Raw genomic sequence first — 118,726 nt, forward strand, 5'->3', positions numbered from 1 at the left:
ACTGTACCGGCCTGAGGGGGGTGGGGGGGGCAGGTTTATTAACAGGCACACTTGTTTCTGCTGCAGTTTACGGTCTCTTAAAGTAATATATTTCTACTCTCTACTGCTGGTTGATAGAACACAATAGTGATTCCACACTCACGGCAAGTCGAGGGACTCCTAACAGTCAAGGCAGTATGACCTGGCCTTCAACAGAGTATTATTTTCCATTTATCCTCACACACACACACTACCCGACACACACTCCCCCTCCTGTCACTCACCACTAGAGGGACCTGCAGCAGCGACGACAGCTCGTCCTGGTCCTCTATGGAGGTCTTGGGGTGGACCAGGCCTCCCTGGTTACTGAAGGTGCAGTAGGAGCCGACCAGCACCTGCTCCGCCACCGTCTGACGGAAAACCTCCACCTTCAGCGTGTCGGCCAGGATCTCCTCTGTCTCCTGAGAGAGAGAGAGAAAGAGAGAGAAAGAAAGAAAGAGAGAGAGAGAGAGAGAGAGAGAGAGAGAGAGAGAGAGAGAGAGAGAGAGAGAGAGAGAGAGAGAGAGAGAGAGAGAGAGAGAGAGAGAGAGAGAGAGCATGTGTAAAGTGATGTTGAACTTTGGCAGTACCTTGGGAGGATGATAAAACCCCAAAATCGGCGATTCTCTGTTATCTGTTGCTCCAGTAGAGGAGATTGGAGAATTGCGTTTTTTCTCTCTCTCTCTCCATTCACTGCCATTATATGGAGGAACAGTCTGAAAATCACACTTCTAGCACATAAACGAGAACAAAGCAGATTCTGATAATATATAAAAAAAAACTAGTCATGCTGCTGAATTGTTTTTAAGTGAATCACTTCCTTTATGTTTATTAAACCTTTCAGTTTGAACAAGTGTAACCAATAAAATGAAGAAAATACTACGTTTACCAATAATTGTAAAATAGACGAAAAAAGTGAGAGACTCTTTTTTTTTAATATATTTGCAGAATCTGCTTTGTCAGAGTCCCGTCTCCCACCTCCCGCCTATGTGTCATCAGCACTGTCCAGACAACAGACAGCTCTCACTGAAAATGAATTGAAATGAACGTACACGGACAGACACGACGGATCAGTGTGGCCGTCGGCTAAAATGTAAAAGCATCCGTGCGTTCGGCCCTCTCACCCTGTCCAGGTCGGGGTGCACCAGCGCTACGTAGTCGTTGCAGGCGATGACGTTGCCGAGGGCGGAGAGCCGCTCCTCCACTCTCTGGATCCTCACTTTCTCTGGCAGGCAGTTTTTGATGTGCTGCAGCTCCTGGTCTGTGGTGTTGTTCGGCACCAGCAGGCCGTGCCGGTTACCTGGTCACAGGACAGACAGGTGCAATCGATCAGGGATGAGATCAGGAGCACAAAAGAGTGTGTGAGTGTCAGTGTTGGGGTCAATTCATGAATGAAGACATCAGTTCCAATTCAACTGAGGAATTTGAAGTTGAAAAAACCTCATGTTTCTTTTAAGGTCACAAAATCTGAAAAATCACGATGAATATAACGTATGAACTAACTATGTAAGCAACTGAGGAAACTCTGAACCGTCTTTCAAAGACAGAGCTTGGGTTTCATGTGCGGCAGACAGTTCCTCCCGCTCTGTTGCGTTGTTGAGGAAAAGAGAGAAGAGTGAGAGTACTGGAGGAAAGTTAAGAGACCTGAGAATTGAAAGAAAGGAAAAGGAAAGGAAAAGTGAGAAAAGGAAGAGAGAAAGAAAGCATGGGATGAAAGAAGGGTGCTGCAACAGAACAACAAGCTATGATGATTTCCTTGGAGAAATGATGATGAAGGTGGAAAGAGACCTGGGAATCGTGTGTGTGTGTGCGTGTGTTCCAGTGTTATACTCACCCACACACATCCTCCCTATGATACGACAGCCTGCTATGGAGGCGTGAACCACTGGGATGTTTTCTGACAGTTCCCCTTCAAACACACTGCCGTCACACACACACACACACACACGCAAACAGCCTGTTAGTTAACATGGAAAACAAGTTACTGTTTAACTGTCTACATCGGCTGAACTGGACCAAAAAGGATCATACTGGTGTTATATTGACTTTGTCGCCTCTCTCCAGACACCAGCAATAACTTCACCTTCAATATTATCGTTTATCGTCTTTCAGTGGAATCATAATGTGATGATATGATGATTTGGGGAAATTGTGACACACAATTCTGCTGTTTAAATTGGCTGATAACAAGCAAATTTTTAAACTTTAGAGTTTAAAACTCAGAGTCCTGAAACATTTTAAGGAATATTATCAGAACATTTCTGTTTTGTTTGGCATCACACCTAACACTACCATTCGGTTCAATTGGATGAACACTGAAGGTCCCATATTGTGGAAAATGGGATTTCCCTTGCCTCTTTGATTATAAAGGAGTTGGTTTGACTCTTATCTTAACACAGATCAGGTGGAGGTGAGCAGTGCAAATCAATTCTAAAAGTTGAGATTTAATTGAAATAAAGTACTGCTGGGTGGATCATTTATGTGCCTAATTTATTAGAAGATCCTAATAATTCCTAAAATGTCTCTCAAGTCATGTACTATCAGGTATGTATGTTTGGTGTGACCTTGTCTCCATACAGTAGAACACAGCATGTATTGTCTCTAATTCTGCCTGAGTGTGATGGTGATGCAGCTAGGTGAGTTATTTGTGTGAAAGATCGTCACTCAGAGTTTCCACTAGCCTGATATTCAGACTGAATGGCCATTTCGTTATCACTCCATTATTCTCTGAATCGCTCGACAAAATCTGAAAAGTAGGCGGGACGTGATTCAGGAGTCTGGAGGGTCAGGATAGGTTCCCACACCGTTTCACTGATGAATTTTCAAATCTGTTCCATGACCCCTTTTCAAATTTCCATGACCAAATTTTTAATAAGACCGAAAAACCAACCATCAGCTACAGTAACTTTAAGCATTAACTTTGTTTTTTACTTTAAAATCAAAGATTATAATAATATTTTAACCGTCAACAAAAAAACTGTCACCAACCAACAAGTTTTTCCTCAAACAAGGACACAGCTTTTTGTGACATTTGACAAATAAAATTTAAAGACTTTTCCAAAACTTTTCTCCCTTGTATCATTTTCATCATTTCTCCAGGCGTGGAAAATACTATTTTACAATTCCATGACTTTTCCAGGTTTTCCAGAAGTGTGGGAACCAGGATCCTTTTACTGTGGCATCACCACAGTACCCATGACCACAGTAACGACACAGTAACACTTCCTCATAATAAATAATAATTCTGCAATCTGCACACTGTCTAGACTTGCATGGAACTTTATTGCAACGTTTTGATCATAGGACAGTGTGTAGGATTATATTTCTGTCTCAGTATCTACCTTTTTGGTTTTTGTCCTACTCACCTGTCACTTAAAGACTTTTAGCAGTGCAAAAAATACTTTTTCTTTATCCACAATAATAATTTCAATGTGTAAGCCATTGCTGACATGTTGCCAGGACAATTTCAGACACACCCACGGCATGCTGCTTCAACTGAAGAGCCTAGGTGTGTGATTTGAATAATTGAGGTGTAATGTTATAAGACTGGCCTGACAGATACATGTTGAACAGTCTGGGCTAGTGATGAGTGTCATTATAGCTGGCATACCTTGGCACACATCAAGTCATCTCAGCACAGATTGCACTTGGATGACATCAGCCAGGCCAGTAACTCAGGTTGAGTTACTGTTAGCTTAGCCTACATGCTACACTGGTTGAACCAAATACAGCTGCCTATATTAAAATTAATCTGTCACACAACATGCCGATACGTATAAAAAGTCCAATATCTCACCTGTAGAAGTTCTCTGAGCCGCCGATAGCCACCAGGCAGTATGTGTTGGTCAGCTTGGCGAAGCAGCCGATCTCGTTGTTTTTCTCAAACGATGCTCTCACAGCCATGGCGACTGATATGTGAAGTTACTGTAGATCCTGAAACGGGAGAAAATATTTCATTCAGCTGAGCGGAGTTTACAGTCAGAGCTTCTGGTAATCAGGCAGGCAGTTAGCTTGTTAGTTAGCTAACTATCTAAGTTTAACGGCTCTGACAGTTGAGTCCAGCAGCCTGGCTAGCTGGCTGCTAGCTAGCTTAAAGAGTTTCCAGAAGTTTATTTGCGGCTCTTTAGCGACCAGAGAGCAAAACAAGACAGATACAGAGACTGTCTGGCTTCTGTTTCGTCGACAGACAACTGCGGTTTAACTAACAACTAAATCAGATCAATAATGGTTTCTCAAATGTTTTAAATAAGAGATAAATGTACCTGAGCAAGGTTCGTGGCCTCTCAACATGCGTGATTCCCGTAAGATTGACCCCACGTGTTCACTTCCGCTTCGGGGTTAACGTGATGACGTAGCACGTACTGTAATTGACACAGTTCTGGATCCATTGAAAGTAAAGCGTCTAAAAAAAGGATCCATTGTAAGAGGTGTCAGATAAGCTCATTCATAAATGTTGAACCTCCGAACACTGCTTTAGAAAACACTTAAGGAAATATCAAAATAATAGAAGAAATAGTAACATAAATAATACATAATGTATACTATAATATATAATATTAAAAAATAATAATTATGTATATTCTGTAATATCCTCATGGAAACAGTTACCCATTTACTTTGGTGTTGTGAATATACTCTGGAAGATGTATGTGGTTTTGTCATTAGCCATCTATTTGCTGATTTTGTGCTTGAAATCTCATTATCTTACAATCAAAATACTATTTTCATAAATCTAAAAGCACAAATGAGAAGGCACGTTTTATTTGTTTGCTTTGTGAGCTCTATAAGAAAATAGATCTGGTATTTCCTCTCCCCTATAGAAAATCCATTAAGATTCACCCTCTGTTCAAAACAACAGGATTTTATGAAACTCTCTACAGTATTGTGAAATCAGTTGCACTCTTGTACTCTTTGATACTCTTGTATATTTTCAATAAACACAGGTTGGTTTGCTGTCTGTGTTCCTGTGTTGTTCCATGACATTTAGCTGGAGGAGGCACGTGTGTTTTTCTTCTCCTCAACCAATGAGATGTTTGCTGCTGAATTGCAGATGGAACAAAAAAGATAATATGTGTTGGGATTACTGTGGCTGAACCTTATTTGATTTACTGTTTATAACTCCATTATTCTATTCTATTCTATACACCTCTATTCTATTCTATACACTTCTATTCTGTTCTGTTCTATGCATCATTACATTTAATTTCAGCAACTCTTCTGTCCTGTTCTACCTTATTCTGTTCTATATGCATGCATGTTTTTGCATGCTCAACTCCTATTCTATACAGTTCTATTCTGTTCTATTCTATCCTATCCATTACATTTAATTTCAGCAACTCTTCTGTCCTGTTCCACCCTTTTCTGTTCTATATGCATGCATGTTTTCGTATGCCCTATTCTATTCTATTCTAATAAATGACACATTCTGTTCAATTCTCATTATCTATATGTTATATTTCTAAATCTGCCTGTTTCCATGCTGCTTCCTGACTTCAGTTGCTGCACACAGCCACTGATGTTTTCAGCCCAGATGTTTTGTGTGTGTGTGTGTGTGTGTGTGTGTGTGTGTGTGTGTGTGTGAAACGTGGAAAAGGAAACAACTTGAAAAAAAAAAAAAAAAAAGCCCTCTAAACTGCCTTCCTTCCTCAATAACCTGCATAGCAACTGCACACGCCGGGTTCCTCCTCCTCTCTCCTCGTGCAGCACCGGGTTCGGAGCTGTGAGCCAATCACGTCGGCTTCTCCGTGTGACGTCTTGTTTGTTGACACTTCCATTAGCTCGCCACCTGCGTGACGTCACTGGAGCAGGGGGGTACGAACGGGAGAGGAGGAAGAAACAAAGAGTGTCCACGCGGAGAGAGGTCTCACTCCTGCCTGCTTCCGTCTGTCTCACATTCAGCCAAACATCATTTGAGATGAGAAGCTCATTGGATTTATGTGGAAGAGGATTAGAGCAATATGTGAAAAATGCATTTGAGTTCTGAGATCAATCTCACAACTGAGATAAATGTCAGAATTATGAGTTCTTACTTTATTCTCAGAATTCTGACTCTATTCTCAGAATTCTGAGATTGATCTCAGAACTCAAATAGGCCTACATTTTTCACATATGGCCCTAATCCTCTTCCGTAGTTGTGAAACCTATAGTCTACATGTATTTAGATTTATATATTAAATCTAAAAAACTTCTTTAGCAGGTACTCCTGTTTTTTACACATGCATAGTTGATATCTGATGACAGTAGTGAATATTCATGATGGTTCTCGCATGTAGCCTACTAGCTGCTGTATGCATTCACTAGCTATCGTGCTATCTGACTAGTTATTAACATTCTCATTTCAGTCAGTTCTATGTATGTGTGATATGATTTCTTGACCTGAGCTCTTCTGGTCTAGCAGACAAGGGTTTCCATAAGCAGGAAAAGGATGTCAACTATCAGGACAGTTATGCAAGACGGGAAAAATGCATGACAAGTATCAGCTCTCATTCTCAGTAACTGGCAAAATTTGTGAGATATGGCCTGCAGATATCTTCCATTAAAAACACTAAATTATTTGGATCAAATAAGATAACATTGCACTTTATTGATCCCAACGGGGAAATTCGGGATTACACACAAACTGAAAGTATTGCTAACATAGAGCTAAAAGTTTTGTGATGAATAGCCTACTTTGTTAAGGAAAACAACTTTGTTTTAGGTCTGTACCAGACTGGTCAGTTGCTATGGTGACAGCATTATGTAGCTACCTGCTCTTCATAAGCTCCTCCTTCTCAGTTCTGAAATTGTAAATACAACATTAAAGTGCTTCTGGTTGCCAATAACAACAGAATGGACCCCATACAAAAGTTTATTGTTTATACGTTTTTTTTTCCATGGATTTTCATGGATGTTTTATTTTAGAAATCAAGTGACAGATACTTTGTGTTGCAGCAGAACAAAATGAGGAGGCACCATGGAAAGTGCATGTGTCTCAGGCATGTGGTTGATGTTTTAATAAACTTATTTGTCAAAGTTGTTGTATGTTTGCATGACATATGCTAATAAAATACATAATTTCTATCATCAGTCGTTGACACGACTTGGATATCACAGAAAATATGGACTGTCCAGTAGCACCACTTTGTTGGGTCTTTCCACTTGTAATCAACCTACATTATTTCCAACAGCACTTGAAGGCAGCATATGCTTACTTAACTATAATTAATTTACAGTATCATACTTGTGCTGTCTCTGTCTGAGGATACAGTGAGGATTACAGCCCACTTTTGCAGACCGGCAGATCACTTTTTTATTTTATTTAAGTGACTATTGGGTGATTCATCTCGTTGCACATAAACGATCTTTGGTCGCGGCCGCTCCGCCGACACGTCTGACGGGATTTTCTGCCTGGAAACACCGCAAACTAATCGGAACCGGCGGCCGAGAGAGACAGACGGGTCTCGCAGGCTACGTGGGGGTCGATTGCGTGGGGTAAAAATAATTTTTGTTTCGGGCAGCAGCAACCAGCTTCCACCTCTCCCTCTTTCTACCTCTCTCTCTGTCTGTTTCTCTCTCTCTCTTTTAGTAGGAGGAGCTTTGCAGTGTTGTAAACATTCAGTAGCCTACTGTTGCAGTGATAACACCCAGTGATGTTGTGGCAAATCAGAAGATGGGTAAACTATGACCATCACCATGAGGCCAACAACCACCAAGATAAACAACAAAAAAAGAAGTGTATTTACAGACTATTATGAATGTGTTTTCCCCTTAAAAGACCCACATCCTCATATAACCAGACATCAGTTTGATACTATTTACCATAGGGGGCTGGGCGATATGGTTGAAATCATATCACGATAATCATAAGGATCTTTTCCGATATCGATATATATCACGATTTATACCATGGTCTGCGTGAATACTCAATTCTGATTGGCTGCAGGGTGTACATTAATTCCTGATAATCGACACCTAAGTAGTTCCAGTGAAACTGTCTGTTCACCGTTCTAAATTAATGCGCTGGCTACATAGTATCAGCCTGTATCTAAAATGAGTAACCATAGCAACAGGGCCTCCGTTTGAGCCTGATTTGTTCATGAAAATCTTGATATTGATTTGGGGACAATGACATGGCTGGATAGCTAGTCTTGTTGTTAAACATACTGTCAAATTATATTTACTGTTTGTCAACTGTACACAATGTTATTGACTTTGAATCTTGCTAGCATAACGTTAGCTTTCTGCTCATAGCTGAGCCAAAGGGTTCTATGAGCTGAGCGCACTAGAAATATCTCCCGTTGCCAAGTCGTATCTAAGGTTCATCCTATTTACTGGAGTAGTGAACAACGTTTCCATTGCATAAGAACCTTATGGGATGGTAATGATTGTTCCAGGTATTAGTCAAACCCTCAGGTGTTACCAGGGAAACTGAGTTATGGCTTGTGAAAAACTTTAGATTTTGATTACAAAACGCATGAAAATATAAATTAATGGTCTTAATTTTTTTTTCTTTGGCAAGTGACCATGGTATAAGCGGGATAATGCCCTTCGAGGTGTCCATAATCAGGAATTAATGGACTCCTGGCCTCCCTGTCGTCCATTAATTCCTGATAATGGACACCTCGTCAGGCATTATCCCTTACATGGTTCACATATGTAAACTCACATGTTAAATAATCCAATTAATGTTCATCCCACTGAACCGTATGGAAATGTTAGGTGTGATGTCAATGAGTTGGGTTGAGTTTTTAAATAAAATGTACTTGTTATCACCAGTTTAGCCAGCAGAATTGTGTGTCATGATATCCCAAAATCACCATATCATCACCATATGATATGCCACTGAAAGACGATAAACAATAATACTGAATTATCGCAAGACTTATATCAGGTAAACAGTTTGGTGGCTTATAACTTCACATTTGATAGGTGCAGTAACATTCAGTGCAGGTTTTCTGCTTCCTAAAATAAAGTGTGTCCTTGCTGTTCTAATGTGAAGTCCAGTCTGACATCCATCAGCTGACAACATGTCAGCCGAGAAGATTCATTTAGTTATTATAGTGTAATTCATTAATATGGAGGGAAAACAAGGCTGAGGTAAACTCTCACTTTAATCGAAATCAATAATGCAAATAGAGTGCAATTCATCTGCTAGTGAGCGACTATTTATCTTAATTATTTGCTAGCAGGCTGGACATGATAGGCTCATTCATGCCTAAAGTCTTTAATTTAGGAAAGAGATAAACATTTCCGGAATTTAAATAAAATATGCCATTTGGTGGACGCTTTATCCATTTAATCTATTTTTAGCATGGTCGGTCCCAGTGGGAATCAAGCGGCACAATAGAAAGAAAGAAAGAAAGAAAGAAAGAAATAACACAGCAGCAAAACTGAACCCAGACTTGGGGTAACTGCATGCTGTGGTTTACATGTAGGTTTTGCGTTGAGTTGTGAGACAATTTTCAGTCTATTTCAATGTTATTTCTCTCAGAAGAGGGCAGCAGCGGAGATAAGGAGGTGCACCCGTCAAAACAAAACAATATCTCAGAGAAAGAGAGGGAGAGTGCTATATTTAGCTGAGCCTCCTCTCAGGCTGTGACTGCTGTTGTACAGACAGCTGGGAGGGGAAATGAGGTGGCTGCTGAATACTTACTGAGATGCTGTGAAGTGCATGAATGAGGCATGTGTGGTTCCGATTAGGTGCTGCAATATTACTGGTCTAGTGCATATGAACTGATTTGTCCCCAAAATAAGTAGCGATGGGACGATATATCGAAATTCAAAATATCGCAATACGAAAATGGAACAATACGTATCATGGGGCAGAAAAACGAATCGTGATATTAGTTCCGTTTTATTCTGCTGTAGTAATCACAAATGAGATGCTTGACCATCACAGTTTCACAAGCTCTGCATCCAAATTATATTATTTGCGCTTTGTGACGACATTTTTAAATTGTTGTTTACATTCTAGCGAGACAATGGCATCGCTAGAAAGATTTGTGGCTCAGAAATAAACATAATTCTGCACAGTCAGACTTTGTTATCATTGAACTTTTATTTACTACACTGTATTGTGGTTGTATCGAATCGCGAACTCAGTATCACGTATCGAATCGTATCGTGAGATAAACACATCGTCCCGTCCCTAAAAATTAGGTGTCAGTTGTTTGAAAAAAGGTAAAACCTTGTCTTTCAAAACAATTGATGACACAAATATCAAATGAATTATGGTACTCTATGTTTTTTTAAAAGATAGTCCTTGGTTGACAAAATTATGACAATTTTATATAGCAAGATTATAGACTTTATTATAGACTTAACATTATAGCAATATTGAATTATCAACATAAAGGAATAGTTCACCCCAAAAATGAAAACTCATTTTCTACTCACCCCCATATGGGTCGAAACTTCATTGAAGTTCGTAGGAAAACCAAACGCTCAGCTTGTCAGCCTGCCCCTGTAGTTCCATCTGAGCCTTTTTCCAAACTATTAAAGTGAACATTCCCATCTTTTTACAGCTCCAAAACACGCATAAAATAACCATCAGATTCCTCCAAACAGCTCGTGCAGCATAATCCAAGTGTTTTGCAGCCAAACGGTTGCACTGTGGGTCCAAATGTCCAATATTTACCTCATTACCTCCTATATTTTACTCACTGACGATGCTCCAGTCGCACACATTTTCACTTCTATTTAAGTCAGGGTTAAGCAGAAGGCCCCCAGTGATGTTAGAATTAGGGTTAAGGTAAAGGTTAGGTTTATAATTAACTTTTTATGTGAAAATGATGACCAGTTATGGCTTTGCAGTCCGGCCAGAAAGCCATAGCTGTTAGACATTTAACAGACGCGAGACAGTTAATTTCACTCTGAAGACAAACTCCTCATTTTACTGCCCCCATTACTTTCTACTAGCTTATTGACGGACTGGTTACAATCTCCATTTGTCACTGTGCTGTGAATAAAATCAGTTTGGGGAGTATAAAAATATCCAGCAGCATTCGCCCCTGTTTGTTCTAGCATCAGTGACAGACATTTAGTGTGTCTTTCAGGGTTGGAGCCATTGAATGCTTGGTAAATTCCAATTCTCTTCCCGGAGTTGGAGTTGGAGTGTGAATGTCACCCAGCTGTAAGGAAACAGAATGGGAACTGAATTGGAATGACACAAAACAGAATTAAATTCCATTAAAATTCCACTTCCAAGATAGTTTGTCTCGACTTGCTGAACATTATAAATCAGTTCAACAAATCAAACACATTCAATCATAATGTGTGTATGACGATTACATGTTCTGCATCAAATACCAGCTGAAAGGTTCCTTTAACATTTTATGATATTCAGTATTGATGATATATAAACACTGTGTAATCTTAGATAATAGTAAGAAAAAACAAAAAGCATGGAATTTCACAGAAAATTCCTCCAATCAATTCCAACTGATGAGTTCATTCATGAATTGACAGGACCAGTGTACGACTTGAATGGAGGCCAATGACATGGAAAGTGCTGCTGGGAAGTTTCATCGGTTTTGTCCGACTCCTGTGAAGAAACCTAGGAGGCGATGCTCTTTATGTGTAATTCCCAGCATGCATTACAAACCACCTGAAAGCTCGCATGGCTCCCACAGCTATTATATTATGTAAAGTGTTAAGCAGAGTAAGATGATCCCATCAGATGTGTCCGCTAAACTGATTGTGTTGTGTTTGATTGGATTGGTGTCCTGGACGGATCATTCTGGAAGGGATTAGAGATGTCCGTGCTGATAACCAGGGGTGGCTGTGATCTCTCTCTCTCTCTGTTTGCTATCTCCATCTCTCTTTTCTCTCTGTCTACAGTGTTTCCCCTAGGATGGAGTTGTAGCAGTGGAGGTGAAGTGCGCGTGTGCAAATTTTTTTTTTGCGCAAAAACTGTTTTGTGCGCTTGCAAAGCGCGCCCTGCCGGGAGGTTTCCATGTGTCTGCCGGCATCAGAAGGGCTCTTGAGGCCTAAGTACATACAGTACATTTGTGCACAGTAATGAGCAGGGGACATGTCTGTCTAGCTTACATATGAGGTGTCTCAAGATTTAGGAAAATACACTTTTATTGAACATAAAAGTATACATCGTTTACATCCACTGGGTGTTAGCTAGCGGCTAGCTAGCTGTCATTCATTCTTCCAATTATTCATTCTTAACTGTCCTTTCTTCCAGAATTAACTTGCATCACCACACTGTTGTATTATCAAACTGTTAATTTACTTAAATGTAATGACATCTTCAATGATAAAATAACTTATATTTATGACGTTTCTTTAAGAGAATCCTATCCAAATTATATGTAACGTTAATATCTCTGTGAGGGAATCTGTTGTCTTTGAGATTGACAGCTTTCGCGCGTCACGGTGGCCCTCGCGCACAGTAAGGCCCTCCTCCAGGAAGAAGAAAACAATCGGTGCATGTGGAATACCTACTATCTTTGTATCAAGATGGATCTTCCAAATGTTGTTTATTTCACAGATATGTGTTTCCTTGCGTATTCCTATCAAATGATTGCGTTTGCTGTAACGTTACTGTGCGATACTCACGTGAAGTTGCAGGACTGTTTTCCCTTCGGCGAATGATAATCCTGAATCCGTGATCAGCATTGCTTGCTTCATTGTTGACATCTACCCGGTGCTTGTTGTTATAATCGTTGTGATGATATTATCAGGGGGGTATTCCAGAAAGCAGGATTGGCAAGTTATCCAGATCTGTTAACTCAGAATTCACAGAAATCCAGGATTTTCTGTTCCAAAAACTGAGATCAAAGTAAATCTAGATCAGTTACTATGGCAATTTATGTTCTCAAGCTAACCTGCTCGGTGGCAGGTTTACTTGAGGCTTACTTGAGTTAAACCCAACTGAGCCTGCAGCATTTAAGCATCACACAAGTCAGTTTGTTCAACTTTTCTGGAAAATGGCTTTAAACCTGTCTTGAAGATCCCGTTGACGTGGAAGCCCAAATTATTTGCAGGGCTTTACTTCGAAAGAGACTGCGATATATTTTATCACACCCACCTGTAGCATATCATTGCGAGTGTTACCGTTTTTCAGAAGAATCAATTTATCTAGCCTTCTTCTGACCTCTGTACACATGTTATGCATTGCCCTTCGTTTATTCGCTACTGGAAGCTTTCTGTATAACATTGTAGATAGAGATAAGAGATAAATATTAATTATGAATGTGATAAACCTACCCTTTATGTTGGCAAGTGTGTCCTGGGCGTAGTAGTTGGCTCTGATGTGCTCCTTCATGCCATCAGTTATCTACCACTGTTCAAAGATAGGGCCAGCTCCTACGAGTTTGAATTATGTTCTTATACTTTTTTTAAAAATTTGTTGCCAAGTGCATTTCATGCCGCCTGGATTAGGCTACACCTAAATTAAATGTAAAAAAATAATTAAGAGTGTACAATTCAGGCAATAGCCTATGTTGCATCCTTCCTATTAATTAAACATTACTCTCTCTCTCTCTCTCTCCTCTCTGTCTCCATCTCATCCTCTTGCAGTCAAGGTCTTTCTGTCTTTGTTTGTTGCTTTCTCTCTCCCTCTCTCAGTCCATTTCTCCCTCTCTTTTTTCCTCGCACACAATCTTTCCAAATGATAAAATATCTCTCAGATCCATCTGCATTCGGTGTCCTTTTCAAGATTAAAGTCAACGAGATTGCACCGAACGTCTCCCTTTCGACTCCTCTTCAGTGTGATTTTGTCACTTTGGGGCATTGCTAAAAATTCTGTACCCCCAAAGAAGAATCATGTTGAATGTTAATGGTAATACTACATCTCTCAACACTACTACTGCTAATAGGTAGTAGTACTAACACAGGTTGTGAGAAGAGTGTTCTTTTACACAAGTAGCCTATGTCTTAGAGCAGGAACAATAGTTTACACAACGCTGCAAGTATTCTGTCGTACAATGAAAGACTTCATAGCCTTTTCTTATTTAGAGCAATAGAGGGCTTTCAGGTGAAGTAACACATCTTCTGGTGGCCATGTTGGAGGTCCTCAGTTCTTGGACAACAGTTGAAACAGAACAGTTGGTTGTGTTTCTAAATGTACAACTTGTCTGTCTTAACAGAATTAAAAGGAAATGGTTCATTTCTGTGACTGGGAACTGATCATCTCACCATTGATCCATCTGACTGATTTTGTGTTTAGATAATGTCGGCTTGTTAGCTAGCTAACCATAGTAGGCCTATCTGGTCAGCTAACTGTCACTCGCTTCTTGTAAACACATCGGATTTGCCAACCCGGTCTCACGGCAGTTCGTGAAATAGTCACGAAAATGTAATCTATTGATTCGTGTACATGGACACAATTTTTCCATTTTTTTCGTGAAAAACAACCTTTTTTTCGTGAAGTGAGCACGACCTAAAAAACGTGCCTCCACCACGACCTGAATTACGTTCCTCCACCACAAATTTGAAAACGTAAGTTTAGGCAACTAAAACAACTTGGTTAAGGTTAGAGAAATGTTTTGGTCATGGTTAAATAAAAAAAACGTTCGTTAAAAATTTAAATGTGGCTTACGGTTGAAATGTACTTTGAACACGCTGGCAATCGAACCCCGGTCGGCGGCATCAAAGGCAAACGTATCCACCACCCCGACCACAATGCCCTTACTGGCCACCATTTTATTTCAATGTCACACTATTTCCTGAGTCCCGACTGACAGAAAAAAAAAAACGTGTTGCAGGCACGAAAGATACTTCCAATTGAAATACACTAGTTTGAAAGTCGTTCTGAATGTCACGAAAAAAATGGAAAAATCGTGTCCATGTACATGAATCAATAGATTCAATTTCGTGACTATTTCACGAACTGCCGTAAGACCGGGTTGCAACTGCACACTAGCTAACGTATCTAGTAGAAGTTAGCATTAGTAGGCTATTTGCAGTTATTTGGAGTAGAGACTAGGGCTAAAGACAAGACAGTTTAATGTTAAAAATAACTGTTAAATATAAGATATATGTTATATATGTTAAGATATATATTTTTCTTTACTGCTGTTCACATATGTGAAATTTATTTAAATACAAAATGGGTTTGAAGCCTTTCAGTGTGCAGTAGAATACTTTAATCATCCTGTGGAATAATAATGACCGTTTGACAGTTTATATGGAACTGTTCTCCATAAATTTAGCAAGTTGTCAAAACAACTGTAACTTTAATCCAGACTCTTTAGGGGCTTTCCAGCTTTGCACCTTAATCATCACTACCGTCTCTTCCACTTGCTGCAGATAATAAATATGATTTGATATACTTTTGAAAATATATAAAAAATGGGGACTGCTTGTTTTATCTTATCATTCAAATAACATGTCCTTTTGTGAGGCTGTTAAAATGCCTGGCAGGAACAAAAGGAGAAAGACTAGGTACAATCCAAGCCTTTCACATATTTGAAGCCTGATTAAAATAGCCTGCAGTCAAAAGCATAAGTATTGGTACTTTTGTGAGAAAGTTAGCCTTTTTTTGATGTTGACTCATATTGTAAAAGGATTTCACATCAAGAGATGAGTCTGAGGAGAAAGAACTGCCTGTCAGCTATGGATTAAGGGTCTTTATCGACCACCATGCTAAACCAAGTTAAAACAACAGCAGAAAAGACCAACTCAAGCTTAGTTTCAATATTTAAACTTTTCCCTTCAGATTGTTTTGACACATTAGTCCCACTTTTTACTTGCTGCACTGCTACTACATGACTCACCTCAAGAGATATTTGGGAAATCTTACAGTACTAATGCAGGATAGATGCAGGACAGTTACCACTTAAGATACTATTTGAAACAATATGTAAGGTTTTGACCCAATTGAGCGACTTGCTGTGTGTTTAAACATACTTAGGGCGGTTTATTCCAACTCTGGAGCGTTGACTTGCACCGAGACGCCTGAAAATGTGAGTCTCAGTCGTCTTCCAAGCTAACTGTGGTGCGGTTCATTAGGAGTGAGAATGTAATCCGAACCAGCTACAGGAAATTAACCCAAAATGCAAGGTATTATGGGTATGAGGAGATGGATGTTGACATCTGATAGCCAGCAGTTCCTCCTGCTTGGAAAGCCTAGCAGAACAAACTGCAGTCTGGACTCATATTCAGCTATTTCTTCATGTGTTCTTACCTGGTATGAACACCAGAGAAGAAGAGACAGACAAGTCCACCATGCTTATAGCTAAAGTTACAGGACTGGAATCAGATTTGTTTTGACTCCCCTCGTCACCAAAATCTGTAACCTGCCGGATGACAGTTTACCAAAACTCTGTCCAATAAACAAGCTACTTGTGAGTCATGTAACTTTTGTTTACAAGCTCTGGTTTGCTTGTTATTGGTCAGTGTGAACCTAAACGGACCAAATACAACAATGCAACAAAGTAAACTTTTTCAGTATGGTTCGGACCAAAGAAAACCAACTGTAGGTGTGATCTAGCAAAAAAGACAAACCTATGATCAATATGCAAATACTTCTGCTTGTATCTGTGTATTTCTGCCCAGGTGTGACTTGCTGTGCCTGAGTGTTGCTATGGGAGGAGAGCAGAGTGGAGAGAGGAGGACAGACCGGTCAGCTGAGCAGCAGAGAGCAGAGGAGACTGATGGAAGACAGCAGCAGGTGGAAGCACACGGCTCAGCTGCTGCTTCCCAAGGTATACACTGTAATAATGATGATAATCTGAATAATGCAGTATTTTTTCTATACAGTTAAGAAAAAGTTCTAACAAGAAACATTATTGTTATTATTAATAAGAATAATTGTTCATCATTTATAATAATATTAATTGGTATTTTGAATAATAATAATAGAACTTTTCAACTTAAGAAAAAACTAATAAAAAATAAAATAATAATAATAATAATCATAAATTAGATATTAATTTCAGACCCTTAGAAATGTAATGTAATTCACTCTGGATAAATGCCTTAAATGTAAACGTGGTCCTTTGTGTGCTTCAAGTTTCATGACCCTAAGGCTGGGGAATCCATTCACAATCTATTGTAGGACTATAATTTAAAAACTAAATAGTTGTCACCTTGTTCTGATCAGGTGACTTTATGAAGATACCAATTATGTCGTCTGTCACCAGCGATGTGTAAGTTTTGCTTGAGGGTGTTCTTCTTCTTTAACTTCTGACCAGACTAGAAGTAAACAACGTGAAAACAAAATGTCACTGCACACACAATACACCTTCTGAAAAAGATAATGCAAATCGCTGCATTGTAATTGCAAATCTTCACGTTGTTTCTTCTGGTGATGCGTCTTTCTCCCGCACAGAGACCCCAGGAGAGCTGCCCCAGTGCCTGATGGGAAACAGGAAGGTGGACGATATGCGCTTCATGATCTCGTGCACCAACTGGTACTGAACTGGAACTGGAACTGGTACAGCTGGTTAATAATGGAAGGGAAGAGGTGAGAGAGAATGTGGAAACCATGTGGGGCAGACGCTGCATTCACAGACCACAGAAAACCCAAGACAGACAGAGCGCAAAGATGCTGCCGTCATTTAAGTCCCACTGTCTGCATGCTTGTTTGGAAAATCCTGCAGTGCTAATGAATAGATGCAGGGCAAGGCGGGGCGATAAATAAATAAATATCATTACTGCAAAAGTGAAAGAACTCTGCTGTTTACAACTGTGCATGGAGATGTATGTCTTGCTGCTGCGGTTTGGCTTGAGGTCAGAAAAGTAGACTTTTGGTTTGAGCTTGAGCCAAATCAACCATTTCAAGGGCAATGATTGAAATAAAAACCTGTTTGTTGTTTTCATTTGTGTCTCATTATGTTTCAAGATTGAAATTAATGTGCAGGGTTTCCATGCACACAGCTTGAAAGTAGCTGCGCTTTATGGCACTGCCAAATCAATTCTTGATTTCTGTTCTTTTTCCTTTGACCTGTTTATTAATTTTGGTAAATGGTGATGTATCGGTCCATTTAGACCAATGTTACCTCCAAGAATAAAGTGCATGAAACAAAACAAAGTGAAAGCTGATCTAATGATCCATTAAAGATATATACTGTACATACCTGCCAACAGTGAGATATGAAAATAAAGGATATAAATATGGTCCAGTTTGTCTCATGAGAACCCAATGAAAGATAAATTGTAATGAAATTGAAATAAAACCAGAAGGGTGTGTGTGTGTGTGTGTGTGTGTGGGGGGGGGGGGGGGGGGGGGGGTATATTAGCATCCTTACAGGCTATTTGTCCAGTCCTGTAATACTGAAAACAGCTCAGTGGAATGATGAAAATGAAAAAACAAAAAAACAACCTAGAATCGTCTCACAGCGATAATGTTGGAAATTGTATTCTTCGAGTTAGTAAATTGTCTTTTATACTTTGAACAGTGAATAGGTTTTCTAGAAATCCATAGCAAATCAAACAATTAAAAGCAAGTATGTAATGAGCTAAATGGTAAAAATGTTTCTTTGTGATTCAACTACAGTGAAGGCTGGGATAAAAATAAGAGTAATGGGTACAAGACTGTTTCATTCACTCAATGACCAACATACTTTAGACAATGAAGTTTTCACTTTTATTGATATTTCATTGTTAACAGAACATGGTGTTATTGGTAGATAATTGGCGTGGGACGGTTAAATCGAACCGAACATAGAAAAAAAAAATCATCTCTGTTCCAGTCATGTTACCATTTTAAATAATAAACTCTGTTTCTTTAGAAATAAAACTGCAATTCTAGAATATCTTCTTACTGTAAATCGTTAACATAAACATGCCTATCCAGTATAAGCACTGTCATAAAAATGGTATAACATTATGTGCAAAGGATGATGACTTTCATCTTAAATAAAGGAGAGAAATAAAAATACAAAATCTTCAAAAGCTTCTGTTGGTCTTCCTATTTACATGAGCTGATATTTGATATCTGACTGGAAAGTACATGATGATTCTATAAAAAAAATCCACAACAAAATGGTGCATCATTTTTGCATGTAAAGAAGTGAGCCAAGGTTGGAATTTTTTTTATTTTTTAATCAACCCACTTAGTCAAAAAACCCAAAACCAAACAAAAAGCATACGGTATATACAGAAAACTTTTCTTTTCATAAGAAAAACAAAATTGAATTGAATCTCTCTTAAAGCTATATCTGATAAAATCTCCCTAGTAGTAGTAGTAGTAGTTGTTGTGGCATTATCCAAAGAACTTCAATATATCTTGTTACTTCAAAAAGTCTGGACGGACTACCTTTGATATGTTTTTATTCACCTATGTATTCTTTTACGAAAAGAGAACGTTAGAAACTAAAGGCAACAACAGGCAAGTTAAAGGGAGACTTAACTATGTGAAGCCTCACACCAAAGTCACAGCAACGTTCGCCAGGGACGGTCTGTTCTGTTAGAGCAAGAATGTGATAAAGTTTCAGAATTTGTACTGTTTGTTCTCTGTTGAGATGCAGTATATTCCCCAGGAGTTGACATTCTTACTCTGCATTCACACCGCTTACAGTCACATCGCAGAGAGGATATTTAGTTACGAAAACATTTTTCAGAGGCAGAGCTGCTCTGGAGGCAGAAATGATCTCGTTGAGTTAAACCTCAGTGGGCGGAGCCAAAGAAACAGTTAGCTAACTGGTAAATTCTAAAGGCAAAGAAGGAACTCTGGTCAAAGTATAAAACTATAGACCATTTCAATGGAGTTTTTGGTTGGTGGGTAACAACGTCACTGTTCCTGGCAAACTTCTGGTCTAAACAATAAACAGTATTTTTTTATTCATTCCTGACAATGGTGTTCATGATCTTGGAAGGTCAGCCAGCTAGCTAACTAGATAGCTATAGCCTAGTATGGCTAGTTCGAACTTGGATGGTCAGCTAGGCTAACCTAGATATGTTAGTATAGCTGCACTGCATATAGCCAGAAAAGCTGTGGTTCTTTGGCTCCGCCCACTGACATTTAACTCAACCAATAGGAATATTTCTGCCTCCAGAGCAGCTCTGCCTTCGAGAAATGTTTGTACAACCAAAAGTCCAATCTGCAGTTGCATCATTGTGTTACTTTTTAGTGGCTGATTGCTAGCTGCCAATGGTGTTGCAGTGATAGACGGGACATTTAGCAATGCTAGTATTTCATTGGCTGCTGATGGGTGATGCTGCCCAAAGGTTCAGCTGCAGCCAACTTTTCCATGGTAACAAGGAAATGAGGCAACTGTATTGGCTGACATTTCTCTGGTTGTTTGCAGTGTGAATGCACAGTCAGGGTTAGGGGCTATAGCATACCAAAATTGTATTGATTAATGGCATTGATTAATGTGGGCCCTCTAAGTAGCATGAGGTCCTTTATGTAAATGTCACTGTAAATGTTGACAAACACAAGTTATAGAAAGGTATAGATAATTTTTCTGATAAAGATATCTGATATAGATACCCCATCTCTGGCAAGTGTCACCCTGTTCTCTTTGGGAGTGATGATGTCACATAACTAAGTCTACCTTTAAAGGCAACTCACTGTTGTCCAAAGCCACCAGAACATCACCAAACCTGGGACAAAATGACTCAGTACCCTTAAGCTCTTACTAAGGATCAGCTTCTCTGCTCCTTTTTAATAATTATTAGCAGGTAAAATGCAAAGCTGGTCCCTAATAAAGTGATAACTTCACCATTTTTCATATAGAATTCTTTATTTTTCTGTGATTGATTGATCTTGTCTGCCTGGCACAATGGTTGCCAAGGAATTGGTTGCCAAGGAATGCAAAATTAGCAGTGTAAAATGGCGGCAGAGGGGGATGGTGACATCAAGTGAAAGCAAAGGACTGAGTTGTGCCAAGTGAGGATCTGTCCCACCCACCTGGCAGTCCAAGGCAGACAAATCAAACAATCGTAACGTAACTGAAGTACATTTGAATGCCAGTGTATCCCAGGTCTGTATACAATATCCATAAAAGAGGCAAATTTCCAGAGGACCCTTTGCCCTCCGTGACAAGTATAGAAACTGGTTGAATAAATAAGTTTTAAACAGAAGAGTGGTGGATAGACACTGTCCACCACATAGTCTAAAAATCTCATGTACATTTTGTCTTTATGTGTGTTCTATAAGCAATATGAATAAGCAACAATGCGATTACTGTTTTCTTCAAGTACCCTTCTTCCATTTACGTTTCCACAAACAGACATCTGCTGAAATACACCGTACTTTTGTAAACTGCTATTCTTCTGCAAATCTCAGTAAATATATACACAGTTTCAGACTTCTCTACCAGAGCGCTGAAGGGGGGCGGGTGACGGCGGTTATCTCATTAGTACATGTGATTTAAATTCATACTAAGTGAAGAGTTTAGGTAAAATGTGATGGAAAAATACATTTTACCTGCTCACCACCCCCCTTGTTAAATCTCAACAAATCGCCCTCTCTTTATAAAGTACTGCAGTCCACTGTGGCTGAATCAACAAGCCAGTCCAACTCACTGCTTAACTGGAACTACCACAGTGTCCTTTTGTATTGTTTCTGCAACCTGATAGGATGACATGAGAACAGGAGTCATTCGTAGTCAAAGCGATATTGGGAGCGTGACGGTTAAAAAAAAAGCAAGCAACTGACCATAAGATTGCCAGTTTGAATCCCCAAAATCGGGCTGTGAAATTAGCGTGAGGAAATGGATGAGAAGTGCTCTTCCCTCCCTCAACATCTGCCGTTGAAGTGCCCTCGAGCAAGGCACTTAATCCCCAGTCGCACCTGTGCAGCGACTCGCAACATAGAAGGATGTGAATGGTCGATTGATCAGCCTGCTCTTCCGCTACTGTAAGACCTAAGTACCTGATAGAAACACTGACCAGAGTAGTAATAATATGCCAGTTATTTTCAGTAATAACTACACCTGACCTCTGTCATTTACATTATGAATGAGCACCAAGAAAAACAGTGATGATGACGGTGAGTGAAATGAATAAGGAGATATTATTATTATTATTATTATATGTGTGGGCGTGTTGAAGAGGGATGACAACCCCTTATTAGCTTGATTAAATGCATTCCCCTTGGGGAGAATACGTAGAGAAAGCTACACTCTCGCTTCCCATCATCTCTATTGTTAAATTACAAAATAAAAAAAGAAAACACTCATTGATGATAAACCTGCAATGCTTCACAACTAGCCTGGAGCTCTACCATTTACAATGTGACCGTCAAGCTGAACATGTACAAGGTTTTACTGAGGAGGACCACACGATATTATCTCTACCTTTTTTCCCTATCTTGTCTAAGGCATGTACAACAGCAGAAAATCTGAAAAATTCTTCATCAAAAAAACATTTCAGCAGACAAATAAATAAATAGGCTAGATATCTTGATCAGTAGAGCATAATGCTGCTTTTTCACAAAAATTGAGGAAGACAATCAGTGGATTATACCGTATCACAGCAGTATCAAGGATAAACAATCCAGAAATCGAGCATTTCAAAAATCCTTGAAGCTCAGTCAGGGAACGTACCTATTAGTAGACGCTATTATCAAACTCATAAACTCCACATGAATGTTAATTTTGCCCCAAGTAAGCATGCAGGCTAATTCCCATTCCCTGCCCATTTAGACAATCTCATTTTCTAATAATCTGGTCAAATCAACAGTTTCGTGTTCAGTGTTTTGCAACTCTGACCAACTGCTAAGCATAAATGAGTTAATCACCACTGAAGGGTTTCATTCCAAAATGATGTACCATCATGTACCATTATGTATCCATTTTGAAAGAAAAACGTTCTTCGTAGTTCATTATTAAATATTTCAAAAACAGAAATGATTACATCCTCAAGAACAAGAGTCCAAATGACATTTATGCAATCATAGCAATCATATTCTAGGAATATGTGGTTTTTTCCCCAAATGCTGAATATCTCATTTTGGAATGTAACTGTTCAATTTCAGTTTTGATCACATGTATATTTCACCGGAATCAAGCAGCCTCAGCCAGTATATTACACACAAGCTGAGAAAACACAGAGAAAAAGACAAGTTTGGTCCAATAGGCAATTTTGTTTTTTTTGATAGACATTCATGTTTCCACCAACTTACATAACCCTCGATACCAGGCAAAGGCCATATTGTAATATAGGCTTAAAGGTAAGGGACAGAATGTCTTGTTCCGTGTCGGCGTTTGTTGTATACTCTCAGGGACCAAATGTGCGTTTTCCGCTGAGTCAAAATACCGTTGTAAGATACTGAACGAGATCGATTTGTGCTGAATGCTGCGTGTGCTGAATTGCCCTCGACAGCAGCAAGTAATTGTAGGGATATGGGCTGAGAACACATTCAATTACTGCAGGACAGAGCTTGGTGAATAAGGGACAAAGCTGAGGGAATGAGAACAAAGGAGAGAGAGGGAGAGAGAGATGTAGAGAGACAGACATTATGTACCCATTTAACTGTACAGAAAATGAGTTAGTAGCCTTGAGGATGATGTGGAAAGACACAGTGTTCACTATTGCGTTAGCGTGCATTTGTGTGCATGCAGATGTGGATATCGTCGCCGTCAGGTGAAAACCTTGTATCTTCAAAATCTTTTCAGGTACTAAGAAAAACAGCCTTGTTTTTAGCTTGATGACAACACATTTTTTGACATCCAATGGGCTTTGAAAGGTTTCAGAATCTTTTCTCAACCCACAGAGGAGCGTGTAATCCATCAACTGAAGTGAAAACACGACAATCACCAAAACTGGAGTTACATGGTTTTCACGCAACAGCCAGGACGCACCCACTCGCCCTACAGCAGCGGTTCCCAACATGGGGTACGGAGTCGCCGAGGGGGGACTCAAAACCCCTGAGGGGGGCTGCATGGCCTCAGAATGAACCATTATATATTAGAAAGTGAATGAAATTAAAATGTGTAGCTGATTGCATTTTAGTTTAGTTTTACAGTTAAGACCGCAATCCTATTAAGACTGCAGAAAAATTATGAGCTCCCCAGTTTTACCAACACCTCAGTCGCAGCAATAAAAGCAGTTATTAGACCAAAATGAAAGCAGCTGCAATCTGATGTACATGACATTGACTGAACGTGGACAAGTATTGAATTGCTGCTCGCTTAGAAGCAACCTGGTGTGTTAAGCAAACTGAATACAGATGGCGTATCAATAGAAAATAATGGGATGTTGAACAGAGAGAGAGAGAGAGAGATGGAGAGAGAACAGGTAGGGAGGGAGAGCAACACAGATGCACAGAGGAGAATGAAAAGAGAAAGATTAGATGGGAGAGAGCATGAACTGATGGAGAGAGAGATGCTGATAGAGAGACACTGGCAGAGAGACAGAGACAATTGGTGGGGAGGAGAGAGGGAGAGAGAGAGAGCAGGACAGATGGACGGGGAGAAGAACAAGAGGACAGAGAGACGAGACAGCGGGAGGACAGGAGGATTAAAGCGAGGGATGTGGAGGGCGAGTAGCCCCTATTAGAGCTTTGTGAACAGAAGTACTTCATTAAGCCTGGTCGATGTCGCCGTGGCACAGCCGGCATACTAATACAAGCCCATACATATCCTCTGTGCATCCCTCCCTCTCTCTCTCTCAAACTCTGTCACATTCCCTCTCTCTGTATTCATACCCCGGTTTGTTCTGCCTCTCTATCCCTTTGCTTTCTCTCTCTCTCTCATTCCTCCCTTTTTGCAGTCGTCGTGTTTTCCAATTCTTTCACATCTCCCTCTCTCTCCCACTCGCTCTGAGCTCTCCCTATTCCGTAGAGCGTGTAGAGAGAGAGAGAGAGAGAGAGACAAAAATACAAAGACAAAAATAAAGACAGACAGAGAGAACAAAACAAATGAAGACGAGATCAAAACTAAACAAACTAGTTCAGCTCTCCAGCTGTGAGCAGCTTGTTAAATATGGGCCAACTTGCCGGGGCTGTTAAGACAGAGACGAGGCCGTTGAACTAACATTATTCTACTCTATCTTTATACGCTGATGACTGGCTAATGTACGTCTGCCGAAACCCGTCGGTCCTAGCCGTCCAAATCAAAGCATTTTTTAAGAACGTTTGCACCACAAATTAAAAGCTGTGCCTTGGTGTTTTTGACAGATAATGGCCTGGTTTTTCACCATTTTATCATTTCAAGATATGAGCTACTGTTCAAAATGTTTCTTAGTAATCCCATCAACGGTTTGATAGTTGAGGGGAGTGAAGGGGTGTAAGTTTACAAAGGTCTGGGTCAATAGTGATGAGGATGTTCTTGCTGTGTATGGTGAACTAAGAGAGAAAAAGGTCCTCTTCGACAATTCTACGTCTCCATACTTAAAATAAATTAAACAAAACAAATCAGCGATCCACAAAGAGATCCTTGGTTTTCTTTTGTTATGGCCTTTCTACCTACATTTTAGCAAGTTTGTTATTTTTTTAATCTGTTTCTTTTTCTTTTTTTTTTTTTTCATTTCATCGGACTTAATAGTTGAAGTAGTTCACGTGTACAAGCTGTTTTCAGAACAGACTTGGAAGTGGTGTCTGGCTTAGAGGAGCTTATTCTGCCCGAAACCCTCTCTCTCTTTCTTTTCTTTTCACTGAGAAGGAGGGTCTTGTAGTATAAGTCCCAGAAGAAAATAGTCAAAGTTCAGCATCACTCATATGACCTCATTTCACCCACTTACACAACCGGAGAAGATGTGGTCAGGTGTGCAAGGCTGGAAAATCTGATTGGCAGTTCGTCTGTTCCTAGCCAATCAAATCCTCCCAGAGTCTTTTTTGACTGTTCCAGCTGTTGTCGGCCATGTTTGTTTTAAGGGTCCTTGCCATGTGAGGAAAGGGGGGTAAGACAAAATCAGTATTAACCTTTCCTTCCTGTTTTACACCGAGGTGTTTGTGTCACAAGGCAGGCACGAGTCACACACGCGCGCACACACACACACACACACACACACACACAGGTCGCTCCTAGTCTGAGCCAACGTCTGCATTTACTCCCACAGAGCATTTTCAGTGTGTGTCCCTACATGTATTTATCGCAATTAGCGTCCTTCAGCTTTGCCGTCCCATTGTCCTTCGGTAGCGTTGCTAGCTTTGTGTCAGCTAGCTAACGATGTCACAACTGCTCAACCCCCTTCAACTCTTGAACCTTGACCTATGACGTCTTGAGAAAAAACAAATCGTGCCTGTCATACCCACTCCTGTACGGGATATTTGTAGTAGTGCTGCGTCATGGTGCTCTGCTGCACCCCTTTGTTTTTAAACTGAAAAATCGTGTACACCAGGACCAGGATGCAGAGCGACAGAATGCAGGGGATCACCACGGCGATGGCGTTGACCGTCGCCGGGACGTCGTTGATGGTCACCATGATGTCCACGTCGTCGAGGGGCAGCTGGCGGTCGCCACGGTTGCCGTTGCCGCCGGAGCGCTCCATGTCGGACTGGTCGCAGCCCATCCAGTCACGCAGGATGGACTTGGGGTATCCGGGTTCCACCGTCAGCTTCTGGTTGTCGAACTTCCAGTACTCCTTCCCCTTGTAGAAGTAGGTATAGTCTAAGGATGGGAGGATGGATGCAGGGGTGAGTAGGAGAGGGCAAGAGGTAGAGAGAGATTATGGAGTGATAGGGGGGAGAGGGGGGTAGAAGCCGGGGAAGAGGGGGTGGGATGTGAGAGAAAGAGGGGAGGAAGGAGGGTTGGGGTTGTGTGGAGAGACATAGTAAATAGAGTAAATATTGAAATTATTCCATACAAACATGAAAAACATTTGCTAATAATACAGATCAAATCCACCACACCATTCATTCTTTAAGATATTCATTTTCCTGAGCACAGGAGTTACACTATATTGAATGTCCATTTTCCAAATTGTAAACCCCATGGTGACCATCAAATAGAAACCAAACTACTACATTTCCATATTATCAGTATCCTGTATGGAAAACCTTGTATCTCAAATTTTGTTCTTTGTCCTGTAAGTTGGCATTGTTGCCCTTTTTGACTTTCAGGATGAGTCAAACTATTGGAGAAGCCTTGTAAAATGTCAAAAATGTATGAACATCAATAGGAAACTCACTCATCCTGCAGAAATCTTGTACCTAGAATTTGAAATTTACAGCTGAAATTCCCTCTCATGTACAGAAAAATGTTCTTGAACATTGCACCAAGCCCAAACCAGTGGAAAAAAGGCCGTAAAACATCAAAACTGCCGGGGTGTCAACAGCAAACTCCACCGATTTTTCTCAATTCCTCAAAAGTTGACATTCAGGAGTTGACATTTTATGCGCGACACTGACAAATACCACGCTTCACTCTCTAAGCGTATACGCTCTCTAAAACTCAAAAACATCCATCTTCAATATCCTCGACTGTACACCCTCTGCCTCGGCCCTGGCATATCTCTGTGCCGTAGGATCTCATTAGAGGCAATAACATTTCTAGTGTGACACAGTGGATATAGGCAGCTACAGTGTTTTGGTCCCAGCAGTGCTTGTTTTTATTGAAGGGCAATATTATGTAATGCCTAGGAGACACAGACACTGTAGCCGGGAGACAGATGGGACTGTACGAGAGAGAGAGAGAGAGAGAGCAGTAAATGGATACCCCCCCCCCCCCCCCTCAGCAATAATATGCAGGCTCAAACACTCGCACAAACACACACACTCTCGCACATACAGATAGATACACACACAAGCCAACATGTATTTATATTAAGGTTATAGGCCGATGTATTGGCCCGATATTTTTTTATTAAATATCAGATATTGGCCAGTCAGTGTCGTATACTGCTGATGTGACGGAGGTTCCTCTCTGACCACAGCTACATAAAAAAACAGCCTGTAAAACCTGCAATGAAATTTTATTTTCTTTGCACATTTTATTCATTCTCATTAATTGTTCAATTATGTTTCATCTATGATTTCTCCTTAATGTATCCCTGTACTCCCCTTCCATTGAATAGGTGTGGTGGGTCAGCCTGCCTTCAAGAGCTGCTAACTGTAAAAGAAAGTAATTATCCTGGGTTTCAGTGGAGAGTTTTAGTGTCCCATGATGGTCTCAGTGCTGTTTCAGAGGCTTTTAAACCCTGAAGAGGAATTTTATTTTTTTTGGAATTATTTGGGCATGAAAATGGTCAAATTTAAACACGGTATTGGCTTTCACACACACCCACACACACACACACACACACACACAGCACACCAGTAGAAGACCCCCAGAAGGTTTCTTCTGATTGATGAAGTCTACTTTTTCTGTCTGCTCCATCACCTCTCGACTCTCCACAGGAAACAAACACACACACACACACACACACACACATAAACACACACGCACACACACTCGTCTGCTGCCTCCAAACTCCCTGTAGGACAGCTTCTGATCTAACACCAAGAAGCCACGCCCGACTGCCCATGTCACCACCTCTGATCTTACACACACACACAGACAGAACTCTGCCTCTGGTGTTCTTGCCTCCCTCAGTGGCAGCCACAGGGTTATGGGGTCGCTACTCGACAAGCAGAAGTGATGATGGGCAGTTTCCTTCTAGGAGGCTGTGTATGTGTGGTTGTGTGTGTGTGTGTATGTGTGGTTGTGTGTGTGTCTGTGGCATTTTGCTTGTGGCATTTTATGCTGCTGTAGCATAAACACCGGGCTAAGGGAGAAATAAGTCAATGTGAATGAATTGAATTAGCAACAGAGTGACTGGCTGACTGACTGTCTGGAGGACTGGCTGGTTCGCTGAATGGCTGAAAAGCTACCTGAATGCTAACAGATTGGTTAGCAGGCTGACTGACTGACTGACTAGCTGTGTAACCTCCTGGTTAATTGGCAGACTGGCTGGCAGGCTCAGTACTGTCGCCCAGCGGAAGAGTTTCTCTACAGAAAATATTAGCCTATTTATCTCTTTTGGAAGAAAATGTTAAAATACAAACAATTACAGCTTCTAATCTTTTCCTTTACTAATTATGCAGTAATACAATATCGCAGGTTTTAATTTCATCTTGAGAGTAGGTGTCACGCTTTTCTAATGGTGTACATATATATATATAGCTCATAAATAACCTCTTCAATGCCTAGGGTTGTTGTTCTTTACAGAGATTATGGGTTTGACACCCACAGCTACAGACAGGAATGCCCTTACCAATGTTAAGGCTTTTATACCACGGTTACCAATGCCTGCATACTCTCTGAGAGGTTTTCTTCAAAGTAGTGTACATACACAAGAATAAAGCAAAAGAGCAAAAAAAAAGTTTGAATATAGCAAAAGTAAAAATTAGGCAAGAAAGCTAACTAACTGCTTTAAGGGAATTATCAGCATGGTTGGAACACATCTTTGTTGTTTTGTGGATTATATACTGTATGTCACTGAGATGATGTGATATTTTATCCTGAAGAAGGCAAAATGTGCCGAAACGTCGATTCATAATACAAAATAAAACTATTGCATCAGAGTTACGAGTGTGCGGCTTCCCCCTTCTTCTGAAACGCATCTTTGACCAGTCAGATGACTTCCATCCACTGTATAATGAATGAAAATAATCAATAACCAGATCATACAAATCAGTGGTTCTCAACGTGGGGTCCGGGGACCACCAGGGGTCCTTGAGGGGGTTCCAGGGGGTCCCCAGCAAATTGATGAATTGTTAAACTTCAGCATTATTTCATTTACAAGAAGTTAACACCATTAGAGAATGTAGAAGAATGACTGTTTTGATCATAGTTTCTCTGTTATCTCTCTACCTACAATACAGATAGTCATGGAATTCTGCACAAAATCATATCTAACAATATAAATATTCTCAGATTTGGATCCAAGAGACAGTAGCCCATCAAATGGGTCCATGGCTCTAATGTGGACTAAAGTTGGGGTCCTTGATATGAAAACGGTTCAGAATCACTGAAATAAATGCTGACTACTCACATCCCTCCCTGCTGATGAAGGCCCCCTGCGGTGCGTCCGGTATTCCCTTCCACACGGTGATGGGTTTGGGGTAACCCGGGTCGGCCGTTCGCTTCTCCTCGTTGTAGCGCCAGTACTGGTCGCCTTTGAAGAAGTAGGTTTTCCCGACCGGCTCCCAGCGCAGCGCCGTGTCGATGCCGTCTTTGGGGAGGCAGCTGCCCAGCTCCACCAGGCTGTGAGGGTAACCCGGCTCGGCCGTGACTTCCTTAAACACCCAGTACTTATCTCCTGGAAGAGGGGAGGAGACATGAGTTGGTACTTTAGTCATCATAAAACATTTTTAGTATTATTACCACAAGTTTATTGTTTAAGTTAAGTTCTACTAGGCTTTGAAAGTGGAAACCTTAAACACCCAGTATTTATCACTATGGTTCGACTGATATGGGTTTTTGAAAGCCAAAACCAAAGCAGATATTTTTAGACTGAAGGCACCGATAGCCGATTTTGTGCTGATACTCGATATCTTTAAATTTGAACACTTCCAAGCCAACAAATTACATAGATTCAATGTTTTGCCCAGAATTCTTGTCAGGGTGGAGAAGCCTCTGCATGATTGGAGTGAATTAAAGCCGACTTTAAAAACTCCAGCTGTAAACACCAAGTGCTGTGGTAGCACAGAGTTGTTGTAACTAAGAGAACTGCTGAAGAAAATATTTAATTAATGTGTTGACTTAGCCACTACAGATAGAAAATCACTCAGCTACTTCCTGGTATGTGGATGTGCAACAAAGACCCTGTCCATGCTTGTGACTTCTACCGTACTGCCTGGTGTACGAGCGCACACTGTATTTCCCTCATGCAGGGCTCTTAGGACTCTGCACCACCTAAATCATGCATACTGTAATTCCCCTAAGCACTGTGCATAACAAAAAGCGTTACGAATGAATGAACTCATAAATGAACACACGCACAGAGCCTCGCTCTTGTCGAGGTGCTCTAGCAATTATCCAACTTGCTGTTGCAGCCAAAGACATCCTTCCTATCACTTACATTTTAAGTTGAACTGATTTCATGACCCTGCAAACAGAGCTGCAGGATTTGGAATGAAGTCTCTATCTCCATTAGTTTTATAGTTATGGCTAAAAAGCGTTAATTGTCAAATGGCGGTAATCCCAGATCCGGACCACCATCTAATCAACTGTTCTTTGCCCCAAGGGCTATATGTCTGCCAATTTTTATGGAAATCCATTCATAAGTTTTTGAGATATCCTGCTGACAAACAAACGGATAAAAATATAACCTCCTTGGCAGATGTACAAAAAGCCAAAACATAATCTTAAAAAACACAAACAAATGAAAAAAAAAAATGAATTCCTATCACTTGAAACCTGGAAGATGAGGACAGGAAATCGTTAACAGGTACCAACCAGGTGGCTAAATGATTGTACAACACAATAACAGCTTTCTACTACACTGTGAAAGCTGCTACTCTGCTGTGAAGATGGCACAGCTCCTTGGTAACTTCTTTAAATATCATGTGATTATCACTCGGAAGAAACATGTGGGAAAGATGAACACAAAGAGAGATTAATACAGGTGGCTACGCCGTAGTACTGCCCTATAAAAGCTTTCTATTAGGCTATTAAATTAGCCTGACTTGGCAGCAACTCCTTTAAATACCCCGTACTTATCACCTGGAAGAAACATATGGGAACAATGAATACAAGAAAGATTAATACAAGTGGTTAAATCATAGCACTGCCCTCTTCAGACACTGCACTAATAGCTTCCCAGCAGCCTGAATCTGCAGTACCTTCTTTAAACAACCGACGCTTTTCACTGGGAAGAAATGGAGAGGAAAGTGTTCCCTTCAGCGCACGCTTTTATCTAAAGCACCTTACAGCGCCATGGGTGCATGCATTTTCAGCCTGGGTGGCTCCAGGGGAAATCAAACCCCTGGAAGTCTTAGTGCCATGCTCCGCCCATTCAGCTACATGAGGAGTCAAACCCGTTACTGCTGTTTAGCCATAGAGATAAGAAGGGAATCAAATTCGTAGCCATGGTAGCGGTAGCGCGATACTCTACCCATTGAGTGGGAGATCAGTAAAGGAAAGGGTTAATAATAATGGAAAGGAAACAGAGGAGTGAAGATGAGTTTGGGTTTAGCTCTATTAACAGGGGTTGACCCAGTCTACCAGACCCGCAAGGCTTAAAGCTGCACTGGGCAACTTTGCAGGTTGGCGGCCCCAAATGGCAGCAAGAGGTAAAAATTTCAACTACAATACTACAATATACCCAGAAATCCTGTAACATGTCATCATTCTAAAAGGGCTATACCTATAAAATTGAGTTTTAAGACGGTGCTTAAAGCAATCAACAGATTCGGCTGATCTGTCACTTCCCGCGAGTGCAGAAGCTTTCCTGTCAGTGATCACACCCGACACCAGATTTGAGGTAAATCTGGCAGATCTACGGGGTCTCAGTTTGGGTGGATGGGACGCTCTTCTCTGTTGCAGCTCCACTTTATGGTTTAGGCAGAAAAGACTGTATATTTTTCCATAAAAATCTTGCCTACTGCAGGTTTAAACTAGATGGCACTCAGTAGAGCGCACTGGGTTTTCACCAAAAGTTACGTAATCATTTCTTCCCTGCCCCATGGAAATGTTGAAATTGGCAGGGCAAAAACCCCATGTTGTTTGATTGGGCCAATTATGGAGGGTTTGCCTCTTCTTCTGTCTGCTGACAGGCACACAAAGGTTGATGGTGTTACGTGAATCTGTTCTGTTATATTTTATTATTATGACTATTACTATTATTCTTGTTATTATTATTATCATAGATTTTAGTGAGAAGCCACGCCCCCCCTTTGGCTAATTGGTGTCAGAAATTTATCACTTCTTTCTTGCCCCATGACCAACCTTTGCACAGTTCCAAGTTTTGTGCAAATCCATTCCTAACTTTTTGAGATATCATGCTAACAGACAACCAGATGGAGGAGGCGGAGGTAATCAATCAAATATGTAAATCTAAATCTAGATTCCAAGATTCAAGAATGTACAGAAACAGCAGGCTTCCCCATCCAATAGTCACAGTCACACAGATCCACACTCATAATATAAGAAGAGAAAAACTGTAATAGCACATCTCTTACTCCATTTGTACTCTCTCTCCCCAGTCCTAGTTGCCATATACTGCACTTCCCAATAGAAAAGCACTAGTGTATTCCCCTAATAAAATAAAATTAAATGAAAAAATAAAGTTAAAAGTACCCTCTCTGCCATCCTAACCATGGCTGACGTGCCTTATGGCTTCTGGATTTCTGGGTAGACGCTGTGTCAGAGCTGAGCAGTTACTTCTTTCTACCAGCTTCCCCTTTCCATGAGGTAAAAATAGAGATTTTAAAATGAAGCACTCTGAACTTGGGAAGCGACTGAAAGTGCAGTTCTGTTTCGTCAAAACGCCACGTGAGCTTACTGAGGACGCTGTTAACTGGGAACAAAACACACACACTCTGGATTTCATTGGATGGACAAATGACAAAACCTCATTCTTATTCTGTGTGTGTGTGTGTGTGTGTGTGTGTGTGAGAGAGAAAGTGTATCCTGTGCACACATGTCTCTGTGCTAGTCCAAATGTGTGTGTGTCAGAGTGTGAGTCATTGTGTGTCTGTGTATGTCAAAGTGTGTGTGTATTGTGTCACAGCCTGGTTGAGCTGTGTCATTGTGTGTCTGTGTGTGTGTGTCAGTGTGTGTGTGTGTGTGTGTGTGTGACAGCAGCTGAGAGCTCTGAGAGAGCAAAGCTATTAATATCTGCTCCTGGCTGGCCGCGATAGCAGGACACTCAGTTAGGAGATGTGTGTGTGTGTCTGTGCTTGTGTGTGTGTGTGTCAATGTGAGAGCGAGAGTCACAGAGAGAGAGAGCGAGAGAGAGAGAGAGAGAGAGAGATGAGTGACTCCGTCAGCAGACAGGGGATGAGGGAGGTTTCATACATGGGCTGAAATTCTATTACTTTAGGCTGGCTAGCCCTCCCTGCCATGCTATTCTCTATTTCACACTTTATTAAATACATTTTCAGGAGGAGGAGGGAAAGTAGAGAGCAGGACAGAGTCTAATAACACTGGAGCAGATGGTAGACGGGGATTTGAACACTGCTCCATGATTTGGCAAAGTTTTTCCATTGACTATTGTGACCGAAAACGCCTGATTTTGCAGCGGCTTTCCTCAGAGAACTGCAGTGCTGCAAAACCGATGCATTTATTTGTGAGAAATGTGCATGGATTGACAAAAAAAATCATAACTAAAGCACAAATATGGGATGATTTGCTTGTTAAAGGGGCATTAAGTAATTTATGACTTTTATCAACCCAAGCGATTACAACAACATTGACAGGTTTCTGGCACAGCTTATGGAAGATTGTAATGGACAGAAGTATAAAAGTCACATTTTCACAATAGAATGAGTAAGCTAGCTAATTAGAGCAGAGATCCAACAGAAATGTCTAGTGAAGAGGTAATACATCACCATGTAAAGTACTACTGCATTGTCATCTGTATTTTGGCTCAACAACCCCGTCAAACCCCCCGCAGATATATTATGGTTATTTTGTGCTAGGGGACAGTAAAAATCTTACTTAAATCTTACTTAATCTTACTTTAACAAGTGCTTTCATGGGTTGGATTAGCAAAGTTGTTGTGATTTGTTTGTCTTGTGTTCCCTGGGGATGAGAGCAATTTCATGCCAAAAATACAGTGAAAATTTCAACCTTTTGCTCTACTTGCAGTGAATTTTAAATTTGTGGTGACATTTTTTTTGGATTGCATTATTACAAATCCTGAATTTTAACTATGGGTTCAGGAAATGGGCTGCAAACCTAGTGCTGGTCCTACATGAATAATTAATATTTTCATGAGCCTGGGTCCCAAACTGAATAGGAAAGAAGGAGGAAATTTTGGGTCTCCACTGACTTGAGTAACAATGTTTTTCTGAGCCTGGGTCTCTGTTACACATGAGGAATTTCACGTGGAAAACGTACGGTGGCAGTCAACATTGCAGCTTTTTTCAATATTACAAGGAATAGTACATTTTTTGATCACAAAATCAGAAATTCCTGGACAGAGTCATGTAAACCACAATATAGGACCAAAAAAACGAGTTGTAAACCTACTACTGCAGGCTCCACACATGATAATTATGCTTTCATGAGCCTGGCTCTCTGGGTTAAAGACTGGATTTCTACAGCTATGAGAAGTAAAGACAGATGATATATTTTTGTAGCTTTTTTTCTAGACAGAAAACAAACATAAACACAGGCCATCTGGGTACAGCTAACAAGTTATCACTGCTATCAGTCTCTCTTAATGCTTTTTAGCATCAAGTTATATTTTTCTTAGTACTGTAAAACAGTAAGAATAGATAGCTTTGTAATGCAAACAGACATAAAGAGAGACTGGTATTATCACTGGACACCTAGCTGTACCCCGACAATATGAATGTTTATCTAGATTCAGAAGAATTGTATTCTGTCTTGCTGGAGGAATATGAGCGTTGAGATTAGCCTGAAACCGATCTTTAATTTCTATTTTGCTTTGTTGAGGAAATTTCAAAAGCAGGTTCAGGGGCTGGTTCCAGGCAAGACTGTGATACTTTGAAGAAATGTTGAATAGTGCAAACAGAGCCAAATGGTGCAGGCTTTTCATTTTCTTCCGTACCTTTGAAGAAAACAAATTTGCCGTCGGATCTCTCGTAGGCGGCGTCGATGCGCGGCGGCAGGCCCTTCCAGAACTGGTCGATCTGCATGGGGTAGCCCTCCTGCACCTTGTTGTTCCGCAGACGCCAAAACCATCGGTCCTGCGACACACAGAGAGTCACAGTTGAAATACAGAATCACAGAATCACATAAATCTGCAGAAGATTTTGAACTACAGCTAACTATGTGTGGGTAGCCTCCCTGTGCTGGCCACCCACACATTTTAGAAGTGACAAGTTCAAACAAGAGTCAAGAGAAGAGTTTTGAAGTGTCTGAATCACAGAGGTATCACATGTTCCAGTGGGCTGAAGGCTGCAGTCACACTGTGTCCCAATTCTGATTATTTCCCCACACATGTGACACAGATCTGATGTTTTCTAATTGAGTGTGAACAGCAAAAAGCTGCATGAAGTTGCTTTTTTAAAATTCCGATCTGGTTCACGTGGATATGTGGAACAATATCGGATCCCGGGGCATGCAACCCACTTGTATTTGAACGCTCAAATCAGAATTTGTCAGCGTTACCATGACAATAAGTAAATCTTACATCATTCACCTGAGACACAACAATGGAAAGAAAACCAAATAGTGACTTGATTGGTGTTTGGGGAGACGCCTCAATTCAGTCAAAACTCAAAAGGCACCCGAACAGAGTTTGACGCAAAAACAGATGTGACATGTTTTGTAACTGTTACTCTGCTCTGGTATCAGATATGGGTCACATCCCAGAATAGATATCAACAGATATTTAGAGATATGCAGAATCAGATGAAGTCAGACTGTTGAGAATCATAGTAAACTGAGTGTACAAAATATAAGGACCAGCTTCTGTTCCCATGAAACAGACAGGTGAATCCAGCTGAAAGCTTGTTGATTTCACCGATGAAATCCACTTCACTCATGGAGCGATGTAGACGAAGATGAAGGAGACGGTTTAAATAAGCCTTCACACCATTTCAACATGGATTGTGCATAAGGTGTTCATAATACCCAGTGCACTCATATGTCAATGAGAGTCGAAATAATAATCAGAATGAGTCAGCTATAAGGGCCGTAACAGTACAGAATCAGTCAAGAGTGTCAACAAGCGTCAAAACCAGAATAAAAGAAAAACATGGTGTGTTTCATTATATATCCAAACTCCAGAAAAACCTTGTCAAGTGCAAGCAGTGTAGTAACAAAGCGAACGCTTGCTCAGCTTTTCATTATTTATGTCACTGAACTTCCAAACAGTTATCTGTGTGATTATTCTTCTTCCCTTCTTGTTGCCAAAAGGGATAATTAGTCAGTTGGGCTATAGTTTGAAAGATACAAAATGTGCTTTTGTTTCTGAACGGCTGCAGTTTCAAGTGAACAAACTGTGATCTTGAACCCGTGTTATTATCTGGTCGTTTCAACTCCGCTTGGTTTGGCTGCGGGAAAGTGTGAAAGCAGCGTGTCACGACAAAGACTTAATCAAAAGCAAAGTTTCAGGTATTGATCCTGATTGGTGTGAGAAGTGACACATTGGAATTATTTTTTTAATGATATTTGGAGTAACATGCACACACAAGTCACGTTGTACAAGAGAAGACAAGAGAAGAGAAGAAGAGGAGAGGAGGAGAGAAGAGGAGAGAAGACAATGTAAGGTAAGAAGTAAGAAGTGAGGTGACGCAAGGTAAAGAGAGGACAAAAGGGGAGGGGAAGACAAGAAGAATGAGGTAGAGAAGAGAAGAGATGAAGAGGAGAGAAGAGAAGAGAGAGAGGAGAGAAGACAAAGTAAGGTAAGAAGTGAGGAGACGCAAGGTAAAGAGCGGACAAAAGGGGAGGGGGAGACAAGAGGAATGAGGTAGAGAAGAGAAGAAGAGAAGAGAAGGAGAGGAGAAGAGGAGAGAAAAGAAGAAGAAGAGAAGCAGAGGAGAGAGGAGAGAAGACAAAGTAAGAGGAGTGAGGTGAGGCGAGGTAAAGAGAGGAAGAAGGGAGGGGAAGACAAGAAGAGCGAGGTGAATTGAGGAGGCGTAAGTAGAGAATGTAAAGAAAAAATAAGTGAAGTGAGGCGACGTGAGGTAAAGAGAGGACAAAAGGGGAGGGGAAGACAAGAGGAGTGAGGTGAATAGAGGAGACGAAGGAAGACAAAGAATAGAGAAGAGGAGAGACGAGACGAAGGCAATCAATCTAATACTAAGTAAAGGAAGAGAAGAGGAGGAGAGAGGGGATGTGAGGACAGAATAACGATGGAGAAAATAAAGGGAAATGGGAGAGAAGAGAGAGGAGAGAGCAGGATAGGAGGAGGAGGAGGACTGGAGATGGAAAGAGGAGAGGAGACAAGAGGAGGAGTGAAGGGTGGAGAGGGAAGGAAAGGAGACGAGGGAGGAGGAGGAGGAGGAGAAGAGGGAGAGCATCAATCTTAGCTCATTATCATTTGGCTCTGGTGAATCTAGGACACAGCCAAGCATAGTCCCCAATGACTGATACACACACACACACGCACGCATGCACACACACACACACACACACACACACACACTCCCAAACAGGTGCAGGCGCACACACAGACACGTGAACACCTATTCTCATACTCACAGAAATGCACACACACACATGCACACAGACACACACGCACACACACTCCATCTCAAATGATGAAACATCATCCACTGGCTACTAATGCTTTTCTGTCTGAACCGAAACAGAAAAAAAAAAAAGAAAAAAGAAAATCAATGCTTCACATCTAGTGAAGAAACCATGAGTGTTTCTCACCGAGGAAACATCCCATAATGAGTGTCTCCTTTCAAACGCCCACTGGCTCTCGATGCTCTTTATGTCCTAGCATGCCCCCGCTCTCGGGTTAAAGCCTTCCACCTCCGAACTGTTCGCTTTTAAGGAATCGAGAAAAATCTGCCTTGTGTTTTTAAATTCCCTGATTGATGACGATGCGTTTTTGAAGCTGCGGAAAAGCTTTCATGGGTCTTTTAGGGTCATGAAAATTACAAGTAAGAGACTGTGTGAACATTCATTTGAGGTGACATACAGACGGAGCAGAAGTCCAACATTTTACTGCATGCTGCTGAGAATTTTCCCCCCTTTTTCAGCCATCAGTAGGTGCCAAGAATGAGTCATAGTTTGAAAGATGAGTTTTGTGGTACGATACGCCTGAATGTAACTTAGTGGCTCAGGTTGGAGCCGTGTCTCCGGTTTGCATGTTAATAACTTAACGACGACGCTACCTTGGCTTTGAAAATTGAAGATAAAAGCTTTCCTTATGATATCACTGATATATAGTGTGTCTGCACTATAGCACCAGTCCTACATTTTTCAATTTGTGAAGGAAAAATCCACCCTAAAACACTTTAACACCGTCAAAAACAGCTATTGGTGATGCACCTTGCATTTCTGGGACCATTTTGTTGTTTGCAGGTGTATTTTTCTTATTTACAAGGATAACTGCTCAAACGTAGACGATGTGACGTTACTTAACAAAATTTCAAGAACAGCTACAATGGAGTTTGATAGGAGAAAAATGTTCATCGATCTAAAACATCAGCGGTAAACGTCAGGTTTTGGTGTCAGTCCCTCAGAATCAAAGGGCGAGAGGCTTCTTTCTAGAGCCGCCATTTTGCACCAAGAGACGTTCAACAATCATACAGGGAGAAATCCATCCATCTAATAGAAGAGGAGAGAGACCAATTTCTCCACCCACAGGAGCAGGAGATAGACCAGAATGCAATGCAGCCACAAGAGAAGTTGTGTTTTAAGGGGCACTGCTCTCACTTTTTCTCGACTTGAAAAGTTTCTCGCTCTCTTGCTCTTACAACGCTATTGCTGTCTCCCCCTGCACATGCTCAATGCAACAAGTTCAAAGCAGAAAGTGACAGGAGAGATGAGAGAGAGAGGACACGTGACAAAGCTCCCAAGCCAGATTCGAACCCGGGATGTCGCGATTACACGGCACGCACCTCAGCCAGGCGAGCCTCCGGGACGCTCCTGAAATACACTGCTGTCATCACTTACTACTCATCTGTGTGCTTTGGAATGCACAGCGACATGCTAAGCTAGTAACGACCCAGTTTCAAAGAGCTGATCCGCCCAAAATGTATACATATACCTGCGCTTAAAATATCTGCAACTACACCTGACTTACTGTAGCTGTAGCAGCTGCTTGTTCCTCTCAGTTTAACTACTGTACACTCCAGTATAATGTTCCACACAGTTAGTCTTACAGCAGCAATCACTGGATGTTGACATTTGAGAAAACCTCCAAGTTAAAATGACTAACTGCTTCTGTTGTCGTGGCATTTTCTTGCATTTTATGAAGGCCTACATTATATGCAGCATTTTAAACCGTGCTATAGTGATGAGTATTTGTGCATGTAGTGTGGGACAACACACATCTGTGTTACTTTTCCACACATAAAAAAACACTATGTTAACACAAACTGACCTCTCTGACATAATTTTTCAGCCCAAATAAAGGATTCTGGATCCCACTGTCTTTCAGTTTAACGTGTAAATGAATAGTGCTGTAAAATTACTGCCTTTAGCTACATCCAATAATATTGACTACTGTTGCTTTTGAGGATTCCTCTATTATGCATTTCTTTATTTGTTGAGGTGGATTCTGATGGGTTGTGAAGCTGCAATAAAAAACGCTAGCCAGACTTAGCTTAGCACTTAAACATTTTGTGTTTTTTTTAAAATTCAGTAAATATGTAATACATTTGCCATATGTCAATTCTACTTACATTATTAAGAACATTAAGAACAGAAAGATCCAAAACGGGATCCAAAATCCCCTTCATTCTCACCTTAGGCGGAAATAGATAGTATCCGAAAAGCCCCGAAATGAAGACAACCCTTGAGAGGACCACTGACTGACGTGTTGTTATTACTGTAACCGGTGTTATGTCGAAAAGCAACACAAGTGTGTGCTGCCCCAAATTAGTAGTGCAATGGAGTAGAATACTAGAGGGGCTAGGGCTAAAGACAGAACCTACATTTGGAAACAAATGAAGGGTTTCATTCCAAAACGCTATATATCCATTTTGGAAAAATTGTGCTACCTGAAATTCATCAGGAGATATTTGAAAAACATAAATGATTCAGTACTAACACATAATGTCATTTCATGCCGGCAGTCAATATGGGAGAGTGGGTGTCATGTTTTTAAAATGGTGTAGAAGTCATTTTGGAACAAAACTCTAACAAATGCTTTATCAGGCTATTCACTTTCACCTCTAACATTACTGAGTCGACCTTCACCCGCGCCACAGCAGTCTCTTTCAGGTGTCTCTCCTTTTCTTCTCCGGTTGTTATTTATTTAGATATTATTTGCGCACAACCAATTCTCCACCGGACCTCAATGATGGTTGCTGGTTGCTAGGAGATTTGTGACGCAACTACAAAGCCGCTACACTGATAGACGGTCAGTCAGTCTGTCATGTTGAAAGACAGACAGAAACATAAACTGGCTGTCAGAGAAAGTCCAACAGAGAGAAACAGAGTGAGACGGACAGATGGGCAGACAGACAGACAGACAGACAGGCAGGCAGCTATACAGGCAAAGAGATAGATAGACAGGTAGATAGGAAGACAAAAAAACAACAGACAGGCAGACAGATAGGAAGCCATCAGAGTGGAGACAGACAGATATGGACAGGTGAGAAGTAGGGCTGAACAATTAATCAAAATTTTATCAAAATCGCAATATGGCCTATGTTTGGCCATTGGCTATGTTTGGCTATGTATGTAAGGCGCAATGTTTATTAAAGGCGAAATGTGTGTCAAAATACCATTTTAAATTAAATAATGTCGTGCTGCAGAGATGTCCTGGCCTACACATCATATTCTACAGACTTAAGAAAATATCTTTGTTTGGTACAGATCCCCGCAAAAATCACACCATAATCATTTTAATATGTTTTTCAATGAAAATAAGAATAATGATGTAAAAATGACCATTCCCTCTAATATCGCAAATCATATCACAATTGCAATATCAGTCAAAATAATCGCAATTAGATATTTTTTCTAAATCGTTCAGCCCTAGTGAGAAGACAGACAGGCAGACAGGCAGACAGGCAGACAGACAGACAGAGAGGAAGGCAGACAGACAGACAGACAGACAGACAGGCAGGCAGACAGACAGACAGACAGAGAGACAGACAGACAGACAGACAGAGAGACAGACAGACAGACAGACAGACAGGCAGGCAGACAGACAGAGAGACAGGCAGACAGGCAGACAGGCAGACAGACAGACAGAGAGGAAGGCAGACAGACAGACAGAGAGGAAGGCAGACAGACAGACAGACAGACAGACAGACAGACAGACAGACAGACAGGCAGACAGGCAGACAGACAGACAGAGAGGAAGGCAGACAGACAGACAGAGAGGAAGGCAGACAGACAGACAGACAGACAGACAGACAGACAGACAGACAGACAGGCAGACAGACAGACAGGCAGACAGAGAGGAAGGCAGACAGACAGACAGAGAGGAAGGCAGACAGACAGACAGAGAGGAAGGCAGACAGACAGACAGACAGGCAGACAGACAGACAGACAGACAGACAAACAGACAGGCAGACAGACAGACAGACAGACAGACAGAGAGGAAGGCAGACAGACAGACAGAGAGGAAGGCAGACAGACAGACAGACAGACAGACAGACATACAGACAGACAGAGAGGAAGGCAGACAGACAGACAGACAGACAGAGAGGAAGGCAGACAGACAGACAGACAGAGAGGAAGGCAGACAGACAGACAGACAGTTCTGTGACCTTTTCTACCATTCAGTTTAAAGATCAGAGACATCAAAATGGATTTTTCTCCTTTCTCTCCTCTCTGTTCCTCTGTGTGTAACGCTCTCTCTCTCCCTCTCTCTCTCTCTCTCACACACACACACACACACACACACACACGAGCACACACCCCTCTACACTTCTCACATTTCAAAGACTGAAGTGTCTCTTCTTTCTCTGTCTGACATACACACAGGCTGGCAGCAGTCCATTTTGATCTGTTAAAAGGCAACTGTAACGTTTCTTTCCAAGCATGCGCAGGGGAAAGTGCGCACGTTTATGTGAACATATGGGCATGTAATCACGTACATGTATGCTGTGTGTGTGTGTGTGTGCAATTCTATGTAGTAGTTTGTTACCTGGCACTAATAATCATACCCAACATATGTCATTAGGTAGATGCTTTTATCCAAAGTGCTTTACAGAAGCATGGGAGTATACATTTTTAGCATGAGCGGCGCCGGTGGGAATCGAACCCCCCTAACGCTGCCAGTGTTAGAGCCGCCGCCACCCGCTGAGCTCCAGAGCCACCGTACCGCACGCTCAGTCGTTTAGGTCCTTCATTTTTAATTGAGCTTTAACTGAATCCCCCGGTGTCTGGATGCTTTATATAGCAACCCATATGACTCACTGGCTGTAGGAACTCTTTTTGTGACCAGGAGGATGGTGCATCTAATTAACTGGTGTGCTGTATGTGCCTGTGTTTACATCATGATGAGGACAAATCCACCCTCAGATACTCTTACACTGTTAGATATCATCAATCTGTGATGTTCAATGCGTTGAGTTATTTTGTGATGAAGTGTTGTAATTTTATGTTTTTTGGTTTACCCACTTTCCCTCAACCTGCCTCGTCTACTTCTAGATCAGTCAGTGATTTCCTACATTTCCCAGAATGCCCTTTCGACAAAACCCAGAGAACGGGTGTGAAGTTGTTGCATTCAGTTGTGTGTTAGACATGTAGTCGGAGAGAGCGATAGCGATAGTAAAATCAAGAGTGAGAGTACGTTTTTCCAGTCGAGAAAAAGCGAGAGCCCCTTACTCAAAACACAACATGTCTTGTGGCTGCATTGCTTTCTGGTCTATTGAGGCTGCTGTCAGTGGAGAAATTGGTCTCTCTCCTCTTCTACGATGGATTTCTCCCTGTGTGATTGTTGAACGTCTCTTGGTGCAAAATGGCGGCTCTAGAAAGAAGCCCTCGCTCTTTGATTCTGAGGGACTGACACCAAAACCTGACGTTTACCGCTGATGTTTTAGATCCTGAAACATTTTCTGCTGTCAAACTCCATTGTAACTCAATATATCGACATTACGTCCAGGTACATTGCCAATTGTTGTTTTTTTAATCAGTGTTTAAGTGTTTTAGAGTGGATTGTTACTTTAAGACAAACATACTGTACGTGTGTGCATGTATCATGATTAAAATGGCTACATCTGTACTGACTACATTTCTCACATCATATGAATCTGTGTGTCGTTACAACTGTGTTTTCATGTTATCTGTCTCTCACCTTGAAGACAAACATCTCCCGTCTGAAGAAGGCCACGGTGTTGAAGTTGCCGTCGCAGATGTTGGGCTTGCCGTTGCCGGGGAGCGCGGGCCGGTCGCCCGAGGGCGGCCGCGCCGGGCGGTCGTGCTTGCGTTCGGAGGTGGAGTGCGTCCGTCGAGACGGTAAGGTGGGCAGCGGCCTCGTGGGTTCCAGCATGGCCGTGGGGATGCCTGGTACACAAACATCAACAACAACGTGAGTCATTTCTGTATATTGATTTTTAGATGTTTAAATATCAAGATTTAAGGTAAGATCTGGTTTCTGAGGCAGTACGGAGCGCCATGGGGACGCCTGATAGACAAAGATCCACAACAACACGAGTCGTCGTGTTTATTGATTGATTTTATTTGTTTAAATCTCACTTTTATGTAAGATGTGGTTTCTGAGGCAGTACAGAGCGCCATGGGGATGCATGATAGACAAAGATCAACAACTACATAAGTCATTCTGTTTATTGATTCATTTTACTTGTTTAAAGATCAATTTTAGATGAGTAATTTCTTAGACAGTCGTACTGATAGATAAAAGAAGGACAGGGAAACCATAACAGGTGTTATCTGTAATTCTACATTGATTTTTTTAATTGTTTCAAGAATATTTTCACGGTATTTATTGCTCATTAACATAACACCTGCCATTTGGTGGACGCTTTCATCCACAGCGCATTACAATGCCATGAGTGTGTACATTTTTTGCACGTGTGGCCCCATAAAATGAAGTTGGCTTCTAAGTTAAATGAGTCAGGGAAGGGAGCACAGCTGTTTCTGTTTCTGTTTCCACTGGCAGCAAACAACTGCTACTCTATACGCTATACTGCATATCAATTTTGAAATACAACTACTACCTGATATTCATAAGTTAATAGTTCATGAATAAGAATGACTTTTCCTCAAAAATGTTAGTTTTTTTCAGTAAATGTCTTAGGTCGGCTGAAAATAGTATTCCATAATGGACTGCACTTGTATGCCAGCAATCACTTTTTAATGGTATTTTTTTAATGATATCTCAATATGGAATGGAACTCTTGACAGTTCTTGACAAGGTCAGTGAATCTGTGTGTGTGTGTGTGTGTGTGTGTGTGTGTTACTCTGAGGTGACACAGATAGAGCAGTGAGGAATAGCAAACTCTCTGGATGAACTCTTGGTGGATAAAATGACAGGCTTTGTTATCCACACTGAACACAAATCCAGTGGAAAAACACTGTTGACTCTCTCTGTTTTTGCCAGTATTGTCCTGCCACATTGACTCAAAATGTCACCGCTGTATCATGACCTTTAATGTTAAGATCATCTTTGTCCAATGTAATGTCAAAGGGAAAGGATAACCTTCCTGCTATGAAGCTTCAGGGAAACCAGGTCCAGGTAAACAAAGAACAAAGCAGTTCAACAGATAAATGCTATAGACACATATGGGCTATCTGGGAATTTGTGGGGTCCAGCTAATGCCTGTTAGCATTATAAAGTTAGCATTTTACATGGCAGCAGAGATCGACAGAAATGTAAAGAATTATATCTGTTACTACGCAATACTAATGTCATGACAGGTGAATAAGAAATATGAAATACATGTTTAGGTTTGGTTCACCGACACTAACAATATGTGATCTGGATGGAATGTGCCCCACTAACATATTATTATTTTCAACCCAAATATGTCATTTTCTATTTTTTGCCCTGCTTCTTTGTGTCTTCCTACAATAAATAAATGTTACAGTACGTCTCAGCAACTGCTATCATGATTATTTCAGGCTTCAAAGCTACTGTGTCAGAAAACAGGACAAGTTTGTGCTGCTGACAGGCCTTCCGCTGTTCTTTGTTCAGCTAAAGAACACAGTTTACTGAAACTCCAAGCATCTTCTCTTCTCTGAAGTGGAACAAAGCATCCCCAGTGTAAACACAAAGGAAAAGACCAGACACACAGTCTAGCATTTTGTTTTTTAAACTTTTCTCTGTCGAGGGAAAGATTTCCGAGCGTGTATGCTGTTTTTCAGCACCAACCCGCTTCACATTCATAGACATTCACCCAGACGTTCACCCAGAGTTTAGAGCAGTTGGGGGTTGAGTGTCTTGCTCAAGGGCACCTCAGCAGATGTTACTTAAAGAAAGCTTGGTTCACATGCTTTCTTTAACATTCAGACTACTGCTGCTAGCATGCTTTTCCCACTTGGTCCTGCTTTGTGTGTGTATGTATAAGCAGACTATAAAGATAAAACAAATTAAAACAAGGCAAAAGTAAACGATGCCACTCCCCATAGATGGTGCAAACCTCCTCTGGGTCAATCAGTAACAAATGTGTCACCTTGTTTTGACCTGTAATTGTAGCGCCCCCTTGGGCCAGTCAGTGTAATTTTTGAAAATGCCAGAACAAAGTGGTGAGATGCATCATTCCCCGAAATTTCGTTGTAATCTGATCAGCGATGTCTGGCATGTGACATGGATTAACGAACAATGTTGTGTTGGTACTTAGTGTCATTTTGAAAATGCAAAACAAACAAGTTAGCGGCAGTCAATGTAATTTTGAAAATACCAGAACGACCTGGTGAGATGCATAATTTCTCCAAGTTTCATTGAAATCTGATCAGTGATGTGTAAGACATCGCACATGACGCATTGATGAACGAACAGTGTGGCGCCCCCTTGTTTTGAAAATGTCAGAATGCAGTGGTGAGATGCATCATTCCCTCAAGTTTCATCAAAATCCAATGATACATGGACGAATTAACGAACGATGTACTATCAAAACGCTGAATGGGTGAGATGTATCATTGCCCCAAGTTTTGTCAAAATCTGCGTGTGATGAATAAACAAAAAAATGAATGATGAACAAATGAAAGGATGGACGGGGATGATCTATAATCGTGAAGGACAAGAAAACCTGTAAATATGGTGTAGACGTTGATCGGCAGCCTATACTGTAGATTTTCTTTCTATAATATTTTTGATATTTTCTCAAATATTCAACAAAAAAATAATCATCCTCCCACCCTCCCTCCACTCCCACCACAACCCTCTCCCTGACCCATCCAAACAATCCATATAAAATACATATACATACACCCAGGCATATACATACATATCTACATTTACATTCACTTATACATACATACATACATACATACATACAGTACATACCGTAGATTTTCTGTATGCCCTGCAGGTCGTCCAGAGGCAGTTTGAAGTTGTGCGTCTCCATGTACTGGTAGAAAGGAGCCATGATGGCGCTGGGATCGTTGGAGTGCTCCAGACCCAACGCATGGCCGAGTTCATGGACCGCTACCAGGAACAGATCATTACCTGGAGAGAGGGAGGAGAGGGAGAGGAGAGGGCGAAGGAAAGGAGACATGAGAAACAAGAGTAGAGAGGGAAATAGAGGGGGGGAGAAAGGAGTAAAAAGAAGGAGAGATGAGAAGGGAAGGAAAGAGATAAAGAGAGGGAGGGAAAGAGCAAAGGAGAAAGAGAGGGTTAGGGGAGATGGAGGGAAGGAGAGATAGAAGGGGGGAAAGACAAAAGGAAGGAGAGAAGGAGGGAGAGGAGGAGAAAGAACAGAGAGAAGTAACAGAAAAGGAGAGAGAGGGAGAGAGGAGTGACAGAGAAAGACAGTTTGGAGAGTAGAGAGAGAGTGGGAGACAGAAGAAGGAGAAAGGAAGAAAAGGAGAGGAAGGAGAAAGAGAGGGGGAGATGAGGAGCGGAGGAGAGAGAGAGGGAAGGAGAAAGAATGAGGGAAGCAGAGGCAGAGTAGGACAGCGGAAAAAGAGTGAAAGAGAGAGGAGTGAGAGAGTGAGAAGAGAGAGAAGTGAGAGATGGAGGGAAGAGGGAGAGAGGAGGAGAATGAGGGAGGAAGAGAGAGGGGAAAGAAGAAAGGGGCAGAGAGAAAGAGTTAGGAAGAGAGAGGAAGGGGGATGGAGGGAGGAAAAAGGAGAGACCAAGAGGGAGGAAGAGAGGAAAAGAAGGGAAGGGGGAAGTGTGGAGGGAGAGATGGAGAGGAAGAACACAAAAGAGATGGAGAGAGAGGCAGAGACAGAAAGAATAAAAGAAAGAAAACAAGAAAAAGGAGGAGAAACAAAGACAGAGAGAAAGATAAATTATTGCTTCTGAGCCGATATGCTTTAAAATGCTGCAAAGATGATTTCAGAGCAGAAATGTGGCAAGTGGAACAGAAAGCAGGAACCACTTTGTGCTGCTGACAGGCTTCCGCTGGTCTTTGTTCAGCTAAAAAACAAAGTTCACTTCAAATCTCCTCTTGTCTGAGACGGAACAAAGCCTCCCCAGTGTAAACACAACGGAAAAGACCAAAGACAAACAGTCAAAAGCACTTGAAAAGTGAGCTAAAGTTAGTCTGTTATACTGTTGACTTATCGGCAGTGTAATATGAATTTCATATCAAAAGAAGATTTTGTGGCAGCAGAAAAGACTGTACCCTTGTAATTCAGAGGCTTTAGTTGGCCTCCATTTTTAAACTTATTAAAACAACATCACCAAAAGTCCAACTTTAGTGAATTCTTCCAATGACTCAAGAGTTAGGCAAACTATTTAGTGCCATATTCAGTTAAAATCATAAGTTCATACAACATTTTAAATGCAAAATCTGCAGAGGTGTGACCAAGTCATCTTTGCTCGAGTCTCAAGTCTTGAGGCATAAGTTTCTAGTCAAGTCCCAAGTCTAAATGTAGATTACCAAGTCAAGTCCATGTCATTAATGTCAAGTCTCAAGTCTAAATGTAGATTACCAAGTCAAGTCCATGTCATTAATGTCAAGTCTCAAGTCTAAATGTAGAACAGCAAGTCAAATCAGAACAAATCAAGAGTCCAGTATCAATTTAATATCTTAAAGAAAACTAAATATCTAGGACTTTTCAATGCAATATGGTTTTAATAGGATAAAAACTTGGTAAGAGCATCATGAGTTTGATTTCTATAATCAGTTTCAACTTCAATAAATTCAATAAATCAATCATTCCATACAAATTCAGAAAACAGAATTTAAATTCAGTCGTCTGGTGGAACAAATCTCATCACTTTCAATCTAAGTCATTTACACAAACACAAGATCTCAAGTCAAGACTTTAGAAACCTTTTCCAGTCATCAAAGTACAAGTCAGAGTCAAGTCCCAAGTCACCAGAACCCAAGTCAAGTCAAGTCTCAAGTCTTCTCTTCATGCATCAAGTCAAGTCTCAAGCATTTAAAACTTTGACTCGAGTCCAAGTCATGTAACTCGAGTCCCCACCTCTGATAATCTGTGATAAACTGAAAGTAAATACAGGTGTAAAAACTGTTTATAGGTCAATTCAAATATCGGATCAAATGGGCATAATGAGCAAAATATGTGAAATCTGAAATGTGAAAGTACATCCCATTGAATGTCTTTGCTCAAACATACAACTGACAGCAAATGAAACTGCACAGACTTGCAGACTGAAGTGTAAACATGTTTCATGCTCTGAATAAGCTTTGGCAAATGTTACAGATCTCAGTGTCCCAAACATTTTGTTGCAGCAGATTGGGGAGATAAATGAGGCTAAAATGGTTAAATAAATGATGTTCTTGGAAAGGACATAAGAGCTTAGGAGAGAGGCTGAAAGGATTTTTTTTTTTACCTCAAGAGCAAATAGAGGAAGAAGACGGGAAGAGGGGATGTGAATTATTTCTTGAAGAGATGAGTTTTCAGCTAAAGCGCCCCATAGAAACACAGTAACAAAAACAATACTACTACTACTACTATTACCACTACTACTACTACTCTTATTCAAAGGTGGAAGTTACTAATTGCATTACTCCAGTTATTGTAATTGAGTAGCTTTGTGTTGTGTACTTGTACTTTTTTGAGTATCTTTCAAAGTCAGTAATTTACTCTTACTTAAGTACCCTAAAGTTTTCTAAAATATTTAACTTAGCTACATTTTAAATCACATTCATTACTTACAAATTTTGTAGTTTCTCCATAAGCAACAGAAACTGGACTGATGAAAATTGGCAAATTGTGGAGACATTTGCAGTAAACGATCAGTCAGCAAAGAAGAGAAGAGTAATCTGGCTTTACTTTGTGCACTTTTACTATTTTGTCATTTCTAATTTTTCCAGTTACGTAAAATAATCGAGTTTGAACTCTGTCCTCTCATCCTTTAAGAATTGCATGGAATTGAATGGAAAACATCACTTAAATTAGCTACTTTTTACTTTTACGTCAGTAGATTTTTACACCAGCACTTTTACTTCTACTTAAGTAAAATATCAACAATGTAACAACACTTCTACTGGATTAGGACATTCCAGTACTCTTTCCACCACGTATTACTACTACCACTCCTATTCGTACTACTACTACTACAACTAATAGCCTACTAATAATAATAGCAAGAAGAAGAAGAAAAGAAGAGTTTTCCCTGATGCTGTGTATTCCTGCAGGATTTGTTCAAACCAGAGTCTCTGTCACAATCTTAGAGCTGTGATTCTGATCCGCTGTCAGATGCTTAATAACTTCTTACGGTCCGAACGCAGGGCTCAAATTAATACATTTCATCGCCGTGGTAATTGGTTTGACTCTGTTTGAACCTAATTACAGACCATAATTATCTTTTTTTTTTTTTCTTCTGTACCCAGGCTGGTCTGTTTGAAGATTATAGCCTCAGTGGCCAGCAGCTGCCTTCTAGACTAATGCTACAGTTTGGATGGTCAGGGGTGAGGAGTTGAAGCTTCTCTCTCTCTCTCTCTGTTTGATGTTCTTTGTCCTTCATGTCAGCTGCTCTTTCTTGCTTGTTCTCATTTTGTATATTTTTTGTTCTCTTCCTGTTGCTCATTCACATACACAAACAGGCGTACATGCATGCGGAAAAGCACACAGAGGCTTTTTTTCCCCCCTCTCTCTTACGTTTTCGTCACTCTCTTCACGCAGAAAAATGAAGGTGTCGAAAATGGTTCTTCCGACTGATGCCATAGAAGAACCATTTCTGGTTCCACAAAGACCATCTTTCAGATCTTTCAGACCAAGGTTCTTTAAAGAACCATTTCTGAACACCTCTGCTTAGACACCTGCATTGTGTTTTTGTTTATCTGCACAATATATACTATGGAGGGGTTTGGTTATTTTCCAGGGTTAGAATATCGGGACAAATTGTTGGCTATTGGCAGCTTTAATACAAAATGATCGGTACTGGTTTTGGCCTTCAAAACCTGTATCAGTTGAACCCTAGTATGGATGGTAAAGGAGACACAGAGCTGCAGACTCTCTCTCTTTCTTTCTCTCTCTCTCTCTCTGTCCATCTCTATCTCGCTCTCCCACTTTCTCTCTGATGTTCTGGTCCTTCACATCTTCTTCTCTTGCTCCTTTTTTTTGCTTTTTCTTTATCCCTCTCTCTTCTTTTTTTTTTTTTTACTCTTTCTGTACTTTCTGTTTTTTCTCTGATTTCCCTCCTGTCTTTCTCACACATTCTCACCCACACACCCATACACTCTCTCTGTACGCTCCTCTCTCTCTTCTTCTTCTGCTTCTCTTTTTCTCTCTTATCCTCTCACCACAACCCCCCGCCAATCCCATCCGCCAGTCTTTATCTCTCCTCTCCCCATGCCTCCGTGTCGCAAGAAAGATAAAGATGATTTTACAGCATGCTACGTACGCGTGGCGTACAGCGGCTTGAGGGAATTACCAGTGGGCTCTCTCTACGCGTCTGCCTTTCCTCTTGTGGTTGGTCTATAGTCTGCCTCGGCGTCCCGCGGGGACAATAACTGCTTTTCTATTATGTTTGCCCCCGCCGCCGTCTGCCCGCCTGTGATAAATATGATGTCTGATATCGCCCTGATGAAACCTGCCTCTCAAGTAATCCCAGGCCGCTGCCGCCGCCACCGCTGCCGCCGCCACCGCCGCCGCCACCGCCGCTTGAAAACCTGACGCATCAGTAGAGTCTGCTTTTCTCAGAGTCGAGAAAAGTCGGGCGGTTTTCCCACTGCGATGTTCACTTTTGGCGGCACAGAGTTTTACCATCAGTACATCTTTTGGTACAAGCAGTGTCGAAATTGAACTGTTTGGCTCGCTTGCCAAGGGCTTGTAAGTTAAAAACAAATTACCACATTTTTTGTGGATACACAGTTAAAAGTCCAAACTTAAAAATATTTATAATTATAAATATAATTCAAATGTAGGTGCGTAGATTCCAGGAACGTATCAATTCAACCAGCATGAAGAGAATCCGGAGGGAAAAAAGTCCTTGTCACTGAGGTATCCAAAAATTTGATTTTATTACATGATGCTCATAAGAAATTAAAGTGCAAAGTGCTCAGGTGCTGTACAAAAGCTCTCCTCTCTTCATGCTGGTTGAAGAATCATTTTCTACCAGCCAAAATAATGAATACACATTTTTCACAGAAGTGTCACCCTACCAGTTTTCAATCCTAGCCCCTGTCTAGAATCTCCTGTGTGAAACATTCATGGAAGAGACAAGAGTAGATGTAGTTTAAATCTTGCTCAATCACTTATACGATGGATCGAGTTTGTAATTCATCATGAAATGACTCGCCACATGGGTATAATAATGTCTTAATGTTCCTATACTTTCTGTTTTAACCCCACAAGCCTAGACAGGGACAGGGGCTGTAGATTAGCCGCGGCTAGAAACCCGCATGCACGGCATCTATTTTGTATTTTATATATGAAACAATGTTTAATGCAGCTGTCGTTCTTAAATAAACGAGTAAATAATTAAAGTGCAGCTAACATTAGACTAGTCAACCATCCAGACAGCGGAGAAACATAGAAGAAGTTTGGACGCTGCTGCTTTGTGTGTAGAGTCAGCATAATTTGAGTGGCTCATGGTTAGAGAGAGACTACGGTGGCCAGCAGGGACAAAGTTTGAGAACAAGCAAAGATTGAAGAGTGTATATTACTGAGGAATTCAAAAATGTACCGGTGTGGCAGATGGCCCTTACTGATTTTTAACATAAATTTGACCAGCATTTGGTGCTTGGTGGGTGGTAATTTACGGGGTAGAAGTATTCTAGGTGTCTGTTTTTTTCAAATGGACAATATTTCAGTTTTGAATAGAATTTATACATTCTCCCTATGTGTCTGCCTTTGTACTTGCAGTAGGTTATGGTCTGTTACTGCTGCTCGCCTCTGTTTATCTCCTGTCTTTGTATTTACTGCATTTTTGGACGCTGTATAAAGGGAGTTTAGAGAGGACACAGAGTCAAGCTGTCTACACAAAACAGATAACATGCCACACAGGCAATGTCAAGAAAAGAAAAGAAAGTTGTTGTTTTTTTTTTTAGCAAAATTGTCAGTTACTGCACTTTGCCTTTGCATGGGGAGATGTGACAAAGGTTATGCGCTGGATTTAAGATGAAACATTATTGATCCCTGTGGGGAAATTAGGTTGTTGCAGCAGCAAAAGTAGGATAATAAGATACAGCAGGGAAAAAAAAGAATATAAGCACAGAAAGAGAATACGAAATAAACAATAAAGACAATTAAAGCAGTGAAATTGAATATAAACAATTGTGGTGGTTATATAAACCTGAAGCTGCCAATTTCAGCACATGATAAATAGATCGTATGGGGAAGAATATGGATTACTTGCATGTAGCCTATGGATTTACTTACAGTTGTTAAAGATGTTACTATCAGTCTTTATTGCCAACTTCAACCCAAAACATTGACACTAGCAGGTATGTGTCCAGCATACACATGAACAGCTGCTTTTTTAATGTGTTTTGTTGCTGCTGCAAGAAAACTAAACACAACTTAATTGTGTACAGCAGCTAAATCCAGAGAGAGCGGCTGTGAACCCGTTTTATGGGGATTTTGCAATTACTGTGAAAGCGATAGGGCGGAAAAATACTTGTTACAGTAAAGTTGCATTCAGCAGTTTCAGAGTCTTGTGCCTTTGACGAGGACGCTTTAATACGCTACCCCCAGTGTTAATAGGTTAATAACAGAAAGTGTCCCTCAAGAGTTGCAGAAAAGTCGTGTTTTAAGCCGAGGTGAAGACGAGGCTGTTTGTCCTCGCAGCGTCCTTCTGCAGCCGATACCAGGAATTAGTTTTAGTCGCTTTGGAGAACTTTGCCGTCTCGCTATCTCCTCTCTAATCTTTCAATTACTGTGTGTGTGTGTGTGTGTGTGTGGAGGGATTTTAGAGATATATAGACACTCACAAGTGTGTGCACCTGAATGACCGCACACACACACACACACACACACCCATGCACGCATACAGACAAAGACTTGCTCAAATAGACATGCACTTGCACACACACACACACACACACACAAACACACACACACACAAAGACTTGCTCAAATAGACATGCACTTGCATGTGAACACACACACATATACACACACACACACACACAGTGGGTACAGATGGATGACTCCCTGATCAGTAATCAATACTTTAACAGTATCTACCCACCAATCAGCAGAACCACCATTACTGCTGAGTCGGCAGAAGGAGAAGCATGTGTGCAGGTGTGTGTGTGTGTGTGCGTGTGCGTGTGCGTGTGTGTGTGTCTGTATGCATGAACCTCTAAAAATACATTATAGTAAAAGTCCAACGGAGCAATTCGAGCCAACAGAGCGATCCAAAATATTAACTGCGACAATTCACTTTGGAATAAGAATCACAGGCGCTATAATGCAGTATGGCAAGTTTAGAGCCACTCTGTCAAAGCTAATTCCCTCTTCTGCTAATCTCTCACACCAGATTCCTCTCTCTCTCTATCACTCTCTCCCTCTCTCTCCGTCGCTGTCTCTCTCTCTCCAGCAACACGTTTGTTATTCAAGGAGAGAGAATCTGGCATAAGTCATTTGTCAAAGTGAGATAGAAGAAGGAAAAAAAAACAACAACCACAACTGTTTTTTTTCTCCTCCATTTTTCATCCAGTGACTGAACAGGGTTGGTGCTCAGAGATAGAGGAGTGACTATATTTTCATGTTTGAAGGGTTTCATTCCCAAATGCTACGTATTAATAAAAAAATTAAAAAAATTCACAAGTTAGTATTTCAACAGTGTCAATGATTCTCTCTTCAAAAATAGAATTATTTGTTAAGCAAAAGTCTTAAGATGACTCATAACGTAACGGTAACACTTTACAGTAAGGGTACATTAATTAAGGGTTAGTTAATGCGCGTTAACTAACCCTTAATTAACAGTTAACTAATGTGTCTGGTAATCATTTACTAATGGTGTTCATGTTAACTAAGGTATTACTTTATACATTATTTAAAAGTCATCTTTATAAACTATTAAATAATGTATAAATTAATACTTTAGTTAACATGAACACCATTAGTAAATTACACATTAGTTAACTGTTAATTAAGGGTTAGTTAATGCTTATTAAGCATTAACTAACCCTTATTAAGCATTAACTAACCCTTAACTTAGTGTACCCTTATTGTAAAGTGTTACCAACGTAACTAGTATCCCAGAATGTGCTTTGCTTTCATGCCAGCAATCATCTCATAATATAGGTGTTTTAAATGGTGGCATGAAACTCTTTTTTCCATCATATGACTGTTAGCAACATTATGCAACGTTAAAAGGATTTATACTGGCTTACATACACTACCAGTCAAAAGTTTGGACACACCTGATTGAATGTACTATGTTTTTCATTCTCTTAAAGCCATTTTGATCTAAAGGCTTTTGCTGAAATGCTTGAAATGTGTTTCTTAGACAAATGTAAATAGTGAATGTTGAAACCATTGTTTTCAATGAGGAAAGCTAAGAATGCTAACAAGTTGTCTTTGGTGTATTTGAACAACAAATGTAGAATGCTAATAAGTTAGCTCATTAGAAACTTTCCTACCAGTAATATAGGGTTAGAATCTGAAAAATAACAGTATAAAGTTTTCCAGATGTCTCACCATCGTGGTTGGCGTTGCCGAGCGTCCACGGCTCATCCGAGTCGAAGTGCGTGTCTCCTCCGATGCCGGGGCCGGGGAAGTAGGCGTGGGCCAGGAAGCCCCCCTCCCCGTCGAACGGAGAGCTGTCGCCGTGGAAACCGGAGGCGAAGAAGATCATGATGTCGGCCTCCTTGCCCTCATTCTTGATGTCCGAATACGGCACCTCCTGTTGAGATAAGAGTAGAGAAGAGTAGAGTGAAGAGTAGTGTAAAGTGAAATACAGTACAGCAGAATTGAGAACAGATTAGAGTGGAGTAGAGTAGAGGAGAGTAGATAAGAGTAGAGGAGAGAAAAGTATAGTAGAACAAATATTGCAGCAGAGCAGAGCAGAGCAGATAAGAGCAGAGTATCAGAGAAGAGTAGAGCAGAGTAGCCTAGACTAAAGTTGAGTAGAAGAAGAACAGAATAGACTGGAGTAGAGTGGAGTCAAGTTGAGTAGAGTAGGTCAGAAAAGAATAGAGTAGAATAGATTAAGTTGAGTAGAGGAGAGCATATAAGAACATAGTAGACCAGAGTAAAGTTGAGTAAAGTAGAGCAGACAAGACTAGAATACAGCAGAGTAAAGTTGAGTAGAGTAGAGCAAAATAGAATAGAATAGAACAAAGTAGAGTAGAGTAGAGTAGAGTAACTGAGAGACAAGTTAGGCTGGTAAAGAAAAAAAAATGCAAAAGATACATTTGATGTCTCTTTAACCACACATCTAAGCATAAAGCGAGGATGTCACAGTAAAGTCAGAGAGTAGAGTTCAGCTGTGGCAAAATTGAGATTCAATTGTCTGTGTCTGTTACCTGGAAGGTGAGCGGTGTGACAGTCTGCCACACATCGAAGGCTTGTCGGATCGCTCTCTGGGTATCCTTCTCCCCGACTTTAGGAGTGAAGTTAGATATGCTGTCGGACAGAAAGAGGTACAGAGTTATAGTTACTACATGTTTTACATTTTCAAACTTCCATTTAAGCGCTAATCCTCAAAATCCTTGTTTTGTTTTATTTATAGTCTCCACATTTGTTGCTCAGCCTCATCACTGTGGTGTTTCTGCACTGCACTTCCCACAGATCACCTGTCAATCAAACAGTGTGGGGGCGGAGCTTGGACTTTCTGTTGATGCAGTTTGAGTTTCTCTTTTCTCTGTCTGTTCAGCCATGGTGGCTATCGCTGCTCATGCTAACTACCCAGTTCTTCTACTTCTGTTTATTCCAAACAAACAGGAAACGCATCACTTCTATTGTGTTATATCAATCAACGATATAAAGTAGTGAAACAGACCTTTTAAATGTAATAATTAATTCATACTCAGGAAAGGAAACATTATCTGAATATTACATTTGCGGTGAACTGTTTATGTTATGAGGATAGTTACATACAATGCTCATATCATGATAAACAGCTTTCCAGTCATTACACTGCACTTCTTTTTTGCTACTAACAAAAGATTACTGTTCCAAAAATTACTTTTACTGGTATTTACACCTACGTTTTCTATGTTAAAATCAAAATACTGGGCCGATACCAGAATCATTCATCAAAAAAACAAATGGTCCAAGTCTGTGTTGTTCAGTAAAATAAGTAAATTTCTATTTGGTACTGGCTGATACTTTTCAGGTTTGGTACTTGGAAATGGTTGCAGCAGCAGTGTTAAGTGTTTTTCCCTGCATAGGGTTTAGGTTAGACTATCCATGCATGTACAGCTGTAAGAGAGGAATGAGGCAGAAAGGTCATTATGGGCTAATTGCAGGATAGGAGACGTGCCATCCATATATATTCCACAGTGAGAAGAGGAGAGGCGATAATCATTACACGTTTTATGAATCATTTCACACTCGCCACATATTACTGAGAAACACCTTCATGTCGCATCTTTTAAAACCCCTTTCACACCTTTGGTATCAATTTCTGACAGCGGCAGAGAATATGAGAGAGACGAAGAAGATATAATGAGAAAGGGAGCGTAAGAGAAGAGATCGAGCGAATGGTGCGAAACAGAAAGAGAGGAGAGGGGGAGGCGGGAGAGAAAGATGAAGAAGAGAAAGAAAAAAGCGACCGGAGAAAGAAACAGCAAAGCGAGGAGTTGAGTCCATTTCACACAATCTGTCTCTCAGCAGGGGGCAAATGCTTTGTTCCCGTCCAGAAAATACATTAAGGGAAATAAATGTCGGCGCATTACGGACGCGCCATAATTCAACATTTATACATGAGCGCACAGCGGCTTCCTGACGCGAATAGAGAACTCTGTCTGGCAAAGAAGTGGAAATGTTTATTGCACTTTTCTTAGTTTACGGGTAGTTGGCTGCCACGTCGTGCTGGGAATGGATATGAACTTGTTGTGGGTTGTGATGGTGTGAATATAAAACATGGTTTGAATTATCAGGGGGCTGATGTGGAGCCGGAGTGAGATATTTAAGAGGAGTACTGGCTCTTTTCGACGGCGGCTGTGCCATCACGGCCAATCTTGAATGATCCTACCGCCTCTTGAAGGAAAATACAGCTCAATTTAAGCAATTACATTCTACTTTTCTTTTCTTTCCTTTTTTTTTTATGGGTAGTTCGCTGTGATGACTTGCTTTGAATGGCGATGTGAACAAGTTGAGTCATGAGCCGCGGCGGTGTGAATGTGAATATAAGACATGAGTTGAATTAGAAAGTGCACAGTTGTAGAGTCGGACTCAGTTAGTGAAAAGAGTGGCGGTTTGTTTGGACAGAGGCTGTGCCGTCTCCGCTGAGCTGGAAAGACCATACTGACTCTTAAAAGAAAGTACAGTTCAATTTAAGCCATTTTATTGGACTTTTCTAACAAGTCGTTTGCTGCAACCTCATGCAGGGAATGGCTGTATAAGCAACTGGTGAGCTGAGACGCTGTGAATATAAAGCATCATTTGAATTACAAAGTAGATCATCGGAGTGAGACATTAAAAGGAATACGAGCTTGTTTTGACAGCAGCTTCTATTGTATTTGATAGAGATGAGTTTAGTTTATTTCCAAAATGGTTTATACTCATTTTGAAAAAAAAAACCATTACTTGGGAGTTCATCATTCAATATCTCCAAAGTGAAATGAATACAGTCAATACAAGTGTTGACTTCATTTTATTAACCGATGACTTAAGTTACCTACTTGTCTATCCATTAAAAAATAACAGAATATGTATTTAATTTGTGCACTTGTTCCAAATGGTGGACATCTCCTTTTGGAATTTGAGAAAAAAAGGTTGTTTGCAGGGATGCCACTGCGCTCTGACCACCTGGTGCGTTATCCTAGATGCATATAACCATTTTGTGAAGAGAGGGTCACACTCAGAAATATATCATTCACTTGATTTAATTGTTAATCTGTCACAGAACGTTTTCGGCCATCCGGCCTTCATCAGTGTGTACAAATGAAGGAATACGTTCCGTATTTATAGGGGACAGGTAGATTGCCAGGTGAACCTAATTTCTAATCATTTTGGTGTTGTAATCACATGGAAACACATCACATAGAATGGAATCACATAGAATTTCACTGTCAGTCAATACTGTGCATTGTAATTTCAAACAATTTCATCTGAAGTACATCCACCATCCAGTTAGACATACTGAAATAACAATATTTAAAATTAGCATTATTCACAAAGCATCTTCCAAAACAACTATGGCTATCATTGTTTGTGCCATCATGCATGTTTTATTCTATTCTATTTATTTATTCTATATATTTATTTATATTATTTTATTTATATTCATTATCTGGTGGCTGGTGACATGAAAAAGTTTGAACCTCTGAGCTTTTTACTGTGTTTTATAATTGTCTGCATGTAAATCCATTTATAAAATGTATTTATAAATCCAATTTTCCACCCTAAAGCTCAGTGATTAATAGTGTGTATGTGTGTGTGTGTGTGTGTACGTGGTAGGCAGACAGCTAGGTAGCAGTTGTTGAGTAAATGGTGTGGAACGTTACGGCAACAGAGCCGGCCAAATGACCTGTGGCCAAAACACACAGATGGTCTACTGTCTCTCTCTCACACACACACACACACCACACACACACACACACACACACACACACACACACACGTCTAGCACTTCAGCCGGATAGCAGAGACAGCAGCCATACACAGCCCATGCATTTAATAACAAAATGTACTGCAGTGAATGAAAGGAGATGGCATCAAGCGAAGGAAATGGGAAAGCAACAAAAAAATAAACATAAAAGAAATGAGCAAAAATCAAAGTTTAGTTTCTTCATTGAAGTGGATGATGATGGTGATGATGATGATGATGGTGATGATGATGAATCCAGGCTTCATCAAAGCATTTCCTGTATCACGGCTGTTCATAAAATAACATTAAGCTCCTATGGCTGGCTTGTAATGGAGTTTCCTAACTAAGATGAATGGTGAAAGAGGACAGGAAGGAAACGATAGAAGAGAAGAAGAAAAGAGGAGAGGAAAGGAGAGGAGAGGGGAGGAGAGGGGAGAAGAAGAAAAGAGGAGAGGAGCAGAGAGGAGAGGAGAAGAGAAGAGAGGAGAGGAGAAGAGAGGAAAGGAGAGGGGAATGGATTGCATTAGGAGAATAAAAGAGAGGAAACTTGCTTTGATTCTGTTTGACACTCCTCTATGATTACATCAGTTCAAAACACACACACACACACACACACACACACACACACACACTCTCTATAGAGGACCTAAGTCAGTCAGAACAGGAAGAAGAGAATAGTTAAAGATGTAGCTATCTCTCTCTCTCTCTCTCTGCTTCTCATCCTCTCTCTTTCAATTCAATTTCAATTCAATGTGCTTTGTTGGCAGGAAAGTTAACAACAATGTTGCCAGAGCGTCAACATAAAAGATCAGCATCTTTCTTCCTATTGCTTGTTCTCTCTTTCTCCTTCTTTTTCTCTCCTTGCTCTACCTCTTTTCCCCTCTCTCTTGAATATTTTTTTTTTGGGGGGGGGTTGGGGGTGTTTTTCACCTTCCTGTCCCGAGGCCTCAATGGAAAATTTCATCTACAGATACTGGGTTGCATAATCCTGCAGCTGTCTAGCAGACTGGGTGATCCTTTACAGTATGCTGTTCAGTCCAGTAACCTGAAAATTCATCTAAATGTGTCGCCTTGCATCGCCATCAGCAGCGTGTCAACGAGTCGCGGAGGAGAGGGGAAAAGTGTCCCGACCCCATTCATCAATATCCATAAGTAGCTTCGATGTTTTTTCCAATATGTGCACAAATGTAAACAATACCTGAGCTGAAACAAACTACAATACAGCCACGAACTGCAGGCTGACACTTGTATAGTAGGTTACAATCAGTGTTGGGGTCGTTACTGAAAAAAGTAATGAATTACACATTAATCATTACTTTTCTTAAAAGTTAATTTTACCCATGTAAACACCATACTCTGATAATGTTAGAGCGATTATGCTCTTACCGAGTGAATATAATCACAGTAACATATGGAGTACTCTGGTTTTAATGGCATTAAAAGAGACCAGTCAGAACATGTATACACCTTAATCACATTTCTTTAAGTGCGATCAAGTAGCACATGAGCAGTTGGCAACGTTGCTCATGTTATTCTGTCAAAACGACAAAACGACTGTCACATATAAGCCATATTATTAGGGGAAATAATACTTTATAGAATTATGTATGTTTTTTTGCTGTGACTGTTGACAATAGGTGCATTATTGTGTGCATGTAAACATAGCCACTGATTTCAAAGGAAGCATTGTCCTCATGGCTGATGGCAACGCCCGCCTCCCGACAGCTGTGGTGGAGGTTGCGGGCGAAAGAAAAGTTGTTGGATTTAAAGTTAAAATAGTATGTACAACCTACCAACTCCCACCTCACCAGTCTTTCCTTTCTCTCTGTCTACTTCCCTGCAGTCTGTTATTCATTGATATCTCCATATCTCTGCAGACTTCCCTGATGCGCATACACACACACACACGTACAAACTCTGGCTCATGGAATTTGTGATGTGCTTGTCCTGTCTCTTGTTCTTTTTATCATGAGTGAGATTTCTTCTACAGTACTACAGTATCTGGAGGCTAGTAGCTTGTTATAAGTTATACCGTCCAGCACAGTATTTCTTTTACTTATTTATTTAATTCTTACCTTTATTTATCCAGTGAAACTGGCATCAAATTCACACAGTTCCACACAGGGAGATGCAGAGTGACATCTTACAGTTATTACAGTGTATTAACCTGTGTATTAACTAATAGAAAAGTATTGTAAGTACACAATAATAGACAGTGTGCTTAGTGAAAACTTGCCAAATCCACTTACTTACAATACAATACATCATTTCACTAAGTACTTACAGAGCGACCCTGAATGTAAAATCCTGCTGTAGAGACAGTTTGGCGCCTAAAAAAGTACAAACTGCATCTCTGAATGACAATAAAGTTAAAAAACAATTACGGTAATGCGGACAGAGCGCCGGCAGCCGGGTTGAAGGTGCAGGAATGTGACAGCCGATAGCAGATGAAACATGAGGAGGGTTAAGGAGATTCAAATACAGTAAGGGGGAACCAGATAGGGCTGTGATCTCACACTGTGGGTATTATGTAACGCTACAGAGTGGGAAGATGTAATGCAGGGAGCTGGGATGCCTTCAGCGTCTCGCGGGACCGGGCTAATTTACATTAGACCTATAAAGCTCGGAGTTCGGAGTACGAAGGGGAGCAGATAGAGAGAAAAAGGAGGAGTGAGAGAGAGAGAGAGGGAGAGGGAATTCAGATTCTAAACAAAAACTTTATTATTGCATGTCAAGCGGCAATAGAACGTTTCGTTAAAGACTCATCGTACTACAAAAAGATACACCGTGCAAAAAACACGACACAAAAAAAAGAGAGAGAGGGGGGGAGGGGGAGAGAGAGAGAGAAGGAGGTAAGAGAGAGGAAGAGAGACAATGAAAGGGAGAGAGAGAAAGGTGGAGAGAGAGAAAAAGAGAGTAGAAAAGGCGGAAAGAGAGAGAGGGGAGAGACGGAGAAAGGGAGAGAGATTTAGAGCGAGTAAGAGTCGAGAGAGAGACTAAGAGAGAGAAAGGGAGAGGGAAGGGAGAGAGAAAAAAGGAGGAGGCGAGAGAGAGAGATGGGGGGGAGAAAGACAAAAAGAGGGAGAGAGAAAGAAAATTCTGTTCTTATCCACATTATTTGTATCACTTGAAATGCATTTTACGTATGTTTATCATTATTTTATGATTTCAATTTGTATTGCTTTGGCAACAATGATTTGACCATCATTCATGACAATAAAGATGTTTTGAATTGAATTGAATTGAATTGAGAGGGGGAGAGAGATTGAGAGGGAGAAAGAGGGGGAGAGAGACAAAGCAAGAGAAGGGAAAGACAGAGAGGAGGAGGAGGTGAGAGGGAGAAAGAGGGGGAGAAAGACAGAAGAAGAGAGAGAGGGAAGGAGGGCGAGAAAGAGGGAGAGGAAAAAAGAGAGGAGGAGGCGTCAGGAGGGGAGAAAGGGAAAGAGAGAGACAAAGAAAGGGAGACTGAGAAAGAGGGAGAGAGAGAGACAGAGAGAGACAGAGATCAAGAAAGGCAGAGATAGGAAGAGAGAGAGAAGAAGAGGGGTAAGAGAGACAAAGAAAAGGGGAGAGAGAGGGAGAAAAAGACAGAGAGGGAGAGAAGAAGAGGGAGGGGAACAGAGATGAATTTAGAAGGAGAGAGACAGAAAACAAGGAGGCGAGAGAGAGAAAGAGAGGGAGAGAAAGACAGAGAGAGGGAGAGGGAGAGAAGGAGAGGGAGGGAAACAGAGATGAATTTAGAGGGAGAGAGACAGAGAGGAAGGAGTCGAAAGAGAGAAAGAGAGGGAGAGAAAGGCAGAGAGAGGGAGGTGGTGAGAAGGAGAGAGGGAGAGAGAGACTAAGAGAATGGAAGAGAAAAGGAAATTCGAGAGAGAGAGAGAGAGAGAGAGAGAGAGAGAGAGAGACAGTGGGCAGAAGCAATGCAGAGAGTCGGGATGCGTTCACGGTCTCGTGGGACGGAGCTAATCTACATTAGACCTATATTACATAGCTGAGTTGTGAGTAGCATCGTCAGAGCGCACAGTGGAAGGTTTTACAGTATGTTACTAAGACAGGACACAGGGAAAGATGGAGAGAGAGAGAGAGGAGGAACGAAAGAGAAAGAGATGGAGAGAGGGAGAGAGGGAGGATAGAGTGGGTAGATGTAATGCAGGGAGTCGGGATGCATTCAGGGTCTCCTGGGGCCGAGCTAATTTACATTAGGCCGGGCCGAGTTCGGAGTAGGAGAGGAAAACGAAGGAAGGAGAGAAATAAATAGAGAGGGAGGGAAAGCGAGAGAGAGAGGGAATGGCGGAGTTGGAGAGAGAAAAGGATGACAGACAACATGCATGAAAAGAGAGAGGACAAGACAGATTAGATAGATAGATAGATAGATAGATAGATAGATAGATAGATAGATACCTGTAGGAGATCTTTTTATCTCTCCATTTCTGTCCCGTCAGGGCGTAGCGTTTATTCCTCTGCCGGCGGCTGGTGTGAGGATGATCTGGGACGCCGCAACGAGGCTTCCTCATCCACCTTGACACACACACACACACAAGCACAGTTAAAGACATTACGTTTACTTCGATTTATTCCCTCACCCTCTACAGTAAAGATTATCACAACCGTTAAATACCTAATCCTAGCTATAATTAACTTTCACTACTTTTACGTTTTACGTTGCTTTACTTTGATACTTACCTTTCAAAATAACTAGTTATTAAAAGTACTTGTTAAGAGTACTGTTGCATTAAAAAAACATGCAGTAGAATTATGGCTCATCCTGCCAAGTGTGTGCAATGCAAGACTATTGATCTGTTTCTAAAACAGTGCAGGTGAATGAACTTGCACATAATAAATCTGGTGTAGAGCAGGCGTCACTTACAAGCCAGCGCTACATGAACGCTTCAGCTAAATGAAAGACATTAGACCAGCGTTACACCTGCACTATGTGTGTCTAACGCCTGTCTCCATTGTAAGTATTTCTGAATTATTAATCTTAGAGGTTTGGTCAGATCTTACAGGTGTTGATTTGACGCCAGGAAGGCACTGCAGGTTCTGGTTCTCAATGTTTTTGGCTTGTGACTCCTTAAAATAAAGCGATGCCTATTTCCGACCCTCGTCACTGGCTGTATACGCAGAGTGGTGAACAGTTCGACCAAAGAATTTAGTTTCATTCAATTAATTATCAAAGGAGGCCCAGAAGCTGAAAACTATTCAGTATTTCACAGGGAAAAGGCAAATATTAGAGAGAAAATTGAAAAAACAGACATGATAATAAATTTATATTGTAGAACTATGTTTTTCTTCCTATCCCATAAAACATCTCGCAACCCCCAAAAATAGATAGATCTATGATTCTCAATCTATGTGTGTGGGGTCCCAAAAAACCCCGCCCCTGGACTCACTCTATAGTGGTCTGGTCTAGGATCCCCGTCACAGGAATGCCGTAGAAGCGCTGCATGGCGGCCACAGCGGACTGCATGGCTTTCTCCTGCCGCAGGTCGGACGTGCGGATGTCATGAGGCAGCAGGTAGCCGTAGTTCTTCAGCCATGTCTGGTAGACAGAGAGAGAGAGAGAGAGAGAGAGAGAGAGGGAGGGAAGAGTAGAGTAAGTCTTCATTATGATCATAACTATGTGTGAAGAGTTTTAGTAGGCTAACAAAAAAAACGACACCAATGGTTCTAAAATGATTGAAAGCACAAAACTAATTGACAAATTCAACTTTTTTTAGGAATCTTTTAAAGGAAAGTCGGTAACTTCCTCAACTCGGGTTCAACTCGGGTTTACAAAAGCTGCAACACAGACTGGATCCTCTATATTTTAGAGATACTGAATTAGGAACTTGAGTGGTAATCTGCAGACTCCTTGTTTTTTATTTTGTCTCCATCTTTGTTGCTCAGCCTCATCACCTTGATGTTTCTGCACTGCACTTCCCAGAGATCACCTGTCAATCAAACAGTGTGGGCGGAGCTTGGATTTTCTGTTGACGCAGTCTGTTCAGCCATGGTGGCTATCACTGCTCATGCTAACTACCCAGTTCTTCTTCTTCTGTTGATTCCAAACAAACAGGAAAAAGCTACCAGTAGAGCAAATGTAAAAGCTTTCATGAACTGGATATAGGTTGAATCACTATTGTGTTATATCAATCAATGATAGAGTAGCAAAACTATCTATACTGATCCAGAAGCAACAATCTGAATAGCTGATTAGTAAAAAATAATAAAGTCTTCAAAACTGATGTAACATTTGCCTTCAGCAAGATAGTTTTCTTTGGGGGTTCTGGAGTTTCTCTTTTAAGTAGCAAAACCGCAAGAGAGAGCAAGAGAAAGAGGGGGATTACGGGTGAGATGGCAAACTTAAAGAGAGCAAGGGAGAAAGAATGAGGCAGACAGAGGGAGAGAGGATACAAAGAGATTTATCGAATATGTCAGAGAGCGAAAGAGACAGAGACAGAGAGAGGGAGAGATGAAAGGATGAGGACAGAGCTATTTCTTCCGAATCACAGCCACAGAAAACCCGATTCGCACTGATCCAAAATCGATGGCCTCAAGCCCAAATCCGCCCGTCCCCGAAGATTATTCTTATTATGTCATACTTTTCAGTTTGCAGCGGCCTGTCTCTTTAATATGACATAACACACTCTCACAAGCCTCCTGAGAGGGAGAGAGAGAGACAGAGGGATGGATGGAGAGAGAGAGAGAGAGGGAGAGAGGAAAAAATCGAGAGGAAATGTGACAAAAACGCATACGAGACATATTTTTCCCCAGAATCATTCATGTTATGTTATGTTATGTTATATTATGTTGAGATGATAATCAATGTGAATCTCTCTGTTTTAAGTTACATTTCAGTCTGCATTTGTTTACAGTTATTCTTTTACAGTTTGTTGTAAGTATTAATCATTTTGTTTGCTTGTGATTATTAATAATTCCTACTATTATGTTTGCAAGCTTTGGCAACAAGAATTACTTCTCGTGCCAATAAAGCTGACTGAAATAGAAAATTGAGAAAGAGAGGAGGGAAAGAGGAGAGGAGAGAGAGCAAAAAGTATTACATGACACATATTTTTATTTTGTATCTTATAAATGTACGTATACAATAAGTGTATATGTGCTTATGTGTATATGGATGTGTGTGTATGCCCATACTGTATGCATGTGCAGATTTACATATGCACACATACAAAAGTATACAAATAAATGTTTTTTTATTATTTTATTTAAGACTTGCACTTCCAATTCAAAAGTATTTATATTTGTGTGTATGCATTGCGATAATTAATAATTATTATATGTACAATATAAAAATCTAAATAACTAGTATCATGCTAACAAAATGCTGATATGATCATTATTATTCACCAATATTCAATGTAAAGTAGACTCTGATCTGTTGTAAAAGTTCTACTATTTTTCTTATATTATTTTCTCCTACATTTGATATATTTGTTGTATTTTTTTTGTATGCTTTGGCAATATGTACATGTATGTCATGCCAGTAAAAGCTCATTGAATTGAACTGAATTGAATTGAAAGAGTAGAGAGGGGATAGAAAGAGAGAGGAAGACAGCGGTAGAGAGATGGAAGGGGGAAGGGAGAGGCTGAGAGGGAGAGAGAGAGGAGAGGAAAAGAGAAACGCGTAGAGAGATAAAGAGGGAGAAGCAGAGAGAGAGAGAGAGAGAGAGAAGGATGGGGAGAGATAACGAAAGGGAGGTTGAGCCTTTATCTACTGTAATAGAGAAAGAGACAAAGATTTCGAAAAAGACAGAAAGAGAGACGAGCGAAAGAGGAGAGGAGAGGCAGAGAGAGATCGACAGAAAACCGAAGAGAGAGAAAAAGTAGCGAGGGGGTAGAAAGAGAGAGAAAGAGAGCGGTAGAGAAGGAGGGAGAAGCAGAGTGAGAGAGAGAGAGGAGAGAAAAACAGAAAAGCGTAGAGAGAGAAAGAGAGAGGCTGAAAGACAAAGAGGGGGATGCAGAGCAAGAGAGAGAGAGAGAGAGAGAGAAATAGAGGGTTGGGGAGAGATAACGAAAGGGAGGTTGAGCCCTCCTCTTCTATAAGAGAAGAGAGACGGAAGGAAAGAAAGAGAGTTATAGAAAAAGACAGAGAGAAAGAGAGAGATAACCGAAGATAGAGAAAGCCTGTAGAGGGGGTAGAAAGAAGAGAAGGGAGAGAAGGGAAAAGCGGAGCGAAAGAGAAAGAGAGAGAAAGAGAGAGTTAGAGAGAGAGAGAGAGAGAGAGAGAGAGGATGGGAAGGGGAAGGGAGAGGCTGAGAAGGAGAGAGGAGAGAAAAACGTAATGTGGAGAGAGAAAGAAAGAGGGAGAAACAGAGCCGGAAAGAGAGAGAGAGAGAGAAAGAGAGAGGGAGAGAGAGAGAGATAAGGAGAGAGAGGTTGAGCCCTTCTCTACAGTAGGTCATTAATATTTCAGACTGTATGCCAGCCTCTCCCAGCACCAGCAGTCAGCTACAATATGAGCACCAGGCTAACTGGCATGACGGACAGAGGGAGGTTACCGCCGCTGTGGGAATCAGTATGTCGTTTCCCAGAGAGAGAGAAGGAGAGAGAGAGAGAGAGAGAGAGAGAGAGAGAGAGAGAGAGAGAGAGAGAAAAAAGCCCCTGTGGACTGAGAGAACCTGAGAGTCATAGCAAACCTGCTCATTACATTCACAACACGACCACATGCGCACTTTCATAAGTGAGGAAGTAACTAATTTTTGTTTCATTCCAAAATTAGATATACACCATTTGTGTATGAAAAATGTTAAAATCATCACTGGAATGAAAGTAAAGTGTATTATGGGTCGCTTAAGTCCTTGGCTCATAAAATCTGTTTTTGAGGATGGAATCGTGTTTGTTTCTGAACTGACGATAAAAGAAATTTCAGGTCAAAAATCATTTTGAAAAGAAAGCCTTATCTTAATATTTGCAAACTCTTAAAATCGCACAACATCCACATTCACATACGCAGTGAGAAAATTACACCTGGTTTTACAAAATGATTGCTGGTATGCTCATTATGGGCTGCTATTAGAAGTTATGAGTCAGCTGAAGACCTTTGCTTAGAAAAAAAACAGTTGTGTTTTTGAGGATGGAATCATCTGTGTTTTTGAAGTAATGAAAGGAATATCAAGTAGAAAAATATTTCCAATACGGATGTGTATCATTTTGAAAAGAGAGTAAACTCTTGCAAACTAAAATTACAAGACATCCAGGTTCACACTCACTGGAAAATTGCACCTACAAATGTGTTTAAAAGTTACGCCTATTCCACCAAAATTTCAAAAATTCTTTGTTGGACATTTACACTTTACTTTCAGGAACCATTTCTACAGAGATGTGTTTCTTACGTGTCTTTTTGTAAATCTATAACAGGAATGTAAATATGTTTTTTTGCACTGCGTGTGTTTTCCATGACGCAGCCATACAAGCATAGCATCGTATGTTTTCCAGTTTCCATGTTTGTTCCACAGTTTGGCTCCATATGGGTTTGATGGAAGTGAACTGGTGCGGCACCCAGTCACACAGCTGATACTGGCCCGCTTCCAGAGGGCAGCAGGTGGCGGAGCTGCATGCTGCTTTCTGCTTTCCTACACAAGACGCCACCTGCTCAGTATTCCAATGCAAATTAAAAGCATGTTGATATTGTACCAGACCCATCGTAGGCCCAGTGCCGGGACAGAATGGTACTGGTGCAATGGAAAACCCTTAAAACCACTTCTACCCTCAGGTCCCTCATGCAGGACCATCATTACAAACACATGTTTTACGGCCAAGCTTTGTTCAAACCCACACAACTTTATTTTAAGTCAAGATCTCAAGGTTTCCAAAGACACCAAATATGTCAGGCTGAATTACAGGGAAACGTGTATAAAATGATGCACCAACATCTAGATTTTTTTTTTTTTACATTTGTTGTAATGTTGCAGCCATGAAAAAATGTCATCTTGGGTTTGAATATTTCACTCAATTTAAGCAGCAGTAGCTTCAGTGAAGAGTTGGAATGAGCAGATACAGGATATGTATGTGACGTTGTTGTACAGTTTCTAACTTTGAAGTTACTTAAGAGGAAATTTAAGGGGAAACTCACAGGGGAATTTGTGTGTGTTAAAAGACTGGCTGCCAGTGACTAAAGAGAGAAAAACTGTGAATTGAACTATAGGCTCTTTATGAGCGTGGCTGTGTTGTAGAAAGTGTGACTGTGCAGCAGAGGGCACAGTGGGCAGCGTGGTGGTGGACTTGGGTTCAAGACACTATGGACCGGATCAACTAACATTGTCGCAATTCCAGGCGCAGCGCAAAAGCAATTGCGGGTGAAATTGGTCCCACCTGTGCGAAGTATTTACTACAGCAGGGCACGCAAGTGAGCAGAGGAGCAGATAATTAATTAGAATTAGACAAAGTGGTATTTACAACTCAGTCGAGCTGCAAAAGTCATGTTTACTACTACTACTAATATGAAAACATTATGTAACACTTCACATAATGCATGCGATGTGTTCTGCAGGAAAAAATATAACCATTGCAGAGGCAGAAATGGTCCTAAAAATGGACTTTGCCAAGGTTTTATGTCATAATAATATAGCAATAAGTAAGGTTTTTACTGTTCCATAGCACAACATGACTGTAATATATCTATATCTAGTTGATCAGGTTATTGATCAATATCAATGACTTAATGATCACTTACACATTCTACCTGTTTTGGAATGACCTGCTCACATTTTCAACCGCCCAACATTTCAGCTATGATGGCTAGAAACTTACTCGCTTACTCATCTCTATTGTGAACATGTGACTTTAATGTTTTTAGTCAATTACAGGCCACCGTAGCTCAAGGGGACGGGAGGGGTGGAGTTATATATCGATGTTGCAACTGGTTGCCGATAAAGCTCATAGATTACTTAGTGCTCCTTTAAGCATATACTGTATATTTATAATGTTTAACCCATGGACTGGAAACAAATCTTCCTTTTCTCCTGTCTCCTTTATCTTTACCTGGTACTTCTCTATCAGACATAATCACACAGAAATACTTTGTTATATTTAGTGTCACAGCACTGTGGCTCCTTGCACTCACACAACTGCTTGCTCGTACTGTCGGTAATCGAGGAATTTAAGATCATTCTACTGTTGCCCTCTCTTGATAAGAGCATCAGGTAAACAGGTGTTGTGTAAATGTGAATCCAGTGTGCAACACAGTCCGTGTCTTGCTCTTGTTTTCTTGAGAAGATCCATGTGCAGAGGAGCCTGGCCGCTGACAACCCAATTAAAAATCCTCTACAATAAACTCTGTGGTGATGACAGCGGACAAATTCAAAATCTCATCCTTCTAATTTAATTCTGACGTATCCAGACCTTGTGGCGAAAAAAGTAAAAAGCTCTGGGCAAGAATCGACAAAACAGTTTCATTTGAACTGTCAAGTTTCATCATGACCAGAAGGCCTGTGTCTCATAATACATCACATACTGACACCACACTCTGCATCTCTTTTTGGGGTAAAAAACCCAAATATATGAACTCAACTTCACCACTCAATTACTCTCTCAAAAACTAGAGGATGTAGCTTGTAAAACAGTGTCAAGATTTTGTCAACCAAGGAATTAAATTACCTAGTGTTCTTTAAAAAGTAACATAACTGGTTTTCATTTTGCGCTGTCAATGACTTTATAAGAGTTAATGTGATATTTTTTTTCATTTCAAATGGTGGATATTTAATTTTGGAACTTTTTTTAAAAATGTATTTTTATTTTTTTTATTTCGTCCTTAGTCTAGTACTAGGCTTAATCCATGTCCGAGCAACCAGCAGGGTCTATACAACTCGAAAAACTGACCAAAATAAGTTGTAGATAACACAAAACTTCACCAATAAGAGGTTCTATGTAATAGAAAAGTTACCAGAAAAGGTTCTGCAGAGGACCAGAGCAGGTTTCCCTTTGATTAGAGCCAAAGAACCTCCGAGGAACCAGGTATTTTTAGAGTTCACCCTGCTTGTCTCTTAGATACTAACACCACACACACACACACACACACACACACACTGCACTGCACTCTGTGATGAAGTCTCTAAGGACCTGAATACTGCATTAGTCAGTATATTTGTGTGTGTGTGTGTGTGTGTGTGTGTGTGTGTGCTCGTGTATATTTGGCATGTGTGTGTCTTTGTATGTGTTTCCTTGTATATGTATGCACATGTGTGTGTGTCCCTGTGTATGTGTGAACGCACGTCACTGTGTGTGTGTGTGTATTTGTATTATGTTGTGTGCATCCTTATGTGTATGCCTGTGTGTGTGTGTCTGTGTGTGTGCGTGTATGGTGTGTGTGTGTGTGTGAGAGTGCACACACTCTGCTGACGAGCCCAGCTGCTGCTAGCTCAGGGGAAGCGGTTTGAATTAAATAATTCACCAGCTGCTATTATACAACAATTACTACAGTACCATCAAAGCGCTGAACACACATGTGCACACACACACACACACACACACACACACACACACACACACACACACACACACAGCCTTACACACAACTTAACTAACACAAATCAATGACAAGATTAAAACCGCCAAAGGTGAGAATGTTTAACTAATATTCTTATTTGAACGTAACAAAATGATTCCTCACACCTGGTGGCAGCGATTCATTAGATGATCTTTGAGTTTCAGAACAGCAGAGCCACTCCTTTACATAACTGCCTCATGAACAAAAATTCTGTGAAACCCAATTACCCAGAGAGGAACAGAGGGAAGGCACTGCTGGATTACTGAGGTGCTGCTGACCACAGAGCGGCTGCTGCACGCTCACGGCCTTGATGCAGGTAATACTTCATTTCAAAGTGCAGTAAGTGAGATTTTTCCTGAGTCCATGGTGCAAAATGACCGTAATATATCTGCGGGGGTTTGACGGGGCTGTTGATCAATACCAGTGACTCAACGCTTGCTTCACCAGAGACTTCTGCCTTTCAGAACTCACTTTCCGCTGGAAAAGAGTGAATTCCAGCAACACTTGCAGTACTGAGAACAAATGTTTATTAGTATTAGTAGTAGTTTTTATTAGTACTGATAAATATTTGTTCTCAGCATTGCAAGTGTTGCTGGAATTTACTCTTTTCCAGTGTTACCTGCCCATTCCATGCAGCTTGTCAGTGGCTGAAGTTTTGTCAAAATACTTTCTCATCTTCAACACTCACTTTCCAGTCCGAACACCCCACCCATCACCCCCCCACCCACACACACACACACACACACACACACACACACACGAACACACCTACTCACATTTTCAACTGTTCATCAATGGAAGACGGTGCTACGAGCGAGCGACCGCCATCACAAGACATTTCAGCTACAAAGGCTAAAAAGCCTTGTTCTCAAGGCAAAAAAACAAATGACAAATCAGTATTATTCTAACAGTATTTTGCATGGTGATATATTCTGACTTCACTAGATGTTTCTATTGGATCTGCGCTCTAATTAGCTAGCTTACCCCTCTCTAATGTGAAAATGGGATTTTATTGTTTATGTCAACTGTGAGACACAAGAGACCTATGTAGGAAGAAAGATACAGTAAATTCTATCAATAAACATGTGAAAAATGGTCCGCAACTCCCAACAAAATGGTCCACCACTTGTAGAATTCTATTTATTTTGCAGAGCAATGCTTACGCGTTTCGACTGTGTCTTCACTGCGAATGCTCTGAGGAGCATTGCCAGCATTACAAATTGTCCGCAACTCCCATTTTGTTGGGAGTTGCGGACCATTTTTCACATGTTTATGACTCTACCCTGGGATCAGCACCCTAACCTAACAGTCTAAGAAAGGCTGCTAGTAGCGCCAGCAGTTTACTTCTAAATTCTATCAATGTTGCAATTCCGACTGTTCGCCAATAAATGTCTATAAAGATTATTTAACGCCCCTTTAAAAAAAACATTCAGGCAAACATGACTCGGTCAGGCTCGGGCTTTACCCCGGCGACGACATGCATGTCAAAACGCTGGTGGATTTAGACTTGGGTTCAGTTTATCTGCACAAATGCTAAAAGCTCTGAAAACAGAGAAAAATGAAAGGAAATACAAACGGTGCAGCTGAGACGAAGAGACCTCCAGGGGCTTCACAGAACATCCCACTCCCAAAAGAAAAACAGCAAAAATAATCCAGATGACAAACACGCACGACATCAAAACTAAAAAAAGACGGAGAATGGTACAAAAACAACAAAAATACTATCATTTTAATATTTAATTTTGTATTTAATATCATACTATTTTAATGCACTGAATAATGTTTTGCTTGCATCAAGGCTGTGAGTGTGCAGCACATCCTTCTGCGTCTCTAATGTCTCTAATGTTTCTGCTGAGGCTTGTGGGACGGAGGGGTCGAAGTGCAGCGCTTCCCAACCTGAGGTCCTCGACCCCCCTGCAGGGCCTCCACAGATGTCAGAGGGCAAAACAGAGCTCCAAATAAAAAAAAAAAAAAGCAGAAGCTACACAACACATAATGCACAAAAGCGCCCACTGCACAATCTGCACCGTGTACTGTTGCATTTTCTTTTGCGCTGACCTTACAAAGTGAATTTTCATGCCTATAGACCAATAAATTATCACATCAGTTCACAGCGAGCAGGGGAGGCAGGCAGAGGAGGAGAGTTCTGTGTGTGTGTGTGTGTGTGTTTTGGAATTTAACTGAATTCTAATGGCGCTCCCCAAACATGCCTACAGCAGCTTCAGTGATTATTCAAGTCTCAATAAGCACTTTTAGCTTACTCATCCCACGCTCAGGGGCTGCCTGCCTGCCTGTCTGGCTGCCTGTTGGGAGTAAAAGATGAAGAAGTATTGCAGCACAACTTCACCCACTGACAAGGTGCATGGGATGGACAGGTAACAATGGAAAAGAATAAATTCCAGAAACACTTGCAGTACTGAGAACAAACCCTGACGAAGACCACGAGCCGAAACGCTGAAAAAATCACTTCCAACATGTTTATCCTCCTCAGTAAAGACAAAGAGAAAACCTTTGAATGAAGCAACATCCTCTTTGCAGCAGGAAGCAAGGGGGTTTATGAAAAAAAACAAAAAAACAATACCACTCGTGTGAGAAAGAGACTACCGATCGTCTCGACCTGGTCTCATTTGTTTACGGTCATAATATCAAGGTATCGCAATTAATCTGACAATACATTGATATTTAAAAATGCTAAACATAGCAGCTTTTAAAAGAGAAAATGCTAAAAAAGGAAAAGGACAGTTAACGTGTTGTAACAAATGAACAAAAGGTAAATCTGTGATAGGCGCTGACATTTTTTTCACGGTGCACTGAAAAGCTCCCATCACAGAGGAATGTACCAAGCCGGTAGTTTTGTGAATCTTAGCACCCCCGCTGCCTGTCTGTGAGCCTGTCTGCCAAGCTGTCTGTTCACATCTCTGTCCGCCTGCCTGTCTGTCCCCCTGATCGGCTGTGTCTCTCTCTGTCTGTCTGCCTGCTCGCCCGTCTCTCTCTGATGCCTCAACCTGTGCGTCAGCCTGCCAGTGTGTCTCCTCCGTCTGTCTGCTGTGATAAAAATAGACCTTATCTCCCCCTGCTAAACTATTTACCGTCTCTCAGCTTGAGTGCAACGGGTGCAACCCGCCAGGCAGTTACCCCGTCCAAACTGTGTGTAGTGCCGGATAAGTATAGGCTGTTTTAGCATACTGCATTTGAGACTCGTAGGACGTTTTTCCTCCAATGTAAGTTTAGTGAGAAATCTGAAAAAAACTGACCCAAAAGTAGTAGAGTACAATAGAAACTACCTACAGTTCTGCTCGAAATGAAAGAAAAACAACATGGGACTAAACATGCAGCTGCCCTTGGGCTTCAGCAGGGGTTGAATGTAGAAGTTGAAAAAAAAAGAAAGAAAAAGAAATGATGCACTTAATAACCCTTGAAGTCTAAGCTCATTTTTGCAATTTTACGATACACTGAAATTTGCCTTTGTTTACCTCCTGAAAAAAAGTGTCTTGACATGATATCCTTTTTCTTCAGCTATAAGTCTAGCTTTTCAGTTGATTGGTCCCTCTGTGTACAGCTCGGCTTCTGATTGGTCTACAGACTTGCAAGGAACACATTGACTTCAGCTTCTACTTTTCCACTTCTTTCTACGTCAAACGAGAGTCAAATTACAGATCAAAATGTAAAAGTTTGGTTTTCCTTGCGCAAAATAAGATACAACGCTTACTTTTTCATCTAATTTAAAGTGATAATATCTCTGCTTCTAATTGGTCTACAGACTTTGATGAGTATTGATGGAAAAATTAGGATCTGCACTCGATAGCTTGTTTCTATGCTGTACAAGCAAGAAGTTATTCCTCAAAATCCCCAAATAAGTAATTTGTTATTGCTGTCACTGTGACTCAGAGGTTAGGGGAGTCAAGAGGATGGTACTGCTGCCACCTCTTTACATTAAAAGTACATTTTAGGCATTTAGCAGACAGTCTTATGATCCAGAGTGACTTAAAGTGAATGAGCAGATTCAGTGTCTTAAGACACTTTGACAGGACAAATGGCTGTTGATGGACACAGAGATCAAACCTGTGGCCTTTCTGTTATGGGAAGCTCTTTTCAATCACCAGGCCAACCTGCCACTAAAACATTATGGAGTGCCGGGATCACATAGGACACTTTTTTGAACGTGCCTGCACTTCATTATAAGTCATTTTCATTTTTTTGGTTGCGGCAGGCGCTCATCTCCTCCAAACGCAGCTCACATTTTGCTTTGGGGCCGCTCCCCTGGGTGCTTCAGGTTGAACATGTCTCCGCTTTGGCTGCATCGTGCGTGACGTCAACGTCAGACAGAGAGAGAGACAGCAGCGTCTGGAAGGACGTAAGCAGCCTCTTGCAGTTTCTCAGAGAGTAACGTTAAACTTTAACTACTTTAACTTTGGAACCGGCTCCTCGTTCCTCTTCTTCAAGAGCCGGCAGAGCGATCACTAATGTCCTCTCATGCATTTTTATTTTCAACTGCGTTATCCCCTTTGTCACTTCAGGTTAGCCAGCTAACGCTAATTGGATAGTTGCGTAGTAACGAGCATGACGTAACACTCCCAGCACTCCTTGCTCTCTCTGTTACTGGCGGCGCTCACTGCTGCGCTTTGTGTCTGAGCGTCCTGTCTGATCAAGAGGCCGTTTTGTGAGCGGCAGCACAAAGGGGACTTGAACCTCGTTGGACTGTGTGTATTCACCTTCCTGGCAGCCTCACCTCCTCCTGCTCTTGCAAACATCAGGTGGAATAGAAAGATTCCACAGAAGAAATAAAAAGCAAACACAGAGGCCGGGGTGTTGAACAGCGGGTGATTAATGAATAAAATCATTGTGTATCGCGGCACCCGGAGAGCTAACGCTGGCTGCCGCGGGTTCATATTTGTTCAGAAAATGAAAAGGAGTCAGCATCGTTTTGTCAGGGAGGATTCCCTTATCGGCTGAGGCCGGGGAATGAAGAGGCAGATTTGTAGATGTTTGGTAATGATATTTATTACCGTCATTTCACTTCTCTCTCTTTTCAACTTGATTAGACGAGCGAGGCGCCGCGGAAAAAAAGATGATAAACACACGTAGGAGCTTTCCCCGACGTGATCACATTTATTAACGGGGATAAACTCGAGGTTTGCCGCACGCACGGATGAAGAGATGCGGACTCACGTATTTAACACATGAATGAACGTGACTGATTTTCAGTTAAAACACGGATGAAGTCGTGAATATGTGGGTGAAAGCAACACTGTATACACATACAAATGGGATCACTCATGCAGATAAACACACACACGCCCCTGTCAAGTCGGTGGCAGCTATCAGTGCCTCCCCCCACTTTCTTCCAGGCTTCATTTTGTCATCACACGTGCCTCTTCGCAAACACACACACACACACACACACACACACACACACACACACACACAAGCACGCTCTCTTTCCATCTACAACCCTGTCTATCTCTATCCAGACAGCAACACAACAATAGTTACTAGCCGCCAGGGATGCATTTGTCACAAATGTTCAGAGGAGCTCTCTCTCACACACTTTCGCACATGGCCTACTGCTATTGTTTCACTTCTGTCAATTGAATATGAGTGGTGCGGCTCAGGGGTTTGTCTAGGATTGGAAAAGCCAGACGGGCGACTTGATTTTGCTGCCTGGCGTCTTGCTAGGAGCAGCAGGAGGTGGGAGAGTTTTACTCATTGGTTCTGTGAAGCTCAGTGGATAGATTTAGATTTAGACATGCATTATATATGGAATGAAATATAAATTCATGTGTATTTGATCCCAGGGGATAGGACAAGAAAGTGTTGCTTAAAACATTTATTTCCCATTGTGGTCCTCAATGGAAGACAACATAACAGTAACTTGACACAAGAACAATCAAAAGATCAAAGGACATGCATGGCTCTAGCAAAACTGTCTTAATACTGACCAATAATATTCTCACTTGCTTTTAAAACGCTGCTTTATTAGGGCAGTTTTTGATTTGCAGCTGGAAGCAGTTCCATAAACTGATACTAGAGAAGCAAAATAAGCATTGAGCTGCTGCCGAGCTTTTCACATTTGTGAAGGACTAAAAGCCGGACTGGAGGCTTGCACGGGTATTGTAGTGAATGTTGACTAAGACCCATAATAATAGAACACTAACACTGCCGGGGTTCGGGGTTCAGTTCCCACCGGGGCAATCCATGCTTCAAATGTATGCAGTCACGTTGCTGTAAGGCACTTTGGATAAAAGCGTCCGCCGAATGGCATAGTGTCGCTGTCAGGTAAAAACCTCACATCTCCAAAATGTTGACTGTTCAGGAGCTAAGAATAGCAGCCTTGTTTCTAGCTTGATGACAATGCATTTTTGAGTTCATGCACTGGCTTTTGAAAAGGTTTTATAAGTGGGAGAATTTTCTCAACCCACCGAGGAGCATGTAATCCTTCAATATAAGTGAAAACATGAAAATCACCAAAATTGGAGCTGTGAGGTTTTCACACGTCAACAGTGATATGCTAAGACAGTGGCTTGCCAAGCAGCATCACAAGGGTGGACACTTGCATGGGATCAATGGAATATTCTGATATGGAAATAACACTGGGTGGAATTGAGTAGAAGATATACAGATATTTCTCAGAGGCAGAGCTGCTCTGGAGACAGAAATAATCCTATTGGTTGAGTTGGGCTTCATAATATTAGCTTCCTCCTCTCTTACCTCTTGTCTTTTTCACTGGACTTCAGTCTGACATCACTTCGCCAGTTTCTTTGGCTCCGCCTACTGAGGTTTAACTCAACCAATGAGATTATTTCTGCCTCCAGAGCAGCTCTGTCTAAACTCCAATCATCCAACACTTGGAAATTGAGAAATTAAGTGCACAAGTAGTTATACACGTTTTTGGATTTCCTCAGTTACAGGAAATTAGCTAGCTAGTAGATTATTACAGTCCTCTCTACAGTGGCAGCCATTGTAGAAATCCCCCTTCATCTTTTTATTTTCCTTTTAATCTGCATTAGTAATGTGGACAACTCTTACTTGAATCTAAAGTTTATCAACCAATTATTTACAAGGCTCTTCTTAACCACTCTGCAAAAGCAAAAGTGCAGGATTAATTCTGCAAGCATGCATGCTGCATCTGTAGCAACCACTGCATATAGCAATCCAAAGCCAATCCATAGCAAATTCCAAAAAGACAGACCAGGCCAGACCACATGCACAGACATGCAGCTTCGTGTAAATTATGTGTATTTCATTTTGTAATTTTGTTCTTTTTTCTTGCAGAGGAATGAGTGAAGTGAACATGTAATAATGTGATAGAGCGAGAGAGAGAGAGAGAGAGAGAGAGAGAGAGAGAGAGAGAGAGAGAGAGAGAGAGAGAGACTCTTCCCTATGCCTTTCTATGGGGAGGTTTTTGTAATGTAACACCCTATTGTGTGATGCAAACGGCCACACACACATACACACACACATACACACACACACACACACACACACACACATATTTACACCTTACAGTTACATTTTAGGCATTTAGCTGATGCTCTTATCCTAAGCGACTTAAAATAAGTGCAGTAGAATAAGCTTAAATTCCAAGAGCACCAACATCACACATACACACACACACACGCACACACACACACACACACACACACACACACACACACACACACAGAGCTTTTTGTAATATAACACCCTGTTGAAGAGGACCCAGGTGGGATTGATGGGCTCATAGCTATGACCTCATGTCTGTGGTGTCATATTACGCTGCACACACCACACACACACAGAAACACACATGCATGTGCATATGCACATGACTGCATGCGTGCACACACACAAACACAAACACACACATACACACACACACACACACACACACACACACACACCAAAGGTCCCTGGCCGTGTGCTGGAGGACACAGATCAATAGCTGCCAGGATATAGATGATGTAGGCTACTGACACACACACACACACACACACATATACAGACCTCACACTATTGTCTTCCCTTGCCTGTCAATGCAAGCCTGTTTTTGCGATTGTCTGCTCACACACACACACACACACACACACTCTCACACACACACACACACACAAAACAATCAATTTCAAAATGCAAATGCCTGAGTAGGAAAGGTGCTGACAAGAGGGCATTGAAGAGAAAGGAAAGGAAAGAGGGAGGGGAAAAGTGAGAGAGGAAAAATGTATAAAGGAAAACAGTTAAGCAACACAGAGCTGAGAAGAGGAGAGGAGAAGAGAAGAAGAAAAGAGGAGAGAAGCGAAGATAAGAGAAGAAGAGAGAAGAGAAACAGAGGATAGAAGAGGAGGAGAGAAGAGAAGGGAAGAGAGGAAGAACATCAGAACAGAAGAAAAGAGAAGATGAGATACATGAAGGACAGAAGAGAAATGAAATGAAGAGGAGAGAAGAGAAGACAAGAAGAGAAGAGAGGAAGAGAAGTGAGAATTACAGAGAGCAGTGCTGAGGAAAGCTACAGAAACGATGGTGGGAGGGGATGAGCGAGGAAAGGAAAGGAAAGGAAAGGAAAGGAAAGGAAAAGCAAAAGCAAAAGCAAAGCAAAGCAGAGGGATTATGGGAAAGCAGAGCAGTGGAAACAAAGGAAGACGGTCCCAGTCAAGCAATGCGGCAGAAAAGCTTCACCTACAGTTGAGCCTCGCTAATCCAAAACCCCCCAGGAATTATAATCATCATAGTCTCATGTCACGGGTTTGATCCTGTTCAGTTCGACCGCCTCGCCGGACGTTCCTCCTCCACCGCCGACGCACATGCAGCACTGAGTGAACGATGAATGGATTTATATTTCTACCGTGCAAAAATGCAAAGTCCTCTTTCTATTTTATGTCTGGCACTGTCGTTCTGCACTGGATGTGAGGTCTCGGTACCATGTGTCAGCATTTACTGTGTTATCATGTTAGCTGTCAGTACTAGGGTCGTTCCATTGCAGAAATTCGACTCCGAGTCTGATTCTAAGTATCGGGAATCGATGGAGTCGATTCCAAGAGTCGATTCCAGACAAACTTTTTCTTCTCAATTCCAAAAACTAAAACCAAGGAGTGCAAGCAGATTTTATAAAAAATAAATATTCAAGAAAAAATACATTTTAGCACACCTAAAAGTCTTTAAGTGATAGGTGCGTAGGACAACAACCAAAAAGGTAGATGCTGAGAAAGGAATAGAATTCCGTTACCCTTGCAAGATAATTTAATACGACGCTTCGGTCATCGGACCTTCATCAGGCAAGATAAAATAAATGGTGCAATATTAATTGGTGACGCAGTTTTATTGTAAGCCAGTCTTTTGTCGCAAATTTGACATCTTACATTGTTTTCATCTTTCTCTAAACTAAAACACAGATGTGTGTGGTATAGGCATGTTCCCAGCAGCCAGCGACACTGTCTAATACCTGGTCTAATCTCTCACTCTGTTGCCGGGCAAACTTGAGCCACTTGTACACTTATCAGAATCGCCAGAGAGGAATTTGGCTCTGGGATTCACTCCTACAAGCTATATCTTTACTGTGTGGAATCGACTCCGCAGCTTTGGAGTTGATTCTCGATTCCCGAATGCCTGGAATCAAAGAATTGATTCTTTTTGGAATCGACTCCCAGCTCCAGTCAGTACGACTGTCTCAAGGCAAATTCCTGTACATTTAGTGTACTTGGCCATTAAAGAGTCACCAAACCCCAAACCCAAATCTGTGTAAAGCCTGACATCTAAAAGGTAAAAAGCATAATCCTGAAATGGCCATCTGCTATTGGCTGATCTTTGGTGCCACGTGATATCACCACCTGCTGTAATCTATAGAAGATGACATCACCTGGCACCAAAGACCAGCCAACAGCAGATGGGAATTTTCAGTATAGCATGATTTGGGTTTGAGGTTTAGTTATTCTTTAAAATGATTTTGTTTCTGATTTTGAAAGCAGGCCATTCATTCGAGTGAAATGTCCAGATGACCAAAATATGTTGAAATATTGCAGCATTTGATATTCAAATAATGGAAAACAGCAGGGTCAGAAATTAACTGGGGCTCGAGGCAAAAAATGATGTTGAAAGTTTATAAAATGCTCATGAAATTGAAATTGAGGGGCTAAAAAACACCACTCCCAAAAAAGTCCCCCGATATTTAGAAGTACCTTTTTTTGCATTTCACCCTGTTCACATTTTATTCGTTGAGGTGTCAAATATTCACACATGAATACGACATGCTGTCCCCTGTGGGCCACCGTAGCTGATTCATGGCAGCTTATGACTGCACTTTGCAGTGCATTCTAGGCAGAAAAGTTGAGTTTTTGGAGGTTTTTGATCAGAAAACAACCGAGTACACAGCCTGAAGCAGTAGAAAATGTTGGCACCATGAGGACAGCAGTGGAAGAAAATGCCGACCCCACGCAAACCACTGCAGCAACAAAACATGAAATCACCAATACTGTAAAAAACTCAACAGTAGAGGGGTGGAAGATGGACTGTTGGACTGGAAAACCATCCTCTTCTGTAAGGCCGGCTGCCAGTTTCCAGCAGCGGGAAAGAAGTGTGGGACGTGTGGTATATTATGATATAAAATAAAACAAATCTTAGTGGTTTAAATGGAGTGTTTATTTTCCATTATTCAATGCAAATGCAGTATTTCAAATGAAGGTTAAGAAAAATGAATTCCGCAGTGAAATATAAGCAACATCCCACAAGCAGCATTTTTAAGCATCTGTTATAAAGTGTAAAATAACACAAAAACAGGATTGAAATAATCACAGAACATTCTGCAAAAAACACGCTTTCAATAGCGAGTCTCAAGGCCGGTTTCATGGATTAATTCAGTCCAGGTCTATGTAGAGAAGAAGACGATGACTAAGATGAGAAATGAAGAGTTTCACATCCTCCGAAAACTGACATCTAACCTGACAAAATGATTGTTGGTATGAAAGTAAAGCGCATTATGTCTTACTTTTACAGTGGTGAGTCCTCATACGACATTTGCTTACAATATATGTTGTGTATTTGAAGACAGAAACATCTCTGTTTATGAAATACTGACATTACAGGTAGCAAAATTAATCCAAAACAGATATATACAGCATTTTTGAATGAATGAATCCCTTTCAAATCTTTCACAACACATTTCTCAAGAATAAGTACAGTATAACATGTCTTCGTCCTCAGGCAAATAGTATTTCTGATTCTGAAATGTAGCAAAAATATGTCAAAAGAGTAAAAAGAAACCTGCGTTGTGGATTTCATGTTAACATAGATCTTAATAAGAAGAAACTAATGGGCAATTTTGGTTTGTTTGTTTCTTTTCAGGTGAGATGTTTTATAAGCCCCTTGAGTTTGTTGAGTAATGAGTAATTTGCATCTCTTCTTTCTGTCTTTATCAGTGTGTTTTATCACTTTACTTCTGTTTGATCGCTTTGCAAATGAACTGAAACACTAAACTGAAACAGAAATCAATAACATATCCCAGAATCCATTGCCATAACCCAGCACACAGCCATAAAGCCATCACCACACACACATGGAAGACTATGAAGCTGCGGAGCAAAGAAAGATCGACATGGAAACTGCAACAGATTAGGAAACAGCCGGGCACAAACAGCCTCTCTCTCTCTCTCCCTTTCTCTCTCTCTCTCTGCACTCTTTAAAGTAACATGTCGCTGCTCATTCTCTCAAATCACAAATCACAGAGCCACATCACGGCCATCAGTGAATCAGAGGAGACAGATACTGTTTGGGTGTGAGCAGTTCAGTGTTTACTGGCTTTCTGGGTGACTGATTCTGTGTCTGGCTATCTGCCTGGCAGCCTGGTTGAACGCATGTTTGGCTGTCGGATGCTACTCTCTGTCGCCGATTGATATAACACAGGAGTGATTCAGCCTACCCAGTTCAGTTTCACATTTACTGTTCCAAACACCCGCTGTCTGGTAGGTCTTTCCTGGGAAAAATCCTCTGGGAAGTGATTTGTTTGATGTGTTGTAATTTCGATATATTGTCCCATCCCTAGTGAGCAGCGTAAGACATTTTGGCGTCAACTGTTGCACAGTTGTGATTTTTTTTCAAATTCATTTTCTACTATTCTCAGCTCCACCAAGATGCATTTTTAACAGATTTTTTAGGTTTGTCTTGAAATCGGGGGGGGGGGGGGGGGGGGGGGACTTAGAGATTTTGGGCTCTAGAGTTATTAGACTCCAATATCCATACGTTTTCAAGCAGAACTCAGTCCAAGATCAATACGCAGCAGGTTCAAACGGAAAAAGAGTCGTCACTCAGTCGGCACCGGAGCATTTATAACTTCAAACTGTTATCTCAAGATTCAAACATGTATATGAGAGGCGAACCTTCTCTTATCGAGTAGTATCTTGGAATAATCTTCCTAAATCTATGCGATGCTTATCCAGAAGAGACTTTAGAAAACATTTAAAGAATGTTTTCATGGTCATTGGCTCTAAATTTCATATTAAATAATTCTTTTTTTTTTTTTTTTTGCATAATGCTGACATGTATATGTATATTTTTATGTGTTTATTTGTGTGTATATTTGCATGTTTTAATCAGTGTGTTTTCTTTTGAATTGACTAAAGTGTGATTTTACTGTATAGGCCTCGTGGAAGAGCGACCCATTTGTGCTAAAAGAGAAGCTCATAAGAAACAAAAACAAGCAAAACAATTCAATTATGAACAGTGATGAACATTATGGTGCGAGAGCGGGCTGATCTGAACCAGCCACAGGCAGGTGGAGTAATACAATTTACATCTCTGCTTGAAATTGCTTCCTCCTTCTGTGTGATTATAATAATTAAACGTAATGTGCTTTCTCAGTCTTTCCTTGCGCTGTACACAGGGTGCTTATAATACACATCTGTTTTCCCTGATACTCATTTTTAATTAGGATTTCACTTGCATTTCCGTCCTACGAAGTACAACTATCTCATGTTTTGTGGCTCTGTTGCGCGGCTGACTCATCTACAGCTGCAACCTGCTGCTGGCTGCGCTGCAAGAGTGCACAACATCCTATAATGCTTTTTGGTATCTATGAAGAGCGATGTGTATAGTCCTTTATCTGTTGTATGCACTGCACTGTAGCACTTCCACTACATGTGAGGTCTTGTTGTCCTTGTGCCATGCGGACTTGTGCTAATGCCACCATTTGAGTTTCATGTCTTTGCCTCGTCAAGAAAAATCCCAGTACATTTAGTGTTTTTGCCGAATAAAAATGATCAGTCTTTATTGCTAAGAAATTTGAAAAAAAGTGGACCTTGGTAATGAAAAGAAATATGTTGGTGGTTGCAAACGGCAGCAAGAAGGAACTGTTTGAAAAATGTGAACTTCAAAACTCAGGACATAAGAAGAGACTCCCGCACACCGTCTATACCTGCAATTAAAACATTTATTACGTTGCTAATTTTCGAATAAATTATTTAATTGCAAGTGTAGACAGTGTGCGGGAGTCTCTTCTTATGTTCTGCCGGCTTCCCAGTCCTCTCCTACGCACCCGTCTCCTGGTATAGGTGTGCGAAGAACCTAGTTCCCTCAAACTTCAAATCTCAGAAATCCTGTGCAGTGAGGTCAGTAAACGTCACACAGCAGCTCATGTTCACCAACCGGCCGGTCTGTGATGCTTTACACCAAAGGAAACCAAAGAGACGAGAGAGGAGAAGATCTAACGCTGGTGAGTCCAGCTTTCTCTGCTGCTGTTGAGGAGACAGTGTGGATTTCACTCTGAAGTTTCGATTCGTCACTTACTGTAAGTGGAGAAGTGACCATACCTGACACCAGAATTTGGGCAAGTAAGGCGAATCTACAGTGTCTCAATTAGTAGGGATGGGACCCTCTTCTCTGCTGCAGCACCACTTTGTGATTCAGGGTGTATTTTTACATTAAAAATCTTGCCTGGTGCAGCTTTAAGGGGGATGCATCCTGGAAAAACCCTTTGGAAAAAACGGATACAAACACCTTTATGTGTTATACCTTTATATATGTACAAATAAAAAAAATGCAAAAAATGTAAAAAAAAAAAAAAGTCTCTAAAAATAATTGCTGTAGGTTGACAAGATGTGATTTGGTCGAGGTTTGGTTTGGAAGAGATGTGATTCACATCAAAGAGACAGGAGGGCATAAATATATCAGAGAGAGGGAGTGCACCGCTATATAGGCCATGTCTTTAAATATTACACAACTCTCTCTCTCTCTCTCTCTGTAGCTGGCCATGTTGGAAACCTCACTCATTCCCAGCCTGCTGACTGTGGACCAACCTATCTCCCTGCTGCTCTCCCTCCATTTCTCTTCTTCTCATCGTCTTCATTCATGTCTCTTCCTCTCACGCTCTGTTTTTTCCCCGTTAAAATTCATCTTTCTTTTCGTCTTTCTGCAGTTTATACCGCTAGCATCTCCGAATGTCTCTTCATCCTCCATTCCCACTCCATTTTCGCTGCCCATTTACATTTCTTGCTCTCTTTCCTTTTGTCTTTTTCTGTCTTCCTCTCTCTCTCTCTCTCTCTTTCCCTCCATGACTCCTTCTGGCTTCCTCCCGCCTTCTCTCTCTCCATCTCTAATACATGCTGCTAGTATCCCAGTAGCTCTATCTTCAAATTCCTTTCAGCGCCTGCCTTTCTGTCTCTGCAGTATTACACAACTCGTTCTCTTTCTTCTTAGCCTTTTTACTCTTTTCGCCCAGCTTCATGCAGATACAGCTGACCTTAAAACCTGTGATGTTACGGTAAATAAAAAGGTGAAGTGTGAGAGTGAGTCAGCTGGAGAGATCACCATAAACCAACCACCACCAACATTAACAAAGAAAACCAAGTGATATGCAACACACAGAGAAGCACTCATTTCTGCACTGAAAAGACGCTACTTTGTCTATTTTGTGTCTTACGTCTGTCACATATTACTTATTATAATGCATACTGGGGTTAGATATTGGCCTTTTATTAAAAACTGGATATTGGCCAGTTGGTGTGGCCCACCTCTGATATGATGGAGGTTCCTCCTTTTTTTACTCAACAGCTTCTGGAGTATCAGTCTGGAAAGACCATCAATGAAACCTGATTCACTCTGGCTTAACGGGCTGCTAACCCACCTAAAACAATTTCATTTGTACAGCTTTCAGTGGAGAGTTTTAGTGTCCCATGATGCTAAATGCATTTTCAGAGGCTTTTCCACCCTGACATAAATATAAAATTCTGATTTTGTTTCATGAACAGTAGTTCATGAAGTACAAAATGGATTGTTTAGTTGCAGCCATCGTTGGGGTAATGGTAAACTCAGAAGTCATTTTATTGAGTTTTTTCCGTTCATTTTCAATCAGTGCTACCTTATTAGTGCTTGCTAGCTATGTTAACTCATCAAAATGATGAAACGTTATGAAAGGCAACACCAGAGATTTGATAAATATATGATTTGCCCGTTCAAAACGTTGCATCTGCAGACCGCTGGATAGATCTGAACCTCTCACACTGTTCACAATCAAACAGAATAGAGCGACCCATCAGTTGCTTGCAGTGTCTACAAGCAGTAATCCATACTATGAATTCTTATAATCAAAATATATATCAGCTTTAAAGAGCATGTTAGATTCTTTCACAAATACAAAGGTAGGTAAGCTGAGTTTAGTTGGGCTCATCATCCACTTACAACTACTTTCAAAGCTGTTTTTCAAATATACAGTAGTTTGCCCCTGGCACGCTGCATACATACAATACGCTGATTAAATGCACAACTCCTCTTATTTACAGCTGCAGCTTGCACTGAGTGTGTGGTAAAGTGTGTGTGGGTGGGCGAGAAAGACAATGGGAGAGAGGAGGGAAGGGAAAAAAACTACAGAGGGAGACAGATGAATAGAGCGAGAGAAAGACCCGTAAAGGCTGTCGATCAAAAAGCTAAAATGTTCTGAACACGCATTGTGTGCTGATCCTAAAAATAGAAGTGAATATGAAAAAGTACAACCTCCGTACGCGCACACTTCATTTGAAGGATGGCAAATCGGGACAAAGCTTAAGACTACTAACAACAACCGTGAATTCACACCCGCCCACATCCTGCACACACGCGCACACACACACACACACACACAGAGCTTTGATAAGTACAGCATTGCAGGCTCATTTAGCCCATTTCTCGGGTGTAATGTAGTATTTACAGCACCCCAGGGACCGGCCTCTCCTCCCTGAGCGCCTCTCCTCTGGAGAAACAGCAGAAAAACAGAAGGGGCCCAGAAAGGCTTGCAAACACACTGTCATCTATAAAACCATCAACTTCACACCCGTCGCTGTCATCATCGCCACCGTCGTCATGGTAATCTGCGTTGTGGAAATTGGTCAATCGTCAACATCTCCGTCGTCATCGTTATTTTCATCATAATCATCATCGTACCTGTCATCATTGTCATCACAATCTTCGTTGTTGTTGTTGTCATTCTTATCCTCACCATCACCATCATCATTATCCCAATCATCCCATCATGCCGCGGGGCGTCTCAAGAACAGCCAGCTGGCAGATACATGCAGCCATTTTGAGAAGGTCACCGTCTCTAGGAGAGTGTATACCTCTCCTATAAGAAAACAGTGTTTCCAGTCCCTTACCGCTGTATTGAGACTTGATAAACCAAGCGCTCTTCATGTATTTCCAAGTTTTCAAACTGTCCGATTTTACCCTGGTCTGCATGAAAACTGTCCCAATTCCCTCTGTAATATCGTTCCTGTTGTGTGTACTCGGCCATGAACCTGACATGGGTTTAAAAAAACAGAAGTGATGTTGGAGCCCATTTTCATACCAATGCAATGCTTTTAAATCCATGCCAGATGAAACACATAACAAAACAAGGTGGGCCACTGGGACACAGCTGAGTTTGAGCTGTGTGTGTCCTGCTGTGACAGTACAGACACACACAGGCTATGCAGGCACTTGGGAGGTGCAGCTAAATCTGCAGCGCCGCTTCCAGTCACACTTTATGCCTATTAGCATTACAAAGTTATTCATTCTTATCATTCTGCAGTCTGTTGACAGTAAACACAACCCAATATATAAAGGTTGACATGGCTAACATTGTGACAGGATAAAAAAAAAGTGCCTGAGGTACTGTGGGTGTGTATGCATGATATGAGACTTGTGGTGCGTTCCCATCAAGCATGTTTGGAGCGTTTTACTCAAACTCTGGAGCCTTTACTCCTTTAGTTCGGATCACGGCAACGTCACCTGACGTTAGCTCAGCAGCTGCTAGCTCACTAACCAGCTGGTTAGCACTTAGCTATAGCAGACAGAACAGTGTTGTGCAACAAGCAAAGGCTTACCAGATATTTCCAATACATGTCCAGTATAATCCATACTGCCTTTAAGATCGCTGTTGCGGTAATGGAAATTCACTTATTACAACATCCAATTTCTCCACCGGCACTTTCACTTTCTCCATATTTGTTGTTGCTATGGGAAACGGCCAGCATCTCTGTCATCGCGATTGGTCGGCTGGGAAAAAGCAGTTCACGTCACCCGGCGCTTTTCTGAAAAGTTGAACATTTCTCAACTAAAAAAAAAAAACATTTCTCAACTTTTGAAAGCGCTCCATTCTGACGAAAAAAATGCTGCAGCGCTTTTCGGGAGCGGCCGCCTTTTGTGCGCCTTGCGGCCGCTTCCCATTACTTTTAATGAGAAAAGGGCGCTGGCAGTTGGGGAAAAAACTCTGTGTGAACGCAGCCTTACTTCAATAAACGTCGGTAAAATAATTGCCAACGATGTTTATATAAGCTATGTATTAAAATATTCCTGATTGCATTGTCAGATGAGTCTGTTAAAATATTTCTCCAAGAAGAGAAAGATGCCTGATGTCGATGAGGAAGATAGTCAGGTAACGTTACTTTAGCTAGGGAGGGGCTCAAGGTTCTTAGCTATGCCCCGAAGTTTTGAAGGGAAAGAAATGCCTTCTGGTTCTAAAATATGTAACGTTAGTGGTGGCTACTACAATATTTGTTCCACTAGTTGCATGATCAAATATTTGTGATGTGAGAGAATTATCTAATGTTACTCATTCTCAAATGTAACCTTATTAGATAAGTAGACAGGCAGGAGTAGTGGAGGCGAGTGGAGCAGGAGAGCAGAGTGAAGCAGGAGAGAGGGCAGAAAGTGAGGAGAGTGGAGTATGTTCTAAAGTTTGTTTTGCAGTCAAGTGTCAATTTATTTCATATTTTTTAATTACCTATTGATATTCACTCCGACCGCGCGCGCACCACCCAGGTACAACAAAACCCTTTCCCCCCGCTGCTAAAAAAAATCCTAGAGGAAACACTGTATTCTGCTATTTTTTCACATGTTCTATAATATGCTTCAGCTGACAACAACGATCACTGTTGTTGCATCATCATCATCAGCATAATCCTCATCAATATCACAATCAATAACTACATCATCATCATCATCCACACTGCTCCAACACAAAATCATCTTCATCACCACCATCATCCTTATCACCATCATCATCGTTATTACCGTAAACATCATAAAGATTATTGTCATCATCTTCCTCCATAGAATCATGGTTGCAATCATCATCATCATCATCATCAGCAGCACCATTATCAGCCATCTAAATCAACGACATTAACAAAAATATGAAACGCTTGACAAATCTTAAAATCTGCAGGAATCAAACCACTCAATCCCTCTTTCACTGTGATCCACTGTCAACATTTCCGTCCTTTGTTTATGGATTATTATTATCACTATTTGGCATTATTATTATGTATCCTCAGTAGAAGTAGAAGTAGTAGCAGTCATTATTTTAACGTTGTATGGCTATTGGTATGTTGTATTTTAACTTATTAAATAGTCAATCAATCAATCATTTAATATCGTTAGGATAATCACTAACAACAACAACAACCACTACAACCCTCACAACAGTTGACTATAGCTGCTAGCTAAAAATATTCTTTCCAAACTACACAAACAGACTAGTAGGCTTTGACCTTTTGTGTAAACAGGCGAGCAGACAAAGGAAGATGGACCAGTGAGTCAAACCGAGACTTGAACACCTCCTTCTCCCTTCTCTCTCTCTCTCTCTCTCTCCTCCTTCCTCTCTTCCTTCCTCTCTTCCTCTATGTCTCTCTGCTTCTGTCTGCTATCCAACCATCTGTGGTTTCACTGCGCCCACCTCATCCCATAGCTTGCATCTTCTGTGGGTAAGTAGAGGCTGAAAAAGTAAAGGTATGTGTTTCTGTGTCACTGCAAGCTGCAAACATGCTGAGGTGGGTGGTCAGACATAATGTGGCATGGTTCAATATGGTGCCAACGGGCGACTGACACCATGTTTTACTTCACGGAGCTTATATACACTCCATATTGAACTCATCAAAGGGGATACAGGAATACACCATGTTTTGAGATATGGGTTAACTACCTGTTATGATATGCAAATATAGAAAGCAGAATCATCCATGTGTCTCTGGACATTCATTCACTCCATCCTGATCCTAATACTTAAGCATACACTATCTTGAGTGATAGTAGGGGACTAGCGTTATCTCAAAAGTGACAAAATGAGAACATGTAGCAGCTCTAAAGCTAAATGGTAAAAAGCGAGTCTTCGCCTCACTGCATCTCTGCATCAAAACATACAGTGTATAGCTGCTTTTTAACAGTTTAAAAGTGTTTTTGGCTGGAATTTTCCTTTAAGATCTGTACCACTACACACATGACATTGTGTCATAGTAACATACTCAAAGAGAGGACCTCAGCAACAAAATACACAATGAAATTTCTTATGTTGATAACTTATAAAGTAACTTTGACCTATTGTATGCTTACTTATAATAGCAGCAAGATGTGTTTTAGTCACACTCCTTAATGCCTTTGCCACTATATTAGACAAATTCTAGACAAAGACCTATGCTCTATGTAAAATGGTGAAGACGTGCAGCTTTGCAGAAGACTTCACAACACACACAAAGGAAGGACCTCAGCAACAGAGAGTACAATGAAATTTCCCCCCAGAATTCTTATAAAAAGCGACTTTGAGCTACTGTACGCCTCACTGCGTCTCTGCATCAAAGCATATTTCAATCTTTAACACCTACGCCAACAAATAAAGTAATGGCTATTTTCTACAGGAAAAAACAAAACAAAAACAGTGGCAGTTGTGAAATGATCAAAACGTGTCGTGTTGTCGCCTTGCAGACAACATCATGACACAAAGAAAAGAACCTCAGCAACAAAACGTACGATGCTCTCTCCCCCACAGAGTTGTTGTAAAAAGATCTCGGTGTGCGTTCGCATGTCATCATTTCAGCAAAGAGGTAAAACACACACACAAACATATATGCCAACCCTCAAACGCATGTTGGAAGGAGAAAACCATGTGGTCTGCTCAGTTTTGCGCGTACACTGTGACTTTACAGACACGTTTTCACTGTGACACCTGAACAAAGAGGAACACAATCACGACTTCATTGGAAATACGGTTTACAGCATCCTGATCAAGTCCTACAAGTGTACAGGCTGAATCCCCTCGGTACAACTAGTGTGTGTGACGACAGCGGGCAGACAAACTGCTTCCCACAACTTTTCCACTAAAACCTACACATAACAAGGAGGATGCATTCGATAATTTGTGTTGATAAAGATGGACGCCGTGCGCCTTCATCCTCGCTGAAACTGCCCTTTGTCTAAGAACCATCATGCCTTTGTTGTGTGACAGAAAAACACCTTTTGATCGAGGAAAACACGAATGTCCAATTAGGAAAAAAATCTTCTAAACACCATCTGATATGATTCATGCAGTTGCGTCTACTTAATACAGTGGCTTCGCTCTGCACACAAAGAAGCCCGATGCCGTGGAAACCAGAGTCAATGCAAGACCAAGCACGTTTTGATTGGCTGGTTGTGACTTCACAGCAGAAGCCTTCTCGAAAACATCACATGGTTTCAACTGAAGATGTTCGAGATGAAATATTTGAAAAGAAAAATGTGATGCCTATACTCTTACAAAACGATTGCTTGCGTGAATTTAAAACTCTGTGCTGAATATTATCGAGGATACGGACTATCTATAACACCCTTTGCCTAAAATTGTAATGTGTTAGAGAATGGAAATGTTTGTGTTTTATGAATTAAACAGATGAAAGCATTCAAAATGGCTTCATGGCATTTTGGAGTGAACCCCTTTAGTTAATCCACTGTGTTTACTTTTCATACAGAAGGAAGGTAGATTTGTGTATGAATGCATTCATCCAACACACACCATATGCTGATTATGACTTCAAAGTAAAAGACTTCTTGAAAACATCCCATATGTTCACTATAGATCTGTTTACGCTAGGAAATCTTGAAATGAAGAGTTTCTTTCCAACATGAAATACCAAGATACTGATGCCTACTTTTACAAAATGATCTCTGGCATGAAAGTAAAGTGTAATATGCATTAATATTAAACTACTCTGTCATCTTCAGACCTTTTCATACAAATTAGTGATGTTTTCAAAGATGTGTTTTTGAAATACTGTAAGAAGAATTTGGCGCAGCACATTTTTTCCATGATAGATATATAACACTTGTTAATTTAACCCTCCAAATCTTGAATCTTGGGATGAGCGCATCAATGTGAGATCCATCAGCTACTGTACGAGGGTCATAACTTCACAGGGGAAAACAAAGCTTATTGAAAACATCCCATCCTTTGTACAGTACGGCATCACGGCACGCTCAGCCTCTTACTGCCACGCTCAGCGCTGCCACAGGCTCTTCCTTTGTCTGAATGAAAGTGTCATCACCAAGACAAACATCACTATCAAAATGCCTCTCACCACGTCTCCTAGAGCTGATTAGTAGTAGTAGCAGATTATTGCAAACGTGCCATTTCAAATAAACATCATGGGACCCAAATTTCCAAATGAATCATGCACATTCAGTACCTGCAAACAAAGGATCACATGTGCCCGCTTTGACAAACATCACTGCTAAAAGAGGAAAACCTCTGGCTATACCTGTTGGAGCGAAAAGATGATAGAAAACATCGTAATTACACAGTTACAGTTTCCCATTGAGTTGCACACTGCATGTTCAGCAGCAACAAAGAACTTTCTGTGTGTCTGTGTGCATCTGACTGCCTTTGTGCGATCGTGCCACCATGCTTTCACAACACGGGCACGACGACTGCCCATCATGTGCACAGATCCAGCTAAAACACATCTCTCTCTGTGTATACACCTCTTCCGTCCCCTCTCCTTTCGTCTCCTCTCCTCCTCAACTCCCTGCCATTTCGATAAATTATGGAGGAAGGCTATATTTGGACTCAGGGCAGGGAAGGGAAGGGAAGGGAAGGGAAGGGGGGGGGGATCTGGAGATGCTTTGTTCAGCACGCATGAAAGCAGCGCAGGGGTTTCATTCAGGTTCACTTTAGTGCTCTTTGCATGCTGATGATGGAGTACTGACAGTGTGGGCTGAGGCCAAAGCCTATAGCAGCTATTAAAACAGACTCCTCCAATTACCAAAGGTAGAACACACACTGGAAGCTGACAGCGTTCATTTGCATGTGCTGTAAGCCTGCTGCCTGCGCATCAGTGTTTTTGTTGCACTCCCAGTCCATCTCCTGTGTTTCCAATGGCGCACAGGGAATGTGGGGATAATAACCTGCGATTTGTTGGAGGCGCTGGCTCAAGCATGAACAATATCACGAGTGCTACCCCGTGAATAGCCATTCAGCAGGTTTTCATCCCGCTCCAAATGAGGGGTGACAGTGCGTGTCACAGATCCTGGCATCTCACCATCTTGGACTGCCTCTCTCCTCCGCTAAATGCCCAATCACCGGAGAAGCAATTTCTGCACACTGCGATTCGTGTAACAGCCATTTACAGCGGAGCCAAGCGTATAAAACTCAAGCGGGAAAACTGAAGCCAATGGGCCATTAAGGCACCTTTGTTCGTAAACAGTAAATTCACCGGACGAGAGCGGGAAACGGTGCGCCTTTTCCAGCGCGTCTGAAAACAAAAGACCGCACGGGCGCGCGTTCTCAATAAAAAGCAAATTAAGCGACGGGCGCCGCTCGCTTGTTTATCTGCTTTTAATTTATTCATTTCACTGACTCATGAATCATTCATTTCTGTCCCTCTTTCCGGGGGAGGGGTGTCACTTTCGCGGCAGGGCAGAAACGTGCGCGGGATGTAAGAGAACAGCGAGTCCCGAGACCGAAACGCACAGGAAAACATCCCGAGGAGCGGCGCGCGACTCCGCTCCAACCTGCGCGCGTTGAGACGGAACGGAACGGAATTGAAGTGAATGGTATGGAGAATGGGGGCGGGGGCGGATGGGGCGGGGGGGCATCAAATGTTCATTCCCATACAGTCAGCGAACTGCAGGGCAGAGATGTGAGGAAAATAACCAACAGCCCCAACATTCCCATCATCTGTTAGATAACCATCCTCCCTCTGCTCTGCCTGACCACAGCGGCACTCTCATACCTCTACAATGAACGTCTTCTCCTCCCCGCAGACGGAGACGACCCAGAACAAAATGGGAAAGTAGCAGGTTTTCCAGCAGAAGCCCGGGAGCCCCGCTTTCCTCCTCCTCTTCACTCCTCCTCCGCCTCCTCCGCCCGTCGCCATGGCTGTGTCCCCGAAATCCCCCCCTCCGCTGTCCGCCGGTGATTTCCAGGCTCCTGCTCCGCTTATTTTACCGGGGAAAACAGTCCGCTTGCTCCTGCTTCATCCCGTGTGTTGTGTGTTGTCTCTCTATCTCTATCTCTCCTGGTTTCCAGTGCAGACGCGCTGTTGGTTTCCTACACTTGACAAGTCCCCATTGCGCAGACTCTGTTGGTACAGCGGAACAGCTGGGGAAGCCTGGCTACAATAAGCACGGATGCAGGTTGGTCGGTCCGCTCGGGTATCATTGAGGAGAAGGAGGGAGAGAGAGAGATATTTATGTGATGGATGCTGTTGCAGTGGCGCTTTGCTAACGCCAGGAGCGCTAGAGATACAGAGAGAGAGGCGGCTCATCTCTCTCCCTCTCTCTCTCTCTCTCTCTCTCTCTCTCTCTCTCTCTCACACACACACACACACACTCATCAGCTACAGCAAGTTAATATCTAATTTCCAAAGTGTCTCATGCATTCCACAAATCCTTTTAATGCAAACACACACACACACACACACACACACACACACACACACACACACACACATATATCAGTAAATCAGCTGTGCAGCCACTGGCAGGAAAAAGAAATGGAAAGACCAATTACAGAATTACAATGAATAGCCCTGGTTTTCAAACAATCTTCTCTAAGGAGCCACATTTCAAAATCATTTTTTCACGACCCGAAGCAGATTTTCCAGGCGATTCCAGCAACATTTTTAGCTACTAATCGACTCCCTCACAGTTACAGCCCCTCCAGCGCAGGAACCTACTGTACATTTACATTGCTGGAGGATAATACAACAGGGAATGTGATGTGGTCTGACCCTTGGGTTTGCGGGGATCGAACCTGCGACCTTTCATTTACTGATGGTGGTTGGAGAAACTGATTTTTTATGTAGGAGAAGAAGTATTATTATTTGTTTACAGCCTCAGAATCCTGAAAATGAACGACATGTCTTCGACTGCAGCGATGTTGTGCGTCAGCTAATGAATGCGTTCACACAACAGCAGTCACAGGTTAGACGGTCTTGTAGTTGACCCCAATTCAGTATTTATCTGTGTGCTACGTGTGTATGTGTGTGTGTGTGTGCGCGTGTGTGAGAATGTGTGTTTGAGACACATTTGGATCTCAGACAGAAAGTGAGTAGGATAGAGAAAGAGAGAGGAGGAGCGAGAGAGAGAGAGAGAGAGAGAGAGAGAGAAGATGTACCATTCATCAACACAGAGAAGTCTCAGTGATACACATAGTAAGTGCTTTTTACTTAGCATGCACCCTGCTTACTGCTTAAATCAATATAATAACAGACCGACTGGCAACCGTCGTCTAAACCATACAATCAGATCTAGAGAATTCTCAGAAATGTAGAATTAGAAATCGCTCAGAGGCTTTTACGTCATTCGAAGGCCATTTTCTCTCACCTGGTTTCACAGGCCATTAAATTATGAATGAGGGAGTATTGATTCATAATGCCGTCGTCCTCAGGTGCCTCTGTCGTTTGTGTTATATGGGGAAAAATACATCTGTGTATCGTGCTGTAGGGGACTAAACACCTAGGTATGTTTTCCTCTACAGTGAAAAATACCTTTCCAATGTTCGTTTGGGTGGATTGAAGATTGGACTACAGTGAAGACATTTTACAGATTAATGAAATGAGAGAGGAAGAAGGGAGGGAAATAGGAAAGAAAATGAGTAGAGATGAAAGGAAAACTGAAGAGGAGAGCCAGGAAAAAGAAGAGAATCGCTGCTGTGAGGGGAAAACCTCCTTTCTCCAAAATGTCAACTTCTCAGGAACTAAGGGAAAGACAGCCTTGTTTTTACCTTGAGTTTATCTTACTGGTTTTGAAAAGGTTTCGTAATAGCAAAGGTTGTAGAATTTTCTCAACCCATAGAGGAAACTGCTGAAGTTAAAACATGAAAATCAAGATGAAGTTGAAAATCACCAAAATTGCAGTTATGGTTTTCATCCGCCAGCAGTGGAATGAGAGGAAGAACAAAGAAATTACTGCAGAAGAGTAAAGATGAGGAGAGAAAGGACAGAAAGAAGAAACAGGAGGAGAGAAGAGAGCAGATGCTGTGAAAAGAAAAGATACAGAAAATGAACAGACAGAATGAATCATGTTCATGTTCAACCTGGCTCATGGAAGTAACAATGAGGGAGCCACACGCCAAAATAAAAGTTAAAACAATCATTTATTACAGTAACTAAACTAGGGGTGAACAAACACAAACTACATCAAACCAAAAGAACCAAAGAAACAGAAGAACAGCAGAAGAAACAAGGAGAAGAAGGATGAGAGAAGAGGGCAGGGAGATGTGAGAAAAGAGGATCATTTGTGAAGGGTGAGATTGATGACAATATTTTTGTATTGAAGGTGCTGATATTTTGTGCCTATATTGAACATCTGTAAAAATACTAAAACTCTCCACTGAAACCCATACAAATAAAAATAATTTCAGCTGGGTTACCTGCTCCTTAAAGCACAGTGAAGCTTGTTTTATTGCAGGTTTTACAGAAAGTATGAACCTCCATCATACCGCAGGTGGGGCCACACTGACTGGCCGATACCCCGTTTTTTAATATCGGCGTAACCCCGAAAGAGGAAGAGAGAGGAGCAGTGGAGGAGGTGCTGAGAGATGCTTTGGGCTCCCTGCTGTAGTGGCTCTCAAACTGGGTCATAACGTCCAACACCTCCTCTTCTCCTGCTCTCGTTCTCCTACTCCCCCCCCCCCCCCCCCCTTTTTACTTTCACACTCACACTCACTCATCTTTCTGTCCCTCGCTCCCTCCTCTTTACTGTATCTCTCACCCAGGGTGGGAAATTAGCACCCGCCCCCAGTCAAGAGCTGATTAATTTTGGCCGGTGGCTGGTCGATCTGTCTGTAACCAGGTATTTTTTAGAGGCTGTTTTCTGCTAAAAAAAAAAAAACAATTTGGCAAGTAAACTAGTGTGAGTGGTGGGTGAGTTTCACAATCCAACTACTAAGATGCAATTTGATATGATGCAATCCAATGTGATACACTTGAATACAATATGGTACAGTACAATGCAATATGATATGGTATGATATGATACAATACACTTCAATACAATATGATACGGTATGATACAACTTGATACGATATATGATATAATACAATTCAATATGATATTGTACAATAATACAAAATGATACAAATGATACAAAAGATACAGTACAGTATCATACAATAAGTAATATGATATGATATGATATGATAAGATACGATACATTTCAAAACGATACAGTAAAGTATGATACAATACGACACAATATGGTATGCAATTAAATATGATATTGTACAATAAGATACAATACGATACAATATAATATCATACAATATGGTACGATTCAATAAAATATGATAATTTATTGGTGATTTTGGGAGGATAAAAATTAAAAAGGTTCATAGAACATTTTGAACACAAAAATACTGACTTTGCGTGCACAAAAACAGGCTCTTTCTCAGACCAGACATCCAGCGACAGTCCCTACCCACAATCCTCCCTGCTCACTGGCAGTCAGTGTGTGAGTAAACACCATCTGAGTGGAGGAGGGAGCCAACAGCCCCACATCCATCTCTGCTGCTTGCATCTTCTCTCATATTTCCTCTCCTCTCCTCTCCTCTCTTCTTCTCTCCTCTCTCCTCACTCATCCCTCCATCCTTCTTCCTTTCCTCCTCACCTCAGCCAGTCAGCTGTCCGCCCCCACAACGCCTCTCTCCCACTCTGCATCCGTCATCATCTGTCAGCTCCATAAACCAGTCTGTCAGCCAGCCAGTCAGCTCCTCACACTTTTCTTTATTCCTTCGCCCCTCCCTTTTCCCCCTCTCCTTTTCCTCTCCTCTTGATAAGCGCCCGCACGTCCCTCCTTCATCCCTCCCTTCTCTTCTCTCGTCTCCTTTCCTCTCCCAGCCAGCCAGACGGCCAATTCACACCTCCCTCTCCCTCCTGTTCAGTTCTATAGCAGCTTCTAATTTCTGGGTTATGACCTACTTTCGGCAGCTCGCATGTTCTGGTCCAGTGCTGGGACTCCTGCTGTTCCATAGCCTTTAGTATCAACAGACATTTACCAGTACGCAGGATCTGATGTAACTATCCCATGTGCTATTAGACTGAGGTGAGGATCTACATGAGAAACCTGGCTTGGGTGCAAGAGGAAGAGGAGGGGGCAGATTGGAGTTGTAGTTATGCAAACATTTCTGGGGCAGAAATCAATCAATCTATCTATCTATCTATCTATCTATCTATCGATGCTTGCTTTTCTCCGTTTCATACCATAAAAGGAATACTTTTGCCTTTTTTTGGCTGCTGGTCAGACTAAGCAAATTCGTAAGAATCACTTTGGGCTCTGGTAACTCGTGATGGGCATTTGTCATTATTTTTGGCATTTTATAGACTAAATGATTAATCAATTACTAGAATTAATCAATAGATTAATTGATAATGAATATAATCAGTTGGAACCTGTTGTCATCTGATTTCAGAAGCTGAATTGCTTAAAAATGCTGTTAAAACACTAAGGATGGCAAAGCAAAATGTAGCAAACAACTGCAACTCTGAATCTGAATGTGCCAGACAAGTACATTTTATGACAAATACACACACACACACACACACACCTACACACACACACACACACACACACACACACACACACACCTTAGAAAAGCTTCCAAATCTATGATGAAAGGGTCAGAATCCCAGCTTCACTCCACAAAGAGCAGATAGGCACAGAGAGGGCACACTGTGCTATTTGTAGTTGTGACATTTTAAAATCTGTGTGTGTGCGTGCGCGCATGCGTGTGTGTGTGTATGTGCGTGCTTTTATGTGTCTGTGTGTATGTTTTTGAGTATGTACACGTTTCTGAATGTGTATATGCACCTGTGTGTGTCAATGTGTGTGCCAGCAGGTGTGTTTGTGTGTGTGTGTGTGTAAGAGAGGCTGTGCCTGCGTGTGTGTATGTGTGTGTGTGTGTGTGTGTGTGCGTGTGTGTGTGTGTGTGAACTCCAGGAAGGCTAATGGTCTCTATGGCGTCAGCAGCAGGGGTTCCGTTCCTAATAAAAGAAAGAGGCTTCTCTCAGCCAATCGCGTCGCAGGATGACTCTCTCGCTCACCTGCCTCGTCCAATCGGGTGTGAATGTCTGTCTCACTAATGGACGGACCGCCTGGTTAATGAGAATAAAGAGCTGCTATCCTGTTTCCTGCTGCCTCCTGTCCTGTGGCTCGGAAAGGTCAGTGTGTGTGTGTGTGTGTGTGTGTGTGTCTCTGTGTGTGTGTGTGTGTGTGTGTGAGAGAGAGAATGTGTGTGTATATGCATTTGTTTCAATGTGTGTGTGTGTGTTGTGTGTGTGTTTGTGTATATATGGGTATGTGCATGTGTGCCAGTGTGTATGTGTGTGTGTGTGTGCTTGTGAGTGTGTGTGTAAGCGAGAGAGATAGATAGTGAAGGAGAGAGAGAGTTTATATCTGTGTGTGTGTGTGTGTGTGTGTGTGTGTGTGCGTCAGCAGTTGTCACTACGGATAGGGTGAGCTCCTTTACTCACGCATGTTAACACACAGACACACACACACACAAGCTCTGGCCTAAAATTGCAATGTCTTTGTTCTCTGTTGTTTCTATCAGCATGAATGTCCTTGGTTGCGCTATTTTATTCATTTTTATTATTTTATCAAAAGTACTTTACAAATAAACTTCACTTGCTCTCCATCCTGCTGAAACTTCTAATTGCTGAGAAGTCTGATTTTTCTCTTTCTCTCTCTCCTTCCACTCCCTAGCCTATCTGTTGGAAAAGGCTAATCATAAAGGAAAAATCCACCCTAAGACACTTTATCATTGGAGATGTACCTTGCATTTCTGGGCCCATTTTATTGTTTGGTGGTGTATTTTTCTTATTTCTGTGGATAACTGGCCAAACATACTGTATATCACTTAGAGATATTTCCAGCACAGCTGCAATGGAGTTTGAACGGTCAGTCCCTCAGAATCAAAGAGCGAGGGCTTCTTTCTCGAGCCGCCATTTTGCACCAAGAGACGTTCAACAATCATACAGGGAGAAATCCATCGTAGAAGAGGAGAGAGACCAATTTCTCCACCAACAGTACACTTCATTGACCAGAATGCAATGCAGCCACAAGACATCTCTCCACCTACATGTATAACCCAAAGCTGGAAGAAATTCATTCACACTGGTTCTCTGGTAATTATCAAAAAGCAATCAGGGAAATGCAGGAAATCACTAACTGAAGTAGAAATAGACGAGGCAGGTTGAGGGAAAGTGGGCTCACTAAAAAAGTTAATTACACCACACACAAAATAACTGGAACACACTGAACATCACAGATTAATGATGGTGTAAGAGTAACCGAGGGTGAAGCTTTCCTTAAATATATGAATTAAATAAGGGAATAAAACAATGGCTTAATGCCTAATGGTTAGAGGCGGGTGGGAAGGCTGCCGGTCTGAATCCTTTATTTGATTAGGTGAAGGAGACACACTCACCTCTGCTTCAACAACTGTCAGTGTGCTATTGAGCAAGGCACTTAACTGCTCCAGCATTTTGTCAGATGGAGAGCACTAAACCTCCAAAGGGTTTCCCGGTGACGACAAGCTACAGTCTTGTTTCACTAGTAAGTGAACTTTTGATGTCATTACCATGCTAGTTAGCGTCAGCATGCTAGCTAGCCAGCAAGAATGTCAACAAACTGTTTACATTCTGGGGCATATATTGTTGTAATTCCTGTTGTGCAGCCAAGAAAGCGTGCTCACAAGCACAAATCAAACACAAACTGTGGATTGTAGCTTTAAAAGTGGATGTTTAACCCTCCCACTGTGCAGCTATTAACCAGGCTGATGCTGAAAATAAGACTGTGTTTTATAGTAAAGTTGCCTGGTTATAAAAAGAAACCGTCTCAACCATTCTCCCTTTGGAAATGCATTGGAGTCTAAAGTTAGCACAGTAAGCAGACATCAACAGACAGACAGGAAGACTCCAGCTGTGAATTGGCCTACTGCTCCAAATCTTCCCTATGTGGAGGTAAAACGATATTTCTGGACCCCAAAGTATGAGGATGTTGCTGAATTTGTGTGTGTGTGTCGGTGTGTGTGCTCTGTGTCCCTGGAGCAGGTAGGGATTCGGTGTCTTGCTCAAGGACACTTCAGCAGAGGGGATCCTATATGGAAAACCCTGGTAAAGTCTTTCTGACACAAGGTGGCGCCAGTTCATTTGATTAGGAATCAACAAAAACAACTGGACTTCCTGACTGGAGTGATACGATTAGATGTGAAACTTTTATTTTTTAATTTTTTTATTAGATGTGAAACAGTGGTCTGTTATTTAGAAACAACCGACCTCATAATGTGTTCATTGGCCAATCAGAATTGAGTATTCAACAAAGTCGTGTAATAATTGTGCACTTACAAGACTATATGTTGTCTATATGTTAATACACAGGTTATACTAGAAAAGGCTATAAGGTGTTACTGGTTGTCGGTCACTGGCAGGAATCTCACGACCTGGCTCAAATTGAAAATTAAATTTGCATTGTGGAATAGAATAGAATAGAACTTTATTGTCCACCGCAGTGGAAATTTGGCTTCACAGGTTGGTTAAAATGTGACAACACAATAAATAAATACAGTACAATACAACACACAAAAACAATATGCATAGCCAACAATATCAAAACATAAGAGCAATCCACCAGCTGAGGAGGATCCAATCCAGATGATGAAACAAAGATATTTCAACTAAGGAGTGACTTGACACCATAGAGATATAACAGTGTTATATCTCTATGCTTGACACCATGAAGCACTGCCATGCTGTATCAACCCTGTTACAGACAGATAGCACTATATGTCACTACTAAGTAGTGCTGTCATCTCATTTCACATTAGTGTGACTGTGTGTGTGGATTCTCCCTGTTAACAATCATCGTTTCTGTGTAACTACAGTTGTACAAGTCTGATGCAGACCTGCTGTGTCATGTACATGAATATTTAAACCACAAGATGGCACTGCTCTCTGCTGTACTTCACTGAAGATACATCTGAGTGCTGACTGTGTTTACATGCAGACTGCCACTGGATAATCAATTAAAACTGATGCGGGCTACTTGTCAGATTGTTGCACTGGATTTACATTTTATAAATACAAGAAAAAAACAAATCATTACCACTTGTTTATATGAGAAATTAGTCCTTTGAATAGATTATAAAGTTGCATGTAAACACTGATGGCCCATGCTATGCTGCTTCAGTTGTAGTAGTAGTTGTTAGATGTTTACTTCAGTGTCAATACACAACAAAAAAGAATAATCTGAATAAATTACCATCTGTAAAATGACAGACACTGTGGACCACTTACATTAACAAAAGAAGCACTCCATAACACATGCAACATAACTATCAGACACATGAAACATGCACAGTATATTCCAAAGATGATCAACTTTGTCACGAAGAATCTGATTGGTTGTTTGAAGACGTATAAAAGCAAAGTATGATTAGATACAGTACACACAAAGCCCCAATTGTACTGACTTACAGATGAAATACATGTGTGCCGGGGGCTGTGTGTGTGTGTGTGTGTGTGTGTGTGTGTGTGTGTATCTAGAGGATAAATGCTAAAAGATGGCCATCAAATCTATTTTCTTACCCTTGTATTTGTGTTTGCATGTGGGTTTATGCGTGTGTGCGTGTGTGTGTGTTTGTGTGTGTGTGTGTGTGTGTGTACTTGGAGACTTTCAGTTTGGCAGACACCGCCCTGAACATGTCAGAACACTAATCCTGCCACAATCTCTTAATGCAGACTAGACCGACTGGGCGTAAAATCGCAAGATTTTATATACTCTGCGGGTTTTGCAATAGCTGAAAGGTTGTGTGGTGCAGATCCATATGTAAGATATGGTGTTTGTACAGTCTGGGTGCTAGCAACGTGACCTTGTGGCTGGACAGACGGCCCCGTGACTGGACGGTCCCAGGTTTGATCCCTGACTGTAAAGATCACATCACTTGTCTGCACTTGGCCTCAAAATGGTCACTATGCGTCTCCTTTGGTTGTGTTTATTTAAAACCACTTCTAACTTGGGATCATCATTACAAATGCAGCCAAGCTTTGTTCAAACCCACAGAACTTTATTTTACATTCTAGTCAAGATGCCAAGGTTTCCAAAGATACCAAATATGTCATGCTGAATTACAGGGAAATGTGGATAAAATGATGCACAACATCTACATTTTTCCATTTGATGTAATGGTGCAGCCATAAAAAAAGGCGTCTTTGGTTTAAATATTGAAGCAGCTATAGTTTCAATGAAGTGTTGGAACAAGCAGATACAGAATATAACATTGTCTTACAATATGGAAAACGTATATATTCTAACCCTTGAAGCTACTTAAGGGGAAATGTAAGGGTAAACTCAGAGTGCAAGGGGTTAAATCTGTGTCTGCATTAGGGTTCAACCTAGCCTGGGGCTGGACACCAGGCTAACTAAACACACTGTTTTAGCTGAAGCGTTTGTTTGTTTGTTTTTTAATTTCTCAGTCAATTTGACATTCCCACACAACAGTGATGCATAATTGTGACAGTTTATGGTAAAAGCAAGAAAGCTGAGGTTCTCCTGTGACCTCACAATGAGCTGCTATGACCAGGAATACACAGGCGCTCATCTGCATAGGCAGACACCAGAGGTGAGCCTTATGAGTGAAGTCACAGTGACACAGGTAATGAACATTCCATGGATTTGCCAATAAATACCAGCGTTGAGGCTTCAGACAGCCACACGGCTTTTCTGAACCTTTCAGCCAACCTCAACACAGCGGAAATCGAAACCTCAGGACTTTTTTCTACACAACCTACAAGCAGTTGGAAGTTGATGACCGTAAGTAGAGACTTTAACTTTCTCAAATTAATATTAAGAAATATTATCTATGTAAAATATTAGAAATGTGGAGAAATGTGGGGAAGTGTACCTGTTGTCTAGCTCTCTAATAAATGAATTGAATTGGAGAAAATGGAATGGAAAATGGAAATTAGTATAATTATCTGTCCAAAGTAACCCAGACTGTTCAGGGTGATTTAGTGTACAAGTGCATGCTTGGTACCCATTTTAAGTATGTGTTGGTCCAGTATTGGTTATCCAATCTTTAAGCCACCTAGATTCTCAGGTTTAACTGTACTACATGTCCCATGATGCATGTCAGTCATAGCTTTGTTAACACAGAACTTTAGTAGATATACTGTAGTTTAAGTAAAAATAAAGATTTGAGTGATCTACCTTGCCCCTCCACTTCACACACACACACACACGCATATGCACACACACACACCACACACACACACACACACACACACACACACACACACACACACACACACACACACACACATACACAGTGTAGGAAATTAAAAAACATGTTTGGGGGGCAAGTTTTGCCCCCCAAACATGTTTGCCCCCACTGTCTAAAATCTGGGGGCATTTAGAAAATGTTGGTGGCACTTTTCAAAAATAGTAATAACCTGATATGAGTCCAGATTAAAATACATAATCACTAATTTGTGTGCCAACGTGAGTAAATACAAAGCATACTATTGCTATTCCAAAGAGAAATGGCTAACCATCTGCACGTGTACAGAATATATACTGTATATCACGAGGCAAATTCATGTCAGTCAGTCACTTTGGGACGTCGCTTTGTCAGATGGCCTCTAGAGGGCGTCTTTGACTAAGAACTGCAGTGTGAGGCACAAATCAAAAGTTGTCCATGTATAGAACTTGATCTAAATTAATCTCTAATGCATCTGATGACCTCATGTCATGTTTGTCATGTGGAGATGTACAGACAGCAGAACAGCAGTAGTGTATTCAATCCAACAGTCTCCTGTTGTCTGTGAAAACAAAAGTGAAACTTCACTCTCCTGTGTTAGTAACAGGATGTAAACAGTAACTTGATAACTTCCTCTGCTGCTCTACAAACTTGAACTGTAGGTAACGTTATTACCTTGTGGTATTTAAGTAAAGTTAGTGGAATTATTTAACCGATAACCATGTCGCAGTGCTTCGGTGCATTGAATTGAATTGAATTGAATTGAACCCACGCGCTGTGGGTCTGTAACAGACTGTAAAAAAAGAGGGATGTAGTGAGTGTGATGTAGGTAGGTTTGAGGTGAGGCCGGGGGTTTCCCACAGCACCGCCGCGCCGCCTGCTATTGGTCCATGATCGGTGACCTGTCGATCGATCACTGGACAGGCGACCTTTCAATCGCTCGGAAAACCTGTTTTATAACCGTTATATCCCGTTAATGATACAATTATTTTGAAAATCGCCATACGGACACACATTAGAAGAAGTGAAATTAGCTACTGAGACCATAATCTCTTGTCGAAAAAATGTATTGACTTTATATTTTGAGTGAGAGGTTGAGCTGTGGTCCCATTGACATGCAATGGAGTTGGTTTTGGCCGCTTGGTCTGTAATAGTCTTTATCATCGTTTTAAATTAATACACCATGTTGAGACTTGCTTACGAACTGAATATTACTGTGTACAAGAGTACCAGTTAGGAGATGGGCATCACTTTTATGGCATCAATAACATCTTTAGCAAAACCTGGAATTATTTTAGCTTTATTAACTTTGTACATCATCTAACTGCTGGTCTGACCCCTCATCTGCGACTCCTGCTAACCCTGTTAAATATTCAGAAGGTACAGGACTGATGGCTGTCTATAGGAGACTTTTTAAATTACCATATTCAGATTAATTTAAAAATAATATACAATACACCACTGTGAAATATTTAGCTAATGTTACAGTCAATCAAACAACAGAGATAACTGCATATTCCTTCACTCTCTGGTAACAAACTTTACACTAGCCTATAGTAGCCTAATTTCAGTTACAAAGATGGATCATGTGAAAATGACATGTCTGTCTGTTTACAAGTTAAATTCACTTAAACACACAACCTGTCAGCTCCGCGGTTCAGATTAAACTGTCTGTGCCTGTCATTTGATTGTGCATTTGTTTAACGTGGCTCACTTCCCGGTTGGGTGGAGTTTTCCTATTTTCAACCCAATGTGAGTGATAAAACAATGTATTCAAGTGAATTTAACTTGTTTCTATGAAGTAGCACCGTTATAAGCGAAGCTAGGCTGCTGTATTTCTGCCGTCAATCTGTCAATAATTCTGTCTGTTTTCCGATGGATCATGGTGCTTTCTGAGATTTCTTGGGACATTTTTGCCCCAAGACCCCGTATATTTCCGATGCTGCACATACACACACACACACACACACACACACACACACACACGCGCGCGCACACACACACACACACACACAGCCCTCATTCCTAAATCTGTATATGTGCAAATTGACTCAATTTCTGACTTTTCACTGGTCATTTTTAGCTGGGTATTCACAAAATCTGCATAGGCTAATGTGGGTTATTCGTTTGTACTTGCTTATACACTTGACCAGTAATATACTATCACATACAGTAATATAACATTGTAATAGATACATGGTTTTATGAACAGCATTTCCTGTACTGTAGGTTGTGTTTGCGAGACATGGAGATTAAATGAAATGACAATTAACCATTACTCTTCTTCTATTCTTCCAGACGCTTATACTGAGCAAGGACTCCGTCAGGAGGGTCCTCAAGGGGGCCCTCTCACAGGACAATGACCACCAATACAGCTGCCGAGAAGAACGCAGGCTAGTCTGGAGTCGGCTGATCAATTTGATCAACAAGGTCAAAGTTTCCAATCCAGACCTGTCCTTCACGGACAACCCAAAAGAGGCCACACTGCATTTCAATGTTGAGAATGCACTCTGGATGTTGTCCACTAACTACATGACAGTAAGGGATATGCTGGAATACGCAAATCCATCCAACTCCGGATCGGCACTTTGGGATAGATTGTTCGTTGCTGTACCTTCCGGTGCTCCCCAGCAATCCCGTACCTCCCGTGCCCCCCAGACCTCCCGTGCCCCCCAGGCCTCCGGTACCACCCAGGCCTCCAGTACCACCCAGGCTCCCCGTACCACCCAGGCCCCGCGTACCCCAAAGGCCTCCGGTACCCCCCAGGTCTCCGGTACCACCCAGGCCTCCGGTACCACCCAGGCCTCCAGTACCACCCAAGCCTCCGGTACCTCAGAGGCCTCCCGTGTCCCGCAGGCCTCCGGTAACACCCAGGTCTCCGGTACCACCCAGGCCTCCGGTACCACCCAGGTATCCAGTACGACCCAGGCCTCCGGTACCACCCAGTCCTCCGGTACCACCCAGATCTCCCGTACCTCAGAGGCCTCCGGTACCACCCAGGCCTCCGGTACCACCCAGGTCTCCCATACCTCAGCGGCTTCCCGTGCCCCGCAGGCCTCCGGTACCACCCAGGCCTCCGGTACCACCCAGGTCTCCGGTACCACCCAGGCCTCTGGTACCACCGAGGTCTCCGGTACCACCCAGGCCTCCGGTACCTCAGAGGCCTCCTGTGCCCCGCAGGCCTCCGTTAACACTCAGGTCTCCGGTACCACCCAGGCCTCCGGTACCCCCCAGGTCTCCGGTACCACCCAGGCCTCTGGTACCACCCAGGTCTCCGGTACCACCCAGGTCTCCCATACCTCAGAGGCCTCCCATGCCCAGCAGGCCTCTGGTACCACCCAGGTCTCCGGTACCACCCAGGTCTCCCATACCTCAGAGGCCTCCCATGCCAAGCAGGCCTCCGGTACCACCCAGGTCTCCCATACCTCAGAGGTCTCCCCTGCCCTGCAGGCCTCTGGTACCACCCAGGCCTCCGGTACCACCCAGGCTTCTGGTACCACCCAGGCCTCCGGTACCACCCAGGTCTCCCATACCTCAGAGGCCTCCCATGCCCCGCAGGTCTCCGGTACCACCCAGGCCTCCGGTACCACCCAGGTCTCCCGTACCTCAGAGGCCTCCCATGCCCCGCAGGCCTCCGGTACCACCCAGGTCTCCGTTACCACCCAGGCCTCCGGTACCACCCAGGTCTCCCGTACCTCAGAGGCCTCCCGTGCCCCGCAGGCCTCCGGCACCACAAAGGTCTCCGATATCACCCAGGTCTCCGTTACCACCCAGGTCTCCGGTACCACCCAGGCCTCCGGTACCACCCAGCTCTCCGATATCACCCAGGTCTCCGTTACCACCCAGGTCTCCGGTACCACCCAGGCCTCCGGTACCACCCAGCTCTCCCATACCTCAGAGGCCTCCTGTGCCCCGCAGGCCTCCAGTACCTCCAAGGCCTCCCAGACCTCTGTCCAAAGGAAAGTGAGTGCCACGGTACCGCCCCGACACCAGAATGTTGAAACAGCACTGGCTGAAAATGTGGAGGTTCCTTCTCCACATGTAGGTGACTTGGATCCATCTGCGGCTGTGGCACAGGAGGCTACTATGGAGTTCAGTGTGAAATCCACCTGTGTCCCGGCTCCAGCTGACTTGACCACTGAATGTGCAGCTTCTGCTTTGCAGGCTGACGTTGTGGTTGAAGATGACTTGACCCCAAAGGTGGAAGGCCACTCTGCACCTCCAACAACAACCATTAATAACAACATTATGGATAAGGAACTTGTTGAGTTGGCAAACAAACTCAGGGCTGTCATTAGAAGAGCCGAGTCAGTTATGGCCTCGGACAAGTTGGCTCCAAATGATGAGGCGGCAGATGCCACTGTGGACTGCAGTGTGTCTGATACCCCTGACCTTCCTCCAAGCAACTTGGCCACAAACTGCCTGGGCAAAACCAACAGCAAGGCAGTTGAGTCGGACGACAGCCAAGTGAAGAAGCCCAGGGCAAAACAAGAGAGGGGGAGCAGAAGATTTTCTGGAGGACTCTGGAAAACCCACAGCAAGAGGGGGAAAAAGAAGACTTGCATCGAACAGGAGGAAGATGATGTTTCAGACTCCTGCGATAAAGCCCATGGCAAGAGGGCAAAAAAGAAGGGTATCAGGGGATTTTTCAGAGGCCTCTGGAAATCTCTGACCTGGACACCTGACATCGAACAGGAAGACGATGAGGAAGTTTACTATGCTGCAGACTTCGCTTGGAACGTCCATATTCAAGCCCCCAGCCAGAGGGCAAAAGCAAATATGTGCATCGAACAGCAAGATGCCGATGCTTCTGCTTTCAATGATCGAGCCCACAGCAAGTGGGCAAAAAGGAAGGCTAACAGAAGATTTTCTGGTGGACACTGGAAAACCCACAGCAAGTGGGCGAACAAGAAGACCTGCATCGCACAGGAAGATGACAATGCTTCGGCCTTCAGTGATGAAACCAAGAGGGCGAAGAAGAAGAAGGGTGTCAGCAGATTTTTCAGGAAATTTCTGTGCTGCATGCCTGACCCTGAACAGTAAGACCACTAAGTCACTGTTCAAGCTCCCAGCCAGAGGGAGAAAACAAAGACCTGCATCGCACAGGAAGATGCCGATGCTTCGGCCTTCAGCGATGAAACCCACAGCCAGAGAAATTAAAGAACAAATGGTATCAGAAGATTTTCAGAGGACTCTGGAAACTTCTGTCCTGCACATCTGGCATAGAAGAGGATGATAACACCTACAGTGGAGATTAACATCATAGAACCACATCTAGCTCCATCTGTTTTCCTCTTCAAAATAAAAAAAAATGAAATCTACATATTACTTTGTTGGTTATTTATTATTTTATATATTCATTGATTTTTAATATGCTTAATTTACAACCTAGTGCACTATGATGGATCAATGAGACATCATCTCTAAAAAGTGATAATACAGCATTGACCTTTACTAAATATAATATAATATAATATAATATAATATAATATAATATAATATAATACAATATAATGTTGAATGTTTCAAAAGTATATATACATGTATTATTTCACATGTATTCTATATGTATTATTTATTCTGTTGTTATTATATCTGTTATCACGCAGCTAATTATTACATTTAATGGGGACTATTTAACTTTTTTCATTACTGCACACTGGTGGCAGTGACAAGGCAGAATCAGAGCGGGTGCAGCAGAAGGAAAACCACTCTCAGATTGGACCGGTCGGCCAAAGGTGCTACTGGAGCTGCAATACCGTCACAAACAACACTTCCATGTTGATTTTTTAATTTGAGACCGCTTGGCCAATAAGTGTTGGTTAGCTATAATGCTGGGAGGAAGATGTGTTAGAAAAAAAAATCTCTGAAAATTGTCAGTAAGTGGTCATGCAAGCTATGGTATTAGGAGATGTTGGAGCTGAATTCATTTCAAAACCACAAAAACATCTGATAGCTGCATATTCACATGAACTGACTTAAGGTGTTTGCAGACTGTGCCATTTTGTCTGTCTTCATGCCGTCACAGACGGCTTTTCCTAATGAATCGCCATGCAAATTCGAAGAATGCTGAAGACTGCGATTCATAGGGGCTGGACACCAGGCTAAGTTCAACCAATATTGAGTTTTTGAAGGCCAATACAATACCAATATTTTGTACCGATAGCCTATATTTTGTGCAGATATTCAGTAACTTTAAATCTGACCATTCTAAAGCCCGAAAAATCCTTAAAAGCCTCTGAAACAGCATTTAGACCATCATGGGACGCTAAAACTCTCCATTGACACCCATACTAATAAAGTTACTGCCTTTAAATGAAGAATGAATTCACAAAAAACATTATTGAACAATTAAATGAATAAATAAATGTACAAAGGAGTAAATTTCACAGAATTTTACAGACTGTTTTTATGTAGCTGTGGTCAGGGAGGAACCTCCATCATATCGGAGCTGGACCACATGACTGATATTTAATAAAAGCTCAATATCGGCCCGATATATCAGAAAACCAATATATCAGTCTAACACTAGTCTGCATTACTTTTTTCCGCTCTCCCTCCCCCTCTCGTTACACTGTGTGTGTATGCGTATGCGGCTGCATTGCTTCCAGATTATGTAGAATCCCAGTCACAATGCGAGTCGGTTTTAAAGATCCAACAGCAATATTTCATGTGAGTAAAATCCTGTGGAGGGCAGCAGGCGAAAAGACAAATGTCCCCCTGACGGTTATGACGGATACAGCATGACAAAATAGAAAAACACATCTAAACTAAAAAACATCTAAACAAAATAATCCTTTACTGTGAGGCTTCAGGTCGTCATCAAAAAATCCAAATCCTTCAAAATGTTGCGATAAAGTATTCAGACTTTGAATCTATTGTGTGGATACTTTTCCATTTGTGCTTCAAGTCCTCTTGTAGTAATAACAATAATCTTGATTTTTATATATCGCTTTTCAAAAGTAAGTCTCCAAAAGTAAAAAAAAAATAAGCAGAGTTTACACTGCTGCTTTACAGATAAGAGAACAGCAAAGGAATTAAACAACAAATCTTATAGCCAGTTCCAGCCTAAAAGTGGTTGGATCTGTGTATAATTCCTCTTCTTCTATCTTTGCATTCTGCCCCAGTGATAAAACTAGCTGGCACTTCCCTCTCATTATTCTTATACAGGTGTAGGTTTGTGGTATCGAAGCATGCTAATTCATTTTCATTTCTAATTCATTTTCTTTCTTTTTCATTTCTTTTAATGTTATATAGCATAGCCTACTGCCTGACTTGCAAAGACATTTTCATTTAAAGTTTAAGTGTGCCTTAGTCATCTTGGTATTTTTTGGATTTCATTGAGAAAGCCATTACATAAGAGCACCTTCCAATCAATATTTGGGATATTTAATTTCATGTGTCTGACAGTAGCACTTGCTTGTCTTTCTTTTTGGTATTTGGTTAAGTTTGGTAAACAATAGAAACTTCCTGATGAAGAACCACATCAATTGATTTTAACGTGTTTTGATTAATTAAATTTCGAAGCGTGAATGTGATACGTCTCTTTAAAGGCATAGCAGGATTTTCTCCCTTTAAATAGCATAAACTCATCCAAAAATGATCCTACTCAATCATGACTTATGGCCCATTGGTAGTGTGTGACAGTGTGTGTGTCTGCAGAGCCCCGGCCTTCTGCCTGGATTTTCTTATCTCAGAATGTTTTGAATGTTCTAAAAGCCTCGCTGGCTGCGGTAGCGGTCCGAACTCTAATACAGAGTAACTGGAGTTCTGGTCAGAGCGAGTGTGTGTGTGTGTGTGTGTGTGTGTGTGTGTGTGTGTGTGTGCTGGTAGCTACCGTTGTTACCGTAGCGTTGTTGTAGTAGAAAAGCTGATACCTAGCTAGCTAGCTAGCAAAGCTAACTGGCACATACCTGTCCAACAGAAAACAGGCCAACTCCGCATCGCTCTTCATCCCCATCCTCTCCCTCAATATTCGCCAGGTGAAAGACAACACCAGACTCACTCTCGTTTTGGAACGAGCCTTGTCTGCTTGGCGTCCACCTCACGCCTGTTTATAAGCCCCTTTTAGCTCATAGCTCCTCGGGTAATAAGTGTTAGCAACTGAAGGCCCCTGCAGGAACTCTGTCTCAGTGTTTCAGTCTGAAAAGGGCTCACAGGCCAATAAAGGCAGGTGCAATCAGCCCAAAATAGAGCTATCTAGTTTGTTCATGTTTACTTTCTGTACATAGACACTGGACCCTGGACACTGCAGCTCAGGTGATCAAACACACACGCACACACACACACACACACACACACACACACACCCACACACACACCCCCCCCCCCCCACACACACACACACAAGCACAAGTGTAACAATAAAAGATTTTTTACATTAACGTGTTTTTAATTTGCAAGAAAGTAAGTTTTTGAAAATATTTAATTAGTACAACATTGCTGAGAATGTGATTTCATGCAGGTTTCTTGAGATTACAAAAAAAACTGATAATAAAAAATAATAATCCAAAATATTTTTCCTAAATAATACTACAAAATTTTCTACATGAAGATCCAAACTTTTTTTTTTTTTTTTTTTTTTTTTTCCCAAGACAAACATGGTTGTAAGTTCAGGTCATGTCACAATATGGACACATGTAGAACAACAGATCACCAGAGATGTAGCAAAATTTTCTGAAAGCTTTGAAAAGAATTTGGCATTTTACATATGAAGTGACTTGAATAATGAAAAATACATCATTTTAACCATCAGTTGTTCTCCAGGCTGCCATCTTGAAAACTTATGGATCATAGAAAATTCCGACATTTAGCAGTCCGATAAATTATACTTTCATCTCTTTAACCTGCAGTTACAGATCTACTTACACGTTAATTGCCAGTAAATTTATATGGACATTTGACTAAATGAACACTAATTTAAACTAAATTATACAATTCTTTCTATCACCTTACTGTTTCCTTATAGTCTAATACACCCATATTGTCATGTAAATATCTAACGTACAGTATTATAACATTGAATAATCTATTCTTTGTTTCCTTACAGTATGGTTTCAGAATAAAGAACTGGTAAAGTTTTATAAATTATTGATTCATTTAAGATAACTTCTGATGTGAAGTATTCACTCATTAAGTATAGAAATCAGTAATTACAAGTAAACAATGAAGTTATTTATTTTGTGTTTCCTTAGCTTTATTTATTGCACATTACTGTGTCCTTCATGTGAAGTTAGTGATACATTTTAGGTTAATGAGCCATGAAGACAGTAAATTAGTCGCAAGTAAAATAACAAAAAGTACAAACTAAAATAAAGTAGTTACTTTCGATGGCACAGTGAATGATTGATGTTGGTTGATTAGATAGTTGAGGTTGTTTTTGATGTCTGTGAAATGTCTCTCCAAGCCTGTGATTGGTTCATATTTAGAAAACATGTGATTTATGTAACTCTGAAGCAAAGGAGAAGCTGTACATTTATATTCATCCATAATGTCTCCATGACTTTCAGAGCAATTTACCTCATTATCTGTGATATAACACTTAGTATGTTGTGTAACGCATCCGTATGACACACATGGTCTACGATCGTAGATTGAGGTGGTCCTGGTCTTGTACATCTTGTATTCCCCCAGCAAATTACCCAGGTCCTGCTGATACACACTGATGGCACCGTTGACTGTATCAAAGTCTACTGCATGTTCGTTCAACATCCGTGAACCCCCTTGAATCTGGGTATTCAGCCGAGCCGCGTGGATCAGCATCTGGACGTGGAAGGCGGCTCCGTTCACCCAGTGTTTGAACCCACGGGAGCTCATCTGCCCACCGTGCAGCATTGAGTTTTTGAGGCGGGTGAGCTGGCCGCTCAGCTGCTTCTCCAGCCTCTCAATCTCCCCTAGCAAACGCCGGTCTTTCTTGATGTACATGCGGTGACGCTTCAGGTACTCCGACAGTGTGTCCCGGATGTCTGAGGCTTTCTCTTCAGCGAATACGCGGTGTAACAGGCTATATGAGTCATCATCTTCTTGTGAGGAGCTATCTTTGTCTCCGTTGATGCAGAACTCCATGATAAAGGAAAGCACGAGTGCTCCGAGTCCCACGGCGTTGGGGATTGGAGTCATTGGGCCCAAAGCAGAGCCCAAATTGTTGATGTAGCCCGGCAGTCTGGCCAGCTGGTTCGAGTAGTCCTGGAGCACAAGGTCAGAGTTTGTCCCAGAAAATTTCAGCAGGGAGTCATCTATACCGACATCCGGCAGGAGGCACTTGGATGTTAGAGCAACTTCGTAAAACTCAAGAGCATAATTATCATAGTTCTCTTGTGAGGATCCAGAGCCCATGTTGTCACGCTTGATCTGAGAGGCTCAGAGAGAGAGAGAGAGAGAGAGTGAGAGAGTGAGAGAGAGTGCAGGTAGAGAAAACAGGAGGCAGATGTCAATATGAGCAACAGACTGAACACCAGGGAATTCAGTATGCATGCATGAGTCCAGAGTTATCTGCCACATATAAAGCCATGGTGACGACACTGGGAACCAATTGCGCCTCTGAAAAGATAGGCGTGTGTGTTTCCCCTCCCATGATGCCCCACTGTGCCAAGAGTCCAGAGTCAAGGAGTTTAGATTTCAAAATAAATGTTTACTGGGAGAGAATCATGAAGCCAGTGTCCTATACAAACAAACGGTAAACTTATGTAGAATGAAAACCTCATGGTTTTGCCATCAGGGCACCTACACTTTGGTTGTCTTCCCAGATTCAGGCTCACAAGTTTGAGCTTCCAAAATGCAATCCAGTCATCAAATTGCATTGTATTAGATGGTTGAAAGAAAAAAATAAAGGAGATTCATTTTGGTCTGGATTTTGCTTTCAAACGAGAATGTAAATGTAGAAAAGACAGAAAATACAGACTTGTTTTTGCAACTTCACTCTGAGGCCACTGCCCTTGCAAGCAACTGTCGACAGTCAGATTCTCTGAGCCTGGCTTATTTGCTTTTTGTGAGTTGGTTTTCATTTTGAACTGGTTGTGCACTACACTACATACTCATGTCCCAATGCATTACTCCATGTACATGTATTCATGTTAGTCTGTCAGTCTGGGTGTCTCTGTCTGTCTGTCTGTCTGTCTGTCTGTCAGCAGGATCTCAAAAACTGAGCGGATTTCCATGAAGTTTGGTGGACAGATAGGACTTGGGCCAAGGAACAATTGATTAGATTTTGGTGGTGATCCAGATCTGGGTTTTCTGCCAAAAATATTTTTGTATAATAATATCTAATGAGTATAACTAACAGAGAAAGAGACTTGATTCCAACTCCTGAGGGGATATTTGCAGGGTCAAGAAATCAATTTAACTTAAAATTGATTGAAAATGTAACTCTAAATCTGTAACTCTAAATCACGTTTGCTGCAGTTTTTCACACCACTTCTTGCATGCAAATAGTTTTCAGTGATGTCACATGACATGTAAAGGTACCTCTGGGTTCTTCATCTATTTGTTAGCAGGAACTGCTGCAATACAGTCATTTATGTCAATATATAGCCTAGATTCAAGTCTAGACTTGTTGTTACACTAAATGGTGAAAAAATGTCTGATAGTGTAAATTTTCAGCCTGTGCATTTCCACAGTGATCGCATTTTATCCTACACATTTACAATACATTTGATTGATTGGCTTGACAGGTTGTAATGGCATTGATGAGGTGGGAGTGTGTGCTGATTATGTAATAGTTCTTTGAGTAAAGCAGTGACAGACACACAGTGTTATGCCTAGGAGGGAAGAAGGAGAGAGAATGTGACAGACATCTGCTGAATATTTAGTGAAATATGTGTGAGAGTGAATAGTGAATTAGGGGAAAAGGATTGAAGAGAGAAGATAGACAGATAGATGGATAGATAGATAGTTTCTAAAATAGATGATTGAAAGCGAAAGGAGGGAGAATAATGTTTAAAAAATCAGGTAAAAGAAGAAGAGATAGAGATAGATGATGTATTGTTGAAACATCTCCCAATATAACAGAAAAAAACCTAAACCATCTTAAACTCCCACAGCCAACCGCTTACTCACACACACATGCAGGTAGACAACCCCCCCCCCCCCACACACACACACACACACACACGCATGCACACATACACAGACAAACCAACAACAACAAATTGAATTTATCAAAAATCTAAAATACCAGCAGCTCATGCAAGCACTGTTGACATTTAAATAGATACTGTGAGATACAGAGAGAGATAGAGAGACAGTGAAAGAGATAAGCAGAGAGGCGTTGAGTGACTGATTGTCTGGCAAGTCAACCTTCAGAGAATAAACGGTTTAGTCTAGGTATGCTACTCAACTGGTTGATCGCACTCTTGGCCTTTAGGGAGCCAAGGTTAATTTATGACGCTAATGTTTGTCTAAAAGTTACAAAAACAACCTGCAATGGCTTGATTGTGAAAGGTGTTACATGTAGCATTTTAACATCAGTGAATCATTACCACAATCATTT

General features: G+C 41.5%; 2 protein-coding genes and 1 long non-coding RNA gene across 3 annotated transcripts in view; 1 reads left to right on the top strand and 2 right to left on the bottom strand.

Moving 5' to 3' along the window:
- eif6 (eukaryotic translation initiation factor 6) overlaps positions 1-4,327 on the bottom strand; it is a 7,994-nt gene extending 3,667 nt beyond the window's left edge. The window contains exons 1-6 of the mRNA XM_071900053.2: positions 4,281-4,327; positions 3,815-3,951; positions 1,853-1,938; positions 1,143-1,318; positions 264-440; positions 1-11 (exon numbers count right to left, since the gene is read on the bottom strand). The exon at positions 1-11 is cut by the window's left edge and continues 174 nt beyond it. Coding sequence (XP_071756154.1) covers positions 1-11; positions 264-440; positions 1,143-1,318; positions 1,853-1,938; positions 3,815-3,921 — 557 coding nt within the window. The 5' untranslated portion in view covers positions 3,922-3,951; positions 4,281-4,327. The remainder of the gene's footprint in view (positions 12-263; positions 441-1,142; positions 1,319-1,852; positions 1,939-3,814; positions 3,952-4,280) is intronic.
- A 3,039-nt stretch (positions 4,328-7,366) lies between these two features.
- On the top strand, positions 7,367-18,139 carry LOC139912302 (uncharacterized). Its single transcript, XR_011784656.2, has 3 exons — positions 7,367-7,488; positions 16,507-16,655; positions 17,282-18,139. It is a non-coding gene; the product is annotated as an uncharacterized LOC139912302 (long non-coding RNA).
- Positions 18,140-26,085: 7,946 nt separating this feature from the next.
- On the bottom strand, positions 26,086-95,904 carry mmp24 (matrix metallopeptidase 24). Its single transcript, XM_071900052.2, has 10 exons — positions 95,716-95,904; positions 65,178-65,326; positions 64,189-64,305; positions 56,558-56,657; positions 55,731-55,935; positions 47,005-47,166; positions 43,834-44,042; positions 35,503-35,641; positions 29,815-30,081; positions 26,086-26,450 (listed from the first exon to the last, which is right to left on the bottom strand). The coding sequence occupies exons 1-10, from the start codon at positions 95,857-95,859 to the stop codon at positions 26,086-26,088; spliced, it is 1,857 nt and encodes a 618-aa protein (XP_071756153.1). The 5' UTR covers positions 95,860-95,904.
- Positions 95,905-118,726: the final 22,822 nt, after the last annotated feature.

The sequence above is a fragment of the Centroberyx gerrardi genome, chromosome 5 (genome assembly GCF_048128805.1).
Source record: "Centroberyx gerrardi isolate f3 chromosome 5, fCenGer3.hap1.cur.20231027, whole genome shotgun sequence".
Taxonomy (NCBI): Eukaryota; Metazoa; Chordata; class Actinopteri; order Beryciformes; family Berycidae; genus Centroberyx; species Centroberyx gerrardi.

Excerpts from the sequence above, each read along its gene's own strand:
- mmp24 (XM_071900052.2), bottom strand. The coding sequence starts at position 95,859 with ATGGCGACGGGCGGAGGAGGCGGAGGAGGAGTGAAGAGGAGGAGGAAA. Across the intron at positions 64,306-65,177 it reads CTAGACCAGACCACTATAGA|GTGGATGAGGAAGCCTCGTT; the intron begins GTGAGTCCAGGG and ends GTGTGTGTCAAG. Across the intron at positions 56,658-64,188 it reads GATAAAAAGATCTCCTACAG|CATATCTAACTTCACTCCTA; the intron begins GTATCTATCTAT and ends TCTGTCCGACAG.